This window comes from Rhinoraja longicauda, chromosome 36 (assembly GCF_053455715.1).
Source record: "Rhinoraja longicauda isolate Sanriku21f chromosome 36, sRhiLon1.1, whole genome shotgun sequence".
In the NCBI taxonomy this organism is placed as follows: Eukaryota; Metazoa; Chordata; class Chondrichthyes; order Rajiformes; family Arhynchobatidae; genus Rhinoraja; species Rhinoraja longicauda.
The window spans coordinates 8521309-8665487 of NC_135988.1; the positions used below are offsets into that span (position 1 = coordinate 8521309).

The 144179-nt window shown below is 46.2% G+C and overlaps 3 protein-coding genes across 7 annotated transcripts in view; all 3 read right to left on the reverse strand.

Moving 5' to 3' along the window:
* Nucleotides 1–15591: 15591 nt before the first annotated feature.
* LOC144610295 (lysyl oxidase homolog 2-like) lies at nucleotides 15592–89069 on the reverse strand. The gene is made up of 14 exons (XM_078428892.1): nucleotides 88901–89069; nucleotides 82260–82639; nucleotides 75708–75883; nucleotides 52309–52520; nucleotides 49856–50069; nucleotides 44052–44235; nucleotides 34987–35135; nucleotides 32664–32831; nucleotides 29244–29409; nucleotides 27818–28061; nucleotides 24735–24850; nucleotides 22766–22902; nucleotides 21335–21446; nucleotides 15592–17454 (listed from the first exon to the last, which is right to left on the reverse strand). The coding sequence occupies exons 2-14, from the start codon at nucleotides 82558–82560 to the stop codon at nucleotides 17375–17377; spliced, it is 2259 nt and encodes a 752-aa protein (XP_078285018.1). The 5' UTR covers nucleotides 82561–82639; nucleotides 88901–89069; the 3' UTR covers nucleotides 15592–17374.
* An 11951-nt stretch (nucleotides 89070–101020) lies between these two features.
* On the reverse strand, nucleotides 101021–127405 carry entpd4 (ectonucleoside triphosphate diphosphohydrolase 4). 5 transcript variants are annotated; one of them, XM_078429210.1, is made up of 13 exons: nucleotides 127275–127405; nucleotides 123451–123570; nucleotides 122216–122410; nucleotides 119719–119924; nucleotides 117678–117828; nucleotides 116190–116293; nucleotides 114783–114842; nucleotides 112610–112740; nucleotides 110761–110927; nucleotides 109016–109340; nucleotides 105657–105742; nucleotides 103434–103595; nucleotides 101021–101865 (listed from the first exon to the last, which is right to left on the reverse strand). In XM_078429210.1, the coding sequence occupies exons 2-13, from the start codon at nucleotides 123456–123458 to the stop codon at nucleotides 101637–101639; spliced, it is 1824 nt and encodes a 607-aa protein (XP_078285336.1). In that variant the 5' UTR covers nucleotides 123459–123570; nucleotides 127275–127405; the 3' UTR covers nucleotides 101021–101636. The 5 variants fall into 5 exon arrangements, with proteins under 5 accessions (XP_078285336.1, XP_078285335.1, XP_078285332.1 ...); XM_078429209.1 differs by having other exon boundaries at nucleotides 110761–110930; XM_078429206.1 differs by having other exon boundaries at nucleotides 112586–112740.
* A 6751-nt stretch (nucleotides 127406–134156) lies between these two features.
* Nucleotides 134157–144179, reverse strand: part of LOC144610204 (uncharacterized) — an 18064-nt gene continuing 8041 nt past the window's right edge. The window contains exons 5-10 of the mRNA XM_078428777.1: nucleotides 142651–142829; nucleotides 141819–141889; nucleotides 139875–139970; nucleotides 136071–136211; nucleotides 134941–134981; nucleotides 134157–134295 (exon numbers count right to left, since the gene is read on the reverse strand). Coding sequence (XP_078284903.1) covers nucleotides 134272–134295; nucleotides 134941–134981; nucleotides 136071–136211; nucleotides 139875–139970; nucleotides 141819–141889; nucleotides 142651–142829 — 552 coding nt within the window. The 3' untranslated portion in view covers nucleotides 134157–134271. The remainder of the gene's footprint in view (nucleotides 134296–134940; nucleotides 134982–136070; nucleotides 136212–139874; nucleotides 139971–141818; nucleotides 141890–142650; nucleotides 142830–144179) is intronic.

Sequence of the window (144179 nt, forward strand, 5' to 3'; positions counted from 1 at the left end):
TGCCTACCCTGGCAGGTCCATTGTTTCTGCCTGTTCCTCCACTACTGAACACACCTATAGATAACATGACATTATCTTGACCCCCTTGTCCAGTCCCATCCCACCTACATCTGCGCCGTTTGTATATAGAATAGAGACCCAGCCATTTCCCCTCACTAACACTCTACTGCACCCGACCGAACTTGTCCTCACATCAACAATTTTTCTTTTGATTCTTTTCACTTCAAATCAAAGGTGTGGCCAGTGACACCTGTCGAGTTATGCAATTTTTTTGTTGGATACAATAAACACTCTATGTTCCAAAAATATCCTGACACCACTCTCCAACTCGTTCTCCGCTACATCGACGACTGCATTGGAGCTGCCTCCTGCACTTGTGCAAAACTCCTAATTTCATTCAACCTCATTACCGACTTCTATTCTGCCCTCAAATTCACTTGGACCATCTCTGACACCTCTCCTCTTTCTTGAGTTCACTGTCTCCATCTCAAGAGACAAACTATCCACAGATATCTACTGCTAGTCCACACCATCTCCCACCCTGTCCCTTATAAGTACTCCATCCCTTTCTGAAAGCTTATTTCCTCTACCCTTTCCCTCCCCTGTGTCCCACCTGGACTTGCAGCAATTTCATCCCTTCCCCAACTCCATCCACCTATATTCCTTCCTCTGTCTTCACAATGCACACATCTTCTATCCTTATCTTCATCTCTGGCCTTTATCCACCCATCTCCCAATCAAAACCACCCCTCATCCATATCCACCTATCACTCACCAGGTTTTGTCCTGCCCCTCCTCTCTTCCAACTTTCTCCTCTGCATCACCATCATTCTGAAAAGGGTCCCGACCCAAAGCATCACCTATCCACGTTCTCCAGAGATGCTGCCTGACCCGCTGAATTTCTCAAGCGCTTTGTGTCTTTTTTCATCCAATAAGGTTGGACAGCTACAATGCAATAGTTATATTCTTAAGGCACCTTGTGTTATGGAAAATTATCCGAATTATTCTTTGACAAACAGTAGGATCCCAGCACTGGTCTCTGTGGTACACTACTGGTCACAGACTTCCAATCACAACAGCAATCCTTTGTCCCCTGTTACCAAGCCAAGATGTGACCCAACGCTACCATCTACCTCACTGGAGATCCTTGGACTATCTTTGATCGGACTCTACCGGACTTTATCTCGCACTAAACGTTATTCCCTTCATCATATATCTGTACACTGTGGATGACTCGATTGTAATGATGTGTTGTCATTCCGCTGACTAGTTAGCACGCAACAAAACTGTTCACTGTACCTCGGTACAAGCGACAATGAACTAAACATACTAACTAACTAACCCGGGGAGCATTCCATAGTGCCAAATTACCTTATGGAAAACTCTTAATTATTAGAATTCAGAGTACTGATTACATGCCTCATCCCTCTCTGAACATTTCCTACTATAATTTAACGTCCCTGCCTTTACTCTCACATTGGTGAAAGTAGTAAGGACTCACCAATAATTTATTCCGCTGCTGCGTTTTATTTTCCAAATGGTGACGTCGTCTCTGCTGCTTGATGTGGGTACACTCTAGTTATGCCCTAGTCTCCATCCTGCTGCTTTCTCCAAGGTCAGGGGCCTCATGATCATAAGGGCACCTGTGGTTGGGACAAATATGCCTCTCCACTGCAGTACTGAAGTGTGGGGCACCTGCCTGACAAGCCAGTCATTAATCTTGGAGCAAAACACAAAGTGCTTTTAAAAAACATTTAAAAGACATTTCGGCAAGTACAAGGATAGGAAAGGGTTAGAGTCATAGTCATAGAGTCCTACAGCGTCGATATGGGCCCTTTATCCCAACTTTTCCAACATGTCCCATCTACACTAGTCCCACCTACCTACATTTGGCCAACATCCCTCTAAATCCCTCCCAGATGCTAGAAACAAGGAACTACAGATGTTGGTTTACAAAAAGGGACACAAAGTGCTGAAGTAACTTAATGGGTTAGGCAGCATCCATGGATATCATGGGAAGGTGATGTTTCGGGTTGGGTCCCTTCTTTAGACTTCTTTCGAGGCAGGGACCAGACCTGATATTCACCTATCCACATCCTCCTGACCCGCTGGCTTACTCCAGCACTTTATGTCCATCCCAGTTGCTGCCTGACTCACTAAGTTCCTCCAGCACTTTACATTTTGCTCAAGATTCCTGAGATTCCTGCTCAAGATTCCTGCATCAGTTCCTTCCGTCTGCAGTCATTAATCCACTTCGGCCCCATCCTTCGTTGCAGCGATACCTGCCCTACACCCCGACAATCCATCGCCCCGATCTGCCATCCCACTTTTCGAAGCTGCCTCTGCTTCAACAGAAAATTTAACAAAGCAGGTTGCAGATGCAGGAAATGTGAAATAACAAAGAGTGCAGGCCCCTCTCAGCAGGCCAGGAATCATCTGCGGAAAGAGAAACAGTTAACGTTTCAGGTCGATGAACCTTAGAACACGGAAAGAGAAAAAGCAAGTTAATACCAAGCAGGTTGACTCTCTGCTTTTCTCTCTCTCCAAGGACGCCGTCTGACTGCAGAGTGTTTTTCAGGCCCTAGACAATAGACAATAGGTGCAGGAGGAGGCCATTCGGCCCTTCGAGCCAGCACCATCATTCAATGTGATCATGGCTGATCATTCTCAATCAGTACCCCGTTCCTGCCTTCTCCCCATACCCCCTGACTCCGCTATCCTTAAGAGCTCTATCCAGCTCGCTCTTGAATGCATTCAGAGAATTGGCCTCCACTGCCTTCTGAGGCAGAGAATTCCACAGATTCACAACTCTCTGACTGAAAAAGGTTTTCCTCACCTCAGTTCTAAATGGCCTACCCCTTATTCTTAAACTGTGGCCCCTTGTTCTGGACTCCCCCAACATTGGGAACATGTTTCCTGCCTCTAACGTGTCCAACCCCTTAATAATCATACGTTTCGATAAGATCACCTCTCATCCTCTGCTTGCTGGTCATGGTTGGTGTTGTTCAGATTCCCACACTTGGAATCACTCTTTAATCCTTTCCCCCTCGCTGAGCTGAGGTATGTCGTTGCATCTGAAGATCTGTCTGCTCTCAGGCATTCAGCACTGAATGAACACCTGACAATTACTGCATTGTTCTCACACAATTGAAAAAATAAAGACATGGATTTCTATGGCACCGTTTAGATCAAACCATGGACCTTTGGACGGCTGTAGTGATTAGCATAGATAGCTACCAACAGATGTACATGCTGTGCTTCCACCGTCACCATTGTCATCCTGCCCACATGATCTTCCTTGTGGAATAAATGGTGGACAGTGATAACATCCCTCCAACGCCAAGCCACTCCGAAGTTAAAGTCAACCTCGACTACATCACACAGCAAATATCCCAGTCAAGTCCATCCCCCACCATGAAGAACAAGTCATAGAGGTTGTCTGTAATCTGAAGATCAGCAAAGTCATGAGAGAAGCTGGTATCTGTTCTGAAGGCTAAAAGCTGGTAGAGAGAAACTTTGGTCGCAAGTGGGAAAACTAAGTGCGGCACAGTGACGCAGCGGTAGAGTTGCTGCCTCACAGCGCCGGAGACCCGGGTTCAATCCTGACCACGGGTGCTGTCTGTACGGAGTTTGTACATTCTCCATGTGACCGCGTGGGTTTCTTCCTGGTGCTCCGGTTTCCTCCCACACTCCAAAGACGTGCAGGTTTGTAGGTTAATTGGCTTCTGTAAATTGTAAATGGTCCCTAGTGTGCAGGATTGTGCTGGTGTACAGGGTGATCGCTGGTCAGCTTGGACTCTCTGCCTCAGAAGGCAGTGGAGGCCAATTCTCTGAATGCATTCAAGAGAGAGCTAGATAGAGCTCTTACGGATAGCGGAGTCGGGGGGTATAGGGAGAAGGCAGGAACGGGGTACTGAATGAGAATGATCAGCCATGATCACATTGAATGGCGGTGCTGGCTCGAAGGGCCGAATGGCCTACTCCTGCACCTATTGTCTATTGACTCGGTGGGCCAAAGTGCTTGTTTCCACGCTGTAACTCTAAAGTCTAAAGTAAAGTTATAACACTTAAAAGGCATTTGGACAGGTACTTGGATAAGAAAAGCTTAGGGGGATACAGGCCTAGTGAATGGGGTGATTGCTGGTCAGCACGTGACTCGGTGGGCCGAAGGGCCTCCTTCCCTGCTGCATCTCTAAACTAAACTAAAGCTAAACCCAATGCCAGCGCTGCTCCCAGGCTAACGTTCTCATCTTTGATACTCTGATCGCATTCATTCAGATCCATTGGACACACCACGTGTCTCAAACCTCCACCATCAGGCTCGCCACTCATCTGTGCCCTCTGTCACAGCAGGAGGTGAGCAGCAGACAGAAAAAAAAACAATCCCAGCATGTCCTCCAGGGACAGGTGTAACATCTAACCACCCTGCACAAGTCCCTGCTTGGTGGCCGCTCAAAGTGGAGTAGTATTCAAGTGAAGAACTCCGAATCCCTCATCGCAAGCTCAGAGAAGCCTGGTGTGGAGTGGAAGGTGCCTACCACTTCCCAAACTAGCCAACCTTCTCCACCACTCCCCCCCCCCCCCCACTCCTCCCCACTACCAAACACATTTTGTCCCATCTGCGGCAGAGTCAGCAGCCTCCACATTAACATCGTCAGACCCACAGAACTGCAATGGAAGCTAGTTTTCCTCGAACCTGCGATATTGGTCACGGGTTTTGCTCTTAGAGGTTTGTGAAGTAAACCCGGGTCACTGGAGCTGGGAGACAGAGGTTCTACAAGGGGAGCCGCCATGCCCCCCCCCCCCCCCCCCCCTCTGTTGTTGTCGTCTCGTCCAAAAAACATGGTCACAGAGTTCTGCAGCATGGAAACAGGCCATTCTTGTCCATGCTCACAAAGACGTCTATCTCAGCTATTCCCATTTGGCTGCATTGGCCCCATATCAGGGGGTATGGGGAGAAGGCAGGAACGGGGTACTGATTGAGAATGATCAGCCATGATCACATTGAATGGCGGTACTGGCTCGAAGGGCCGAATGGCCTCCTCCTGCACCTATTGTCTATTGTCTATAACTTGTCCCGCAATCTCCAAATTTGAGGAAGGATATTCTTGCTATGGAGGGCGTGCAGCGTAGGTTCACTAGGTTAATTCCCGGAATGGCGGGACTGTCGTATGTTGAAAGGCTGGAGCGATTGGGCTTGTATACACTGGAATTTAGAAGGATGAGGGGGGATCTTATTGAAACATATAAGATAATTAGGGGATTGGACACATTAGAGGCAGGAAACATGTTCCAAATGTTGGGGGAGTCCAGAACAAGGGGCCACAGTTTAAGAATAAGGGGTAGGCCATTTAGAACGGAGATGAGGAAGAACTTTTTCAGTCAGAGAGTGGTGAAGGTGTGGAATTCTCTGCCTCAGAAGGCAGTGGAGGCCAGTTCGTTGGATGCTTTCAAGAGAGAGCTGGATAGAGCTCTTAAGGATAGCGGAGTGAGGGGGTATGGGGAGAAGGCAGGAACGGGGTACTGATTGAGAGTGATCAGCCATGATCGCATTGAATGGCGGTGCTGGCTCGAAGGGCTGAATGGCCTACTCCTGCACCTATTGTCTATTGTCTATTGTCTATTATCACCTTTGTATCTTTCCCCTCCCACCTTAAAGCTATGCCTTCCCTCTAGTTTTAAATTCTACCCAGAGGAATTGTGACTATCTACCCTATCTATGCCACTCATGATTACATAAACATTTAGAAGGTCACCCGTCAGCCGCCTTCACTGCTGGTAAAACAGTCCCACCATATCTAGTCCCTCCTTATTACTGAATTTTTGTTGTTGTTGGTTGTGATAGACTGTACAGAGTACTATGGTTACATATCTGTTGTGCTGCTGCAAGTAAGAATTTCATTGTTTCGTTTCAGGACAATAAAACGTTCTTGACTTCTCTCTCTTGACTTGAAGCCCTCCAGTCCCAGCAACCCCCTTGTGAATCCTTTCCGCACCCTCCCCATCTCCATGCCTCCCCTGTGTTATCAGGTTTCTGAGCGTTCCTTCCATAAGCTAGGGTATAGTCCCTTTACTCCACTACCCCATTGTGGTGGGACACGGGTGGCACGGTGGCGCAGCGGTAGAGTTGCTGCCTTACAGCGAATGCAGCACCAGAGACTCAGGTTCGATTCTGACTACGGGCGCCGTCTGTACGGAGTTTGTACATTCTCCCCGTGACCTGCGTGGGTTTTCTCCGAGATCTTCGGTTTCCTCCCACACTCCAAAGACGTACAGGTATGTAGGTTAATTGGCTGGGCAAATGTAAAAAAAATTGTCCCTAGTGTGTGTAGGATAGTGTTAGTGTGCGGGGATCGCTGGGCGGTGCGGACCCGGTGGGCCGAAAGGCCTGTTTCCGCGCTGTATCTCTAAATCTAAATCTAAAATTGTGAACATTGGACTTTGTTTATGGAACTCTAGCACCACAATGCTGAGAACAAAATAGTGACAGGCCTGGGAAGAGTGGATGTGGAGAGGATGTTCCTAGTGGGAGAGCCTAGGACCAGAGGGCACAGCCTCAGAAAAAAAGGACGTACCTTTAGAAAGGAGACGAGGAGGAATTTCTTTAGTCAGAGGGTGGTGAAGCTGTGGAATTCATTGCCTCAGACGACTATGAAGGCCAAGTCAATGGATATTTATAAGGCAGAGAATGACAGATTCTGGATGTAGGTGTGCTAAGGGTATGGGGAGAAGGCAGGAGAATGGGGTTGAGAGGGAAAGATAGATCAGCCATGATTGAATGGTGGAGTAGAATCGATGGGCCGAATGGCCTAATTCTGCACCGTTGACTTATGGACATGAACTAATGGAACTATATTTTGAAGTTTTGCCTTAACTCTACCTATTGTAATTGAGTTAGACTTGGTTGTATTTATGTATAGTATTATCTGAGTTGATTGGATAGCGTGCAAAACAAACCTTTCACCGTTCCTCAGTGCACGTGATAATAATAATAAACCTAAACCTAAGCTTGAATCGTAATGGACAAGATGTCTTGTGCTGGAACCTTTGGTTTGGGACTTAAACTAGCCCAAAGGAAATAATGTCACGTCCCACGAATGTGAGAATCCCTTCCCACGACCGCAGAACACGGTCGATGGAGAACCTTGAGCCCCTTTATCAGAGGTGCAGCTGATTCCACAAACTCTTAACTGCGGCAAACCTCCCCCACATCTCCCGCAGTGTCGACCTGCGAGAGAGAGTCACTGAGGGGTCTCGACCCGAAACGTCACCCATTCCTTCTCTCCAGAAATGCTGCCTGACCCTCTGAGTTACTCCAGCATTTTGTGTCTACCTTCGATTTAAACCAGCATCTGCAGTTCTTTCCTACACAGCTGACCGAAGATGTTGGCCAACGTCGCCAGTCACCTCCGTGCTGACTCAGCACAACGCACTCTCCATATCAGCACTCTATCCTCTAGCAGGTGTTGCCTGTGTTATCAAGGGCTGTCTGGCATGCAAACGATTATTAAATATCAACAAACTGCATCACAGATAATGGACTGCACGCAACCTCCTCCCTGTGACTCGAGGACAGGCTGGAACCCATTCAAGCACAAATGAGTCCTTAGTTCTTGAAAGAAAAGAGGAAAAGTAAAAAGGAGGATTGCACTTGTGCAGAACGCTTCAATTGCTGTATGTCTCTTTTCACCCCATGGCCAATGAAGTACTTACCTTGGTTTAGTTTAGTTTAGTTTAGAGATACAGCGCGGAAACAAGCCCTGTCAGAGTTTGTATGTTCTCCCCATGACTTGCATGGGTTTTCTCTGGTCGCTCGTTAGTTTAGAGATACAGCGCGGAAACAGGCCCTTCGGCCCATCGAGTCTGCGCCGACCGAACAGCGATCGCCGTACACTAACGCTATCCTACACATAGTTAATTCAGAAACAACGGTTCTGAACTTAAAGAAAGGTAACTTTGAGGTTATGAGACGTGAATTGGCCAAGATTGACTGGTAATTGATTCTTAAAGGGTTGACGGTGGATATGCAATGGAAGGCATTTAAAGACCGCATGGATGAACTACAACAATTGTTCATCCCAGTTTGGCAAAAGAATAAATCAGGGAAGGTAGTGCATCCGTGGCTAACAAGGGAAATTAGGGATAGTATCAAAACAAAAGATGAAGCATACAAATTAGCAAGAAAAAGCAGCCTACCAGAGGACTGTGAAAAATTCAGAGTCCAGCAGAGGAGGACAAAGGGCTTAATTAGGAAAGGGAAAATAGATTATGAAAGAAAACTGGCAGGGAACATAAAAACTGACTGCAAAAGCTTTTATAGATATGTGAAGAGAAAAAGGTTAGTTAAAACAAATTTAGGTCCCTTGCAGTCAGAAACAGGTGAATTGATCATGGGGAACAAGGACATGGCAGACCAATTGAATAACTACTTTGGTTCTGTTTACACTAAGGAAGACATAAATAATCTGCCGGAAACAGCAGGGGACCGGGGGTCAAATGAGATGGAGGAACTGAGTGAAATCCAGGTTAGTCGGGAAGTGGTGTTAGGTAAATTGAATGGATTAACGGCCGATAAATCCCCAGGGCCAGATAGGCTGCATCCCAGAGTGCTTAAGGAGGTATCCCCAGAAATAGTGGATGCATTAGTGGTAATTTTTCAAAACTCTTTAGATTCTGGAGTAGTTCCTGAGGATTGGAGGGTAGCTAATGTAACGCCACTTTTCAAAAAGGGAGGGAGAGAGAAAACGGGGAATTACAGAGCAGTTAGTCTAACATCGGTAGTGGGGAAAATGCTAGTCAGTTATTAAAGATGGGATAGCAGCACATTTGGAAAGTGGTGAAATCATTGGACAAAGTCAGCATGGATTTATGAAAGGTAAATCATGTAGAATTTTTCGAGGATGTAACTAGTAGAGTGGATAAGGGAGAACCAGTGGATGTGTTATATGTGGACTTCCAGAAGGCTTTCGACAAGGTCCCACATAAGTATGCAAATATTAGTATGCAAACTTGAAGCACACGGTATTGTGTGTTCAGTATTGATGTGGATAGAGAACTGGCTGGCAAACAGGAAGCAAAGAGTAGGAATAAACGGGTCCTTTTCAGAATGGCAGGCAGTGACTAGTGGGGTACCGCAAGGCTCAGTGCTGGGACCCCAGCTATTTAAAAGATATATTAATGATTTGGACGAGGGAATTGAATACAACATCTCCAAATTTGCGGATGACACGAAGCTGGGGGGCAGTGTTAGCTGTGAGGAGGATGCTAGGAGGCTGCAAGGTGACTTGGATAGGTTAGGTGAGTGGGCAAATGCATGGCAGATGCAGTATAATGTGGATAAATGTGAGGTTATCCACTTTGGTGGCAAGAACAGGAAAGCAGACTATTATCTGAATGGTGGCCGATTAGGAAAAGGGGAGATGCAACGAGACCTGGGTGTCGTGGTACACCAGTCATTGAAAGTGGGCATGCAGGTGCAGCAGGCACTGAAGAAAGCGAATGGTATGTTAGCATTCATAGCAAAAGGATTTGAGTATAGGAGCAGGGAGGTTCTACTGCAGTTGTACAGGGCATTGGTGAGACCACACCTGGAGTATTGTGTATAGTTTTGGTCTCCTAATCTGAGGAAAGACATTCTTGCCATAGAGGGAGTACAGAGAAGGTTCACCAGATTGATTCCTGGGATGGCAGGACTTTCATATGAGGAAAGACTGGATAGACTCGGCTTGTACTCACTGGAATTTAGAAGATTGAGGGGGGATCTTATAGAAACTTACAAAATTCTTAAGGGTTAACAGGCTAGATGCAGGAAGATTGTTCCCGATGTTGGGGAAGTCCAGAACAAGGGGTCACAGTTTAAGGATAAGGGGGAAGTCTTTTAGGACCGAGATGAGAACGTTTTTTTTCACACGGAGAGTGGTGAATCTGTGGAATTCTCTGCCACATTAGGTAGTTGAGGCCAGTTCAATGGCTATATTTAAGAGAGAGTTAGATGTGGCCCTTGTGGCTAAAGGGATCAGGGGGTATGGAGAGAAGGCAGGTACAGGATACTGAGTTGGATGATCAGCCATGATCATATTGAATGGCGGTGCAGGCTCAAAGGGCCGAATGGCCTACTCCTGCACCTACTTTCTATGTATCTGTGTTTCTACACACCAGGAACAAATTTCAATTTTTGTAAAAACTGAAACTAATTAACTTACAAACCTGTACGTCTTTGGCATATGGGAGGAAACTGGAGCACCCGGAGAAAACCCAGAAGAACGTACAAACCCGGTACAGACAGCAGCCGAGATCGGGATCGAACCTGGGTCTCTCGTACTATAAGGCAGCAACTCTACCACTGTGCCACCGTGCAGCCCCTGAAGTCTAGTTGCAGTGGTAGTGCACAAAGTGTACAGTTTGCACACAATAGTGGCAGCCTAATTATTTGAGAGATGTACTGTAACAATATGAACAGACGTCAAATTTATTGAAATTGTGGCAGCTCTTATCTTACTCCTAACTGCCCTGTACTGATCCCACATTCCTTGTTTCCATTTTAAGAGAGGACCTTTGATCCAGCTGGCAGCAAGGCAAATTGTTTGCAGAGTCACAACGTACACAGGAGGGGAAACAGACTCTTCGGCCCAACTCATCCGTGCTAACCAATGTAGACCTGAGCTAGTCCCATTTGTCATTTGTTAGGTCCATATCCCTCTAAACCTTTCTTATCCATGTACCTGTCCAAACTGTCTTTTCAACATTGTAATTGTACCACTTCCTCATGGCAGCTTGTTCCACATAGCCACCATTCTCAGTGTGAGAACGTTGCCTCTCACATACCCTTATAATCTTGCCTCTTTCACCCTAAACCTGTGCCATCTTGTCGGGGAAAAGACTGTGTCCATTCACCTTACCTTTATCTCTCATGATCCCATAAACTTCAAGAAGGTCAGCCCTCAATCTTCTATGCTCCAGAGAAAAAAGTCCTCCAACTTAGGTAGCCCCTTTGTGGATCTTTCCTGCATTCTTTGCAGCTTAATGGCATCTCATTTCGATTAGTACGTGTATCAGGGGTTATGGGGATAAGGAAGGAGAATGGGGTTGAAAGGGAAAGATAGACCAGCCATGATGGAATGGCAGAGTAGACTTGATGGGCCAAAGGGCCTAATTCTGCTCCTATAACTATTGAAGTTATGAACTTATCCTTCCGATAGCTTGGTGACTAAAAGTCAACACAATACATCACCATCAAAAAGCCCCAATTCCTGTGAAAGCCCCCATTCACTGATGCAAGCATGACTAACACCATTTTTTTCACCACTATGTGTACCCGTGTCATGACTGGTCAGGTTGAATTGCTTGTTCCCAGTGTTGCACTTTCCACATGACTGTTCAGTGTCAGTGTGATGTTTCTGTGACATCTCTCAACCAACAAAAGTTCCCAAAGTTCTCGACAGAAGCAGAATATATCGAACCATACCAAACAAACAGAGCAATATCAGGCAGAGCGGTAGAGCCATTGCCTTATAGCACCAGAGACCCAGGTTCGATCCCGACTACGGGTGCTTGTCACTACGGAGTTTGTACGTTCTCCCCGTGACATGCGTGGGTTTTCTCCGAGATCTTCGGTTTACTCCCACACTCCAAGGCCTGTAGCGTTCCGGTTTGTAGATTAATTGGCTTGGTACATTTCCACCCTGGGGAAAAAGGTTCTGACTGTCTACCCTATCTGTGCCTCTCAACATTTTATGTACTTCTATCAACTCTAGAATGTGTAGGATAGTGTTAATGTGTGGGGATCGCTGGTTGGCACAGACTCGGTGGGCCGAAGGGCCTGTTTCCACACTGTATCTCTAAACTAAAACTAAATAAATATCGACCTACATAGAGGTCGATAGAGGTCTGAAGCATCTCATAGGAAAACTATCAGTCTAAATATTTGTGGTTGAGTGTCTGAACTCGAACAATCCATCTCCGCCTGTCAAGTTGCGCAGTTGTGGAATCCTCAGAACTTTCTCACTGCCTCCCCCCCTTCAAAATCTCCTCGTTGACAAAGCTCTTTGTCGCGAGTCGAATATTTTCATATGTCATTGGGTGTTGAATATTGTTTGATTAATCTCCTGTGTACCAGAGACTGGGGTTGGTAGCAGAGGGTGTGAATTGTGGTATATCACGTAAGGAATGGGGACATACAGCACAGAAAGGCCATTTGGCCCATCCTCTCATCCTCCTGAGCTCCAGCGAGTACAGGTCCAGTGCTGTCAAACACTCATCATACGTTAGCCCGATCTTCCCTGGGATCATTCTTGTAAACCTCCTCTGGACCCTCTCCAGAGCCAGCACACCCTTCCTCAGATGTGTGATATCCCTCAGATATCTGCCTCACCAGAGTTGCTCACAATACTCCAAATACAGTCTGACCAGTGCCTTATAAATTAGTCTCAGCATTACACCTGTTTTTATGTTCTAGTCCTCTCGAAATAATCGCTAACATTGCATTTGTCTTCCTTACTACCGATTAAACTTGCAAATTAAAGTAGAGAAGTTAGGCCAGATGGCCAAATGTTTTATTGGAAAAGGATAGGTTTTAAGGTGGAGAGGGGCAGGGAGGGTGTGGGAGAAGAACCCAGAGCATAAGACCTGAAGGAACATCCGCCATTGGGGACGTGAATGAGGACACAGGGCCCGAACTGGAGGATCTACAAGGGGTGATATACAGAGAGGAAGTGGCGAAGGAAGGGGGAGATTACAGGGGTGGTTCGGGGGCTCGCTCATGAGGGAGTGCTGGGAGGAGTGGGATCGTGACCTCTGACCTTACCTAAGGGCACCCCAAGAGGAAGCTCAAACCCCCATCCCTCCCCACACCCCCCCCCCCCCACACACACCCCCACCCGCCCCCCCCCCCCCCCCCACCAGATGGCAGACAAGGGAAGAGTTGATAGAAGTACACAAAATGTTGAGAGGCATAGATAGGGTAGACAGTCAGAACCTTTTTCCCCTGGGTGGAAATGTCCAACACTAGAGGGCAACGCTATAAGGTGAGAGGGGGAAATTCTAATGGTTCAATGATGCTTTATTGTCAAGTGGAGATGTGGGGGGGGGGGAAGTTTTTTTTTACACAGAGCAGTGGAGGCTTGGAAGCATTGCCAGAGTTGGTGGTGGAGGCAGATATGATAGTGGCGTTTAAGAGGCTTTTAGAAAGGGACACGGAGGTGCAGGGAATAGAGGGATATGGATCATGTGCAGGCAGATGAGTTTGACTTGGCATATTTTTCGGCACACTCTGGGGTAAAGGGTCTGTTCCTGTGCTGCGACTGTTCTATGTTCTACCTCATGATCACGTAGCCCAGGCGTTCCCCACTTGGAGAGTTGGAGAGTTAGCTGAAGGGGAAGTCACAGTCCAGCGATCTGCAGTGAGGCGGCAGGGAGGGGAGAACATTACATGTGGTTTTTAATCTTCCTGGAAGCCCAGAGCTGGCTGCACGATAAAGGAGGAGGCTGGCTTGCCACTGGCAGGCTGCCCAGCCAAGATAGAGGGTCGCCCGCCTCACGGAACACGCTCAGAATTTTCTCCAGTCCACCCAGCCGAGCTCTTGAGAACGACGAAGGGCTTCAGCTGGGGAGACGCGGAGATTATGGTTCTCCAGGGTCTTTGTACAAGGTTTACAGAGCACGATTTCCAGTGTCCGTGGCTGAATACTGGTTGACGTTTTGTTGGGGAACATTCTCCACGATGTTGGTTAATGAGAACGCCGCAAATGAAGGGGGGAACCCGGCTGGGGGGGGGGGGGGGGTTGAGGCGCCAAGAGGGGTGGGAGGCACCGAGCACGAAGGGAGGGGGGGGAATCCAGTTGGGTGGGGGTCACCATGAATGAACAAAGTGGGGACCCAGGCAGGGGGTGGCACTGAGAATGAAGGGGGGGCAGTGAGGAGGGGGCACCAAGAACAAGGGGGAACCCGACAAGGGGGGGGGAGATTCAGCACGAACAAAGGGGGAACTCGGTAGGGTGGGGGAGGGGCACCAAGAACAACGGGGGGGGGGGGGTCAAGAACAAGGAGAGACCAGTTAGGGTAAGGGGGGGTCACCGAGGACAAAGGGGGGGGGGGCGACAGGGGTGGCACTGAGAACAAAGCGGGGAGCACACAGTGGGGAGCTGCCTGTTGGCATGAGCGAGGCAGGCAGTCAATACCTTTGTAACGTTGTCAGTACCAAAACATGGCGACACTTATGTACTATAGATAATAGGTGCAGGAGGAGGCCATTCGGCCCTTCGAGCCAGCACCGCCATTCAATGTGATCATGGCTGATCATTCTCAATCAGTACCCCGTTCCTGCCTTCTCCCCATAACCCCTGACTCCGCTATCCTTAAGAGCTCTATCCAGCTCTCTCTTGAATGCATTCAGAGAATTGGCCTCCACTGCCCTCTGAGGCAGAGAATTCCCCAGATTCACAACTCTCTGACTAGGTTTTTCCTCATCTCAGTTCTAAATGGCCTACCCCTTATTCTTAAACTGTGGCCCCTGGTTCTGGACTCCCCCAACATTGGGAACATGTTTCCTTTCTCTAACGTGTCCAACCCCTTAATAATCTTATACGTTTTGATAAGATCCCCTCTCATCCTTCTAAATTCCAGTGTATACAAGCCCAGGCCAATTTACATTTATACCAATCCAAACCTGTACACCTTCAGAGTGTGCGAGGAAACTGAAGATCTCAGAGAACACCCATGCAGGTCACGGAGAGCGTGCAGACTCCGTACAGACAGCACGAGTGGTGAGGATCGAACCTGGGTCTCTGGCACTGTAAGGCAGTAGCTCTATCGCTGCGTTGCACAACTGTGCCACCATTGCCGCCAACAATGTGCCTGTTAATTGGCCATTGTAAATTGCCTCCGGTGTAGCTGAGTGGTAGAATCTGACGGAGTTGATAAGAATGTGGGGAGGATAACAATTGTGATTACTGAGAATTAGTGTAGCTGATGGTCAGCACAGACTTGATGGGCCAAAGGGTCTGTTTCTCTGCTGTGACGTTGCATGGCTCTCCATGACTAGGTCAGAGCATTGACTACAGAAGTTGGGAGGTCATGTTGCAGTTATATAAGAAGTTGGCGAAGCTGCATTTAGAGTATTGTGTTCAGTTTGAGGCACCATGTTGTTGGAATGATGTTGTTCAACTGGAAAAGATGCAGAGAAGATTTATGAGGATGTGCCAGCACTCAAGGGTCTGAGCTATAGGGAAAGTTGGAGCAGGTTAGGACTCTATTCCTTGGAGCACAGGGGGATGAGGGGTGATCTTATAGAGGTGTATAAAATCATGAGAGGAATAGACTGGGTAGAAGCACAGAGTTTCTTGCCCAGAGTAGGGGAATCGAGAACCAGAGGACATAGGTTTAAGGTGAGAGGGGATAGATTTAGTAAGATCCAGAGGGGTAACTTTTTTACACAAAGGATGGTGGATGTATGGAATGAGCTGCCAGAGGAGGTAGTGGAGGCAGGTACGATCGCAAAGTTTCAGAAAGATTTGGACGGGTACATGGATTGGACAGGTTTAGAGGTATATGGGCTAAATGCAGGCTGGTGGGGTTAGTGTAGATGAGACATGTTGGTCGTTGTGGGCAAGTTGGGCCAAAGGGCCTGTTTTCAGGCTGGTTGACTCTATTACTAACCAAAGCAGAGGAGACATCACCGGTAACTCTTTTATTATGCAGTAGTTTTTTTGTTTGCAATTCCAAGTAAATAACCAACCTTGAGATGCACAGCTGTAGTTTTCAGGACTGTACAAAGCAGATGGGTCTGGGAGGTACAAAGACTCAGGCATGGACCATAACAAAGTGCTGAGCTTTTGGATTTGACAGCGGCTGTTGCCTGTTAACCCTTCAACTGCGGTGTGACTTTCACTACCTCTCATCCCGTGAAATGAGATGTGGCCTCCGCTTCTGAGGACTCGTGCCGCAAGAGTAAAATAAAACAAACGAGTGACCCTGAATGTCATGCGGCCCTCTTTGGCTTCGAGATCCTGTACTGGGTCACTCTCTCCCTCCGGCCCTGGCAAAGAGCCAGATGGACCTGCGGCAGAGGCCAGGCTTGCCCGAACCTGCTGACCACCGTCTGCCGCAGGGGCTGAGAGAGACACAGCCGGGGACTGAAGCCAAGCCAGGGTTTGTGTGTGTGTGTGTGTTTGGGTGTCTACGTCTGTGTGTGTGTCTGTCTGTGTGTGACTGTGTGTGTGCATATTTGTGTGTGCATGTCAGTGTGTGACTATGTCTGTGCATGCACATCTGTGTCTGTGTGTGACTGTGTCTGTCTGTGACTGTGTCTCTCTGTGTGATTGAGCATATTTGTGTGTGCATGTCAGTGTGTGACTATGTCTGTGCATGAACATGTGTCTGTCTGTGACTGTGTCTGTGTGCGCAAATTTGTGTGTGCATGTCTGTGTGTGACTGTCTGTCTGTGACTGTCTGTATGTCATTGAGCATATTTGTGTGTGCATGTCTGTGTGTGACTGTGTGCGCAAATTTGTGTGTGCATGTCCGAATGTGACATGTCTATGCGTGCACATCTATATTTGTGTGTGATTGCGTCTGTGTGTGCAAGTCTGTGTGTGACTGTGTGTTCAATTGTGTCTGCGTGTGTATGTGTTTGTGTGTGTATGTGTCTGTGTGTGACTGTGTATGTGTGTACATGTATTTGGGTGTGTCTGTGCCCATGTTCTGTGCCCATGTTTCAGTGTGTGTATGTGTGTCAGTGTCTCTGTACGCTTGTATCTCTGTGTGTTTCAGTATATGTGTCAGTGTGCCTGTGTTTGTAGGTGTGTGTATATGTGTATGTGTCTGTATATGTATACATGCACGCACACATTCAAGGTTGTGTGTGCATGGGGCTGCATGCTTGTATGGATCAATCTTTGGTTGCATGCGTGTTTTGTTGTGCGTAAGCATGTGTGCACATTTGCGTGTTTACATGTGTATCCCTGTGGATTTCCGTGCATGTGAACTATGCATCTGCATGTGGGCACACATGCAAACGCCATGTGCATACGTCCATGTGTATCGGTGAGCATGCGTGTTTGCGCACTTGTTTGCATCCGATCGGTGTGTGTTTTAACATGCATGTGTGCACCTGAGTGTGTGTGTGTGTGCGCGTGTGCGTGTGCGTGTGTGTGTGTGGTTTTTGATGTTGGAGGCTCATGTTCGAGGTGTTGCTGCTTCTTTGATGGGAGAGCACCTCACGCCAGAGAATTATTTTACCCCCGCGGCCCGCGTTGATCCTGGAAGTGGAAGTGTAACAGCAACTTTGGATTGGACCGTGTCACTCTCTGCCATTGACAGTATCATTGGGCATCTCCTTCGGGAAGCGTTGCTGCAGAGACCAGTTCCTCGGCCCCCTGCGCTACCAGTTGGACAGATGGTTGCTGATCAGTCCGGGAAAGTGGTCAAACTGCTCCTCCGTCTCCACATTCAAGGAGCCACCTGGCAGAGGCAGAAAGAGAAAGAAGGTTAAATGCACACTGCATGAAGTTGCGTAGGAAAATAAAAACTGCAGATGCTGGTTCAAATCGAAGGTAGACACAAAATGCTGGAGTAACTCAGCGGGTCAGGCAGCATCTCGGGAGAGAAGGAATGGGTGACGTTTCGGGTCGAGACCCTTCTTCAGACTGATGTATGGGGGGGGGGGGGCGGGACAAAGATAGGATGTAGTAGGAGACAGGAAGACAGAGGGAGAACTGGGAAGGGGGAGGGGAAAGAGAGGGACTATCTGAAGTTAGAGAATTCAGTGTTCATACCGCTGGGGTGTAGACTGCCCAAGTGAAATATGAGATGCTGTTCGGGTCTCACTATGCAATTTGCGCGGGCCTCACTATGACAATGGAGGAGGTCCAGGACAGAAATGGGAATGGGAGGGGGAGTTGAAGTGCTGAGCCACTGGGAGATCAGGTTGGTTAAGGCGGACTGAGCGAAGGTGTTGAGCGAAACGATCGCCGAGCTTGCGCTTGGTCTCGCCGATGTAGAGAAGTTGACATCTGGAACAGCGGATATAATAGATGAGGTTGGAGGAGGTGCAGGTGAACCTCTGCCTCATCTGGAAAGACTGTTTGGGTCCTTGGATGGAGTCGAGGGGGGAGGTAAAGGGACAGGTGTTGCATCTCCTACATGGAGTTGTGGTCACCAAGTGTGAGTTCATTAGTTCATAAGTCACAGGAGCAGAATTCGGCCCATTAAGTCTGCTTTAGATTAGTTTTAGAGATACAGAGCGAAAACAGGCCCTTTGGCCCATCGAGTCCGTGCCTACCAGCGATCACCTCGTACACTAGCACTATCCTACACCCACTAAGGACAATTTATGATTTTTGTACCGAAGCCAATTAACTTACAAACCTATACGTCTTTGGAGTGTGGGAGGAGACCGAAGCATTGGGGGAAAACCCACGTGGCCATGGGGAGAACGTACAAACTCTGTACAGACAGCACCCGTAGGTAGAATCAAACCCAGGTCTCTGGAGCTGTGAGGCAGCAACTCTACCGCTGCGCAACCGTGCCACTACTCTTCCATTCAATCATGGCTGATCTATCTTTCCCTCTCAACCCCATCCTCTTGCCTTCTTCCCATAACATTTGGATACCCTTAGAGCTTAGAGATACAATGTGTAAACAGGCCCCTGGGTCCATCAAGTCCACGCCAGCCATCGATTGCCTATTCACTTTAGTTCTATGTTATCCCAGTTTCACGTCCTACACACTATGGGCAAATTACAGAAGCCAAATAACCTGCAAACCTGCATGTCTTTGGAATGTGGGAAGAAACCGGAGCACCCGGAAAAAACCCACATGCTTTTTTTAGATTTAGATTTAGAGATACAGCGCGGAAACAGGCCCTTCGGCCCACCGAGTCCGTGCCGCCCAGCGATCCCCGCACATTAACACTATCCTGCACACACTAGGGACAATTTTTACATTTTACCCAGCCAATTAACCTACATACCTGTACGTCTTTGGAGTGTGGGAGGAAACCGAAGATCTCGGAGAAAACCCACGCAGGTCACGGGGAGAACGTACAAACTCCGTACAGAAGGCGCCCGTAGTCAGGATCGAACCTGAGCCTCCGGCGCTGCATTCGCTGTAAGGCAGCAACTCTACCGCTGCGCCACCGTGCCGCCGGTGGTCACGGAGAGAACGTACCAACTCTGTACAGACAGCACCCACAGTCAGGATCGAACCTGGGTTCATGCACTGTGAGGCAGCAACTCTACCGCTACGCCACAGTGCCACCCACAACCCAAGTATGGACGTGGGTTGTGCAAGTGACATGCTGCTTTAAGTGACACAAAGAGGAGAATAATTAATTATAGAGAGAAAAACGAAAGAAAATAACATTCTGGAACAGTGAGATGCAGCTGGCTGAACTTCAGAAGGAAAAGAGAAAGCTGGCAATACCCACCAGGTCAGGCAGCATCTGTGAGGAGAAACCCTGAGTTTATGTTACTGCTGCAAGTGATGTATCTTACATCAGAATTGACTAGTTCTAACACAAACAGAAAAGGCTGGTTATCTGAAATTGTTGAGTTCAATATGAACTCCAGGGGTTATTAGGTGAAGACAAGGAGGTTTAGTTTAGTTTAGAGATACAGCGCGGAAACAGGCCCTTCGGCCCAACGAGTCCGCGCCGTCCAGCGATCCCCGCACATTAACACTATCCTACACACACTAGGGACAATTTTTACATTTTACCCAGTCAATTAACCTACATACCTGTACGTCTTTGGAGGGTGGGAGGAAACTGAAGATCTCGGAGAAAACCCACACAGGTCACGGGGAGAACGTACAAACTCCGTACAGACGGCGCCCGTAGTCAGGATCGAACCTGAGTCTCCGACGCTGCATTCGCTATAAGGCAGCAACTCTACCGCTGCGCCACCGTGCCGCTAACTCCGTACAGACAGCACCAATGGTCTGGATTGAACCTGGGTCCCTGGCGCTGTAAGATAATTCTACTGTTGCGCCACCGTGCCATCCAATATTCCTCGAGTTTAATGGAACAGTGCAGGTGGACAAGCAGAACTGAGTGGGAGTAGTAAGAAGAATTAAATAAACAGGGGACACCACACTCAGGGTCACTTGCAGTCAGAACAGAGGACACGTTGGGAAGCTAGTGGTTATAGATTCATAGAGCTTGGAAACAGGCCCTTCAGCCCTACTTGCTGACCAAGATGCCCCATCTACACTGGTCCCACCTGCCCACATCCCGCTAAACCTTTCCTTACCATGTGCCTGTCCAAATGTCTTTTAGTTATTATTATGGAACCTGCCTCGACTACCACCTCTGGCAGCTTGTTCCACATATCCACCACCTAGTGGTGGGAATGGGAGGGTGTTTATGTGCACGACAAAATATCGAACCAAGCCTGGTGTCTCTTGGCCCAGAAGGTGGGTGGTCAGCCTGGGAGAGCAGTGGGAGCTCCTCGGATGGCTCGGTCCAAACACACACAGTGGCAGTAACCTGCCCAAGATTGTCCACTTGGCAGGGACAATCAGCTCCTCCAGTGTCACACCATGAGATGGAGCCAGAATCTCAGCATGTCCTAGGGGTAGAGGTTTCACCACCTGCCTCTGTTTAGAGGGACACGGTTGTACTTCATACGGACAAGTCATAGAGTCTTACAGTATGGAAACAGGCCTTTCGACTCAACTTGCCCACATCGGCCAATCCACACTAGTCCCACCCATATCCCACTAAACCCGTCCAATCCATGTACCAGTCTAAATGTTTCTTGAACGTTGTGATAGTTCAAGCCTCAACTACCTCCTCTGGCAGCTCGTTGCATATACTTTTTCAGTCAGAGAGTTGTGAATCTGTGGAATTCTCTGCCTCAGAAGGCAGTGGAGGCCAATTCTCTGAATGCATTCAAGAGAGAGCTAGATAGAGCTCTTGATAGCGGAGTCAGGGGGTATGGGGAGAAGGCAGGAACGGGGTACTGATTGAGAATGATCAGCCATGATCACATTGAATAGCGGTGCTGGCTCGAAGGGCTGAATGGCCTCCTCCTGCACCTATTGTGTATTGTCTATATACTTACCACTCATTGCGTGACAAAGTGACCCCCTCAGATTCTTATTAAACCTGACCTTAAACCTATGTCCTCCGGTTCTCGATTCCCCGACTCTGGGCAAGAGACTCTGTGCGGTCCACACACTCGAAAAGATCGCCCTCACCCTCCTGTGCTCCAAGGAATAGAGTCCCAAGCCCTGCTCAGCCCCTCCCCGTAGGTCATGCCCTCGAGACCAGGCAACATCAGGTAGCCGAAAGGAACTTGTTTGATTTCTGGTTGAAGTTCGGAGTCAGCGCGAGGCTCACCGATGTGGCAGTTGTAAGACCAGACGCGATGTCCATCGAACTTGCAGCGGCACTTCACCACGTTGTTGGTGTAGTCGGACTCTGCCACCTCGAAGTTGGGGTTGACGATGACCTGTGGAGGACAGCGAAACGTCGGTTGGGTTTCCAGACCACTGACACGCACAAGCACACGCACACTTGGACATACGCAAAGGTATACACGCGAACATGCATGCTGACGTGGAAGCACACAGGCCCTTTGCTGAAGGGCTCTCTGTCCAGTGTGACTCTATCTATTAGCCAGTATGGCAAAAGCTCAGAGTTCCTCTATGAAATTCAAGGCACACAAATTTGATTCCACCTATTTCTGTCATGGTAAACACGGTTTCTTTAGCATCTATTTTCAATTAGATAGCCCACAAGAAACATGAAATTCGCCAAAAAATAGTGCTGAGCTGGTTTACACAGCAATGATGTGCTAGAGCCAGTTCCAAAATAAACTTTGCCCACTTTAGCACAGCTGGAAACACTTGGTTTTCAGTCAGGGAAGGGTGTCAGCCCTTGAACATGCACTGCGGCTACCAAAGAGGAGACAGAGGCTGCAGGAGAAAGTGAGGCGTTCATGGAGATAGGGGGGAGACTCTGGAAGATCGGGAAGTTGTGTAGGAAAATAAATGCAGATGCTGGTACAAATCGAAGGCACCACAAAATGCTGGAGTAACTCAGCAAGGTCAGGCAGCATCTAGGAGAGAGGGAATGGGTGACGTTTCGGGTCGAGACCCTCTTCAGACTCCAGGAAGATCTGGAGATCAGCCAGGGCCTCCATTCAAAGTGACTTGGAGGACGTCAGGTCTTCAGTAGTCTCCTCCAGGAGCCAGAATCCATGCAATGTTGATCGAAACTTTATTATCATGTGCACACACACACACGCACATACGCGCACACACACACAAACACACACACACGCACACCAATGCTCCAACATGCACACACATACATGCTCACACACTCATATACACGCACACATGCACACACTGTAATCATGTATTGTATTTCCACTGAATGGTTAGCAAGCAACAAAAGCTTTTCACTGTACACGTGACAATAAACCAGACTCAAACTCAAATGCACACAGCCACATGCACACACATGCAAGCACACACGCCCATACACACACATGCACACGTGCACACAGCCACATGCACACATATACATGTACACACACCCATACACTCACATGCACACGTGCACACAGCCACATGCACACACATGCAAGCACACACGCCCATACGCACACATGCACATGGACACACACACATACACACACGCACACACAGTATGGATTAGTTCCCTGCAGGCAGGTTCACGTGCAGGGCATGCACACTTGCAAGACATGCACATATTCTGAGCATGCACACATGCAGGACAGGCTGCCGTGCAGGCCAGGCTCACCTGCAGCACGTACTCGCCCGGTTCTACGTCAGTGATGTCGATCCACTGGCAGTCGATGTCGTGTCGGTACGTGTCCCAGCAGCCCGCCGTGATGCCCTGCTCACCAAAGTTGGCACACTGGTAGTTCTTCCTATCCTCTGAAATGCAGGAAAACCAACATTAACATGAGGTGAGGAAAACAGCAAGGGAGCGCAGAAGGAAACAAGGTGAGAGGTAAAGGGTAGAAGAGAGACACAGAGAGATGAAATGAGAAAGAGAGAGAGAGAGAAAGGGGGAGAGAGATTGAGAAGGGGGAGAGGGAAAGAGAAAGGAGAGAGAAAGAGAAAGGAGAGAGAAAGAGAAAGAGAAAGGAGAGAGAAATGAGAGAGAAAGAGAGAGAAAGAGAGACATTGTGTGAGAAAATAGAAAGGGGGAGGGAGAGAGGGAGGGGAAAGTGTGAGGGGGAGAGAGGAAGGAGAGAGAGAGAGAGAGAGAGAGAGAGAGAGAGAGAGAGAGAGAGGGGCGGCGAGGGAGATGGAGAGAGAGGGGAAGAGGGGGAAAGTGGGGGAGTGAGGGGGAGAGAGAGAGGGAGAGAGAGAGGGAGGGAGAGAGGGAGAGGGAGAGAGAGAGAGAGAGAGAGAGAGAGAGAGAGAGAGAGGAAAAAAAAGGGAAAAAGAGAGAAAAAGAGAGAGGCATTGAGAGAAAGAGAGTGAGTGAGTGAGAGAGAGAGCAAGAGATTGTAATCAGATTACAGGGCTCAGTGTCCCTTACTTCTGGGTTTCAGATCCCACACCAGAGACAAAGGAGCCAGCTCACATTCAGTGCCAGGGAGAGGGTGCACCATACTGTCAGGTTTCATCTCCCAGATGAGACCCCAACATAAGGTTCTTGTTGGGGAAGGCACGAGGGGTTGGTCCGAAAGCTTTGGGGTCAGAAGGATGCAGCTCAGCAGAGACTTGGATGACCATGAGGGGACAGAATGAGGGAGGTTGACCAGAAACATTCATCCACTGGTAACACATAGCTGGGGTAGATTTGGCTGGTGTCACAGAGGTGAGAATAAATAACCATACTTTGTTTCCATGCGACCAAGGAAGATGCCATTTGGCCCATTGAGTCTATGCTGGCTTCCAGAGCAACCTATCAATGCCATCCGACTGATTCTCTCCCAGGTGGCACCGACTCCCGCTTGAATCTCCCACCATCCACCCATGCCGACGTGGAACAATTTACAGTGGCCATCAAACCTTCCAACCAGCACGCCGTTCAATCATAGCTGATCTATCTCTCCATCCTAACCCCATTCTCCTGTCTTCTCCCCAGAACCCCCCGACACCCGTACTAATCAGGTATGAGGAGGTACAAAGAACAAGCGAATGAAAGGGATGAAAAAGCAAATCAAGGCCAGCAAGGATGATCAGGGGAAGGTGGAACATAGAAACATAGAAACATAGAAAATAGGTGCAGGAGTAGGCCATTCGGCCCTTCGAGCCTGCACCGCCATTCAATATGATCATGGCTGATCATCCAGCTCAGTAACCTGTACCTGCCTTCTCTCCATACCCCCTGATCCCTTTAGCCACAAGGGCCACATCTAACTCCCTCTTAAATATAGCCAATTAACTGGCCTCAACTACCTTCTGTGGCAAAGAATTCCACAGACTCACCACTCTCTGTGTGAAGAAATGTTTTCTCATCTCGGTCCTAAAAGACTTCCCCCTTATCCTTAAGCTGTGACCCCTGGTTCTGGACTTCCCCAACATCGGGAACAATATTCCCGCATCTAGCCTCTGCAACCCCTTAAGAATTTTATATGTTTCTAGAAGATCCCCCCTCAGCCTAAGCCTAAGTGTGGGATGAGTGTAAATGGGTGGTTGATGGTCGGAGTGGACATGATGGTCTCAGGAGGTGTGCAATGATTCCTTGCTGTATCTGTCTATCTCAGCTGTGTTCAATGCTCATGGTGGGGGGGGGGGGGGGGGGGCGTTACCTGAGTCACACTCTGTGTCCTCGAGGCAGAAGCTGGCCTTGTGTCCCTGCGCCACCTTCGTCCCATTCAGCGAGAGCAGGTCATAGTTTGTAAAGACATCCATGCTGTGGTAGTGCCTGCAGGGCGAGCAATGAGAACAGCAGTCATTAGACAATAGGTGCAGGAGGAGGCCATTCGGCCCTTCGAGCCAGCACCGCCATTCAATGGCTGATCATTCTCAATCAGTACCCCGTTCCTGCCTTCTCCCCATACCCACTGACTCCACTATCCTTAAGAGCTCTATCCAGCTCTCTCTTGAATGCATTCAGAGAATTAGCCTCCACTGCGTTCTGAGGCAGAGAATTCCACAGATTCACAACTCTCTGACAGAAAAAGTTTTTCCTCATCTCAGTTCTAAATGGCCTACCCCTTATTCTTAAACTGTGGCCCCTGGTTCTGGACTCCCCCAACATTGGGAACATGTTTCGTGCCTCTAACGTGTCCAACCCCTTAATAATCTTATACGTTTCGATAAGATCTCCTCTCATCCTTCTAAATTCCAGTGCAGTCAGCTGCAGACGTCCTGTATGACCCGGTTAATTTTCAGTTCCCCCTGGAGGGGCACCAGGCTGCGAGGAATCCTCAAGGAAAAATAAATCTCCAGAACGAAAGCCATTGGCAGCCATTGCTGATCAACCCCAGCCCATCCTGTGGGTTCCATCAATGACCAGGTGAGGGAGGCACACTGGCGCAGTGGTAGAGATGCTGCCTTAGGGCGGCCAGAGACCCGGGCTCGATCCTGACTACCGGTGCTGTCTGTATGGAGTTTGTACGTTCTCCCCGTGACCGCGTGGGTTTTCTCCGGGTGCTCTGGTCTCCTCGCACATTCCAAAGACGTGCGGGTTTGTCGGTTAATTGGCTTCTGTAAATTGCCCCTGGCTTTTAGGTTAGAACTAGGCTGGTTGGCGCAGACTCGGTGGGCCGAACAGATGTATCTCCAAAGCGAAAACTTAAAACTTAAAACCACTGCGTTAACATTGGAAGTAAGTGTCCCATTCGCCTCCAACCCTCAGTTGTCAGTCCCACTCCAGCAGAGGTCGCTGCTTGCTACCTTTCTCGGCCCAGCTCTGCAGTACGGGCTCACTATCTCCACCTGGTGGCCGGTGGCCCGCAGTGCCGAGGATTTACACTGCAGTTGCATGCACACCACAACCCCTGGCGCTCCCACCCTCTGCTCAACCAGCAACCTGCACAGTTCACACAATGGTTCACAACCTCGCCTTCTGCAGTGTGGAAATCTCTGCTTCACTGCCAGCTCAATCGGGGGAAGGCAGGAGAATGGGGTTCGGAGTGGGAGAGACAGATCAGCCATGATTGAATGGCGGAGTAAACATGATGGGCTGAATGGCCTAATTCTACTCCTATTCCTTTTTTTTTTTTTAATCAAAAATATTTATTCAAATATTAAAATAATATATACAATACAATAAAACCAAAACAGAGCCCACCACCAGAATACTATACAAACAAATATACCAATTGAAACTAGTATACAATTATATTACAATCCCCATTCAGGATACATCCAATCCCCCGCGGTGCCCAGCGGTCCCGGAAACCCCCCAGGGTGCCCGTGGACAGCTCGTAGTCCCTCTCCAACACCACCCGGGCGCGGATGTAACCCCGGAAAAGGGGTAGGCAGCTGGCTCGGGCAGAGCCCTCTTCCGCCTGGCGCCGTGAGTCGCGGATGGCCAGTTTGGCCAGGCCCAGGAGCAACCCAACAAGGACATCTTCAGCCCTACCCTCTCCCCTACGCACAGGGTACTCCTATTCCTTATGACCTTATGATTCTGACACACACGGGTAACGTGGAATATGGACACATGTCCTGTGAGTAACATGCAAATGTGAGCAGGACCTGGGTAATCCCCTCTCTCGCCAATGTACTCAGGCTGATAGTGCAGGACTGAGAGCGAATACTTCATGCAAGGAACACTACTTGCAGCTTCAACATGCTGCAGATATGCAGTACAGGTAATTAATTAAATATAGAACACAAAACAGTGCAGGAAGGAACTGCAGGTATTGGTTTAAATCGAATTTCAATGCAAAATGCAGGAGTAACTCATCGGGACAGGCAGCATCTCATAGAGCCATAGAGTCTTAGAGTGATACAGTGTGGAAACAGGTCCTTCGGCCCAACTTGCCCACACCGGCCACATGTCCCAGCTACACTCGTCCCACCTGCTTGCGCTTGGTCCATGTCCCTCCAAACCTGTCCTATCCAAGTACCTGTTTAACTGTTTCTTAAACGCTGGGATAGTCCCAGCCTCAAATACCTCCTCTCGCAGCTCGTTCCATACACCTACCATCCTTTGTGTAAAAATGTTATTCTCGGCCCATCGTCCCATGCTAACCCAAGGACGGGGCGTTAGGCCATTGCCCATGTACCTGTGGCACTTGGCCCATCGTCCCATGCTAACCCAGGGAGGGGGCGTTAGGGCATTGCCCATGTACCTGTGGCACTCGGCCCATCGTCCCATGCTAACCCAGGGATGGGGCGTTAGGGCATTCCCCACGTACCTGTGGCACTTGGCCCATCGTCCCATGCTAACCCAGGGAGGGGGCGTTAGGCCATTGCCCACGTACCTGTGGCACTTGTGCTACCCCCAATCGGCCCATCGTCCTATGCTAACCCAGGGATGGGCGTTAGGGCATTGCCCATGTACCTGTGGCACTTGTGCTACACCCACTCGGCCCATCGTCCCATGCTAACCCAGGGAGGGGGCGTTAGGGCATCGCCCATGTACCTGTGGCACTCGGCCCATCGTCCCATGCTAACCCAGGGAGGGGGCATTAGGGCATTGCCCATGTACCTGTGGCACTCGGCCCATCGTCCCATGTTAACCCAGGGAGGGGGCGTTAAGGCATTGCCCATGTACCTGTGGCACTCGTGCCACACCCACTCGGCCCATCATCCCATGCTAACCCAGGGAGGGGGCGTTAGGGCATTGCCCACGTATCTGTGGCACTTGTGCCACACCCACTCGGCCCATCGTCCCATACTAACCCAGGAAGAGGGTGTTAGGGCATTGCCCACGTACCTGTGGCACTCATGCCACACCCAGTCCTGCCGCACGGCCTTGGGCCGGAAGTCGGCCTCGCCGTTGTTGTGGATCTGCGAGGAGAAGCGGAGCAGGCGGCGGAAGCTGGAGAGCAAGGGCTTCCCCACAGCGGAGGCGGACAGGCAGTTCTCCTCCATGGCGCAGGTCAGCATGGACATGGGCCGGTTCTCCAGGTACGTGGTCTCCTGAACGACCTGGGGATTGAGAACGATATCGGAAGCAGCTGGAAAATGAGACAGCAGAGGTGTTAAGGAGAAAGGGAAAACAACGGAAGAACTCAGCTGGTCAAGCTGCATCTGCGGAAAGAGAAACCAGTTAAACGTTGCAGGTCAGAGACCCTTCCTCAGAAGGCAGAGCAGAGGTGCTGACATTTGCAAGGATAGTTCCCATTCCCGAGATGTCGACACTCCTTCTACCAATCTTTCTTGTTCTCCCTGGATTATCATTTTCCGAGCTACCCACCAGCCTTGATATTGAACATTTTGTTGTGGAGTAAGTGAAAACTAAACTCATCCCTTGGTCCACTCACACACTGTCCAAGTGGGGACAGGAATCATACTCCAGTGCAGGAGTCCCTACTAAAGTTACCTACAGACCAGTCCTGTGGTCTGAGCCTTTGGCCTAGGTACTGTATCTGTTGTTACTAGACCAGTAATCCAGCAGAAAAAAACAAGCAAAAGCAGTAACACACGAAATGCTGGAGTAACTCAGCAAGTCAGGCAGCATCTCTGGAGAACCTGTCGGCGGGACCAAGCACGGGCTCGGCGATTGTTTCGCGGAATTCGCCTAGGCCTACGCGATCTCCCGGTTGCCAAACACTTTAACTCTCCCCTCCCACTCCCACACAGACCTTTCTGTCCTGGGCCTCCTCCACTGCCAAAGGGTGAGGCCCAATGCAAATTGGAGGAACAGCACCTCATATTTCGCTTGGACAGCTTACAACTCAGTCTGAAGAAGGGTCTCGGTCTGAAACGTCAGCTATTCCTTCTCTCCAGAGATGCTGCCTGTCCCACTGAGTCACTCCAATATCTTGTGTCTATCTTCGGTATAAACCAGCATCTGCAGTTCCTTCCAACGCATTTTGTGTCTCTCCTCCGTAAATCAGCATCTGCGGTTCATTGTTTCTACTCATGTTCCCCTCTAGTGTTGGACATTTACACCCTGAGAAAAAAGGTTCTGAATGTCTACCCTATCGATGCCCCTCATAATTTTATATACTTCCATCAAAGTTTTCCGACGCTCCAGAGAACAAATATTTATTGGGGCCGTGCAGTATTAAGCATTCAGTGTTTGACATTGGCTTTCCTTGCATCTTATACTCTAAGCACATTTTCATCCATCCAGTTGAATGGGAGTGTAGGAGTGTCGGATCAGTTGAACCAAACTGAGGAGATTAGGGACCTACCTTCAGTGCAGGAGATTCCAGCAGCAAAGCGCCCCCCTCCGTTAGAACAGTCGAGGTCTTCGCCATGGTGGCGACATTGGAAGAGAGACAGCTCTGCCCCAGAGCACTTCACTCCACTCATCACCACCTCATCTGCTGTCCGGTCACCCTCCCAGAACCAGGTGTCCTGGGGACAAATCCAACATGAAATCCAAAGAGTTTATTTCCCCCCCCCCCCCCCCCCCCAAAAATATAAACTTAATTCAGAATAAGAAAAAGAATACAAAACAAAAACAGTGCAAATACTCCCCAGCGCCCATACATTCAACAGTGTCACACTCAGTAATGTTCACACCTTCATAATGAACGAGAGAAAGCTGAACCATCTGACATGTTGTAGATATGTATGGGCCTGCGCCTTGGAAGAATGTAGAGGTTTTGCTGTCAAATTGTGCATTTGTATTTGTGATATGATGTATTGTGAAGACATCAGCTGCAAAGGGGTGTCCAGGGAGGGTGGGTGGGTGAGGGTTATTTTTGTTGTTATATATAAAGAACAAAATGGAGGGGAATGTAATGCATTACGTTTTTTCGTATTGTATCTTTCCTTCAATAAAAATAAATATTTAAGTAATGTTCACACCTATCTTTTAACAAAATGTGCTTGCCATTCACGTAGCCCACTGGAGTGATATCATACAGTCATAGAGGGATGGAAAAAGGCCCTTCGGCCCAACTTATCCATGCCAACCAACCTTCCCCATCTACACTAGTCCCACCTACTCACACTTGGCCCACATCCCTCTAAACCTTTCCTGACCATGTACCTGTCCAAATGCCTTTTAAATGCTGTTATAGCATCTGCCTCAACTACCCACTCCGGCAGCTCGTTCCATATACCCATCACCATCTGTATAAAAAAGTTGCCCCTTAGATTCCTATTAAATCTTTCCCCTCTCACCTTAAACCTATGTCCTCTGGTTCTTGATTCTCCTATTTCGGGGTAAAAGAATGTGCATCCATGCTACCCTTTTCACCTAATAATCTTACACACCTCTTTAACCCTGCACGCCAAGGAATAAAGTCCTAGCCTGCACAAACTCTCCCTCTAGCTCAGGCCCATAAGTCCCAGCAGCATCCCTGTAAATTTTCTCTGAACACTTTCCAACTTAACAACATCTTTCCTGTGGCAGAGTAACCAAACCTGAACACAAAACTCCAAACGCAGCCTCACCAACGTCTTGTACAACTGTAACACAACTTCCCAGGTTCGATACGCAATACCCTGACTGATGAAGGCCGATGTGCCGAAAGCCTTCTTGACCACCCTATGTTTGAGGTTTGCCCCCAGTGGACTGAAAGATGCCATAAACACAGAGGAGCCGAGGTGAAGACAATAGACAATAGACAATAGACAATAGGTGCAGGAGGAGGCCATTCGGCCCTTCGCGCCAGCACCACCATTCAATGTGATCATGGCTGATCATTCTCAATCAGTACCACGTTCCTGCCTTCTCCCCATACCCCCTGACTCCACTATCCTTAAGAGCTCTATCCAGCTCTCTCTTGAATGCATTCAGAGAATTGGCCTCCACTGCCTTCTGAGGCAGAGAATTCCACATATTCACAACTCTCTGACTGAAACAGTTTTTCCTCATCTCAGTTCTAAATGGCCTACCCCTTATTCTTAAACTGTGGCCCCTTGTTCTGGATTCCCCCAACATTGGGAACATGTTTCCTGCCTCTAACGTGTCCAACCCCTTAATAATCTTATACGTTTCGATAAGATCTCCTCTCATCCTTCTAAATTCCAGTGTATACAAGCCTAGTCGCTCCAGTCTTTCAACATAAGATAGTCCCGCCATTCCGGGAATTAACCTAGTAAACCTACGCTGCGCGCCCTCAATAGCAAGAATATCCTTCCCCAAATTTGGAGACCAAAACTGCACACAGTACTCCAGGTGCGGTCTCACTAGGGCCCTGTACAACTGCAGAAGGACCTCTTAGTTGTAGGGAACATCACAAGGAAAGAGCTTCCTCAGCCACCTGCCCCTCCAATTGACATTGAGGGGCATCGCATGAAGATTTGTTCCAAGCCGTTGGCCCGTATCGCCCTTGCCAGGATTAACCCACTCATCAATGCCAGCCCTCTTTCATCGTTAACGCCTCCTACCTTGCTTGTAACTCAGTACGCTAACCCAGATCGCAAAATAGGCAATTGCACAACACACAAAGGATTAAGTCATCCGGCCAAATAGTATTGTGGTTTTAGGGCTTCCCCAAAAAGGTTGGAAGGGTTGCTCGCTCCAGTAGGATACATTGCAGGAATTCATCATATGATCTGCCAACTCCTACTCTCCCTCATCTGAGATCCTCATCTTCAAATAGATCACTGGGCAAAAACATTTCCCCTCGGATTAATGAGTGGTTGTCTGTATTTATGACTCCCACAAACAGAACTCTTCCTCCAAGCACCAAACTTAAACTTTTTATAACTTTAAAGACATCTTTCAGGCTACCCTTCAGTCCGTTCTATGCTTCTAGGGTTGCAGCCTGTTTGATCTTTGCGGGTTGTGAAACAATGTTAATCCCGAGATCATCCCCTTAGTATTGTCTCTTAAGCTAAGGTACATAAGCTTGAAAGGGCGCACCACCAGACTCAGGAGTAGCTTCTTCCCCTCTGTTAGACGTTAGAGATACAGCAAGGAAACAGGCCTTTCGGCCCAACGGGTCCGTGCCGACCTGAGATCGCCCCACACACCAACACTATTCCACACACCAGGACAATTATTTTTACTGAATCCAATTAAACAACAAACCTGTACGTGTTTGGCGTGTGGGAGGAAACAGAGAAAACCCACCAGGTCGCAAGGGGAACGTACAAACTCCGCACAGGCAGCACCTGTAGTCAGGATCGACCCCGGGTCTCTGGCGCTGTAAGGCAACAACTCTACCGCTGCGACACAGTGCCGCACTTAATCAGGCTTCTGAACGGTTCTGAAAGGGTACTGCTCGATTCACCTCTACCCCACTGAGGGCATTCGACTTTGTCTGAGTTACTGATGTGCTACAATGTGTTGAGAACTATATTCGGCACCCTGTATCTTCAATGTTGTTCCATCTATTTGTAGTTGAGATTGAACAGATTGTATCTATGCGTGGAGCGTCTGATCGGTTAGGGCAGCATGTAAAACAGAGCTTTACATTGCGCCTCAGTGCAAGTGATAATAATAATAAACCTAAACCTATTTCTTTTAACAAGGGAGCAGGACGATACACAAGCCAAAGGTGTAACACAATGGTTGACAGCAGGAGCCATGTTGTACTTTCCAAGATTTCTCTTGCAGAGCGGATGTTATTACTTAATGTGCATAGCCGGCGCTCAGCTGGGGTGCTGTTGGGAACAACGCTGGTATGGTTATGGACTCCACAGCAACCTACCTGAACTGCATGGTCAGCAAAGCCCAGCCCCAGCTGCCGGCACACCACCAGAGCCTCCATGATGCCCCAGTTGTCACTGCACACCGTCCCCCAACTCAGGCTGCCATTCCTCTTCGCAAGGACCTCCACCCGCCCCTCGTAGGGAGTACGGCCTCCAGCCAGGCGGATCTGTGGGCCGCGGGTTTCAACGGCACAGGGGGGGGAGGGAAGAGGGTGGGAGATGGAGAGAAAGAGACAGAGAGAGATAGCTGAGTTATGACTGATTGATTCATGACGACGCTGCTTATTTCCAATATTCCCCATCATTGCTTCTTGAACTTTCAACAACAAGATCGGCCCAGTGCTTTTATTAATCTTAAAGGTTTACCGGCATGGGCTGTAAAGATTGGCCAACCCAGGTTGCCCTTTGAGAAGACCATTGATAAATAGCCCCAGGATCTCGACCTAACATCAATGATGGAACGGCCAAATCAGTCCATTCAAGACGACAATCATGATCCCATGGCTCAACAATGGTGGAGCCAAACAACCAACCATAGCACCACCCTTGTCTTTTGGATAATGACAATAGACAATAGGTGCAGGAGTAGGCCATTTGGCCTTTCGAGCCAGCACTACCATTCAATGTGATCATGGCTGATCATTCTCAATCAGTACCCCATTCATGCCTTCTCCCCATACCCCCTGACTCCACTATCCTTAAGAGTTCTATCTAGCTGGGGTTGGTGCTCAGTGAGTGGAGTACTGCATGATTCGTGTCGCATGGATTCGAGCAAGCAAGTGACTGGCAAAATGGAGTTGGTCAATGTTATGTTGGCTAGTTGGGATGAGATCATCTACACAGGGTATCGACATAAGGACGGACATCTTGGTTGGTAAGGATGAGTTGGGCCGAAGGGCCTGTTTCTGTGCCATATGACTCTATGAAGCCAGGTCTTCCTGGGGAATTTTACAGATGGGAGAAAGTGCTGACAGTCTGGGGTGAAGACTCCAGGCCACAGGAGCAAGAAGAGAGGTGAAGGCAATCAAACGTTAACACCATGTCATGGGTGAAATCCATGTAGGTTGCTCACCGGGCAATGAAGCTGATTGCTGAAGGCAAGGTTGGGCGGGACCTTGAAAACATGACCAGGGATGAGATTTGGAGGTGGAGGAGTGTTTGAAATGAAAATTTGTCGGAAGTTCACGATTCTTGATGTTGAAAGAAAGGCGACTTTCTATTGTAAAAGCACTGGACGCAAGTGGAACTGAGCAACTGTTGCAGTTGTATAAGACGTTAGTGAGACCACATTTAGAATATTGTGTTCAGTTCTGGGCACCATGTTATAGGAAAGTTATTGTCAAGCTTGAAGGGGTCCAGAAAAGATTTGGGAGGATGTTGCCAGGACTAGAGGGTGTGAGCTATAGGGAGAGGTTGAGTAGGCTGGGTCTCTATATTCCTTTGAGCGCAGGAGGATGAGGGGTGATCTTATAGAGGTGTATAAAATCATGAGAGGAATAGATCGGGTAGATGCACAGAATCTCTTGCCCAGAGTAGGGGAATCGAGGACTAGAGGACATAAGTTCAAGGTGAAGGGGAAAAGATTTAATAGGAATCTGAGGGGTAACTTTTTCACACAAAGGGTGGTGGGTGTATGGAACAAGCTGCCAGATGAGGTAGTTAGGCTGGGAATATCCCAACGTTTAAGAAACAGTTAGACATGGATAGGACAGGTTTGGAGGGATATGGACCAAACATAGGCAGGTGGGACTAGTGTAGCTTCGATATGTTGGCTGGTGTGGGCAAGTTGGGCCAAAGGGCCTGTTTCCACACAGTATCACTCTATGACTCTAAAACTGGGCAGCTTTGAGACAGAGTGAGTTGATGCCACTGGAGAGAGTGTGGAAGGGTATGCATGCACCTACGCAGGGCATTGAGTGTGGATCTCAAGGTGTGATCGCAACAGTAATTGAGGAACACTGAGCATATAAGTAGTTACGGATTAACCTGAAATGTGAGAGAATATCAGTTGGAATCTGCATGGAATGTGGCAGAGCCGGGGATAATTGTGGCCGAACGAGATGTGAATATGGATTGAGTTTGTGAAGCACCTTGGGCTGTTCCACATGGATAGGTGACGTTTTAGACTGAAGGAGGGTCTCAACCCGAACGCCACCTATCCATGTTCTCCAGGGATGTTGCCTGACCCGCTGAGTTACTCCAGCACTCTGTGTCTTCTTTTGCAAACCCCCATCATCTGCGGTTCCTCGTATCTACATTGGGCTGTTTTATGATGGCAAAGGTGATGTGAGATGCACGGAACAGGCTGAGGGTCAAGCCCACCTGGTTCTCGAAGCCCATGGCTGGAATGTTGCAGCGCACCGAGGCATCCTCGTCGTGATCGCACAGGTCTTGCTGGATGACGGTGCAGTCAGCGACGGAGCTCTCAAAGCCTGTACACAACACCTTGCTCATGTGCACCGGGCCAATACCTGCAAGGGAGAGGAATCCAGTGAGATGTGAGCACCTTGTGGCTCCCAACCCTTGCTCTGTGGAGGCCACAACATTGAAACTTCAGGGGGACTCAATGGCAACGCAGGTGAGTTCTCCTCTAGACTGCGGATTGCCTTCCCATTACCTCTGCTGCAGTCGTGAACTACTATCCACCTCATCGGTGACCCTCGGATTATCCTTGATCGGACTTTGTTGGCTTTACCTCGCACTAGACAATAGACAATAGACAATAGGTGCAGGAGGAGGCCATTCGGCCCTTCGAGCCAGCACCGCCATTGAATGTGATCATGGCTGATCATTCTCAATCAGTACCCCATTCCTGCCTTCTCCCCATACCCTCTGACTCCACTATCCTTAAGAGCTCTATCCAGCTCTCTCTTGAATGCATTCAGAGAATTGGCCTCCACTGCCTTCTGAGGCAGAGAATTCCACAGATTCACAACTCTCTAACTAAACATGCCTTATCATGTATCTACACACTGTAAATGGCTCGATTGTAATCATGTATTTTCTTTCCACTGACTGGATAGCACGCAGCAAAAAGCTTTTCACTGTACCTCGGTACACGTGACAATAAACTAAACTGGAACATTCAATGATTGGCAACAGTCACTGTGTAAAACCTTCACATGCAGCTCAGGAGTTTGTAGATTTAGAGATACAGCGCGGAAACAGGCCCTTCGGCCCACCGGGTCCGTGCCGCCCAGCGATCCCCACACACTAACATTATCCTACACACACTAGGGACAATTTTTACATTTGTCCAGCCAATTAACCTACATATCTGTACATCTTTGGAGTGTGGGAGGAAACCGAAGATCTCGGAGGAAACCCACGCAGGTCACGGGGAGAACGTACAAACTCCGTACAGACGGCGTCCGTAGTCAGGATCGAACCTGAGTCTCCGGCGCTGCATTCGCTATAAGGCAGCAACTCTACCGCTGCGCCACCGTGCCGCCCTATCATAAGTTCATAAGTGGCAGGAGCGCAGAATTAGGCCATTAGGCCCATCTAGTCTACTCCATCATTCAGTCATGGCTGATCTATCTCTCCCTCTCTACTTCATTCTCCCTCCTTCTCCCCGTATCCCCCGACACCGGTTGATGTATGGAGTTGTTGGAACCATAATACTCCCTGGGTCTGGATTAGATTTCCGTTGGGTCTAAGAGGGAAAATAACCTTCCAAATGCTGGTCATAGAATTTGACAATATCAAGGGCACCTTTGCAGGTGGCCTCTCCTGGGACGATCCTAAATGCCCCCTTAGTCATATCAACACACTCTCAATATCATGCAGCTTTTTTAGTCAGTTGGTCTCGAATTGTCAGATGGAAAATTAAAACAAGCCGTGCCTGTCCACTTTCCCCAGGCGGACTCAAGATTCTGCAGACAGACACAAAGTGCTGCAGTAATTCAGCAGGTCAGGCAGCATCCCTGGAGAAAAAGAGTATGATCAAGATTCTGCAGGACCATTTTGAAAAAGAGCTGGGGAGTTTTGCCAGTGTCTCTGACCAAAATATAATCCCTGTGGAAAGGTCTTGACTCGAGACATCACCTATTCCTTTTCTCCAGAGATGCTGCCTGACCCGCTGAGTTGCTCCAGCATGTTGTGTCTATCCCTCAACCAAGTTCAACACGACAGATTGCCTGGTGTTATTGGATTGAAGCTTGTGTGCGTTGTGACCGCAAGCTAAGAAGACATCTTCTTTGGCGATGAAACAGGTTGGGAAGTCCAGAGGTTGCGAAAGGCGTCGCAGAACCTCAAACCTTTCTATTACTTGGAGAAATGGTATCGAAACAAGCATTCAATGTCTCAATATCAGCATCGAGAGTAGGAGGGTGCATGAAAGAGAAGCAGGAAAGACAGAGAGAAAGGGACAGAAACAGAGAGAGGGGTGGTGGGGCATTTGAGTGGGAAGGGAAAACAAAGGAGAGAATGGGAGAAAAATCGAATAGAGAGAAAGAAGGAAAATGGTATATAGAACATAGAACATAGAAAAATAGGTGCAGGAGGAGGCCATTTGGCCCTTCAAGCCAGCACCGCCATTCATTGTGATCATGGCTGACCATCTACAATCAGTAACCTGTGCCTGCCTTCGCCCCATATTCCTTGATATAGATAGAATAAAATGCTAAAAGGGCGGTGGGAGCCTGAAACGCATTGCCAGGGGTGGTGGTGGAGGCAGATGCAATAGGGACAACTAGACAGGCCTTTTAGACAGGCACATTGAAGTGCAGGGAATAGAAGGACATGGACCATGTGCACAATAGACAACAGACAATAGGTGCAGGAGGAGGCCATTCAGCCCTTCGAGCCAGCACCGCCATTCAATGTGATCATGGCTGATCATTCTCAATCAGTACCCCGTTCCTGCCTTCTCCCCATACTCCCTGACTCCACTATCCTTAAGAGCTCTATCTAGCTCTCTCTTGAATGCATTCAGAGAATTGGCCTCCGCTGCCTTCTGAGGCAGCGAATTCCAGATTCACAACTCTCTGACTGAAAAGGTTTTTCCTCATCTCTGTTCTAAATGGCCTACCCCTTATTCTTAAACTGTGGCCCCTTGTTCTGGACTCCCCCAACAATGGGAACATGTTTCCTGCCTCTAACGTGTCCAACCCCTTAATAATCTTATACGTTTTGATAAGATCTCCTCTCATCCTTCTAAATTCCAGCGTATACAAGCCTAGTCGCTCCAGTCTTTCAACATATGACAGTCCCGCCATTCCGGGAATTAACCTCGTAAACCTACGCTGCACGCCCTCAATAGCAAGAATATCCTTCCTCAAATTTGGAGACCAAAACTGCACACAGTACTCCAGGTGCGGTCTCACTAGGGCCCTGTACAACTGCAGAAGGACCTCTTTGCTCCTATACTCAACTCCTCGTGTTATGAAGGCCAACATTCCATTGGCTTTCTTCACTGCCTGCTGTACCTGCATGCTTCCTTTCAGTGACTGATGCACTAGGACACCCAGATCTCGTTGTACGTCCCCTTTTCCTAACTTGACACCATTCAGATAATACTTTGCCTTCCTATTCTTACCACCAAAGTGGATAACCTCACACTTATCCACATTAAACTGCATCTGCCATGCATCCGCCCACTCACACAACCTGTCCAAGTCACCCTGCAACAGGCAGATTAGATCAGTTTAACTAGGCATTAGGTTCAGCACAAATATTGTGGACCGAAGGGCCCATCCTGTGCTGTACTGTTCTATGTTCCATGTAAAACTGCTCCTGGAAAGCCACATAAATTGAGTGCTATCCATAAAGACATGCCATGTTCCTGATGCACCACTCTACACCAGTAGCGACCTTGCCGGTGTTTCAGTGGAAGCGGAATTAGGCCATTTGGCCCAACAGGTCTACTCCACCATTCAATCATGGCTGATCTATCTTACCCTCTCAACCCTGTTCTCCTGCTTCTCCCCATTATCCCTGACACTGTACTAATCACAAATCTATCAATCTCCACCTTAAAAATATCCCCTGACGGCCCCCACTGCCTTCTGTGGCAATGAATTCCACCGATTAACCACTCTCTGACTAAAGAAATTCCTCTCCTTTCTAAAGGTACGTTCTTTCATTCTGAGGCTATGGCCTCTGGTCCTAGACTCTCCCACTGGTGGAAACCTTGTCTCAACATTCACTCTGTCCAGGCCTTTCACTATTTGGTAAGTTTCAAAGAGGTCCATCCCCCCCTCATCCTTCTAAACTCCAGTGAGTACAGGTCATGGCTGTGCAAACAGCTGCTTCTCATAGTTGTGGGAAGGCCAGTTCCCCTTTGGCAGCGAGTCAGGAATTTGCTGAACCATTTAGCTGGGGTCTGCGGTGCCATTAAGAACAAGCTATGAGAAAGTCGATGCAACTATGACCACGAGTCAGAGCGGTGGGAGGATATCAGGAAGGCACCAACACATGTCCAGCCAACTCCGGGGAGAACAAGATGTGGGGGAAGGATAGCTTGATGTGCCAGTAATGAATGGGTCGGCACTAAGAATGGGGCAAGACATGGTGGGCAAGATACAGCAGTTTGCAGAGAACCAATTTACTACTACTCAGCATAAATATAACTTAAACACCTTCAGGAGAGTTTGGGAGAAAAATAGAATTGAGATACTAACCTTGTTCCACACTGGTCCATTAGAGTTAAAGAATCATACTCTACATGATTCCTACAATGGATCATTTACAAACTAAAAAACCCACTGCGCAATAAAAGAGTTACCGATGAGATCTCCTCTGCTTTGCTTCATAATAGTCAGAGTCATACAGCGTGGAAACAGGCCCTTCGGCCCAACTTGCCCACACCGACATGTCCCATCTGTACCAGTCCCATCTGCCTGCATTTGGCCCATATCTCTCTAAACCTATCCAATCCATGTACCTGTCTAGATGTTTCTCAAGCATTGCGCCAGTACCTGCCTCAATGGCACCTCGTTCTAAACACCCACCACTCTTTGTGTGAAAATGTTACCCATCAGGTTCCTATTAAATCTTTGTGTTTGTACTGTAAATCATGAGTGCTGCATATAAACAATTTTCCTTCTTTTTCTCAATATTTTTCTCCCAATCTCTCCTTCGTTTTCCCTTCCCTCTCAAATGTTCCCTCCTCTCTGTTTCTGTCCTTTTCTCTTTGTATTTCCTGCTTTTCTTTCTTGTTCAATTTGTGTGACTTTAGTTCCAAGGAGTTTTCCAAAATACCTTTCCTTGAATTGGCCCCAGATTTTTTTTTTTAATGAGAAGGGGAAAGGAATAAAGTTCAGCTGCTGCGAATTTGCAACTGAGTTGATCAACAGGTCATTTCTCCCCTGCGATCCTCGCAGTCTACAACTTTACCGAGCCAATTAACCTACAAACCTGGTATTTATTTCACAAAATGCTGGAGTAACTCAGCAGGTCAGGCAGCATCTCAGGAGAGAAGGAATGGGTGACGTTTCGGTCAATCTGAAGAAGGGTCTCGACCCGAAACGTCACCCATTCCTTCTCTCCTGAGATGCTGCCTGACCTGCTGAGTTACTCCCAACATTTTGTGAAATAAATACCTTTGATTTGTACCAGCATCTGCAGTTATTTTCTTACACAACCTACAAACCTGTATGTCTTTGGAGTGTAGGAGGAAACCGGAACACATGGAGTAAACCTACGCGTTCACGGGGAGAACGTACAAACTCCGTACAGACAGCACAATAGTCAGGATCGAACCCGGGTCTCTGACGCTGTAAGGCAGTACCTCCACCACTGTGCCGCCGTGCCGCCATGTTGGTTGGTTGGCATCGGTACCATCTCCCATACAGGTACCACGAGACCAGTGCTTCACTGGCTATTTCTGCGTGGCTGATGTCCCGGGCTAATCCCTACACTTTCAGCAGACTTTGCTTTCTGTGGGGGGAGAACGTGACGTGCGTGTCCTTTCCAGAGGTCTACACCTCAACGAGTGGGTGCGAGAGTCAGCAGGTCAAGAGTCAAGCGTGTGTTTCGTTGTCAGATGTACAGAAACGGAACAATTCGATTCTTCCTCGCGGCAGCGCAGCAGGTCTGCCAACTCAACGGCAAGCGAGCGCGTTTGCAAGCACGTGTGTGCGAGCATGCAAGCGAAAGAGAGTGAGCGTGGGAGTGTGAGAGTGAGTGCCGGAGTGGAAACATGAGTGAGCAAGTGTGAGGGTGAGTGTGAGTTGAAATGAGTGTGAGAATTAATGAGTGACTGTGGGAACGAGGGGGAGAGTCATCGCCAGGCATATTTCCCCCCACTTTGTGGCCAAGCGAACACTGAAACCTTTTGAAATATTTCGGACTTGAGGGCACATGTTGGTGCCTTTCTCGAAGGGCACAGACTAGTGATTTCCACCTTCTCCATCAGATGGTCACAGAGACACCACGACATGTGCGCCTCAAGTCACGGCGCCCCTGCCATGCAAGCCCACGAGCTGTTCTGGACAACACCGGTTGACACCTCCAAGGCCACCTGGGTCAAGACGAGATGGAGAGGCCAGTGGAAGTCAGCGGAATCATCTAGGCTACACCGACCGCTACATCGGCGAACCCATGGACGTCCCTGGCCAGGAAGCAGTGGATAACCCTCAATCGCTTGAGGACAGGTGTCGGACGCTATGGAGTGGCGATGAAGAGGTGGGGTCTCGTGGACAGTGCGTCCTGCGAGTGTGGGGACCCCACACAGACAGTGGAGCACACAGTCACCAGTTGCCCCACATACCGCCCACCGAATGGTGAACGAGGTCTGATTGACCTGGACGATGACACGTTGGCCTGGCTCGCCTCAACGGAGCTGCAGGTCCAAAAGACATACGACAGAAGAAGAAGAAGAAGTTGGTGCCGAAAGTGTGGTGGCTCTTGTGTGCTACTATCTTACACTCTTCTACTTAGTAAGATTGTGCCGAATGTACAGTAGGATTGTCACTGCTGGGAAAGGAATGTCACTGCACCTGTGCCAGTGCACCTGTGCAGGTATTCATGACAATAAAGTACAATTGAACCATTGAACTACAAAGATGTGGAGTGCGTTATCACACACGAGATGAATTGACCCCCACTGCCTGCCCGGTTACATTTCTTGTGCTCCCTTTATATAGAATGAAGATGTCATTTTCTGACTTAATGATTGCTCTTCTTCCGGGATTATCCCCGTCTGTAAGTCCCCGTCTCGATGACCCAACTTTGGTCTTCGCATGTGGGAGATCTCATCCTGGCCTCAAAACAAAAGGCATTCCCAAGATTGCTTTAAAACAACTTCAGGCTCTCACACGGATCATTGCACTGTCAGAATGTCAGTGGGTGGTCCCCTCAGTAACGGCCACACAAGTCACTCCAGAGCAGATGATCCAGACCGAAAGACTGATAAATCGTGTAGTCTGCTCTCTTAGGTAGATTTATATACCTGGACTATCTCTGACATCTCCCTCCCGTTTCTGGACCTCACCATCTCCATCACAGGAGACAGACTAGTGACAGACATTTACTACAAGCCCACCGACTCGCACAGCTATCTGGACTACACTTCTTCCCACCCGGTCCCCTGCAAAAAGTCTATCCCCTACTCCCAATTCCTCCGTCTACGCCGCATCTGCGTCCGGGATGAGGTGTTTCAGACTAGGGCTTCCGAGATGTCCTCGTTCTTCAGAAAACGGGGCTTCCCCTCCTCCATTATAGATGAGGCTCTCACTAGGGTCTCTTCTACATCCCGCAGCTCCGCTCTTGCTCCCCCTCCCCCCACTCGCAACAAGGACAGGATCCCCCTCGTTCTCACCTTCCACCCCACCAGCCAGCGGATCCAACATATCATCCACCAACATTTCCGTCACCTACAACGGGACCCCACCACTGGCCATATCTTCCCATCCCCTCCCCTCTCTGCGTTCCGCAGAGACCGTTCCCTCCTTAACTCCCTGGTCCACTCGTCCCTTCCCACCCAAACCACCCCAACCCCGGGCACTTTCCCTTGCAACCGCACGAGATGCAACACCTGTCCCTTTACCTCCCCCCTCAACTCCATCAAAGGACCCAAACAGTCTTTCCAGGTGAGACAGAGGTTCACCTGCACCTCCTCCAACCTCATCTATTGCATCCGCTGCTCTAGATGTCAACTTATTTATATCGGCGAAACCAAGCGCAGGCTCGGCAATCGCTTCGCTGAACACCTGCGCTCGGTCCGCATTAACGCAACTGATCTCCCGGTGGCCCAGCACTTTAACTCCCCCTCCCATTCCCAGTCTGACCTCTCTGTCATGGGCCTCCTCCAGTGCCATAGTGAGGCCCGCCGGAAATTGGAGGAGCAGCACCTCATATTTCGCCTGGGCAGTTTGCAGCCCGGTGGTATGTACGTCGACTTCTCCAACTTCAGATAGCTCCTCTGTCCCTCCCTTCCCCTCCTCCTTCCTTTGTCCCACCCCCGACATCAGTCTGAAGAAGGGTCTCGACCCGAAACGTCACCCATTCCTTCTCTCCCGAGATGCTGCCTGACCTGCTGAGTTACTCCAGCATTTTGTGAATAAATATATTTATAAGATTCCAGATTTCCAAAGTCTGGCCAGAAAACTGGAAGACAGGGTCTGAAGAAGGGTCCCGACCTGAAACGTCTTCTATCCGTGTTCACCAGAGATGCTGCCTGACCTGTTGAGTTACTCTGGCACTTTCTGTCTTTATTTGGTTATCTGTGTCTGGGATCCTGCTGTGCTGAGATGGCTGGTAGACACTAAATGCTGGAGTAACTCAGCGGGTCAGGCAGCATCTCGGGAGAGAAGGAATGGGTGACGTTTCGGGTCGGGACCCTTCTTCAGACTGAGATCGCTGAGATAGCTGTCACGCATCCTGCCTTATGGCACGGAGCAAACCTCACTGGCTGCCAAGTGGTTTCGGGATGCGTTGAGATCATAAAAAGTCATATTGTTCATACAGTCTTAACTGCTCAGGTAGACAATGTAGTCAGCATGGCCGGGTTGGGCCAAAGGGCCTGCTTCCATATAGTATTACTCCATGGCCCTGTAAATCTTGGGCTGGGGGAGTGGTAGGTAGTGGACGGGGTTGTGGGGAACGGCTGGTGGTGAGAAGGGGGCAGAGGGATTGGGGACGAGGGGGTTAATTGGCTGGTGTTAGGGTTGGGGCAGGCAGGGATAGTGGGACGGGTTGGGGCCATTGGGGAATGGCTGGTAATTTGGTGGTGGCAGGGGGAATGGTGGAAAGGATAGGGTCATTGGGTAATGGCTCGTGTTAGGGTAGAGTCAGATGGGGATGGTGGAATGGGGTGCGGCCCTTGGGGAATGGCTAGGGTTGGGGTAGAGGCAGATAGAGATGGAGGGTGATGACATGGTTATTGGGGAATGGCTGGCGTTAGGCTGGGGGCAGATGGAGATGAAGGGAGGGTAAGGCCTCACCTTTGCCCATTTGAGACCCGGACAAGGCATCCTTGGCTGTGCCGAATCCCAGCTGCCGGCAGACCACGCTGGCCGACACGAGACCCCAATGAGCATCGCAGATGGTTCCCCACTGCCCATTGTTCAACACCTCCACTCTGCCTTCTCCGATCTTGGCTCCTCCTCTGAGACGAACCTGAGGTTCCTGCGGATGCAAACAAAATCTGTTAGGCAACACGATCCCGTGAGAGAGAGCAGTGGGGAATCATGCACTTCCCCTGTCCATGCGATCCCATGCTCCAGCACAATGCACCTGGAACTACACCACTGCCCGAACCAACCGTTGATAGCTTGGAGAGAGCCATCATTGTATTGTTGGCCAGTGAGACTCCCTCCTACCCCTTAACTCATTGAGAGTGGAAGATGTTGGAGGAGATGGCAATGATCATGGCAAAGCACAGGCTATTTACCAGAGTGAAGCCTGGTTTAGGAGGTATTAGCTACAGAGAGAGGTTGAGCAGAAGCTTCCAATTTGTCCCACTGTCCAAGCCACTATTATTATCATTTTAAAGGTGGCTCTAGGCTATATGAGTGGGACTGCCCTTCAGATCCAGAGAGGGGCTGTGACATAAGGTGGTGACATTTGCCTCAGCTATTTCAAGGCTAGTGAGGGATGAAGGCTCAATGTTGGCAATGAAGGCTACATCCTGCTACTGCATAAATAAATAACTTGTCGAAACGAATCCAAGCTTGGGTTGCCACAAGGTCGGCGCAGCGGTAGAGTTGCTGCCTTACGGCGCCAGAGGCCCGGGTTTGATCCATGCTATGGGTGCTTGTCTGTACAGAGTTTGTACATTCTCCCCGTGATTTGCATGGTTTTCCTCTGAGATCTCAGGTTTCCTCCAACAATCCAAAGATGAGTAGGTTATACGTTAAATATACACATAATGCTGGAGTAACTCAGGCAGCATCTCTGGAGAAGGAATGGGTTACGTTTTGGGCCAAGACTCTTCTTCAAACTCAACCGAAAAGTCGCCCATTCCTTCTCTCCAGAGATGCTGCTTGTCCCACTGAGTTACTCCAGCATTTTGTGTCTATCTTCGGTGTCAATCAGCATCTACAGTTCTTTCCTTCACAGGTTGCAGGTTAATTGGCTTGGTAAATTGTAAATTGTCCCTCGTGTGTGTAGGATAGTGTTAGTGTGCGGGGATCGCTGGTCGGTGCGGACTCGGTGGGCCGAAGGTTCTGTTTCAACACTGTATCACTCAACTAAACTAAAGTAAACTAAACTAAACTAAATAAAAATTTGTAGAGCCACACAGGAAGTACTGTTAATGTGCATTACGCAGAAATTGCTTGAAATACTCAGCAAGTCAGGCAGTATCTGTGAGGGGGAAATAGTACCAATGTTTCAGGTCAATTGTCATAATGAGAAAACAAGTTTAAAAGACTGCACTTCTAACAGTGCTGACCACTCACACTGGATGACGTGCTGAGTGAACTCGTAGATTGAGAGGAGAGAGCAACACACACTGAGCCAAGGAGGATGAATTCATCTGCTGGTCACTGCACCAGGCGGAAGAGAGTTCTGCCCAAGCCGGCTGCCTGCCCCTTGTCCGGGGTTACGTCCGTGCCCAGGTGGCGTTAGAGAGGGACTACGCGCTGTCCACGGGCACCCTGGGGGGTTTCCGGGACCGCTGGGCACCGCGGGGCGTTGAATGCATCCTTGACAAGGAGTGTAAGATAGTTGTATAATAGTTTATTGTTTGTCTTGTATTATGGTGGTGGGTTCTGTTTTTGGTTTTATTGTACCGTATATATTATTTTAATATTTGAATAAATATTTTTGATTTTTAAAAAAAGGAGGATTAATTCATCTGCTGCACCATCCGCTGCCAAGCTTTGCATCCAGTGCCCCCAGGATTTAACAGAAGGTTGGACATTCCCCAGCTGCACAGAGGCCAAGAGAAAGGACGCCAGAAGACTTAACATTAACAATACACAGGACTCCTCTGAGAGACGAGAGAATGGAGCCCCACGGTCCAAGTCCAATGCAGAGTACTTGGAGGACAAGGCTACGGGCACCACGCCAGACTCCCACAGTACCTTCAGCTAACACACATTGCTTTCTCAATGGTGACTAGATTTAACACATGGTTCCCAGTCTACTGCATGAACGTCAAGATGCTGCATCTTTGCAATGGATTCCGTGCCCACTGGATTGGGGGCAGGTGGGCGATTGGCGGCTGTGGATCCAGAATCCAAAAAGGGATGAAGCAAGGATCCCAACAGTACGGCCAAAACAACCTGGTACAAACACTCCAAGGCACTTTGCAGAAGTGATCTCACACAACGTTTGACGCCAGGTTCCGTTAACCCAGGTGATTATAAGCTTGATCTAAAATGGAGGCACGGGCATGGGTGTAGTGCTGCCAGAACTCACCGGAGCACCGCTCCGCACCTCTGTAAAGAAAAGGCCAAAATAAACAGCGGGGAATTTAACAGCGGCCGCTCTGGCACCAGTGACAGCTCCGGCACCTAAATAATTAGCACTGCAACACTGGGCACGGGACACAATAGACATTAGGTGCAGGAGGAGGCCATTCGGCCCTTCGAGCCAGCACCGCCATTCAATATGATCATGGCTGATCATTCTCAATCAGTACCCCGTTCCTGCCTTCTCCCCATACCCCCTGACTCCGCTATCCTTAAGAGCTCTATCCAGCTCTCTCTTGAATGCATTCAGAGAATTGGCCTCCACTGCCTTCTGAGGCAGAGAATTCCACAGATTCACAACTCTCTGACTGAAAAAGTTTTTCCTCATCTCAGTTCTAAATGGCCTACCCCTTATTCTTAAACTGTGGCCCCTGGTTCTGGACTCCCCCAACATTGGGAACATGTTTCCTGCCTCTAACGTGTCCAACCTCTTAATAATCTTATACGTTTCGATAAGATCTCCTCTCATCCTTCTAAAGACTTTAGATGCTGGAACCGCGTGGAAAAACAAAGTGCCGGAGGAAAATTAATTTGCGTTTAGTTTATTATCACATGTACCGAGGTACACTGAAAAGTTTTTGCCGCGTGCTGACCAGTCAGCGGAAAGACAAGACATTAATACAATCGAATAACATCTGAAAGTTGGTGGTTGGGAGAGAGGTGTGAGGAGGAGACAGTGGAATGGAGGGAGGTGTTAAAGGAGGCGTGAGGATCAACAACAACGTGGGACCAGGGACGCATTGTCTGCATCTCGCTCCCCAGGATCCCATCCAGTGCTGCAGTGGCAAGATATCGAGCAGGGGTTAAACCCTGGAGCTAGTGGTCCTTTATCCTGTGGATCCTGAACCCATCCTTCGTGCCCTTCAGCAGAGCTTTGAGACCTCCAGTTTCATACACTTTACAGCAACCAAATAGTGAACGGCCAGGATAGAGTGGATGTGGGGGGAGGGGGGGCGTGATTCCACAAGTGGGAGTCAAAGATCAGAGGGCATAGACTGAGGATAAAAGGACGAACCTTTAGACAGGAGATGAGGAGAAATTTCTTCGGTCAGAGGGTGGTGAATCTGTGAAATTCATTGCCACAAACAGCTATGGGGGCCAAGTCATTGGGTATTTTTAAAGATCAGATTGACAGATTCTTGATCAGTTAAGGTGCCAAGGATTAGCGAGGATGGGGAGAAGGCAGGAGAATGGGGTTTGGAGGGAGAGCCATGATTGAATGTAGTGGAGTAGACTTGATGGGCCTAATTCTGCTCCTATAATCTATGGACGTATGAACTCACCCTTTAAATCAAAGTGCTGGAACACAGGAGAAATCTAGATTGAACGGTATTTGGTCAATCAAGAAGAACATCTCTGCCAGAACTGACCGATACGTGCTTCAGATTTCCAGCCAGCACATCCATCTGGCTTCTATTTACTGATGTGCATTACATATAATATGTGGAATGCACTCTGTGATGTCCTGTGTTTCAAGCTTAAAATTATACACTGTTCAAAAACACTTTTTTGTCATAAAAAGAGCCTTTCAATTCCAAGCCACAGCTTCCCAACACGCCTTAGCAACGACAGCACACACTCACTGGTTATGGAGCTAATCTCAGTCTCTGGAGACCCCTCTCCTTACTGTGTGAAGCGAGGGCTTGCTGTCTATTTGACTCCTGAAACATAGAAACATAGGAAGTAGGTGCAGGAGTAGGCCATTCGGCCCTTCGAGCCTGCACCGCCATTCAATATGATCATGGCTGATCATCCAGAATCAGTACCCTGTTCCTGTTTCCCCCCCCCCCCCCCCATATCCCTTGATTCTGTTAACCCTAAGACCTGTATCTAACTCTCTCTTGAATACATTTGAAGGGTGATAACGTCAACTTAATCAAAGGTCTTGGGTTCAGATCCTTCAATACAATCACAAATCCTGATACAGCATTAGTTTCTTCCCATTCCCCACCTGCCCTTCTCCTTCAGAAGATTATCTGATGAATTACTCTTTTGCTGTTGGTGGGGTTTTGCTGTGTATACGTCAGCAGCAGTATTTAATCAATGCACTTTTAAAATGACCACTTGTGTTTCTGACGAGACAGACTAACAGAGCAAGCTGAGTTTCTATTTCCATGTACGCAGGCACCCACTGGCACTTATGCAACCATAGCCCTCTCACATACACGTACACAGATGCGTGCAGGCACAACCCGTACATGTGCGTACACACACATCGTACGTACGTATGTATATACGTATATATGTATGTGCGTACGTACACAGACGTCACACTGCTCTGGCCAAGTTCACACTTCACTCTTGCCATCGGGGAGAAGGTATCGGAGCCTGAAAACTGTAACGTGCAGGAGCATCTTCTTCCCGACAACCATCAGGATATTAAACACTCCAAATAGGCTCTGAACTATATAGGCTTGGGGACATTCTTTTTGACTTAGCACTATTATTATTTGTCTGCTTGTAATTTATGTATATTGTATGTGCACACACCCATACAGATGTCCACACATGCACAAGCATGTACACATGACACCTGTACACACGCGTGCGGGCACATGCATTACCCACATATGCAGATACACAAACCACAGCCACACCATCAGCGGAAAACCAGGCACTATACAACTCACTCACAAACACCCACAGAGCCATGTGAGAGGGATCAAGGCACTAGTTCAGAGCCACCAGTACATGGTCAGGTCAAGTGAACCACCATGCACGGTGAGTGGGCCCCATTGTATGTGCTGCGTCCGAACCCATTGAGCCTCTAACCTACAGCAGGCAATAGGCCTCCTCCACAAGATGCAGCTGAACCTCTGTTTAGTTTAGTTTAGAAATACAGAACGAAAACAGGCCTTTCGCCCCACCGAGTCCACGCCGACCAGCGATCGCCACACGTTAACACTAACACAATGGGGTGATTTACATTTTTACCAAGCCAATTAAGCTGCAAACCTGTATGCCTTTGGAGAGTGGGAGGAAACCGGAGCACCTGTGGAAAACCCACACAAGTCATGGGGAGAACGTAGAAACTCCGTCCAGACAAGCACCCGAGTCAGGGTCGAACCGGGATCTCTGCCGCTGTAAGGCTACTCTACTGCTGTGCGTCCCGTGCCGGCCGCCTCTGGATGAGCTCAGTGCCATCAGTGACTTTCTTGGCTCCTCGAGTCCTGTACCAGGGCAGTGACTCCCTGGGCTACCACATATTATGGCCAGGGTGAGACCATTCAGCAACGCGAAACGTTCAATTCCATCCAGCCGCCTCGCACGCCACCACCCTCCATCACCCTCCACCCTCCCAAGCCAGGCAGCTCCGTAAATCACATCACCTTGAGCGGGAAGGCCTTGCGGACTCGGGAGGGGGTGATGGTGGCGAAGGGGCGGCCCGTGACACAGCTCACCACCACGGGCATCTGGCTCCTGCATGTGTTGTTGCTGCCCACCGTCGACAAACCCAGGCCGCAGTTGGAGAGGTGGACTTCGTTGCCTGTGCAGTTGATGGAGTAGGGCCAGTAGACGTGCCTCTTCCTGCTTGCGAACGTCCTGCACAAAGGGAGCAATGAAAAACCAGTCACCTCCAACAATTCTATTCTGGAGATACAGCAGTAAAACAGACCCTTCGGCCCGCTGAGTCCACGCCGACCATCGATCGCCCGTTCACATTACAGGTGCTCCTCAACGTACAATGAGGTTACGTTCTGAGAAACCCATCGCAAACCGAAAATATCATACTCGTCAGTCTGCAGAAGGGTCTCGACCCGAAACGTCACCCATTGCTTCTCTCCTAGATGCTGCCTGACCTGCTGAGTTACTCCAGCATTTTGTGATACCTTCGATTTGTACCAGCATCTGCAGTTATTTTCCTACATATCATACGTCGAAATGCATTTAATACACCAGGTCACGTTGCCGGAAGCGGGCTACGGGGTCGCTGCCGTTGCCCAGCGTTTGCACCATAAGATTGGGTTTGCACAGCACAGGAGGCCATTCAGCCTATCCTATCTACACTGGCTTCTCTGAAAGAACAATTCAATTGGACTGCTTCTGCACTGGTCCCACTCTTTCTCTGTAACCCTGATGAGTTCAGTATCCAAAGGTTAATATGCCAAATATGTGGGCCATACCGTTAAATTTAAAACTAAACTTTTTTTGCGGCACCATCGGGAACTATTATTTTCACACTAACAGCAATGGAATGTGGAATTCCCTTTTCCAAACAGTTGTGGCGCTGAGAGTCAATGTAATCAAGATGGAGATAGACTCATTTTTGTCTGGTGTTTGCATCAAAGGAACCGGAGCATAGTTGGGTAAATTGTGTTCACTGTGTCTGAATATGTTTGAGGGGCTGCTCCGATATTATATTCACATCAGTCACTGTTTCATGTCACATATCCCAATCAACAGGATAAAGACAATGCATTTATATTGTCCTCACTTACGCAAGAGGCAACTTACGTAAACTCGCACTCACGTAAACAATTCTGTGCCCAGTCCCTCGTGCAATCAAGGCAGTTTGCAATCTCCACAACACTAAAGTTTGCATGGGAAACAAGGCGGAAATGGCGGCCGTGCTTACCCAGAAGGCCATGGGCAGCAGAAAGTGCCCCATCAGCGAGAGGGAACACAAGCCAGCATTGGTAGCCAAGGAGTTATATCTGGCAGGGGATGGGGATGGTGATTCCGACTTATGTAAAATCTGACTTATGTAAGGGTCCGTGGAACATAACCCTTATGCAAGGCAGGTAGTTCCTGTACTCACAAGTTATAGAAGTAGAATTAGGCCATTCGGCCCATCGAGTCGACTCCGCCATTCAAGAAGATTTAGTCCTCACCTCCTTACTAAAAGAGCACCCTTTAATTCTGAGGCTATGACCTCTGGTCCTAGACTCCCCCACCAGTGGAAACATCCTTTCCACATCAACTCTATCTATGCCTTTCATTATACTGAGAGTTTCTCTAAGTCACTCCCATCTCCTCCCCATAGACCATTATTACATCCTGCATTCTCATTAGGGTGGCCGCGGAGGCACAGCGGTCCAGTTGCTGCCTTACAGCGCCGGAGAAGCAGGTTCGATCCCGACTAGGGGTTCTGTCTGTACGGAGTCTGTACGTTTATTTATTTATTTATTTTTGTTTTAAAATTTTATTTTATTTATTTATTTATTTTTAGAGATACAGCGCGGAAACAGGCCCTTCGGCCCATCGTGTCCGCGCCGGCCAGCGATCCCCGCACATTAACACTATCCTACACACACCAGGGACAATTTTATACATTTTACCCAGTCAATTAACCTACATACCTGTACGTCTTTGGAGTGTGGGAGGAAACCGAAGATCTCGGAGAAAACCTATGCAGGTCACGGGGAGCACGTACAAACTCCGTAAAGACGGCGCCCGTAGTCAGGATCGAACCTGTGACCGCGTGGGTTTTCTCCGAGATCTTCGGTTTCCTCCCACATTGCAAAGACGTACAGGTAAATTATCCCTAGTGCGTGTAGGATATTGATAATGCGCGGGATCGATGGTCGGTGCGGACTCAGTGGGCCGAAGGGCCTGTTTCCGCGCTCTATCTCTAAACTAAACTAAACATAAGGTCTCTCATTCCTACTGTTACGCAAGCTGCCTTACATTCCCACAGGAGGGTACCTGAGAAGGGGGGGGGGGGGGGGGAGGGGAGACGTGGACACCTATTCTCCTGTGATATGCTCATCCGTATCACCCTGAAACCTCCATTGAGCCCAAACTCTCTCCTCAATGCAGTTCAGTTTATTTTTATTGTCACCTGTAAACTCTGGCGTTGTAGCGCTTCTCCGCTGGGAAGCCGAACATGCCACAGGTCACCCTGGCGTTCTGCTCAGTCCAGTCTGTGCTGCAGATGTGATTCCATTTCCCGTTCTGCTTCACCTCCACATAGCCCTCGGTCACAGGCAGGCTCCTCCTAGATGGGCCAAAGACCCCCCTAATGCGAATATCTTCCACACGCTGCTGCCCTTCCTAGACTCAAGAAAAAAATAGATTGTTATTCGACAGCACGTGGCATTCATTTCTCAACTTGTAAAGCTTGCTTTAACTCATAGGATAGATAGTAAGCGAGCGGACATTAAAAATGGAGACCATTGGACCCATCCTTTTCTTACACAATGGTGATGCTTTCTTCAATCACTTATCCACTTAGAGTCACAGAGTCAAAGAGTGATACAGTGTGGAAACAGGCCCTTTGGCCCAACTTGCCCACACCAGGCAACTTGTCCCAGCTGCACTAGTCCTACCCGCCTGTACTTGGTCCATATTCCTCCAAACTTGTCCTGTCCATGTACCTGTCTAACTGTTTTTTAAATACTTCTCCCTTGAATGTCCCCTTCCATTGTCCAACCAGAGGGATTCAATTCCCAACCATTGCTGTAATACACGCAAAAAGAATTCCACTCTGCAGCTTGCATATGTGACAAAAAAAGCACTATTGACAATACTTTGTTTTCATTTGCCATGCGTTTTGAGACTCTGTGCAAGGGGCTAACAGAGTGTTAATCTAAAGAAGGCATTCCAGCTTTACTGCCATCAGAATTAAATGAAAACAAATGTGCATCTGAAAGTTGGAGGACTGATGAGTGAGTGGCCTGCTGGAGAGATGGTCTCTTAGAGAAGCTGAGCACAAGGGAACGAAATGTACTCGATCGCAGTATTGTCTCATTCCCACATTTGGGAGCTAAGAGCAAAAAAACATATGTTGAACATTGGAACATTGGACTTCATCTCTGCTGTTTCATTCACCGCAGCAAGTAAACAATGATGGAATGTGTATCTCCATTGTTGCAGTGCTGTAAGGGTGCACCGCGCTGCAGGATATGCTGACATTTGGATGAAGTGTTAATATTGGGTGTTAAAGATTTTGCAGAGCAGCAAAGGAGCTATTATCACCTTCCGTTCCGTGGTCAATACTTAACGCTCCACCAATGTCTGCATACTTTTGTTATCATGCTTATGCAAGTTTGCCGTGCATAAGTTGACTGTTGTGTTTCCTGCATCATTGCAGTGGCGACACCTCAAACTCATTTATTTAGCCAAAAGGAACACTTTGAGAAGTGCTGAGGCTGTTTACCCGCAAGACCCTTGTCTCAGATAGCAGAAGAATAAACTTCCTGAAAAGTCAGACCGCAACTGATGGCAGCTTCTTCACAGCTTTCTGCAAAGGTGCATCAGTAATGTCTGCTGTTCAGAGTGCAGCAGAATCAATAACATCATTAAAACTTCACATGTTGCAAACATTATTATATTTCATGGAGAATGCTCCTAAATTGAATCACAGAATCATGCTTGGTTCCCAGGATTATCCAGTTGAAAACTCGATTGTTTGCTGGAGTCAAGCAACTGAAAGGTACAATGTGCTGGAGTAACTTAGCAGATCTCTGGAAAACATGGATAGGTGATGCTTCCTGACCTGAAATGTCACCTATCCATGTTCTCCAGAGATGCTGCCTGACCCACGTTTATTGTAAAACAGCATTTGTAGTTCCTTGTTGCTTCAAAATTACTTCTGGGTCATTTCATATTAGTGGAGGTTTACCAGGTTGCAAATGCACCATTAATTGTTGCTTCAGGACACATGGTATAATGTCATGGCAGTGACGACCTTTGGCAATTTCGTTAGTCAGAGGGTGGTGAATCTGTGGAATTCTTTGCCACAGAAGGCAGTAGAGGTAGTTAGTGTATATTTTTAAAGCAGAGATAGATAGATTCTTGATTAGTACAGGTGTCAGAGGTTCTGGGGAGAAGGCAGGAGAATTGGGTTAGGAGGGAGAGATAGATCAGCCATTATTGAATGGCAGAGTAGACTTGATGGGCCGAATGACCTAATTCTACTCCTATTCCTTACGACCACATGGTGTCCCAGCCATCCCACCTATCCTTAGTCCTGAATATTTACAGTATTATCTGCATCTGGATCTTTGCACCCAATCCCCCACCCACTGCTATTCACACAGAGAGTGTTGGGGGTTATAGAACGAGGTGCCAGAGGGAGTGGCTACAATCACAATGTTTAAAAGACAATTGAACAGGTACATGGGTAGGAAAGGTTTAGAGAAATATGGGCCGAATGCAGGCAAATGGGACTAGCTCAGGTAGGCACCTTAGTTGGCATGGGCAAGTTGGGCCAAAGGACCTATCTGTGTCCTTGCTGTTTAACTACAACTCTTGGAAGTAGTGTAATCAAATGTTTAACCTTTACTCTATATTTAGCCTCCTCATAAGTTTAGAGATGCAGCAGGGAAACATGCCCTTTGACCCACCGAGTCCACGCCACCGACGATCACCCATACACTAATTCTATCCTAGACACTGGGGGTAATTTACAAAAGCCAACTAACCTACAAACCTGCACATCTTCGGAATGTAGAACAAAACGGGAGCACCCGGAAAAAATTGGAGACCTTTGAACTATCTTTATTCAGACTTTACCGGACTTCAATGGCACACTTTAAATGTTGTCCCCTTCATACTATATCTGGGCAACCTTGCTGTGGACGTCTTGTTTGTATTCATATCTAGTCTTTTCTTGACTAGACAGCACGTAAACAAAAGCTTTCCATTGTACCTCGGTACATGTGACAATAAGAAACTCAACTAAGAATTCTTCAGCATTGCGATTAAGTTGTGTCAAAAGACATCACAGATTGGATGTGGCAGAGACAGGAAGACTCTCGACTTCAGGTTTCAAGGTCAGTTTATTGTCACGTGTACCAATTAAGGTACAGTGAAATTTGAGTTACCATACAGCCATACTGAGTGAAAAACAACAAGATACAACCACATAAAAGTTAACATAAACATCCATCACAATGGATTCCACATTCCTCACTGTGATGGAAGGCAATAAAGTTCAAGCTTTGAACTATCCAAAGACGTACAGGTATGTAGGTTAATTGGCTGGGTAAAATGTAAAAATTGTCCCTAGTGTGTGTAGGATAGTGTTAATGTGTGGGGATCGCTGGGCGGCACGGACTCAGTGGGCCGAAGGGCCTGTCTCCGCGCTGTATCTCTAAATCTAAAAAAAAAAGCTCTTCCTCTTTGTTCTCCCACAGCCGGGGCAGTCAAACCATCCGCAGTCGGAGCGATCAAAGCCCCCACAGCCGACGATCGAAGTCCCTGTCGGGGCGGTTGAAACTCTCTCCGCGGCATGGAGCTCCCGAGACAGCCGATTCTTTGTGAAGAGACCGCGAGCTTCACAATGTTACAGTCCTCATTTGAAAGATGTACTGACGTCACAAGAAAAATAAGTTGATATAAAATGTTATTTCTCCTGGGTCAGGCCTGGAGCTGGGGAACTAGTTCCATTGCGCTGATATTACATTCCATTTCGACCCAGTAAGAGCAGATTTGAACAGTTGGCAGAACATAAATGATGCTTAAAATGAAACAAATGTTCAAACAAACATTTCAAACAAACATTTGTTCCCATTTTGAATGCAAATGCAGTAGCTCGTAAAGTATTTATATGAGATAACATCAAATCCCGGCCTGACATCTGGTATCAAGCTGTTTGTTGGAAAGCGTTCTGTTTTTGGCAGTCCCAGGGTTCGATGCCACTGGCCCCTTTCACCACAGAAGTGAAGTTGGCACTGACTCGATGGGCCGAAGGTCCCGTTTCCGCGCCTAGACTCTAAAGTCTAAAACCTATTTTCCACGCCTGCCCGTTGACTATGCTCAACTCTGGACTACAAGAACTGCACTTGGCCGCCAAGGATGCTGTCATGGTGCTCGGAACATTACACAAACATGATTGATGATATTGAGCAGCTTCAGCAACAGCAAAGGGGATAATTGCAAAGCGGAAATTAAGGATGCGTGGGAGATTTCCGACAGAAAACACGGACAGAGTAGAATTTCTCCGAATGGGATCACGCACTGTGATCCCAGGTTTTGAGGAGCTGAAGTTTTTAATTTAAAGTTGCTTCTCCCTGTGGAATTAGAATCAGGATGGATTGTGGAACTGTGTCAAGATGTATGGACTGGCCAGGAAAAGCTAATCAGAAAGAACCAATCACTTCCAAAGGTGGCATGGTGGCGCAGTGGTAGAGTTGTTGCCTTACAGCGCCAGTGACCCGGGTTCAATCCTGACTACGGATGCTGTCTGTACGGAGTTTGTACGTTCTCCCCGTGACTGCGTGGGTTTTCTCCAGGAGCTCCGGTTTCCTCCCACAGTCCAAAGACGTACAGGTTTGTAGGTTAGTTGGCTTCGGTAAAAATAGTAACTTGTCCTTTGCGTGTAGGATAGTGCTGGTTAACAGGATTGCTGGTCGGCATGGACTCGGTGGGCCGAAGGGCCTGCTTTCCAAATTAAACAAAACCAAAGTAGTGCAGAGGAAGCACGTAGGTTTGTTTGCTCTGTATTCGGCAGAGTTCTGATCAAGCTCAGTGTGAAAGGGAAATGTCGGGCCTAGACAGATTTCTCTCAACAGCTACTGATCCTCAAGTACACACAATAACTAAGCACCGTCCTTCGCAGAGTGTGTAAGAACAGTAGCCTGACGACAGAATCAGCTGCTTCAAATGGGGGAAGTGGATGATTTATAGCAGCAGGGGAAGTCACCCAAGGACACAGACATCAGACGTTTGGACAAAGAAAGAAAAAGGAAGCAAGGAGAATTATTTTCTGCAGGCAGACGGAATGTTTTGCCTGGAAATGAAGGGGAAGCAGATTCCATAGGTATTCGCAAAAAGGAGCTGCATTCATATATAGGCGGCACACTGGCACAGCGAGTAGAGCCGCTGCCTCACAGCACAAGAGACCCCGGTTCAAACCTGACCTCGTATGCTGCCTGTGTGGAGTTTGCATGTTTTTCGTGACCACGTGGGGTGTTCTTGGGTTCTCCGGATTCCTCCCACATCCCAAAGACGTGCGGGTTTGAAGGTTAATGAGGCCGCTGTACGTTGACCCTAGTGTGTAGGGAATGGATGCGAAGGTGGGATAATATAGAATGTGTAGGGGAAATAGTTACACCATTAGAGACAAAGATCAGTGGATGGCCAGGAGAGGGGTCCAGTTAATAATTCTTTACAAGGGTCATCACAGGCTTGTGTTTGAATTGTCTTTCTACGATGCTGTTCCATTGAGTCTATGAAGAGCAGGGACTGGGATATATTGGATAGATGTTCAAAAGGTCATTTTCAGGCACGAAGATAAAAAAAATTATGCGATTTCCTTATGGGTTATTTGGAAACTGGATTTTTATTCAATATCTTTGCGAGTTATTTGGAACCAGGATAACAAAGGCCATTTGATTGACGATTGGGTGTTCCTTCTGAGTCATTTGGAGCAGCTCTTCTTCCAATTGGATTGGGAAAGTGGAGACTGCCATTTGGAACCATAGAATGGCAGGAATGTGGGGGTAGGGAGTGGAGACAACCATTCATGCAGAGCTCCTCTGAATCATTTAAGCACCTGGCTGCCAGAGCAACTAGACTCCAGTGGCCGAGTATGACCAAGAGTTTCCATTTGCTTACCTCTGCCGTCTCATTTTCCGCTTCAGTCAAAGCAGCAAGTTCTAGCCTCAATATCAATGCAGCCAAAGCAATGCACTTTAGTTCCAACAGCTCCCGTCATCTGGTGAAGTAGCCGAAATGGCTCAGAAGGTTAAAACGATGCAGAAGTGATGTTCAAGTGGTGGGAGCAGAATTAGGCCATTCGGTCCTTCGAGTCCAGTCTTTCATTCAATCATGGCTGATCTATCTTTCCCTCTCAACCCCATTCTCCTGCCTTCTCCCCATAACTTTTGACACCCGTACTAATCAAGAATCTATCTATCTCTGCCGTAAAAATATCCATTGACTTGGCCTCAACATCCTTCTGTGGCAATGAATTCTACAGATTCACCACCCTCTGACGAAAGAAATTCCTCCCCATCTCCTTCCTAAAGGAACGTCCTTTAAATCTGAGACTATGACCTCTGGGCACTGACTCTCCCACTAGTGGAAACATCCTCTCCACATCCACTCTATCCAGGCCCTTCACTATTTGTTGGACATTAGGTCACTCAGCTCCTCAGAGCTGTTCAGCCATTTGATTTGATCAGACCACACCTGTCATGCACTTCAACTTCACCTACTCACCTTTGGACAAGAAACATTTAACGCTGATCATTGATTGATTGACTGATGGGCTGAAAGGTATAGCATGGATACGAGCCCTTTGACCCTCCCAGTCCAGGCCAACCATCGATCACTCAATCACACTAGTTCTAAGTTATCCCAGTTTCTCAAACACTCCCCACACACTCTGGGCAATTTACAGAGCCAATTAGGTCAGAAGACGTAGGAATGGAATTAAGCCAATCGGCCTATAAAGTCTGCTCCACAATTCGATCCTGGCTGATCTATTTTTCCCTCTCAACCCCATTCTCCTGACTTCTCCCTGCAAATGTTGACACCTTTACTAATCAAGAACCTATCACTCTCCGCTTTAAAACTATCCAATGACTTGGCCTCCACTGCCATCCTAGGCGATGAATACTACAGATTCACGGGCGGCACGGTGGCGCAGCGGTAGAGTTGCTGCCTTACAGCGAATGCAGCGCCGGAGACTCAGGTTCGATCCTGACTACGGGCGCCGTTTGTACGGAGTTTGTACGTTCTCCCCATGACCCGCGTGGGTTTTCTCCGAGATCTTCGGTTTCCTCCCACACTCCAAAGACGTACAGGTATGTAGGTTAATTGACTGGGTAAATGTAAAAATTGTCCCTGGTGTGTGTAGGATAATGTTAATATGCGGGGATCGCTGGGCGGCGCGGACTCGGTGGCCTGTTTCCGCGCTGTATCTCTAAATCTAAAAAAAATCTTTAAAAAACAACACCCCCGGCTAAAGAAATTCCTCCTCATCTCCTTTCAAATGGTACGTCCTTTTATTCTGAGGCTGTGACGACTTTTAACCTACAAACCCGCACGTCTTTGGGATGTGGGAGGAAACCGGAGCACCCGGAGGAAACCCACGTGGTCACAGGGAGAATGTGACAGGACCCGAGGTCAGGATCGAAACTGGATGCCCGCCACTGTGAGGCCGCAGCTCTACCAGCTGCACCATCTTATCTAATGAAAACCTGTCTCAAAGTGAGACAAGTATATTGGAAGTTGAGGGTCAGCAATATTTCCAGTGTAAAGATTTGATCATTTGGACTTAAAGCACACCGGCGAAGCAACAGAATGGAATGAACGTCAAAGGTGACCCACCTGGCCAATGTGCCAGTGACCCTCCTTAGAATGCACTGCGTTGATCAGTATAGGCAAGTTGGGCCGAAGGGCCTGTTTCCAGGCTGCATGACTCTATGACACCACTCAATTACACCTGCGCAGATTTTCACTTATCCTTCAAGTGAAAATTAATTCTGAATTTGCTGCCACCACCCTTTCCAACAGCACATTCCAGGTCACTGCAGTTTAGTTTAGTTTTGTTTAGACAATAGACAATAGACAATAGACAATAGGTGCAGGAGGAGGCCATTCGGCCATTCGGCCCTTCGAGTTTACAGATAGTGTGGAAACAGGCCCTTCGGCCCACCAAGTCCATGTTGACCAATGAACACCCATACACCAGTTCTATCCTACAGACTAGGGACGATTTACCGAAGCCAATTAACCTATAAACCTGTACGTCTTTGGGATGTGGGAGGAATTGGGAGAACCCGGAGAAAACCCACGCGGTCACAGGGAGAACGTGCAAATTCCGTACAGAGAGCAGCCGTAGTCAGGATCGAACCGGGATCTCTTGCACTGTAAGGCAGCAACTTTACCACTGGGCCACCCTATTTTCCCTCCGATCACCTCTGCTTCTTTTTCCAGGTTAGATTGATGAAGAAGTGTTTCCTCTCTCAAGGAATATCGATTCAGTCGAGAAGATGTCCTTGTGAGCAAGTCGCCCCAAGGATGAATGGGGTGTTGTATTTCAGTGGAAGCCAGTAATCCCAAGCGATTGAAACAGTTTCAAAATACAAAAAACTTGTAAGCTTGTGGGAATTCCTGTCGGTCATGATTCATTCCTGTCGGTCAGTGTTTGTCAACTTCACATCTGTACTTTGCAGATGTACAAACACAGTAGTAGCTCGGTGAGTCATGCTTTCTCCTCAGAGTCAGAAGATTGCAAACCCTTAGCACAAATATCCAGGCTGACAATCCAGCAGACTACTGAGGAAATGCTATACTGTTAGAGATTTATAAAAAAAAGGACATAGCTGCTGCCTCACAACGCCAGAGACCCAGGTTCGATCCTGACTATGGGTGCTGTCTGTACGGAGTTTGCACCTTCCCCCTGTGGGGCGGTGTGTAGGATAGAACTGGTGTACAGGTGATCGCTGGTCAGCATGGACTTGGTGGGCCAAAGGGCTTGTTTCCGCGCTGAATCTCTAAACTAAACCAGACTAAGGTCGCGCAGCATCTCTGGAGAATGTGGGTAGGTGACGTTTTGGATCGAGACCCTTGTTCAGTCTAAAGACAGTCCTGTCCTGTGGCAGTGAGAGGTCCTAACTTAATCCAAGCCTTTGTAAGAAAATAACTGCAGATGCTGGTACGAATCGAAGGTATTTATTCACAAAATGCTGGAGTAACTCAGCAGGTCAGGCAGCATCTCAGGAGAGAAGGAATGGGTGACGTTTCGGGTCGAGACCCTTCGAGACCTGAAACGTCACCCATTCCTTCTCTCCTGAGATGCTGCCTGACCTGCCGAGTTACTCCAGCATTTTGTGTAATCCAAGTCTTTGGTATTTTGAGCTAAGCCAGGTGCAGTATAAACCAGCATCTGCAGTTCCTTTCGAAACATTTCTCTGCTCCATGGTGAAATCTCCACAAGGAATGCCTACTTTGAAGAAGTTCATTAGGGCAGCACTGTAGTCTCGAGGGTGGCACAGGGGCCCAGCTCTAGCGCCAGAGATCCGGGTTCGATCCTGACTACAGCTGCTGTCTGAATGCAATTTATACGTGGGTACAGGCTGGCCCTGCCAACCAGTGATTATCACTTACACTAACACTATCCTACACACTAGGGGAAAATCTACATTTTGTACCAAAGCCAATTAACCTACAAACCTGTACATCATTGGAATGTAGGAGGAAACCTGGAGAAAACCCACATGTTCACAGGGAGAACGTTTAAACTCCGTACAGACGGCACCCGTAGTCAGAATCGAACCTGGGTCTCTGGCGCTGTAAGGCAGTAACTCGACAACTGTGCCACTGTGCTGCCCCACTGGAGTTACTCCAGCAGTTTGTGCCCCTTCTGGTAAACCAGCATCTGCAGTTCCTTGTTTCTAAAGTTCTGTGTCAATCAACTTTTATACTTAAAATCTCTGCAAAGTGTAGACGCAGTTTGGGTGAACTCCCCTTGTATGTCAAACCTGCCAAGGAATCAGTCTGGTGAATCTTCATAGTTTAGTTTAGAAATACAGCGTGGAAACAGGTCCTTCGGCCCACCGAGTCCATGCCAACCAGCGATCACTGCACATTAACATTATCCTACACACACAAGGGCCAATTTTACATTTATACCAACTTGTTCGTCTTTGGAGTGTGGGAGGAAACCAAAGATCTCGGAGAAAGCCCACGCGATCACAGGGAGAACGTGCAAACTCCATACAGACAGCACCCGTAGTCGGGATCGAACTCGGGTTTCTGGCACTGCAAAGCAGCAACTCTACCGCTGCGCCACCGTGCCGCCCTGTTGCTTTGGAAGGCTTCCCTCTGTAGCCTTCCAAAGCCAACAAGCAGAGATCGTTGAAAAAGCACTGTGTTGGAGAGTTCCTTTAAAATGAGAGCCAAGCAAAAGTGTGTTTCAATCTTTGACCACAGTAAAGTGATTTACTGGGCCCCATCCACTGCTGTCAAAGGGACTCGTGCTAAAGCAGATTGGTTCCAGGTTGCAGAGGTAGGGGAACAAACATCGTTCCAATAAAATCAGCTGTGATTGGACTCAAATGAAAAAACAGCAGCAGCAGTGCACATATTCGAAGCTCAGCCATAATGAAATACCATCAGTGCTTTAAACTAAGATCTGGAAGGCTACCTCTGCAAGGCTGTGGTGAAGGCAGTGGAAGCTAAACACAAAACATAAAGCATAGTTTACTTTCTTCATGGGCAAGTGTTGCTCCAGGCATTTTCCGTGTTTTCCAACTTTCACCTCCCAGTCAATAGGTTCAAATCTTTCTCTCGGTGGTATTGTGTCTATCTTTGGTTTAAACCTCCATCTGCAGTTCCTTCCTGCACAGTATCTAATATCACCTTAGGAGACGTTACACTTGTGTTGGAGCCCACCATCTTTCAGCTCCAGCACATTCCACAGAGAAAGCAGTGCTCAGCCCCGTAGGGTATTTGGTGTTGGGAAAAGTGATTGAAATAGGGATCGACTAGGCCAGCTGGGTGGATAGAGAAGCAATGTTGATGCAAGTGCATTTTACTGCACAGAGTGATGGAGAGTGCATTTCTGAATTCAGGGCCAGAGATCTCTTTGAAATGTTAAACCTCCTTGCAAGAGGCCCAGCTTTCTCAGAATCTATCAATCCATCATCACTTTCACTGAAGGGGCCCTGCAGCACAATGCTGGCGTGGGTGCCTTAACAAGTCCTGAGCGCTTCGTGCACACAGTAAATGTCTCCGTTTGCTCTCCAGGAACAGCTGTGTGCAGGTTTAGGTTAGACAGCTGGGAACAGACAAAATATTCCTCATCTACCGGCTGAAGTCAGGCTAAACCACCCTCATCCATGTTTATCTCACAATCTTAATGACTTGCCGGTCAAACATTCCTGAGGCAAAGAAGTCGCAAGTCCTGTAAACACTGTTTGTGGAACATTAGGTTAAAAGTTCAACTGCCTGATTTATATAACTTTATTGCTTTATCTTTTTTTTACCTAGCATTATACTTCCACTGTCCCTTTCTCCCCACAATCTAATCATAACATATAGTGGAGGCACAAGAGACTGCAGATTTAGGTTTTTAGAGAAACGGCATGGAAACAGGCCCTTCAGCCCACCGAGTCCCTTCCAACCAGCGATCCCCGCACGCTAACACAAGAGGCTGCAGAGAATGGTAGATTCATGCCAATAGGCACACATAATGTTTGGATGGTCCTACATTGTCTTGGAGTCATGGAGTCAAACAGAACAGAAACTGACCCTTCTGCCCACCGTGTCCCATGCTGATGGATGACAACAAAAGCTGGCGTAACTTAGCGGGTCAGGCAGCATCTCTGGAAAACATGGATAGGTGATGTTTTGGGTCGGGACTCTTCAGAAGAAGAAGAATCTTCAGTCTGAAGAAGGGTCCCAATCTGAAACAACGCCTATCCATGTTCTCCTGAGAAACTGCCTGGCCTGCTGAGTTACTCCAGCATTTTGTGTCTTTCATGTCCGTCAAGTTAGTTGAACAAGCAACTCTGCTCGGACCTTGCCCTCCACTATCTGGAATCTTTCAGCATCTATTTTACCGCCAAGAAACACACTTACGCCACTTCCACACATCCATCCTCAGCCTTTCGCTCAGATCCGAAGCTGAATTTCTATATTCTCCTTTTGCCCATGTTCAGTCTTTCTAGACACTAAGATGTCATCTTCATAACCTATGACACCCTCTGTGCCTTGAATCAAGCTATCCATTTATCAGGCAACTGAATAATCCTACCACAACCAGAGAGCAGTCATGAACTACTGTTGGTTGGAGAGGCTAGATGCGGGAAGATTGTTCCCGATGTTGGGGAAGTCCAGAACCAGGGGTCACAGCTTAAGGATAAGGGGGAAGTCTTTTAGGACCGAGATGAGAAAACATCTCTTTACACAGAGAGTGGTGAGTCTGTGGAATTCTCTGCCACAGAAGGTAGTTGAGGCCAGTTTATTGGCTATATTTAAGAGGGAGTTAGATGTGGCCCTTATGGCTAAAGGGATCAGGGGGTATGGAGAGAAGGCAGGTACAGGTTACTGAGCTAGATGATCAGCCCTGATCATATTGAATGGCGGTGCAGGCTCGAAGGGCCGAATGGCCTACTCCTGCACCTATTAGCTATGTTTCTATGTTTCTACCTCATTGATGAGCCTCGGCCTCATCTTGATCGGACTTTGCTGGCTTTACCTTGCACTAAACGTTATTTCCTTAACATGTATCCATACATTGGAAATGGCTTGATTGTAATCATGTATTGTCTTTCCGCTGACTGTATAGCACACAACAAAAGCTTTTCACTCACCCTCGGTACATGTAACAATAAACTAAATGAAACTAAACTTTTTTCTAAAATTCCTATAGATGTTATTACTCCAAATGAAAGCCTATGAAGCAAGGAAGATTAATCGTTGAGGATTCTTTAAACTTTTGCCCAACTTAACCTGCAGGTAAGCATGTGACATGTCAAAGGCTGTATAAATCTGTCTTCCACCAGCCCAGCACACCAAATCTTCAATCAGATGGCAAAGTCTGTCTCGCTTTGCTTCTCTGTTGATTGTCTTCTTATAATTTCCAGTTTCAACACTCAATTAACACCTGGGACAAGTTATTGAACGGGGTACTGATTGAGAATGATCAGCCATGATCACATTGAATGGTGGTGCTGGTTCAAAGGGCCGAATGGCCTCCTCCTGCACCTATTGTCTATTGTCTATTGACCAATTAACTCATGAACCTACAGTGAGCTGCTGGGGTACTTTCTTGTCCCTGTGCCAGCTGACATTGGAGTCTGAGCAGGATACAGCACAGAAACAGGCCGTTTGGCCGAATGTGTCCATGACCGTCACCAATTGCTCATTTACACCAATCCCAGTTTTTATTTGACGCAATTCTCATCAACTCTCTAGACTTTAGAGAGATAGAGCAGAAACAGGCCCTTCAGCCCACCGAGTCCGCACCAACCAGCAATCCCCATACACCAATATTATCTTACACATTAGGGACATTTTTACAATTTTACCGAAGCTAATTAACCTGCACATCTTTGGAGTGTGGGGAGGAAACCAGAGCACCTGGGGAAAACCAACATGGTCACAGAGGGAACGTACAAACCCCGTACAGACAGCGCCCATAGTCAGGATCAAACCCGGGTCTCTGGCGCTGCAGGACAGCAACTCTACCGCTGCGTCACTGCGCCGCCCCAAACTCCCTCCAGATTCTATCCCTTCACTCACATACTGAGGCAACCTACAGTGACCAACCTGCTCTTGCGGATGTGTGAGGAAACCAAAACATATCATGGGGAAGCTCATGCAACCACAGCAAGTATATTCACACCCCATGCTGACAGCACCAAGGTCAGGACTGAACCCAAGTAGCTGAGGCAGCGGCTTTACTGGGTATACCACTGTCGTAATCTACCCCAAGAGGTTTGCCACCCCAGCTCCCAATGTAACCACAACCCTCAGTAGAGTGGCAGTACTGAAGAGAACAGTTTCTTGGTTCATCCACCACAACAATCTCCTCCCAGAAAATACCAACCTGGATGACAACTTAATCATGTGGCATTCCTCAGCTGGAAGGCGAGATTGGAAGTACATAACATCTAACTGCCAATTATTCTGGTCTCCTTGGAATGGGAAACAGATGTTCGTTGGAGCAATTCCAGGCTGCGTAATATATACTTTGTTTGAACATTCGCAGTGTTCAATGGATCATATGAGAAGCTTAATAAACCTGTAACTTTTCAACTTTAATTTCTGATCCACAAAGCTCTTAAACCTCACAGTTATGCAAGCACCTTTAATGAGGTCACCTAAATTCTCAAGGCACTTCACAGGAATATGGTTGGTCAAATTGTAGCCCGCATGTGTGACTGGGAGGTATACAAAGCAAGATAGCCAAAAAATGCTGGAGCAACTCAGCAGGACAAACAGCATCTATGGAGAAAAGGAATAGGTGACGTTTAAGGTCAGAACCCTTCTTCAGTGTCCATGCACATTTCCCCCCAGATGCTTAGTAAGTAGACTTTAGTAAGTAGACATTACTTTAGAGGTATTGAGATACAGCACAGAAACAGGCCCTTCGGCCCACCGAGTCCTCGACGACCAGCGATCACCCTGTACACTACCACTATCGTACACGCTATGGACAATTTACAATTTTACCGAAGCCAATCAACCTACAAACCTGTGCGTCTGTGGAGTGAGGGAGGAAACTGGAGCACTAAAGATCGTGGCCGAAGAACTGGCTCCTGCTTTGCAGTTCATTTTCCAACAGTCGCTTGACTCAGGTGATGTTCCGCTGGATTGGAGGAAGGCTAACATCACTCTTCTCTTTTAGAAGGGTTCAACCACCAACCTGGCTAATTATCGTCCTGTTTCATTAACAAGCACTTGCTGCAAACTAATGGAGCATATAATCGTTAGTAATCTGATGAGACACCTTAGCAAACATAGCATACTTGCTGACAACCAACATGCATTTAGGAGGCATAGATCATGCGAGTCTCAGCTTATCCTGACAACAAATGACCTGGCCAAGAACCTTGACAGCAATGTCGTCACGGGTTTAGTAGTACTAGACTTCTCTAAAGCATTTGATGTCATCCCACACCAGAGACTGCTTCGGAAGCTTGACTTCTACAGTGTCCGTTCCAACACGAAACAATGGATTTCCAGTTTTCTAACAAAATGTCTTCAGCACGTGTGTGTGAATGGAAAAAGCTCTGATTGGCATTCAGTGTTAGAAAATAACTGCAGATGCTGGTACAAATCGAAGTCTGAAGAAGGGTTTCGACCCGAAACGTCACCCATTCCTTCTCTCCTGAGATGCTGCCTGACCTGCTGAGTTACTCCAGCATTTTGTGAATAAAGGCATTCAGTGTTAAGTGGTACACCTCAGGGCACAGTACTGGGCCTTCATCTATTTTTGCTTTTAAATTAAAGACATCCATGAAAAAGTCACAAACACGACCAGACTATTCGCTGATGATTGTTTGCTGTATCAGCTGTTGATAAAGATGCTCTCCAAAAAGATCTCAATACTATGGTTGAGTGGTCACAACAATGGGGGATGCAGATCAATCCTTCCAAATGTGAAACCATGCGTGTCACCAGGAGGAGGAAACCAGGCGAAACATCATATAATATCCTTGGTGCCACCATTGAAGAATCCAAACAGACCAAGTATCTTGGCATCAAATTACAGAACGATCTACATTGGAATGGTCAGACTCGTCATGCAACGGTGAAAGCAACAGGTGTCCTAAATTTTCTGAGACGCAACTTTTATCATTGTTCAACTTCTATCAAGGAGAAGTTATACTTCACCCTTGTTAGACCACACTTGGACTACACAGTTGCAGCATGGGACCCAGACACAATTAAAAACATTTCTTCCATCGAACGTGTCCAAAGACAGGCAGCTCGTTTTGTTACAAATATCTATGAGAGAGAAGCGAGTGTGACCGAACTTCTAAATTCATTGAGGTGGAACACTCTCCAAGACAGATATAAAGCCCACCGTTTGACCTGTTTTTACAAAATGTTAAATGGTCAGCTCGACATAGATGGCCGCATCTACACCCAACCCAAACCTATCAGGAGTAGACGAGGGCATTCGATACAATTTGAGATACCAGCTATCAAGACAGATGTGTATAGCAATTCATTCTTCCCTCGCACAATTAAAGCATGGAATAGTCTTCACCCTACTATAGTTATACTATTCAAAAACCAAACTGAACAAAATTTTCCCCAGTGCTTCCCCTCTTTGCGATAAGTGTCAATTCCACGAAGCCACTTTAATCCATAGTTTCGTACTATGTACAGAAATAGAAAGTTTTTGGACGGGAATATTCAACATTTTCCCCAATATACTGAAAATCCCATTTGAGCCAGACTCAAAACTGATAATACTGGGAATATCAGAAGCATGTAGTACATTGACTGTTTTTCAGGGACACTTTGTCAGCTATGGACTAATATTAGCAAAAAAAACTCATATTTAAATTCTGGAAAAGTGCTGAAGTTCCTCCAGTGAAGATGTGGATTACAGAAATGATGGACACATTACATTTAGAGAGAATTAGGTTTATTTCGAATGACAAACTGAAGCAATTAAAAAAAATATGGTCACCTTTTATTGATTTTCTCGAATATAATATTTGAACGCAATTCAAAATCACTCGTAGGGCTGGGTGAGTGGGCACATGGGTGGGTTGTCGAGTATATCTCCCCTTTTTTCTTTTTTATTTCTCTTTTCCTTCTTTCTCTCTCTTTTTAATTAAATGCCCTTTTTGAAAAGTGTTAAAATTGAAGCTGTTCATAAAGCTACGAAATTATCATGTTGTTTTCACACAGATGCTTCCAATAAAACAAAATAACAATGAAAATCTCCAGCGCGTGTACTGAACCCAAAACACCCACCCACTTCTGAACAAATGAAATCAATTGTGCTCAATGGGAAATTAACTGGAGCTCACAAATCAGGAAGAATCACAGAGTCTGAGGAAGGATCTCAACCTGAAACGTCGCCCATTCCTTCTCTCCAGAGATGCTGCCTGTCCCGCTGAGTTGTTCCAGCATTTTGTGTTTACCTCAGGAAGAATCATCTATCAATGCAGTGAACCAGAAACCTTCACCCAAAGAGGGGTTGGCATATGGAACTATATTGAGTAATTGAGGTGAAAGGCACAGGTACATTTCTTTGACACTATATTACTGAGGGCTCTTGCATTTCTACCCCACTGAAAAACAGCAAGGATTTGTTTCAGTTAATAAAGGGAACGGAAGGTAATAGTTTCCCAATATTTTCTTTCAATCGTTCCTTCGGAAAGCGAAGAGCCACCAGTCCCCATGAGCTCACTGCTGTGCTGTGCTGCCAGGAACTATTACCATTTTTGTTCTGATGCTGCTCAAGTTCCAACGAGAAGCCTGTGGCTGTTTCTGTGTGGCTTCAAAGAAGCCAGTGGAGGTTTGTAACACAATGCAGAGGCATGTTTGACCTTCCCCTATTGATCCCTAACTTCTAGTTCTGCCTCTGTGCTACCTCACCAAATCTGGCGGACCATATTCACGCCTGATGAGGAGATTTGTCACAATTTTCATAACTTCATTGCATTGCTGGATGTGGGAACTGGGAAAAACCTGGAGTGGATTCCATTTGGATCACATGAGTTTAGTTTAGTTTATTGAGGTACAGTGAAAAGCCTTTGTGGCGTGCTAACCAGTCATGGGAACATTGAACATGGGAAGGTTCAAAACCTGTATTCCTACAACTGGATGAACACCAAAGGGTTCTAAGTGCAGCAGGGCTGGGCGGCACGGTAGCGCAGCGGTAGAGTTGCTGCTTTACAGCGAATGCAGCGCCGGAGACTCAGGTTCGATCCTGACTATGGGTGCTGCACTGTAAGGAGTTTGTACGTTCTCCCCGTGACCTGCGTGGGTTTTCTCCGAGATCTTCGGTTTCCTCCCACACTCCAAAGACGTACAGGTATGTAGGTTAATTGGCTGGGTAAAGGTAAAAATTGTCCCTAGTGGGTGTAGGATAGTGTTAATGTATGGGGATCGCTGGGCGGCACGGACTTGGTGGGCCGAAAAGGCCTGTTTCCGGCTGTATATATATGATATGATATGATATGATATGAGGCAGCAAAGCAGGGGGGGAAGGGGGGGGAAGAAAATCACTCCTGTCTGTACCAGAATTGGCGATTTCTGCCATTCATTCATTTATCTGTGTTTTGGGTCAGTTTTTCTCTCTCTGTTTCTATGGCCTATTGGCCATGTCCCATAGGCCTGCACTACATAATAGAGAGAAACATAATGTCTTTCTAACTGCCACATTAACTCACTTGGCCTCACTCTATCCAAGACATTTCTCTTTTTCCCAACTCCCAACTCCCAAGCTGCTCAGCTAACAAGTTAACTTGTTTCTCTCTCTTCAACAAAACATAGTGCAGGAGGAACTCAGCAGGTCAGGTAGCATTTATGGAGGGAATAGACAGATGACATCAGGTCTGGACCTTTCTTCAGTCTGACACCATCTATCCATTCTCTCCACAGATGTTGCCTGACCTGCTGAGTTCCTCCAGCACTTTGTGTTTTGATCAAGATGCCAGCATCTGCAGTTTCTTGCGTCTCTCTTGTTTTTCTCTCTTTCTGAGTTCTGGCAAAGGGTCTCAGACTTGAAATATTAACTCTGTTCCTCTTCCCACTAATTCAACCTGATCTGTTTTCAACTGCGGAGCGTATCCAACATTTTTCATTTTTATTTAGTTTGTAAATCACATTGGAGCAGGAGAAAGGTTGCCAGATAGAAACAGATGGAAGCAAATTACAGCAGGGTTCAAGGTGCATATGACCTAACATGATTAACACACACAACAGAATGCAAATTTCTATTCCAAAGTCACTGCATCTGCGGTGCAATGTTTCCACATGAACTACAACTGGATCCCCTGTATAAACTGCAGGAAGGAACTGCAGATGCTAGTTTAAGCCGAAGATGGACACAAAAAGCTGGATTAACTCAGCGGAACAGGCAGCATCTCTGGAGAAAAGGAATGGGTGACCTTTTGGGTCAAGACCTTTCTTCAGACTGGAGAAGGATTCAAGAGAGAGCTAGATTGAGCTCTTAAGGATAGCGGAGTCAGGGGGTATGGGGAGAAGGCAGGAACGGGGTACTGATTGAGAATGATCAGCCATGATCATGGCGGTGCTGGCTCGAAGGGCCAAATGGCCTCCTCCTGCACCTTTGAGTATATGAAAAGCGCTATATAAATGTAATGCATTATTATTATTATTATTGTCTATTGTCTATTGTCTATTGACCCGAAACGTCACCCATTCCTTTTGTTCAGAGACCTCTGCATAAACTGCCACACGTACAGCCAATGGTGTGAAGCTACCATCCATTGTAATAAGACCAAATGCCTCCAAGTTAAAAAAAACTTGCCTGGCTTCCCAAAGCCCTTTCACCATCGATAAGGCACCAGAGTGAAAAAAGAACTTGGACATGCTGAGTATTTTCACTATGTTGTATTTTTATTTCAGATTTCAAGTAAGCACAGCGCTTTAGTTCTGCGTGATATACAGACTCGACAAGGTTCGAGACGAAAGGCAGCCTACAATAAGCAAGTTACCATTCTTACATTCATCCACGCCCAATGGTAGCAGTGTCAATCTACTGAAGAACACTGCAGCACCCTACTACAGAAGATGACTCTGTGAACATGGTTGGGTGTCGTTTTGGGTCGGGAAACCCTATTTCAGAGGGATGCTGCCCGACCCGACGAGTTGCTCCGACATTTTGCGTCTTCTTTCGTAAACCAGCATCTGCAGTTCCTTGTTTCTATGGTACCCTGTTAGAGCAGCATTCCCCAACCAAGAAAATCTAATCACCTCCACCGCCAAGAAGGACAAGGGCAGCGAACCGAAGGAACACCACCTCCCGCTGGCTCCTCTCTAAATCAAGCACTACCCTGTCTTGGAAATATATCCTCAATTCATCACCGTTGCTGGGTCTAAATCCCTGAACACCCACCATAACGGAGTGGTTGAATAAGCTTCAGCAGAAAGTCTGCAGAAGTTCAACATGATGACATACCACCAACTCGTCAAATGGCAGTGACAGGTGGGCAATAAATGCTGCCCTTGCCAACAACACAAAAAATTGAAAGTTTACTTCAGAGATACAGCGTGGAAACAGGCCCTTCGGCCCACCGAGTCCGTGCCGACCAGTGATCCCCATACACTGACACCATCCTACACACACTAGGGACAATTTAACTGAACCAATTAGCCTACAAACCTGTACATCTTTGGAGTGTGGGAGGAAACCGGAGCACCCGGAGAAAACGCACGCAGGTCATGGCGAGAATGTATAAACTCCGTGCAGACAGCACCCATAGTCAGGATCGAACCTGGGTCTCTACCGTGCTGCCCTTTTATGGAAACAGGCCCTCGGCCCACCAATTCCATGCCGACCATCGATTACCAGTTCACAGTATGTTATCCCACTTTGCAGAGGCCAATTAACCTGCAAACCCACATGCCTTTGGGATGTAAAAGGAAACTGGAGCATCCAGAGGAAACCTACATGGTCAGGGGGAGAACGTGCAAACTCCACACAGTCAGTACTTGAGGTCAGGATTGAACCTGGGTCTCTGGCCCTGTGAGGCAGCAGGTCTATTAATTAATAGAATCTCTATAAATTCATAATCTATAAAACTTGTCTTTAACATTTTTGCAGATACAAAGGTCTAGAAAGTCTCTCTCATACATTACAGACATCACGCTGACGCACAGACACAGACATTGTCACATATGTCGTGACAGTCACAAATAAGAGTACTTGTTCATTGCTGGACCAAGTAATCCACAAATGTTAGGTTTAACGTCAATTATGCTAATACCTCGGTTCCCAGGCAATTCTAAATTCTAGGAAAATGGAATGCAAATAACACATCGCTCCACAGAGCAGATAACTCAGAAGGAATGCAGTCTGACCACAGCTGCCTTGCAAGTGGCCCTCTCTGAGGTCTATTTATTTATGCTTATGCAAAATTGTAAAGAAACGGCAACTAAAACAAAACAGAAGTGGTCGAGCAAAATAGGCTAGGAACTCAGTGGAACTAATTCATCAGCAATCTAAACTATAGTCTGATGTTTTCTGCAAAATAGTTGTCTTGGCAGGAATAAATTGGTTGATGGCTGTCTGATATGCTGTTTGGAAACTGGGAACATTGGATCTAATAAGGCCAACAGTGGGGCTGTGATCTGCAGCCAATGCTGGAGAAGGAATACCGCATCCGATACAAATCGTGGGCTGCTGAATGCATTTCCTCTCTGGAAACCATCACTGAAATACACTCAGCCCCTCATGTTGGTTCTGTCCTTCATGTAATCAATGTCTAATCATCTGCCCATTTAAGAACTGTGCAATTTACGATTCGGGAGAATGCCATTGTGCCTATTGTGTCCCTGTAGGTAAAGAAAGAACTACCCAGACTAATCTCACCTTCCAGCAACAGACCTGTGTCCATGCTGATCACGTTCTTCAAGGGCACATATAAGGACTTGGGGGTTGAATCATTTGTCCAACAAAAACTGATTGATCGAAATTCTACCATTCCCATATGGCCACTTTCAACCAATTTAATTTTATTGAAAGAAATTGTTGCATTTTTGTACCCACCTCTCGGCAAAAATAGAGCAAACCTGATAAATCTTTACCTTAATGATGTGGCAACAAAAAAAAACTGAAGCTCCTTGTTTAATTCAACTCTAGACATGACAATCCCAAAATAAAACTGAACCACATTTACTCACAAGCATGCAATCAGCTCAAAATTGTGTACGACTGAACAGCCAACTAGGACATAAAGTGCTGATGTAACTTAGTGGGTCAGGCAACATCTCTGGAGATCATGGATAGGTGATGTTTCGGGTTGGAACCCTTCTTCAGACTGATTGTGCTGGGTTGGTGGGGGAGGGGGGTGGAAGGATGAAAGATAGGAGGGGCAGAACAAAGCCTGGCAAGTGATAGGTGGATGGACACAAAGTGCTGGAGTAACTCAGCGAGTCAGGCAGCATCTCTGGAGAAAAAGGATGGGTGACGTTTTGGGTCGTGGCACTTCTTCAGACCCAAGACCCAAAACATCACCCAGCCTTTTAAATTCCAGAAATGTTGCCTGAACTGATGAGTTACTAGTACTTTGTGTCTATCTTCGATATAAACCATTATCGGCAGTTCCTTGTTTCTACTAAGTAATAGGTGGATGGTTATGGGGTTACGGGGCAAATGCAGGAGCATGTGGCTGAGAGGGAAAGATAGGTCAGTGGTGTAGTTGACTCGATGGGCTGAATGGCCTAATTCTGCTCCTTGAACTTTTGAACTTTATGGTTGGACAAAGTCCAGAGATTAAACTATCTGAGCTTCAGTAAAAAATGCTTGGTACTTATTGTCCTTTACGATTTAACACCAATTTTCCCATAATATCGGTCACTTACCACATTTGGCTAACTGCGAATCCAGATCTATGTTTCTGGTTATAGAACATAATTTTAGAAAACAACACCATGATCGAACATGCGAGCTTCATACCCATCACAGGCACAAGCATATTTCCATCAGTGATAGTGTTATGATCTGCAGTATGCAAGTTGATTTTCAGTGATTGCTGCTAAGCTTTATTCAGTCTCAAATCCCAGCATCATCACTTTCCGAAATTCTGTATTACAAAGGAGGCTTGAAAGGAGCATTAAAACCAATATAGACTATTGGGGTAATAATGGCTTGCTTTTACCTTGTGCATTCTATGTTTAATCATGTTGCATTCCAGATGGGGCTGCCTGATAAACTGCCCACTCAGTCAGATCTGATCTGGCATCTGACAGGTCACTTGTAATATGTTCAAGCATGTTTGAGGACTGCAGAGATTTGTTAAGCAGAAACTTAACCCAATGGATAAATGGTGCACAATTCAGAGTTGTTGCTGTTGTATCAAATGGCTTCTAAACCCAGAGCATGGCATCATGTATAACCTTTCAATTATAACCTTTCAGCTCACGAAACACTGCCTTAACTCTCCTTGAGGTTTCAAGTGCCATTCTAGAGACTTGTCCTGGCTGATGCTCTTGGTACAGTTCTGTGCAAGTGCCACACTTTTGGATATTCCGTCTCTCAGACAAGACATTAACCAAGGTTTTATATGTTCTCCCAGACACATAAAATATCCCAAAGTGCCAACCTGAGAAAGAACAGGAAGTCCATGATCTCCTGGCAATATTTCCCCCATACAATACTTATAAAGTACAAGTAGTATTTGCGGGCTTTCTGTGTATAACTCCACTATCATTTCCTCCTACAAGCATGCTTAGTTTAGTTTAGTTTACTTTGGATTACTTTGGTTTGGTTCAGTTTAGTTCAGTTCAGTTTATCAATGTTGTTGAGAAAAGAGCACTGGGGCTTTCCAAAAGGAATGGTACAGATATTGTTCCAATGACGTAGCCTGTGAACTATTCAGATCACAAAGGATTTGTTTGTACAGGTGGCCATATATGATCCTCCTGAAATCACTCACACAGTTGTAGCATAGAAGTGAAACCCATGCGACCAATGTAACATATACCCCGATTCCATGAAATAGTTAGAAGCCCAACTTTAATGCCTCCTCAACCAAAGAACCCAAATTTCTTCTGTAAATATCGACACCGCAGTTATTTCTGCTCATTCAGCAGAACTAGTGCGAAACACAGCAATTGGCCCACCTCTATGTCGTTGATGACAGTGTTGGTGAACTTGAAGCCAGGTATTCTCTTTTCGTTGCACACCACTCCTACGTCTTCTGAGTGCTTGCAGTCAGTGACCCCCCAGCCATTGAAACTGCAAGCGGCGAGGGTGGTCTCGCTCCCAGTGCACCGGATGTTATCCATCCAAATACGGCCTGCGGACAACAATAAACCATCAGTACTGGCCCCCTAGTTACGCAGAGCTAGGGACAGTAGGTGCCCAAAGTACCACAGGGTCAGCCCATCCAAAGCTCAACCACATTTCCCTGTGAGATGCTGTGAGCACAACTGTGCTTATGGGCAAGTCTAGGAAGCAGTTAACTTTCCTCGGGTATCTACGTATCTTTACCACCCAACCATCTCTGTAATTAAATCCAAACCCAGTTACTCAGTTGCACTAACAACTTGTGTAATTTAATAGCTGTCTTAGTTCAGACACAAACTTTTACACAAAGAATGGTGGTTATATGGAAGGAGGTGTCAGAGGAGATAGTTGAGGCAGGTACAATCATAACATTTTAAATACATTTGGACATGGACATGGGTTTAGAGGTTACAGGCCTAGCATAGGAAGGGGAACCCGTGTAGAAGGGGCATGTTGGTCAGAGTGGGAAAGTTAGGCCGAAGGGCCAGTTTCCACTCCCTAAGATCCTATACAGAGTGGAAACATGCCCTTCGGCCCACTGAGTCCTCACCGACCAACGATCCCCCATACAGCTTCTATCCTACACACTACGGACAATTTACAGATCTACAAATCTGCACATCTTTAGAATGTGGAGGGAAACCGGAGCATCTGGAGAAAACCCATGTGACCACAGGGAGAACATACGAACTCCGTACAGACAGCATCTGTAGTCACGATCAAACCCGGGTCTCTGGTGCTGTAAGGCAGCAACTCTACCGCTTCCCCACTGTGCCCTTCCTTAGTTCCCGGTGAGTCAAATTAGGATTACAGGCTGCAATTGTCTGAAGAAGGGTCCCGACCCGAAATATCACCCATCCTTTTTCTCCAGAGATGCTGCCTGACCTGCTGAATTACTCCAGCACTTTGTGTTGATATACTATTACTGATGCTGCACAAGTTAAATAAACCCTCCTTTTGGTTATTTGCTGACCCTGTGCATGCCGACTGGACTTGAGTTTCTATTGCATTCCAACAAATTTAAGCAATTATGCTCTTTTCCCAGTGCAATTATCTTCTCTAAAGGGGATTCATCACCCCTAAATGGGTGTTCATATTTCACTTGGGCAGCTTGGCTGTATGAACACTGACTTCAAGTAACCCTTGCTTTCCCCCACTCTCCATCCCTCCCCCTCCCAGTTCTCCGACCAGTCTGACTGTGTCCGAGTACATTTCATCTCTGTTTGCTTTGTTGTTACCTTCTCCCAGCCAACAATGATCTATTCTACATTTTCCTTGATTTCTATCCTCTTTGTCCTGCTTTCACACCTTACACTTCCTTATCTATGTATCTCCCTCTCCCCTGACATCAGTCTGAAGAAGGGTCTCGACCCTGAAACGCCATCCATTCCTTCTCTCCAGAGATGTTGCCTGTCCCGCTGAGTTACTCCCGCATTTTGCATCTGTCGTTGGTTTAAACCAGCATCTGCAGTTCCTTCCTGCACACGGGATTCATCAAGTACCAAGATGAGTTAACGCACAGTTCTCTGTGTTATGCTTTATATTCCATTCTATGGAACTGGAAGACATCAGGTAAAGGGAGAAATAACACGTGAGTATCAACAGCAAAGCCCCATCAGCCATCTCCTTTTGGGCCTAAGGTTGGATGGTAAAGCTAGTATTGGTAATAGTTTATTATTGTCATGTGGAGCAACAGTGAAAAACATTGTTTTGCGAGCTATCCAGACAATTCATACCGTACATGAGGTAATGCAAAATGAGTGCATATCAGGTAATGCAAAATAGAAAATTAACAGAGTGCAGATATATAGCTGCAGAGAAAGTACAGATAAAAAAAGTAGCTGGGCCACAATGAGGTAGGTTGGAAGATCGGGATCATGCCTAATACATGAGAGGTCCATTCAAGAGTCTGATAACAGCAGGGAAGAAGCTGTTCTTGAATGAGGTGGTACACGCTTTCAAGCTTTTGTTTATTGTGAATGATTGGAAAGGGGAGAGGAGTCAAGTCAAGTCAATTTTATTTGTATAGCACATTTAAAAACAACCCACGTTGACCAAAGTGCTGTAAATCAGTGCAGGTACTAAAAAAGAACATACAATGGTACACAAACCTAACAACACATACATAAACAGTTTACAGCGCCCCCTCAGAGGGCCTTAAACGCTAGGGAGTAGAAATAGGTTTTGAGCCTGGACTTAAAGGAGTCGATGGAGGGGGCAGTTCTGATGGGGAGAGGGATGCTGTTCCACAGTCTAGGAGCTGCAACCGCAAAAGCGCGGTCACCCCTGAGCTTAAGCCTAGACCACGGGATAGTCAGTAGCCCCAAGTCGGCTGACCTGAGGGACCTGGAGGTAGAGTGGTAGGTTGGAAGATTTTTGATATGGGAGGGGGGGGCAAGCCCGTTAAGAGCTTTGTATGCGAATAGGAGGAGCTTGAAGTTGATTCTGTACCATACTGGGAGCCAGTGGAGAGAGGCCAGAATCGGGGTGATGTGGTCCTTTTTACGGGTACCCGTCAGGAGTCTCGCTGCGGTGTTTTGGACCAATTGCAGGCGGGACAGGGATGATTGGCTGATCCCAGTGTACAGGGAGTTGCAGTAGTCCAGGCGGGAGGAAATGACGAGTAATGACTGGGGTCTGAGTGGCCCTTGATTATACAATAGACAATAGACAATAGGTGCAGGAGGAGGCCATTCGGCCCTTCGAGCCAGCACCGCCATTCAATGTGATCATGGCTGATCATTCTCAATCAGTACCCCGTTCCTGCTTTCTCCCCATACCCCCTGACTCCGCTATCCTTAAGAGCTCTATCTAGCTCTTACAGACTGTTTCCCAAGGCAATAATAATATAATAATAATATTCATTTATTGTCATTGCAACGAGTACAACGAAATTTAAAAATAGCCAATCCTGACGGTGCGTACAAACATATATGCAATAAATGCAAAAACAAATAAATACAATTATATTAAGTACAAAGATTTTTTAACGGTGTTGCGTAGTGCAGAAGGTAGTGTTCAGTTCTCGTATGGCCCTGGGGTAAAAACTGTTCTTAAGTCTGTTTGTTCGGGATTTGATCGACCTGAAACGTCGACCAGAGGGCAGATGAACAAACAGACGGTGGCCGGGGTGGGATGGATCTTTTATTATTTTGCCTGCTCTACTGAGGCAGCGTAGGCTGAACAGGTGCTCCAGGGAGGGCAGTGAGCAGCCGATGATCTTCTGGGCCATTGTGATGACCCTCTGAAGGGCCTTCCTGTCCTTTTCTGAGCAGCTGGCATACCATGTGGTTATACAGTATGCCAGCACACTCTCGATGGAGCAGCGATAGAAGGACATCATGAGCTTCTCCTGCAGGTTGGTTTTCCTGAGGATCCTCAGGAAGTGGAGTCTCTGCTGTGCCTTCTTTACTGTGGTGATGGTGTTGGTAGACCAGGTAAGATCCTCTGCGATGTGCGTACCCAGGAATCTGAAAGCGGGTACCCTTTCCACACAGACCCCATTGATGTAGAGTGGGTCGTATTCTACACTGGTTTTCCTGAAGTCAATTATAAGTTCCTTTGTTTTGGAGGAGTTCAGGACAAGATTGTTCACTGAACACCATGCTGCCAGCCTTTGGATTTCATCCCTATAGGCTGTCTCATCTACTTCTGAGATGAGTCCAACCACAGTCGTGTCATCCGCGAACTTGATGATGGTGTTGGTGGGATGGGTGGGGGCGCAGTCGTGAGTGTAGAGGGAGTAAAGGATGGGGCTCAACACACAGCCCTGTGGTGAGCCGGTGTTCAGTGTAATGGTGGAGGAGAGGCGAGGGCCTATTTTGACGGTCTGGGGGCGGTTGGTCAGGAAGGCCTTGATCCATTGGCAGATGGTTTGGGAAAATCCAAGGTCAGAAAGTTTGGTGACCAGTCTGCTCGGGATGACCGTGTTAAAGGCAGAGCTGAAGTCGAGGAAGAGCATCCTCACATAGCTCCCCTGGTGTTCAAGGTGGGTCAGTGCAGTGTGAAGAGCAGTGTCGATGGCATCCCCTGTAGACCTATTTGCTCTGTAGGCAAACTGGTGTGGGTCGAAGGTGGGTGGGAGGCTGGCTTGGATGTGCTGCAGGACCAGTCTCTCGAAGCACTTTGTGATGACCGGTGTGAGTGCTACCGGACGGTAGTCGTTAAGGCCGCTGATGACAGTCCTGATCCTCAAAAATATCCCAGTTGGTCCTTTCGAAGCAATCCTGCAGCTGCGAGGAAGCTCCTTCAGGCCATGTCTTAACAGTCTTTATGGTGACTGGAGCTTTCCTCCTGAGTGGGGTGTATGCTGGAGTTAAGAATATGGACAGGTGATCTGACTGCCCCAGGTGTGGTAGTGGTGCTGACCTGAAACCCTTCTTAATATTTGAATAAACCTTGTCTAGTGTGTTTTCCCCCCTGGTAGCACATCTTATGTGTTGTTCAAGTTTCGGGAGAACTGACTTTAGGTCTGCATGATTGAAGTCCCCGGCTATGATGTGGGCTGCTTCTGGATATGTGCTCTGTTGTGAGTTTATTGCACCGAGCAGGTAGCCTAAAGCTGTGCTAGCGTGCAAGCAAGACATCAAGGTTAATGAGAGATAAACGTGTTCTTCAGTAGACCTTTGTCATGGGGAAGGGGAAGGAAAGCAGGGGGGAGGGAGAAAAAAAGAGGTGATGTCTATTTAATAATTATCTCTCCTAGTAGTGTTGACATGGGAGAATTGCATACATTTTGGTCTTCTTAAATGGTATACTTCCCTTGGACATCTATTGAGAAAAGATTCTGGGTTGAGAAGATTGTACTGCGATGAGATTTTGAATTGTGGGAGCCCATGAAAGTTCAGAGCATAAGAGGTGACCTTGTTGAATCACTCAATTCTTTGTGGGATGACAGGCTTGGCAATGGGTCTCGCACTAGGAATGATAGCACACAGGTCAGCTCATGTGGACTGAGATGGGGAAGAATTTTCTTCCATCAGAGAATTGTGAAACTTTCAAATTCCCTGGAAACCCATACTTCTGAGTCACGCAGCACATTCAAAACTAAGGCTGACAGATCTATAGAAGCTAGAAAAATAAGGTTTGAGCATGAAAGCATATTTAAGGGAGAAGTTCAACTATGATCTTCGTCAAAGCAAAACTGCCACACAAAGAAACTGATCAAGGGGACAGAATTGTCATTGAGTCATTCAGTATGGAAAGAGGCCCTTCGGCCAAACTTCCCCATGCCAACCAAGATGGCCCATCTACATTGGTCCCACCTGCCTGCATTTGGCCCCAGAAGGATGAGAGGGGGTCTTATCGAAACGTATAAGATTATTAAGGGGTTGGACACGTTAGAGGCAGGAAACATGTTCCCAATGTTGGGGGAGTCCAGAACAAGGGGCCACAGTTTGAAAATAAGGGGTAGGCCATTTAGAACTGAGATGAGGAAAAACTTTTTCAGTCAGAGAGTTGTGAATCTGTTGAATTCTCTGCCTCAGAAGGCAGTGGAGGCCAATTCTCTGAATGCATTCAAGAGAGCTAGATAGAGCTCTTAAGGATAGCGGAGTCAGGGGGTATGGGGAGAAGGCAGGAACGGGGTACTGATTGAGAATGATCAGCCATGATCACATTGAATGGCGGTGCTGGCTCGAAGGGCCAAATGGCCTCCTCCTGCACCTATTGTCTATCCCTCTCGCCCTTTCTTATCCATGCACCTGTCCAAATTTATTTTAAATGTTGTTATAATACCTGCCTCAACTACCTCCTCTGGCAGCTCGTTCCATATACCAACCATCATCGGTGTGAAAATGTTACCCCTTAGGTTCCTATTAAACCTTACTGCTCTCATCTTAAATCTATGTCCCCTGATTCTTGATTCCCAATACTCTAGATAAAAGACTCTGTGCACTAACCCTTTTTATATTCCCCTCATGATCTCATAGATCTCTATAATATCACCATTCCTCTTCCTGCGCTCCAAGGAATAAAGTCTTAGCCTGCCCAACCTCTCCCGAGACCTCAGGCCCTTTGTCTTGGCAACATCTTCACTGCGCTCTTTTCAGCTTGGCACAAATCAATCTCGCACCAAATTGACATCGAACTGGATGGACACTAAACGTTGGAGTAACTCAACGGGTCAGGCAGCATCTCTGCAGAAAAGGAATAGGTGACATTTTGGATCTGAGAAAGGATCTCTACCCAGAATGCCACCTATTCCTTTTCTCCAGAGATGCTGCCTGACCCGCTAAGTTACTCCAGCATTTTGCGTCCATCTTCAGCGTAAACCATTATCTGCAGTACCTTCCTACACGTAGAACTGGATGGCATCAGCAAATGATCTCCAGAGACCTTACAGTACTCCATCCCAATAGACATAATGCAATGTTAATTTTCCTCACCTTTTCCATGGCCATACTTGGCACCAGTCACCCAGCTTTCTGCTTGAATGAAGCCCAGTTCCTTGCATATCACATGCGCCGTTACAATGGAGAACTCATCATCGCACACCGTGCCCCACTCGCCGTTGTAGTGGACCTCGATCCGCCCCTCATTCCCTTTCTTCCTCCTGCCCACCAGCCGCGCTTGAATCCTGGGGACTGGCTTCACGGCGTCGTCCTGAACCAAGCCGTGTAGCCCCAAGGCGCAGAGGAGGGCCACCACGGCCAGGGAGCGATGGAGGGTGCAAAGGATGGCGTTCATTCTACGCTACTTCCCCGGATAGCAAAGAAGCTTAAACTCAGCTCCTTGCCCTGGAGGTCCAGAGGTCAATGCGAGTCTTCTACAAGTGAAATAAAAGTGAAAGTTCAGCTGAAAACATTGATTTCATTTCCAGCACCCTGTTTCACACAGAAAATATCCTTGCCTTTGATTGTGTGTGATTTCAACAAGCTGGTTCACCCAACAGACTATTCAAATGAAATTGCTCCTTTATTTTTCCGGTCTTCTTGGTCAAACTTGCATCGTGACCAATATTATTTTTTTGCATTTCTATTGATCAGATTCACTCTGAGAAGTTAATAATTTGCTTTGCAACAGAAGACACCTTGCTGTAAAATACCACTCATCATGTAATGCAGAGGTTGCATTGCTGCCTGACAGCTCCAGAGACCCGGGTTTGATCCTGACTACAGGTGCTGTCTTTACGGAGTTTGTACGTTCTCCCCGTGACCTACATGGGGTTTCTCCCGGTGCTCCGGTTTACTCCCCCACTCCAAAGGCATACATGTTTGTAGGTTAATTGGCATTGGGTCAAATGATAAATTGTCCCTTGTGTGTGCAGAATGTGTTAGTGTGTGGGGATTGCTGGTTGGCGTGGACTCGGTGGGCCAAAGGGCCTGTTTCTGCACTGTATTTCTAAACTAAATTAAACTAAACAAAATGCAACATAATGGGTGGGTCAGTTGCACAGAGGGGGAGGGGAAAGAATGGGAGGACATTAGTGATGGAGGGTTAATTCATTAAGGGAAGAGAGAGATCTTTCTGGGGCTGTAAAAATAGCTCAAGGAAAACGTTGCCTCCTTGGTGCTGGGACATCATGGAATATTCTTGAGGGAAGGGTGAACAGCCGATTGTGTGGTCATATCTGTATCAGAAACTAGTTAACTGGGGGAGGAGGTCCTGCAAGCAAAATGTAGGGAGTTTGGAGGTCGTTAATAAGCAGGACCTCAACAATGGTAATCTCAGAATTACTCCAAGAGCCATCCCTGAGTGCCAGCAGATATAAGAGAAAAGGTGAAATGAATATGCGGATAGAGGAATGATGTAAGACAGAGAGATTTAAGTTCCTGCAGCATTGGGACTGGCTCTGGAAGGTGGGACCTGTATAAGCATCTCTCAAGGGCACCACGGTGGTGCAGCGGTAGAGTAGTTGCCTTGCAGTGCCAGAAGCCCGGGTTCGATCCTGTCTACAGGAGCTGTCTGTATGGAGTTTGTACATTCTCTCCGTGACCGTGTGCATTTCCTCCAGGTGCCCGGGTTCCTTCCACACTCCAAAGATGTATAGGTTTTGTAGATTAATTGACTTCGGTAAGACTTGTAAATTGTCCCTAGTGTGTAGGATACAGGGATCGCTGGTCAGTGTGGACTCAGTGCACCGAAGGGCCTGTTTCTGCACTGTATCTCTAAACTAAACTAAAGTTTGCATCTTTCCTTATATCTCCCCATGGTCCTGCTATTTCTGTTATAACCACCAGCAGAACATGCCTGCAAAATATACAGTCTCAGCCAGTTTGATTTAGATTTGATTTAGAGATACAGCGCAGAAACAGGCCCTTCGGCCCACCGGGTCCGCGCCGCCCAGCGATCCCCGCACACTAACACTATCCTACACCCACTAGGGCCAATTTTACATTTGCCCAGCCAATTAACCTACATACCTGTACGTCTTTGGAGCGTGGGAGGAAACCGAAGATCTCGGAGAAAACCCACGCAGGTCACGGGGAGAACGTACAAACTCCGTACAGACGGCGCCCGTAGTCAGGATCGAACCTGAGTCTCCGGCGCTGCAGTCGCTGTAAGGCAGCAAATCTACCACTGTTCTGGCCTCTCGCACAGTCAAATGTTTACACTATCGCGTTACTGCCTCAGCTGTAAAGTGTTAAATCCCTGGAAGTTCCTCTGTAAATCCCTCAACACGTCCTCTTCCGTCTACCTTTCACTCTTTAAAATCCTCCTTAATACTGCATCTCTGGCCAAATGTTTCGTGGCATGTCCATGCATGAGTCAGCGGCAAATCTCGCCTGTCGGCATTCCCGGGAATTACCCTTGGGAATGCATGGCTGTGGCACAAGCGACCTTTGTTGCTGACTGAGGGACGAACATTAGATGGGTGGAGCAAGGCAGGAATAGGCCAACACTTCACATGGACACATTCAACATCCAAAGGAAGGCCAGGAGCCTTTCTGCATTGTATAATGCGCCCTGCTGCAAAGAATCTTTTAAATTGCAATTGATCACGAAGATCAAAGCTAAAAACCAACAGGTAACCAATTCTTAACTCTCTGGTCCCCATGAATTATATTCAACAGAGGATGGAAACAGACCCTTTGCCGACCAACATGCCCCGTCTACACCAGTCCCACCTGCCTGGGTTTGGCCCACATCACTCTAAACCTCTACTATCTATGTACATGTCCAAATGTTTTTTTAACATTGCGATAGTACCTGCCTCAACTACCTCCTCTGGCTGTCCATTCCATATATCTACAACCACTGGTAGGTAAAAGGTTGTCCCTAAAGGTCCTATTAAATCTTTCTCCTCGCACCTTAAATCTATGTCCTCTGGTTCTTGATTCCCCTACTCTAAGTATAAAAAATGTGCTTTTACCCTATCTACTCCTCTCATGATCTTATACACCTCCATAAGTTCACCCCTCATCCTCCTGCGCTCCAAGGAATAAAGTCCTGGCCTGCTCAACCTCTCCCTGTAGCTCAGGCCCTTAAGTCCTGGCAACATCCACGTAAATCTTCTCTGCACTCTTTCCAGCTGAACAACATTGTTCCTACAACCGGGTGACCAAAACTGAACACAATACTCTAAACGCAGCCTCACCAACATCTTGTACATTGTATGTTTTACTCAGGAGTTTCCACTAGCCAAGAATGACCATCGTCAGTTATGCACCACCATAGGGCGGCACGATAGCGCAGCGGTAGAGTTGCTACTTTACAGCGAATGCAGCGCCGGAGACTCAGGTTTGATCCTGACTACGGGTGCTGCACTGTAAGGAGTTTGTACGTTCTCCCCGTGACCTGCGTGGGTTTTCTCCGAGATCTTCGGTTTCCTCCCACACTCCAAAGCCGTACAGGTATGTAGGTTAATTGGCTGGGTAAATGTAAAAATTGTCCCTAGTGGGTGTAGGATAGTGTTAATGTACGGGGATCGCTGGGCGGCACGGACTTGGAGGGCCGAAAAGGCCTGTTTCCGGCTGTATATATATGATATGATATGATATGATATTGTGACACAGCAGTTAGTGCACAGCTCAGCGATCCAGTTCGATCTTGCCATCTGCAGGTTTATGTTTCATTGCCAGGGTGGGAGCACCTGCACCAGAAGAACTGCAACAGTTCAAGCGGAAGATGCATCACCACCCTCTCAAAGGCCGCGAGGGATGTGTTATATGTAGGATGGAACTGCACATGCTGGTTTAAACCGAAAATAGGCACAAAAAGCCAGAGTAACTCAGTGGGACAGGCAGCATCTCTGGAGAGAAGGAACGGGTGACGTTTCGGGTCAAGACCCTTCTTCAGACAGGGATGGGTTATAAACGCTTCGTCTAAAAAGAAAATTCACATGGACCATCTCTCAGTCACTTCAAGATCCGCAGAGTTCTGCAGCTGTTCCACGCAAACGGATAAAGAATGCTGAAACATGTTTCTGTCAGCAGAAGATTTCTGGCATTGGATTACTAAACTGGAAAGAATTTGTGGTGCTGGTTCTAATCTCAGGATTGGTCTGAAGAAGGGTCTCGACCCGAAACGTCACCCATTCCTCCTCTCCAGAGATGCTGCCTGTCCCGCTGAGTTACTCCAGCTTTTTGTGTCTATCTTCAGCTTGATTAAGGACGAGTTGCACCCTGGCCACTCCCACTTCTCTCTCCCATCAGGCAAGAGGTATAGAAGTGCGAAAACACACACCTCCAGATTCAGGGACAGTTTCTTCCCAACTGTTATCAGGCAACTGAACCATCCTCGAACAAATAGAGAGCGGTCCTGAACTACTCTCTATCTTATTGAAGACCCTTGGACTATCTTTGGTCGGCCTTTATTGGACTTTATCTCGCACCAAACGTTATTCACATTATTCCCTTTATCATGTATCAGTACACTGTGGATGACCCGATTGTAATCAAGTATTGCCTGGCTAGCCGGCAACAAAAAGCTTATCTCTGTCCCACTGTCCATCTGATATTTAATTAAACTAGACAGTGCAATAACGTGCAGTTCTAATGAGATTCGAGGAGACACAATGAACAGCAGATGCTGGAATCTCGAGTAAAACGCAAAGTGCTGGAGTAACTCAACAGGCCAGGCAATATCTCAGGAGGACATGGACGGGCGACGTTTCAGGTCGGGACCCTTCTAATCAGTCTGGAGTCCTGAACCGAAAAATCGCCTATCCATATCCTCCGGAGATGCTGTATAACCGGCTGCGTTACTCCAGCACTTTGTGAGATTTAAGGCATCGCTTCTTAGCCAATGTCTGCTTTGGACGTACAAAAAGCTGCACAGGAAAACAGTGCTCATAGCACAGAGCACCTCAGAAGGCAGTGGAGGCCAATTCTCTGAATGCATTCAAGAGAGAGCTGGATAGAGCTCTTAAGAATAGCGGAGTCAGGGGGTATGGGGAGAAGGCAGGGACGGGGTACTGATTGAGAATGATCAGCCATGATCACATTGAATGGCGGTGCTGGCTCGAAGGGCCGAATGGCCTCCTCCTGCACCTATTGTCTATTGTCACCTTTCCTTCATTCTCCCAGTCGCGATATCACAAGAGCAAAATCTTGCAGAGGTAAAGAATCTGAAACACAAACTGAAAATGAGAAATAAAACCGAGCAAGTTGATAAAACCGAGCGTCTGTGGGGAGAGAAACAGACAGCATTGTTGGTCGATGACTTTGCCTGACTTTAATCACCAAAACTGCATTCCATTCTCTTCCCCGTCTTTACTCAAATTTCCCCGAAAACTCAGCGGGTCAGACAGGATCTCTGGAGAAAAGGAAGAGGTGACGTTCGGGATTGAGATCCTGCAGCCCAAAAGTTACCTATAAGTTATTTTTCTCCAGAGATGCTGCCTGACCCGCTGAGTTACTTCAGCATTTCGTGTCTATCTTCAGAATTTCATCGTAGCGCGTCGGTAGAAATGACAATTAAAGACTGTCAAAATTTGGAAGATCTCGCAGCAGGGAGCTGGTTCCACATTCTCCCTGTTCTGGAGGTAACAAGACTGCTCTTCAATTGCCTTGAGGAACTGGATGCCCCATGCTTTTTTTTAAATTGCATGTTTCATGTATTTTGTGTCTTTATGAGTGTTGGCAGATCAATTTCCCTCCTGGGATAAATAAAGTTCTATCGTGTCCTATCGTATTTAAGAGAACGTTCTTTACCTCGAATTGCGTGTTTTTTTGTTCTTGTTTTATTGCTTTGTCTGAGTGAGAGCAAAGTAACCGTCTCAGATTTCCACCCGGAGTCCCCTCCTTTCTGCAACTTTCCCTCCCGCGGTCAATAGTCGAGAGAGTTTTAATTGCCGCATGTCCCAATGGAACAATTAAATTCTTACTTGCAGTCTGCAGTGGGGAACAATAGACAATAGGTGCAGGAGGAGGTCATTCGGCCCTTCGAGCAAGCACCACCATTCAATGTGATCATGGCTGATCATTCTCAATCAGTACCCCGTTCCTGCCTTCTCCCCATACCCCCTGACTCCGCTATCCTTAAGAGCTCTGTCCAGCTCTCTCTTGAAAGCATTCCGAGAATTGGCCTCCACTGCCTTCTGAGGCAGAGAATTCCACAGATTCACAACTCTCTGACTGAAAAAGTTCTTCCTCATCTCAGTTCCAAATGGCCTACCCCTTATTCTTAAACTGTGGCCCCTGGTTCTGGACTCCCCCAACATTGGGAACATGTTTCCTGCCTCTAACGTGTCCAACCCCTTAATAATCTTATACGTTTCGATAAGATAACGGCTGGGTCGGGAACTATAGGGGGGGGGGGGGGGACGAATGTAATAGGACGTGGCTGAGGTTCAATATAGGTCAAACCGAACACACTGAGAGCCTCTGCAATAAAGTTTATCATGTCCCCCCCCCCCCCCACCCCACACCCACCCCCACCCCCACCCCCACCAAACACATCTTCAACCTTAGCCGCCGTCCCCCTGAATACTTTCAAGTCATCGCTGAAATAGTTGCAGTTGTTATCACCCCGCCTGCAAATTCATTTCCACTTACAGCCTGCACCGACCCTCTTATGTTAAGAACAGTGAAAGTTTCCAATACATGGAGTAATGTTCACAGATAGAGCCCCTCCATATACTTACTGGGATACCGTTATCCAGCAGCTCTCTCTCTCTCTCTCTCTCTCTCTCTCTGTCTGTCTCTCGACTCAGGTCCTGGTCTCTGGTTAACTCAGAGAGCTGGGACCGTTCTGCCGCCACTTTTCCACACTTCGCCCTGTTCAGATGCTCCAACCTACTGCTGGATGTCCCATTGCCCTGTCAATTTTCCCCGCCCTGCTAGCCGCACCTCCCCGCTGCTCCGGCCGATGATGTAATGTAGTGAGCAGCAGCAACCAATGGTGTAAAGGGATTCCCTCAAAACTGCCCTCCCGTCCCCCCAAAAACAGTTTCCAGATGTGATGTGATGGCTTCTGAAGGCGGAACATGGCATCGGGGAAGAGGTCGCGGGAGAGGGGTTGGATCAGACGGTTTGATCGGACACGGGAGAGACACACACACACACAGAGACACACACACAGACAGACAGGCACACACAGACAGACAGACACAGACAGGCACACACAGACAGACACACACAGACAGGCACACACAGACAGGCACACACAGACACGCACGCACACAGACAGACACGCACAAACAGACACACAAAACAGACACGCACACACAGACACGCAGACATACACACACAGACAGACAGACGCACACAGACACACACACACACACAGACAGACACATACAGACAGCCACGCACACAGACACACAGACAGACACACATACACACAGCCAGACACGCACACAGAGACAGACACAGACAGACGCACACACACCGACGCACACAGACACAGACAGACAGTTACGCACAGACACGCACACACAGACACACACAGACAGACACAGACAGACAGACGCACACACACAGACGCACACACAGGCAGACACGCACACACAGACACAGGCATACACGCACACACACACAGACTGGAAACTGTAACGTCCAGGTTCAGGAACAGCTTCCTTACACCCTTTTCCCACCTATTCCAAGCTATTAGCTTCCACCATTGCGGGGGTCTCTCCCATTTCTTCCCCAACAGTCTTTGGTAGGGAAGTGACAATCCCACACAGCACAAAAAATGTGCAAAGGGAAAGGCCCTCTGCAGTATCTTCCCATTCTGATTTATCAGGATGCACCATTAATGGGGTTGTTGTCCAGTGATGAAAAAATCGATCAATTGGTCCAATTGATGCACACACTGCTGTATGTGCGTGTGTTAGTGTGTTTTTGTGTGTGAAAGGGTGAACTTCCATTCAGTGACTTTAACACGGTAAAATCTCGTAGGAGCACGATCAAACAAAAAAATAATGCTCAGCCATAAAAATCAATATCATTGGTGAAAGTGCATTTTAAATGAGAGAGGTGGAGAGGCAATGATGTTCCAATGACCAAGGCAACAGAAAACACAAAATAAGCTGGCGGACGCATTCAGCAGATCAGGCAGCATCTGTGGAGGGAAGTAGACAGATGACATTTCAGGGCAGGGCCCGGAAAGCCTGGATATAGTAGATGTGGAGAAGATGTTTCCATGAATGGGAGAGAAGGCTGTGGAGACCAAGTCAATGGATATTTTTAAGGTAGAGACAGATAAATTCCTGATTAGTATGTGTGTCAGGGGTTATGGGGAGAAGGCAGGAGAATGGGATTGAGAAGGGTAGATCAACCATGATTGAATGGCGGAGTAGACTTGAATGGCCTGATTCTGCTCCTATCACTTATGAACTTATGACCCTTCAGCAATCTGGACTGAAAGGTGGTGTGTTGGCGGATGCTGCCTGACCCACTGAATTCCTCCAATATTTTGGTTTGTGCTCAAGATTCCTGCAGCCTCTTATGTCTCAATAGAAAGAGCAGTCCCCAACAGTGCAGCGATGGAAATCAGGGATGTCCAAGATAGCAGAATTGGAGGAATGCAGAGATTTTATGGCAATGAAGTGCAGGAGAAGATTACCGACACTGCGAGGTCTGTAACCATGGAGAATACTTAATCGGAACATTGCCAGAACAATAGACAATAGACAACAGACAATAGACAATAGGTGCAGGAGGAGGCCATTCGGCCCTTCGAGCCAGCACCGCCATTCAATGTGATCATGGCTGATCATTCTCAATCAGTACCCCGTTCCTGCCTTCTCCCCATACCCCCTGACTCCGCTATCCTTAAGAGCTCTATCTAGCTCTCTCTTGAATGCATTCAGAGAATTGGCCTCCACTGTCTCCTGAGGCAGAGAATTCCACAGATTCACAACTCTCTGACTGAAAAAGTTTTTCCTCATCTCAGCTCTAAATGGCCTACCCCTTATTCTTAAACTGTGGCCCCTTGTTCTGGACTCCTCCAACATTGGGAACATGTTTCCTGCCTCTAACGTGTCCAACCCCTTAATAATCTTATAAGTTTCGATAAGATCTCCTCTCATCCTTCTAAATTCCAGTGTATACAAGCCTAGTCGCTCCAGTCTTTCAACATATGACAGTCCCGCCATTCCGGGAATTAACCTAGTAAACCTACGCTGCAAGCCCTCAATAGCAAGAATATCCTTCCTCAAATTTGGAGACCAAACAGGGATGATGTATACTGCTGATTGGTGAAAAGATCCGGTTGTGAGTTAGGATTGTGAGTTAATGTGTAGCTGTGTTTATTATGAACTCAAGTTCACAAAGCACAAAAGATTGGAACCCAGTCAAATTATGGCACAACCATATTTCACTGTCAAAGCTCAGACATGAGGCTTTCCAAATAACTGCGTGTACGTTTGCACAGATAAGATGCTTCATAATTTCCACTGCAGAACTGGCAGGAACACAGTCGTTCGGTGTGAAGAGGAGAGGATATCTTATTGCAGCTCAACTGTCTTCAATCCCACGCTTAGTACTCGGCTAAAAGGTCAGAGGTACAAGTCCACTCCAGAAGCTTTGGCAGATTATCAAGTTGGCAACAATGAAATGCATAGGAACGAACTGCAGATGCTGGTTTATACCGAAGATACAACACAAAATGGCGGAGTAACTCAGCGGGTCAGTTGGCATCTCTGGAGAAAAGGAGTAGATGACGTTTTGGGTCAATACCCTTCTTCTGAAGTCTGAGGAAGGGTCTCACGTTTAGACCCCACAGTCTGAAGAAGGGTCTCGACTGGAAACGTCACCTACTCCTTTTCTCCAGAGATGCTGCGTTACTCCAGCATTTTATGTCTATCTTTGGCACCAATAAAATGCTGTATTTTGGACGAGACGGTAAGTTTCTCAGGCAGCAAACCTTGAGTAGAGGAAGAGAGGGCAGAGAGCTCTCCGATAACAACCATCCCTCGGCCCCCAAAGAACTATTGAACCAACATCACCAAAACAGATCATGTTACTGCTGTTTGTACGAGGCTGGAATGCATACACTAACTGCCCTGTTCTCGGCATTACAACAATAACTGGACTGAATAATGCGTTCATTGGCTGCAAAGTTCTCTACACCGTGAGAATTACATGTTATGAAATCCAGTCCAAAATTTACACAAGCGTATATCTCATTACCCCCTTTTAGGGGGAGGATGGCTTCAAACCCTTTCAGTGTGTAAAGTACATTTGTCTTCTCCCATATAAACTTTAGAACAATAATAAATCTCAAATCCTGTTTTGAGACCCTATTCATTCTATCAGTAATATCATGTCATGTTTTACTGCTTTGGTGCTTCAAGTTTGACAAAATGCAGACCCTGCTCCAAAACTCATGATTCACAGCTCATGTTCCAAAGAAATGTATTCTATCAAATCTACTTTAATTAGATGAACTCTCTGATCTCTTCAGTCGTACAGTTGTACACGTTGCCTCTCCTCTTTAAGTCCCTTCCAGAGCGACACATACATTTTACAGTAAATAATACAGATATTTTCTTGGACTAACCACAAGACCAACTGCTGGGTGAACCACAATTTTTTTTTTTAAAGCAGCAAATGTAATTTTATAATAGAAAACAAAAATGCTAAAAAAAAAAAAACACTCCACAAGTCATGCAGTATTTGTGGAAAAAAAGAATCAGCATTAATTTTTCAGATTGAAAAAATTGCAAAGTTAAACGTTTATTTAAATTGCAGCAAATGTCTGGGGAAAGGTGGGGGGGGGGTGGTGGTGGTATATGTAGAGCAAGAGGAATATCTGTGACTGCTGAGACTAGGATTGCTCAGCAGATAACAAGTGTAGGAAAGAACTGCAGATGCTAGTTTATGCCGAAGATAGACACAAAATGCTGGAGTAACTCAGTGGAATAGGCAGCATCACTGGATAGAAGGGATGGGTGACGTTTTGGGTCGAGACCCTTCTTCAGACCAGTCTTCTGTCTGAAGAAGGGTATCGACCCGAAGCGTCACACATTCCTTCTATCCAGTGATGCTACCTGTTCTGCTGAGTTACTCCAGCATTTTGTGTCTATCTTCGCTTGCTCAGCAGATAAAGGCAAACAGCATAGAAAGAAGCCCTCTAGCACACCGAGTCAGTACTAACCATCAGGCACCCATTTATACCAATCATACAGTAATTTCATTCAGTCCTAGAAATTCCCACCCAAAGTCATAACCCTTTCACTACATGGGCTACAGTGGTTCTCCAAGGCAGGACCATCACCAATTTCATAATAGGCTGCCAAGGTTTGAGGGGGTGCTAGCATTACCAGCCATACCCACACTCTGTGCATGAATTAGAAAATGTAGACCACATAATGACTAGCTCAAAAGCCGACACTTCAAACACTCTCATATCCGTTCCTTCATGGCCCTTTGATTTATGGAGAGGCTGAGAAACCAGCAACCTTTGTACCGTGACCAACACGAACATGAAATAACCAGATGTTGACTGAAGCATGTTGTCACGTACTGTATCAGTTATTCAGAGCAGTTGGGAGATACGATGCCAAACACCAAGCCAAAGCAATTAATCCAGCGCAAAAAATCCATTAAATACATATAATAGAAAAATTATTAGTCAGCTTGGAGTCGTTTCAAAACAGAGTGTCTAACCTCTAGAGTTGTTAAATTGATCCATGACCAATTTTCCACTTGTCCAAGAAACAAGATTTAGATTCTTTCTCTTCATCTGTAAACAAGTTGAATCTCCAAAAACCTGACCTCTGCACGAATACCCAACTGTTTCACGGACCATATGGGACACCGACCAGCCTAATAGCCATTTTTTTTAAACATGCTGGATTTTGTCTTGCACAACAGGATCATAGCCAGTAGTACTTTCTTCAAGGTTATTTCCCCCCTGAACAGCATTATATTCTTTAAAGTGGAAAGCAAAAAGCTGCAAAAAGTTTATGGATTCTAAAATAAATCAGGAAGCATAAGGGATCAGGCAGCATCTGCAGAGATAGAAACAGCGTTAACATTTAGAAGGGCTGATTTTATAGATGCAGAAAAAGAGAAGAGGGGAAGAAGGGGTCTGAAGAAGGGTCTCAACCCAGAACGTCATCCATTCCTTCTCTCTAGAGATGCTGCCTGTCCCGCTGAGTTACTCCAGCTTTTTGTGTCTATCTTTGCACAAAATGGAAGGTCTGAGATGACTCTAGGTGGAAAGCGCGAGATATTGAATGACACAAAAGAGATGACGATGGAATTGAAAGGGAGTGGTAATGGGATGCAAAGAGACGATAAGTTGGGGCAGAGCAGATGTAGGCGGTACCTGCACCGTGAGAGACTTAGGCAGAGGATAATCTTTTTCTGGGGATATTGACCAAGTCTTTCATGGTCCTAACTACCGATCAAATCAGCTGAAAGGGGAAATATTGCCTCTACTCTTGTACTCTAATTCTCATTGCAATAAAAGCCAACATACGGTCTACTTTCCCAAAGGCTTGTTATTTCTGCATGTTAACTCAAGGTTCAAGAATAATCAGGTCCCTCAGAACACCAAGCCCCAGCAACCTTGATTGATCCTAACCTCCAACACCTCTGTGGAATTTACAAGTTCTCCCTGTAACTGCAAGGGTTTCTTTCAGCCTTCCTTAGCTTCCTCCCACATACCAAAGATGTGCCTACAGGTTAATTGGCCTCTGTCAATTCTCCAAGTGTGTAGATAAGATATAGAATCTGTGGCAACTTGATGAGAATGGGAGAAGAAACTGGAATGAGTTTAAATGGGATGTTTGATGGTCAAAGGGTCAGTGGACCAAAGGACCGGTTCCCATGCTGTGTCACTCTGTGATACAGGGAAGTTTGTTTCACCTCACCCTGCATTTGGATTGCAATGGGGCAAGAGTACGACATGGTAATGTTTCAGTATGGCTCCCAGTCTGAGCATTTCGTCCTCAGGAAGTTAGTTCGCATTAAATTCGGCCTGCACTTCGAACTGCAGCAGCTCATTTATCACCAATGGGAAAAACTACACTGGTCAGGCTCAAAGCTTGAAGGTCTCAGCTCAAGCTTGCTTGATTAGATCAGTGAACACGACTTTGCAGAATAATTCAATTGCACTGCAGAAAAAAGAACTGCAGATGCTGGTTTATAGAAAAGATAGACACAAAGTGCTGCAATAACTCAGTGGGTCAGGCAGTATCTCTGGAGAAAACAAATGGGTAGTCTGAAGTAGAACTGATGCACCCGAAACATCGCCCATTGTCCTTTTTCTCTGGACATGCTGCCTGACCCGCTGAATTACTCCAGCACTATTGTCTATCTTTGAATTTAATTGCATTGCAATCCTATGCTGAAGTGTTTTTAACATTCAACTCCACATTTTATTTAACTGGCATCAATATAAAAATGGTCACCTGTGAATTGACAAATTACCCTGCTCCCATGCGGATAATGAAAGAATGGCGAAAGGGGGGCCTCTTGTGGCAAACGCAGGTGATAGCAGGGTTAGAAAGCGGTCTGACCCATACCTAACCATCATTCAATTGCAGTCTGAAGAAGGGTCTCGACCCTCCTTCTCTCCAGAGATGCTGCCTGTCCCGCTGAGTTACTCCAGCTTTTTGTGTCTATCTACAGTTTAAACGAGTATCTGCAGTCCCTTCTTGCACCAGGGTTTAGTTTAGAGTTGAGAAACACAGGCCCTTCGGACCCGAGTCTGTGCTAACCAGCGATCACCCTGTACAATAACACTGCCCTGCACATTAGGAACAATTCACAATTTTTACCGAAGCTAATTAACCTACAAACCTGTAGATCTTTGGAATGTGGGAGGAAAGGGTAGCGGAGTCAGGGGGTATGGGGAGACGGCAGGAAGGGGGTACTGATTGGGAATGATCAGCCATGATCACATTGAATGGTGGTGCTGGCTCGAAGGGCCGAATGGCATACTCCCGCACCTATTGTCTATTGAAACTGATGCACCCACGCAGTCAAGGGGAGAACGCACTAACTCTGTGCAGAGAGCACCCATAGTCAGGATCGAACCCGGGTCTCTTGCTCTGTAAGGCCAGAAACTCTACCTCTGCATCACTGTGCTGCCCCTAAATAAAAGGGGAGTACTTTAATTCCTCAGCTTGGTTATTCTTTGAACTCTCAAAGTGAGCGTGACAGTGTATAATCAGTTTAGCAACAAGCAAACAAGAGCAACCATTCCCTCAACGACAAAAAATATCCGAGGACATTTCACAACATCAAACAAAAATTAATCATGCGTTGTTAGCGCAGATCAAAAATACTTGTTTGATCAGAGTGGTAGTAAGGGTTCCAAAAGAGACAGAGAGATTTAGGGAATCCCAGTGCTTAGGCTGCTGGAGGCACAACTGCCACCATCTGGAGAAAATGCTTCCACATGCAGACACTTCCCTAACCAGAGGACAGGGTTTCGAGCCAGCACCGCCATTCAATGTGATCATGGCTGATCATTCTCAATCAGTACCCCGTTCCTGCCTTCTCCCCATACCCCCTGACTCCGCTATCCTTAAGAGCTTTATCTAGCTCTCTCTTGAATGCAATCGGAGAATTGGCCTCCACTGCCTTCTGAGGCAGAGAATTCCACAGATTCACAACTCTCTGACTGAAAAAGTTTTTCCTCATCTCAGTTCTAAATGGCCTACCCCTTATTCTTAAACTGTGGCCCCTTATTCTGGACTCCCCCAACATTGGGAACATGTTTCCTGCCTCTAACGTCTCCAACCCCTTAATAATCTTATACGTTTCGATAAGATCTCCTCTCATCCTTCTAAATTTCAGTGTAAACAAGCCTAGTCGCTCCAGTCTTTCAACATATGACAGTCCCGCCATTCCGGGAATTAACTTAGTAAACCTATGCTGCACGCCCTCAATAGCAAGAATATCCTTCCTCAAATTTGAAGACCAAAACTGCACACAGTACTCCAGGTTTGAAGGATCTCGACTCAAAGCCTGAAATGTCACCTACCCACGTTCTCCAGAGATGCTGCCTGACTTGAGTTATTCCAACACTTTGTGTTCTTTTCAGTATTAACCAGCAGCTGTAGTTCTTTGTTACTACGTTTTGACAGATTTATGGTGGTTGTCAAACAAGCTGGCAGGCGAGATGCGAAGCTGCTTGCCCATTGTTCTGAAAATGCAATGGAGACAGACTCAACAAGTATTTTCACAAGAGAATAGGATAAGTACTAGACAGTACGATTGGTTTATTGAAAGGGCGGTAACAAGCACGGTGGGCAGACTGGCCTCCTCCTTTGCTGCAATCTTCTATGAACTCACATACTTAGGCATTGATGTTGTTAAAGAACATAGGTGGCCATTCAATCCATCCAGTCTGTGCTGACTCCCAGCAGAGCAATCCTACCAGTCCCATTCTTCCGTAACCCTGCGCTTAATCCCTCCAACATGTTCACCAACTTCCTTTTTGCATTTCTTTGCAATTTAACTTGTTCCAAGGGGCCATTAAAGTGACCAGTTAACCCAACACACCTTTGGGATGTGGAAGAAAACCAAGCAACCTGGAAGAAACAAATTAATTTGCTTACAAACTGCAAAGTGATAATAATAAAAAAGGTTTAGTGATGGTGATTGAGGGTTAAATATTGGCGAAGGCGCCAGGGAATAAACCTTTGATCTTCTTTCAAAGAAGGGCTTCCACCTAAGCTATACATTTCCATGATTTAATGGTAGTGCACCAGCTGCAAAGGCACCGAGATGACAACAGTAGTGTAAAAGTTTGGAAATACCTGGCCTATTCTACTAATACACGGTAGCGCAGCGGTAGAGTTGCTGCTTCACAGCGTAATGCAGCGCCGGAGACTCAGGTTCGATCCTGACTACGGGTGCTGCACTGTAAGGAGTTTGTACGTTCTCCCCGTGACCTGCGTGGGTTTTCTCCAATATCTTCGGTTTCCTCCCACACTCCACGTACAGGTATGTAGGTTAATTGACTGGGTAAATGTAAAAATTGTCCCTAGTGGGTGTAGGATAGTGTTAATGTACGGGGATCACTGGGCGGCACGGACTTGGAGGGCCGAAAAGGCCTGTTTCCGGCTGTATATATATGATATGATGATATGATGATAGGTAGGAAATGCCCGAGACGGGACGTGCATGATTCTAGTCCTGATCCAGATAGTTTCTGGTATGGATGCAGGCAAGCATCCCTGCAGGGGAGGAAAAGCCATTGAACAGATTTGCCAGGTGGGCCAGCTGAATATCACCGTTGAACCCACTGCCAGTAACTCCAGCTCGACCACACGCAACATATGCCTGATGGGGTCAGAATGATGAATGGATTGCAGCCTGGTTAAACAGCAGAAGACAAGAGGCGGTCTTAGATGAATCTGAAACTGGAGACACTTCCTTCAGCTTGTTGAGTGGTGCAGTATTTCACTCAAGGGCTTGAGCCCCCTCCATTCCTGTGACTAAACACGGAGGGAGATGATTATTTTGGAGTGATTGTCATCAAGGCCCCTGACATTACACAACCAGTATGTGTTGCCACCAAAGGACTCCCAGTTTTCACTTCAGAACATCTATCAAGCACATCTTAAGTGCGGCACGGTGGCGCAGCGGTAGAGTTGCCGCCTTACAGCGAATGCAGCGCCGGAGATTCAGGTTCGATTCTGACTACGGGCGCCGTCTGTACGGAGTTTGTACGTTCTCCCCGTGACCTGCGTGGGTGTTCTCCGAGATCTTCGGTTTCCTCCCACGCTCCAAAGACGTACAGGTATGTAGGTTAATTGACTGGGTAAACGTAAAAATTGTCCCTAGTGTGTGTAGGATAGTGTTAATGTGCGGGGATCGCTGGGCGGCGCGGACCCGGTGGGCCGAAGGGCCTGTTTCTGCACTGTATCTCTAAATCTAAAAAGTGTTCATAAGTTATAGGAGTAGAATTAGTCCATTCGCCCCATCAAGTCTACTCCGCCATTCAATTATACCTGATCCATCTTTCCCTCTCAACCCCATTCTCCTGCCTTCTCCCCATAACCCTGACACTTTTACTAACCAAGAACATGTCAATCTCCGCCTTAAAAACATCCATTGACTTAGCATCCACAGCCATCCGTGGCAATGAATTCTACAGATTCATCACCCACTAAAGAACTTCACCCACTAAAGAAATTCACCCTCAGCTCCTTTCTAAAAATATGTCCTTTTATTCTGAGGCTATGGCCTCTGGTCCTAGACGCTCCCACTCGTGGAAACATCCTCTCCCATTCACTCTATCCAGGCCTTTCACTATTTGGTAAATTTCAATGAGGTTCCCCCTCTCATCCTCCTAACCTCCAGCGAATACAGGCTCACTGCCGTCAAATGCTCATCTTATGTTAACCAAATCATTCCTGGGATCATTCTTGAAAGCCTCTTCTGGACCCTCTCCAATGTCAGCACATCCTTCCTCCGATATGGGGCCCCAAAACAGCTCACAATACTCCAAATGCAGTCTGACCAGTGCCTTATAAAGACTCATCGTTACATTCCCATTTTTGTATTCTCGTCCTCTCGAAATAAATGCTATAAAAGAATAAAATTAAAAACATTGAAGAATGAGTACAAGTCAGGACACCAGGATTTCCACTTGTTTAGAAAAAGGTGTCATGGGAATTTGACCTGTGAACGGAGATGGAACAGGCAACCAACCTTTGAGTAAGATGTCCCAAAACAAGCCTAGCATAACTAAGACCACATTTTAGTTTAAACAGCGTGGAATCAGGCCCACCAAGTCCACACTGGCCAGCGATCCCCACACATTGCTACCCTACACACAGTTGGGACACTTATTTTAAAACATTTATACCAAGCTAATTAAACTACAAAGCTGTACATCTTTGGAGTGTGAGAGGAAACCGGAGAGCTCTAAGAAAACCCACGCAGGTCATGGGGGGAACGTACAAACAGGCACCTGTAGTCAGGATCCAACCCGAGTCTCTGGCGCTGTAATCAGTAGCTCTACCGCTACACCACCTGGTTGAACCTTGGGGAGATTACAGAACTCTGTGTGCGTGTGTGTGTCAGTCACTGTTTAAAAATAAAGGGTCACCTATTTAAAACAGTAATGAAAGTTCTCTCTCTTGGATTGAAGCAGTACTTTTGCTTATCCAGAATCAATCTTAGAAATATTCAAAGGGTGAAAGGTTACCAGGGTAGGGGGGGGGGGTCAGAGTTGAGGTTATAATCAAATCACCAATATTAATGATGTGACCCACTCAAGTTCCTAAATTGTGTCTTTAAATTTCAATTTGTAACTTCAATAGATTGCATCCCAAAATCTTTCATAGAAGAGCCATTAAAAAAACCAATTGACATTGAACCGCAAACATTGGGGCACAAGATTTGTTCAGAGTTTAGGAAGGTCATAAGGCTGCAAAAGGTAACTTGGGAAACAAGGCCACAAAAAAGTTTGGAAGATAAAAAAAAATCAAAACTGGGACTTAGCCAGGCTAGAAGCCAAATGCACACCAGTCAGTGGAACTTGGTGTGATTTATAACAATAAGCATGGAGAAACCGATAGAGTTGCAAAGTGAGAGATTAGCAATGAGATCATCAGAAAATTTGGGTTGGTGGCAGGAAAGGAATGAATAAGATAATTAATAACAGTTGAGCTGAGTCAAGGGTTGGGAATGTTAGGGTTGGGATCTTAGAAAGTAAAATTGGATAGACACAATGATAGAACATCCAACCCAGAGGCCATGTTACACAGCACCTGGTCACAACATTGCATAGGTAACTGAACAATGATGAAGACAAGTAACATTTTATAAAGACATTTATTACGACATGGTCATTGATTGCGAAGTAACAAATGCATCCACTTCATTTCTATTTATTGCAATTATAAATAAACATAAAGATGTTAGATTGTCATTAATTTTCTTATTACAAGCATGTACTGTCCCAGCCTTTCTTCTCTTCACAGCAGACATCCAGGTTTGGCTTAGGACACTCCACACACTGCCAAAGTAACAAGGTTTTCGATATCACATGTTTTTAAAAAGAAACCGGCAACATAAAAAGCATTGGTACTCAAAGTCTCAAACTTGGTTGATTGCTGTTCTTTTGTTGAGGCAATTTAACAACTTTAGCATATTCTGGCTCGCCTTCATAAACTCTTTGACACAAATTTTGAAGATCATGTTTTTGCAGCCTGCCACTTGACAAACCAACAGAAGGAAACATATAGATCAGTCTTGGCTTTCCAAAAAAAAAAAAAAAAAAAAAGTTGCAGGTGAAGGTTTGAAGAATGTTCAGACGGAAACTCGAAACCAGATGGCAGCCTAGCCGATTCCATTTCAGAGTTTTGCACAACGCCATTGTTCCTCACCAACAGTCATAGCAGTGGCCAAATCCCACTCTGAAAAGCAAGACGTTCACATCTGCCGCTCCTCAGCCACTGGACTTCACGAAACGTCCGATATCTGAGGTAGCCCGCCTTCGGCCATCCACAGGGCAGCAGCAGGCGAGGTGTTGTGCAGCATCCTGCGATGGATCCGTCGCAGTCGGAGCAGGTAGAGGAGGATGGACAAGAGGACCACCAGGAAACAGACAAAGAATAAATAATGGTTGTAGACGAAGGAGAAGCCCCTCCAGTGTGCGTGGTTCCCCTTGAAGGCGTCTTGCTGAATGTCCCTGTTGGCGTCAAGGAAATCAGAATGAGAGGAAACAATGGCCCACGTAATTTCATGGAGTCAGCGATCACAGTGCACTGGAAGCTGATGGGTCTTGTTGGAATGGTTTAAAGAATAGTCTAATGCTAAATGTATACTGAGAGCAGTTTAGAATTTAGCAAGAAAACATACATTAAGAGAGCAAAACAGGGCATAGAGGCAAAGGGCCCTAGTGAGACCGCACCTGGAGTACTGTGTGCAGTTTTGGTCTCTAAATTTGAGGAAGGATATTCTTGCTATTGAGGGCGTGCAGCGTAGGTTTACTAGATTAATTCCCGGAATGGCGGGACTGTCATATGTTGAAAGACTGGAGCGACTAGGCTTGTGTACACTGGAATTTAGAAGGATGAGAGGAGATCTTAACGAAACGTATAAGATTATTAAGGTGTTGGACACGTTAGAGGCAGGAAACATGTTCCCAATGTTGGGGGAGTCCAGAACAAGGGGCCACAGTTTAAGAATAAGGGGTAGGCCATTTAGAATTGAGATGAGGAAAATCTTTTTCAGTCAGAGAGTTGTAAATCTGTGGAATTCTCTGCCTCAGAAGGCAGTGGAGGCCAATTCTCGGAATGCATTAAAGAGAGAGCTAGATAGAGCTCTTAAGGATAGCGGAGTCAGGGGGTATGGGGAGAAGGCAGGAACGGGGTACTGATTGAGAATGGCCTCCTCCTGCACCTATTGTCTATTGTAAAGTAGCATGGAATGAACAAACGGAAAGACATAAAAAAGAAAGATTTACTGGGAGAAATGTAGGAATCTCAATCAGAAATGGGAGCAAAGAAAGAGCAGTATAATTATACAAAGCATGGTTCCCTTGTCAGGTAACAAGTTCGTATAAAAAGGAAATGGTAAACAAAAAGGAAATTACAATTAGCAAAAGAGAAATAGTGCTGGAAAAATTAATGCCAGCAAAAACCAATTTCCTAGATCTGATATTCTACCTCCCAGAGAACCAAACGTAGGATGTCGTGGGTACCTGTAAACTTCAAAACTTTTAGAGAATCCAGAATGATTCCTGCAAATTGGAAGATGACAAATGTGTACTCACTATTTAAAAAAAGGCAGGAAAAGAAAGCAGAATAATTGGTCTAAATTCCATGGTAGGGAACTTGCTTGGGTCAGGTGAAAAGGTCCTGTGCTTTTTGTTGTCTACTGCCGGACCCTGACGTGAGAGGACGCTGGCGCTGTTTGTTCGCCGCTTCTCCGTCAGGATAGTTTGTCTGTTTGTTTTTATGTTATGACTGTTTTTGTAAAGCGCTTTGAGCACCTGGTAAAGCGCTATATAAAATAAATGCTTATTATTCTTATTATTCTTCTTCTTATTATTATTATTATCAATGGGATTTCTTGGTTAAGGATCCCAAAACTGCCTACAGATGACCCCAAAAATCCCATAGCCTTATTGGATAGTACATAGTAGAGTTTGCATCTAGAGCACAAGAGGAAATCAGTTGCAATTCATATTTCATATCCAAAACTTTAGTGATTTCCATGGAGAAAATTGATGAGCAAACCTCCAATGAGTCTCACCTCAAGGGTAAGTAACGAGTGCGGTAGAGAATTGCTCCAAGTGTCCACTGAACCTCTTTATCATAGACCAGCTGAGCCGTTTTTAAGTTGGTGTAGTTCACAGGGAAGGAGAAGCCACGATGAAGAACCTCATACATCCACGCCGATTTAAAACACTGATACCTGAAGTCAACACACACGCACACAATGTTACAGATCTAGAGACACAAGAAAGTGCAGATGCAGGAATCTTGAGCAAAACAAAGCACTGGGAGAAGTCATCTTGGTCAGGCTCCACCTGTGGAAGGAATAACCACAAAGTTTCAGGTCAGGACTGAAGAAGGGTCCCGACCTGAAACATCACCTGTTCATTCCCTCCACAGGTGTTGCTTCACCCATTGAGTTCTTCCAGTACTTTGAGAGTTACAAAACTATTTTGCATTCCAAGCTTTCCTGTGGCATTACAACAGTAAGCAAAGTAAGATATTCCTTCCTCACAGACACGAGCTAAAAAGAGAAAACTATTCATAACTGCAATTAAACTCTAATAACCCAATGTCCAATTAATTGGAAACCCGACAGTGCGAGTCCTGGCTCATTCATTAACCTGCAATGTGAGCAGGGGGCTCATTCAGGCAGGTAATGTTGCCTGAGCCAGGGCATGAATGGACTATGAGTTTATTGTGCAGCCACAGATAAGGGTTCAGAAACATGGGTGAGGTTTGTAGCCAGAACACTTGTATATTTCCTGCTCCCTTTAAGATCAGTGGAAAATTTATTGTGTTACTGTGTGACAAGTGAAATAAGTATGTTCAGGAATTAACAAGAATAATTCGAGCAGTAGAGCTCCTGCCTTCCAGCAATAGAGACCTGGGTCCGATCCCGACTACGGATGCTGTTTGTAAAGCGTTTGTACATTCTCCCTGTGACCGCGTGGGTTTTCTCCAGGTGCTCCGGTTCCTTCCCCACTCTAAAGACGTACAGGTTTGTAAGTTAATCGGCTTCGGTAAAAATTGTAAATTGTCCCTAGTATGTAGGATAGTGCTGGTTAGTATACAGGGTGATCACTGGTCGGTGCGGACTCGGTTGGCCGAAGAGCTTGTTTCTGTGCTGTATCTCAAAAGTAAAGTCAATAGTCTGGAAAATCAGCTAGCCCAGTGTCAATGTCCAGATTATTGGAGTTTTACATAATGTAACACCAGGGAGCCTGCTTAGGAACAAACTGAAGGACTGCAGAGATAAATAAGATACATCGTCACCATCCTCTCAAAGGCATTTTGGGAAAGGAAATTAAATGCCAGCCTTGCTAGCAAGGTTCATATTCATTGAATGAACGCACTTTGAAAAGAATGGGAGACTCACAGCTGAACTTACACTAAATGAGCAGTTTCCAGCACTGCACACAGAGATAGAACATTTCAGGGTTGCTGTCTAATTTCAAGAGTCAAGTAAATTGGCTATTCTGGTCCTCTGTTGGTTTTAATATCTTAAGAAAGAGAGCATTTTACAATTGCATACGACTCCCAATCCCAATGAGCCAAAAGGAGACATCTGATACCTGCCACAATGACTTTGTGCTCATCTCAGTGTTAGCAGTTGTTGCCAACTGCAGATATGCGACAATCTCCAGTCTTATTTAAAATTCTCTCTTTTTGTGCGATTTCAAGCCACATATCCGAGGTGTAATGAATAAGGAAAGGCGTTCTGCTTCCAGCCACCCACACCTACTGAAACACATGACAACCATCCTTCTGGAAACTTGTCTCATAGCAGGTTATCAAAGCTCCACAAGGCACCATCAGGTAGCCATAAAATCATAACAGATAGGAGTAGAATTATGCCATTCAACCCAGTCTACTCCACCATTCAATCATGGCTGATCTATCTCTCCCTCCTAACCTCTGCCTCCTGCCTTCTCCCCATAACCTCGGACACCCATACTAACCAAGAATCTATCTATCTCTGCCTTAATTATATCCACTGACTTTGCCTCCACAGCCTTCTGTGGCCAAGAATTCCACAGATTCACCACCATCTGACTAAAGTAGCAAACAAGCCTGCTTGGTCTGGCATACTTTATAGGAATAGTGGCTTTGACAGTCGACAGGAGAGCTGGTAGGACACGCCCAGTTTAATCCACACTGTGCCATGACATTTATACAAGGGAGAAAGTGAGATTATAGGAATGTAATACCACCGTTTCCCTATTCGATGAAATCAATGCCATCACCAACAGAAGCTTACTTCAGTCTGTGCAGGTCCGCATGAGAGGAGTACAAGCCACGGTCAAAGCGTTCCTTCAGGACCGTCCACTTTGTTGCACAATAATCCTACAAAAACATACAATAGTAGTTTTTTTTTAGATTTTGGAGATACAGCGCAGAAACAGGCCCTTCGGCCCACCAAGTCCGCGCCGCCCAGCGATCCCCGCACATCAACACTATCCTACACACTAGGGACAATTTTTACATTCACCCAGCCAATTAACCTACAAACCTGTACGTCTTTGGAGTGTGGGAGGAAACCGAAGAGAACGTACAAACTCCATACAGACGGCGCCCGTAGTCAGGATCAAACCCGAGTCTCCGGCGCTGCATTCGCTGTAAGGCAGCAACTCTACCGCTGCGCCACCGTGCTGCACTGGGCTGTAAGCTGCCCAAGTGAAATATGAGATGTTGTTCCTCCAATTTGCATTTAGCCTCAATCTGACAATGGAGACGATCTAGGATAGAAAGGTCTACGTGGGAATGGGAAGGAGAATTTAAAGGTCTTTTATTGTCACGTGCACCAATTAAGATAGTGATTTGAGAATTACCATACGAAAAAAAAAGACACACAACCACATAAAAGTTAACATAAAGACTGGGAGATCGTCTCGCTGAACACCTTCCACCTGAACCTACCCGGTCGCTAAACACTTAAATTCTCCTTCCCATTCGCACACAGACCTTTCTGTCCTTGGTCTCCAGGATGGCGCCAGGGAGGAATTGGGGGAAACTTTTTCTAATCTCGTACCTTGACGGAGATGCAATTTTTTGACGTATGGTATCTCCGTCCGCACTGCGGCCTCACATCGAGTTGGCGGCCTTTGCTGGAGATCGACCGGGAACTCCATTGTGGGGAGCCTACAGACTTACCATCACAGAGCTCGCGATCCCTTTGCCAGGGATCAACCTCGGAGCTCCAAATGTGGGTGCATGCGGACTTTATCACGGAGCCCGCGGTCTCTGGTCAGAGACCGACATTTGGGAACTCCAAGCCGCGGGAGCTTCGACTGCCCCGACGCGGGAGCTACGATCGCCCTGACGCGGGAACTTCGACCGCCAGCTGCAGGAACTTCGACCGCCAGCTGCGGGAGCTTCGATCGCCCCAACTGTGGATGGTTCGACTGCCCCAACCGTTAGAGGAAGATTGGACTTCTTTGCCTTCCATCACAGTGAGGAATGTGGGGAATCTGCTGTGGTGGATGTTTATGCATAACTTTTATGTAGTTGTGTGTCAATGTTGCTTTTTTTTCCGTATGGCTGTATGGTAATTCGCAAATCACTGTATCTTAATTGGTGCACGCGACAATAAAAGACGTTTGAATTCTCCTTCCCATTCCCACGTAGACCTTTCTCCCCTAGATCTTCTCCACTGTCAGAGTGAGGCTAAATGCAAATTGGAGGAACAACATCTCATATTTCACTTGGGCAGCTTACAGCCCAGTGGTACGAATATTGATTTCTCTAATTTCAGGTAGCTCCAGCATTCCCTCGCTCTCTCTCTCTCTCTCTCTCTCTATCCCTCCCCCACCCAAGTCTTGTTTTCACCCAACAAATAGCTAACAATGGCCTGTTTCCTTTATCATCGTTACTTTTTTGCATATCTTTCATTCATCGTTCTTTATCTCTCTACATCATCTATATCTCTCGTTGCCCTTATCCCTAACCAGTTTGAAGAAGGATCTTGACCCGAAACGTCACTCATTCCTTCTCTTGAGATGTTGCCTGTCCCACTGAGTTACTCCAGCCTTTTGTGTCTATCAATAGAAGTGCATGTAGCTTTTCCGCCAAAAACTTTGAGCTCGGTCCACCGAGGCCTACTGGATCTCCCAGTTGCTAACCATTTTAATTCCCTTCCATTCCCATGCTAACCTTTCTGTCCTGTGACTCCTCCATTATTAGAGTGAGGACAAGTGCAAACTGGAGGAACTGCACCTCATATTCCACTTGGGTAGCTTACAACCCAATGGTATCAACGTTGGATTCTCTAATTCTGAAGCAACAGCTGACAACTCCCACTCCCTCCTATGCCCCACTGGACTCAGACTATTTCTCTCCTCCACCCACATTCCTTGGTCTGGAGTTTGCAAAGCTTCAATCCCTTAATCTCATTTTTTTCTTCTTCTATGGCCCTCGACAACCAATCTGACTTTCAAAACCCTCCCTTACCTGTATTCACCTATTACTGGCCAAACTTTGTCTTGCCCCTCCACTCCTCTAGTTTTCATTCCTTTCCCCCCCCCACCCCAACCCAACAATTAATCCCCTCCCCTCTCCACAATCAGACTGAAGAAGAGTCCTGACGTGAAATGTCACCGGTCAATGTTTACCTGGGATGCTGCCTGACCAACACAGTTACTCTAACACTGTCGTTTTATAACCTGTCGTGAGATTATAACCTGTTTTTTCTCCGCCCCACCCCCCTCCACCCCAAGATGTTAATTCAGGGAGAACGACACGACATGGAATCTGTGATACCAGCTGATATACGTTGCTTTCATTTAACATACCTTAGAGTCATACAGTATGGAAATAGGCCTTCAGTTCAACTTGCCCATGCCGACCAAGTTGCAAACTGAGCTAGTCTCACTTGCCAGCACCCAGGTCATATGCCTACAAATGTTTCTTAACCATTTACTTGTTCAAGTGCCTTTGAAATATCAATTGTACCTGTCTCTACCTCTTCTTCTGACAGCTGGTCCCATATATGCAGCACCCTGTGTCAAAAGCATGTCCCGCAGGTCACTGAAAGTTTTCCCCTCACCGTAAACCTATGCTTTCTAGTTTTTTGCCTCCCTTTCACTGGAGAAAAGACTGTGGTTGTTCACTTTATCTCTGCCCTTCACGATTTTATAAACCTCTTACCACTCAAGCCTTTGCATTCCAAGGGGGGGGTGGGGGGGGAAATCAGCCGAACCAGCCTCTCCTTATAACTCAAACCTTTCAGGGCAGGTAACACAAGTCTTTTCCTGCACCCTTTCTAGTTTAATAACATGCGTCCTGCAGCAGAATGGTCAAAACTGTACATTGTACTCCAAATGTGGTCTTACCTCTATCTTGTACAGCTGTAACTTGTCTCAACTCCTGTACCTTGTGCCCTGATCAATGAAGGCAAGTGTGCCAAAAGACTTTGTCACCACCCTATCTCCCGGCGTTGCCACTTTCACCTGCATCCCTCTTCTGGGCATCAGTCTACATGATTCTCCAGCCCCTCCCCCTAGTGCTACTGCAACCCATAAACTGAAACAAGTGCTACCCACTCAGGTGTGACAAATACCTGACCACAGGATGACAATCCAGATGCATACGTCATTAGATATCTGAAATTCAACTCAATACCTTTGCGGCCTTTGTGAATTTAACGACGTTGTAGCCACCACCCATGCGCAAGACATCTTCAGTGCAGTAAAAGAATTCAGAAAAACCATAGAATTCACTGTTTCTGTAGTCCAGCGGGGGCTGGTAGATCCCACTGATGGACGTGGAAGTCTCATTAGTTTTGTTTAATAAGGGGAAGATCACTTCCCGACACCAGTCATAGTCCCCCAGTCCACGCAAGTACACAGTTTGTCCATCATGATGAATCTCATCCTTGATGTCGACCGGCAAACAAGGGTCCAAGTATGGGGTTTCCTCAGACGTGCCCGTCTCCTGCCCCAGTAACCTGTGCAAGAAATAAAGGAAGTGTTTTTTTTTTCTTGTTTATAATGTTTGAATTTCATTTCTCCTCTCCTGAAGTTGCGACATTTACTGTGTCGTTCTAGTCAAATAAATGAGTTTATCATTTGCCATAATGGACCAATCCACATTTTTTGTGCTCAGAGCACCAGTTATGGAACCCCTGCTGCATGATGCTGCAGCTGCCAGGCATTTCCAGTGTTTAGTTTAGGGATAGAGTGGAAACAGGCCCTTCGACCCACCGTGTCCGTGCTGACAAGTGATCACCAGTACGCTAGTTCTATCCTACATTCCAGGGACAATTTACAAATGTTAGCAAGTGTAGAATGCACAGGGCTGGGCAAATAGCAAGCACTTTAAACACTGCTGAACTGGAACTTGACCCCAGTATCAGTTGCTCTTATTCCTCTCTTATGGCTCTCAGTAAACCCCATCTCTCGCCCACTTATGTTCTAAACTTCACTCCCTCCCAATCAACTATCCCCTGATCCTTTCTCGATCATCCACACCATGCCTTCGACCCCGCCATTAACTCTTCCACCTAGGCCACTCACCAACATTTTCTCCCCGGGTCCTGAACAAGGAGAGATCATATTAGATTTGTTACCACAAAAGATACCTTGGGTCTTGACCATGGCATAACGTCTAATGTCAGGCCAGTGGTACAACCCCAGTTGTTGTGCATGGTTGCCTTTTCCCCTCCCAGGTTGAGCAGTTCAATGAACAGCATGAAAATTTGTTTTGGTTTTAACACTTGAAACACTTGGACACGTTACAGGCAGAAAACATGTTCCCAATGTTGGGGGAGTCCAGAACAAGGAGCCACAGTTTAAGAATAAGGGGTAGGCCATTTAGAACTGAGATGAGGAAGAACTTTTTCAGTCAGAGAGTTGTGAATCTGTGGAATTCTCTGCCTCAGAAGGCAGTGGAGGCCAATTCTCTGAATGCATTCAAGAGAGAGCTAGATAGAGCTCTTAAGGATAGCGGAGTCAGGGGGTATGGGGAAAAGGCAGGAACGGGGTACTGATTGAGAATGATCAGCCATGATCACATTGAATGGCGGTGCTGGCTCGAAGGGCCGAATGGCCTCCTCCTGCACCTATTGTCTAATGATCATCAAGTGCCAGGCCAAAATAAAACTGAACTTTATTGGAATTGTTAGCACACGAGAAGTCATTTGTAAAGCCTCCGTGGTCTTTGCTGCTGTTTATGCTGTGGCTGACTTCAGGTCATTCCATTTGTAGATTTTGATACAATACCTCATCTCTTTAAAAAGGACAAGGTGCAGTCGGGTGGGAAGTGGAACAAATGGAGCAAACCATTGAAATTCACCAGCTGGGCCAAATAATAAAGTTTTAACCCAGCTCACTTGTGAGAACCTCTTCTCAGATGGTCCGAGTAAGTACCTGTTTGTCAGCGTGTTCTTGTAGACAATCTGTTCCTCGTATCGCTTTCTGGCAGCATTCCCACCAAAACCTAGAAACGTGGTGACATAGACTCTGTATACATGTTCCGTGTGATGGGCATCACAGCCCAGGTTGAACTCTGCCAGCAGGTTCTTGGCCACCTCCTCCTGCTCAAAGGGTGGGCAATCACACAGAAAGTGTCAACTTTATCTCTTATCCAAACCTTTCAGAATGCAACTCAAACTACTAAGCATAATTAACAGACAGCATTGAATGAGTACACCAGCAATTCAACTTAGAGCAGTGAGGAGAAATTTGTCCGAGGTGAAATGGAAATTAATGCACAAGAGTTAAATGGTGACTCGCTGAATTCAGCAGCACGGACAACTGACGTTGTTAGACCACAAGGTGATAATGGCAGGGAGCGGCTGAAAGACCATTGTGACCTTATGTGAGATGGCACAAACTGGGTAACTCAACAATCAAAGAGATTCGAGGACTGACAAAAAGTTCCAGGGAAGATGAAAATTAGAGTCAAATTAGGAGTAAAAAAAGACAAAGATGGAATTAAGTAAAAAAGTACGGGTCAAAAAAATAAAGCACTTTGAGATCTCAACATGCCAAAAGGAAGGATCCTATTTTGCTTCTCACAGTTAGGAGCAGGAAAAGTGAATTTTAGCACAATTCCATGCAAATAATCAAACTCCAAGGAAGCTTCCCACAAGAAACAAAACATAAATCCACTGAGGCTGCTCACATAAGTAGCAGGAGAGGACTTCCATTCGACTCTAAAAATTCAGTGTCATGGCCGAACCCACAGCTTAAACCATTTTTATGCCCATTCTCCATTTACTGTCCACACTGTCTCCTATGCTTCCTACCGATTTCTACAGAGGTGCCATAGAAACCACAAGCATCTCAGCTTGGCATGGCAACTATTCTGCCCAAGATCGAAGAGATATAAATGCTGGCCAGTTTAACAAGCAAAAAAAGTCTCCCCACCACTACAAACAACTCCATCTGCCTCAGGAAAGCTGGCAACATAACAGAGAACCACAGACCAGTCATTCTCTCTTCTCACCCCCAGCGGGCAGAAGATGCAAAAGCTTGAAAGCATGTAAACCATAGTGTTTTCATGAAAGGCCTTCAACCTGAAACACTCATTCTACTTCTCTTCCCATGTGTGGCACGACCTGCAGAATATTTATAGCATTTTATTTTAGATTTCAAGCATCTGCATTTCCTTATTGATTTTCTGCGCTCTAATAATTCCAACAATTTCCAAACACTCTAAGCTCCAATAGAAACATGTTAAAATTCTTACTTTGAGATTTATGTTCATCCTAGTGACATTAAACTCTACCAACCACACGCCCCTGCGTTTCTTCTTAAACACATTTATCCATCTATACCCACTCAGCCCCGTCTTTCCTCCCCATGTCCAAAGCAAGGGCCTGCTGTTTCTGCCTCCACTCCTCTCAGAACTAGTCTAAGCTCCAACTTGAAACTAAGTTGAACATATGTGCAGGACATTTGTCACAAAGGTGATTTCGAATTAGTACCACATCTAGTTTAATTCACAAGGTTAATTAAAAATTAAAACAGACACTTCAATTAAATGAGAGCGCACAATGTACACGACCAATAAAGTAATGAGCATTAGTTTTCACAGAGCATGCACTTGGGTGTTAGTAAGAACTGCAGTAGCCGACATGCAAAGGATTGTACGCAAGCCTTCAATTAAATAAAGTGAATTATCAAAATGTTAGGGAATACAGACTAAAAGGAAAATTGCAAAATAAAAGAAGGTTGGACAGATAATAACCTGTTGTGAAGAGGCAAAGCTTACAGTTTTGGGGACTTCATAGGCTATCTGAGTGGAAACCCCACCCATGTCCAGCACACCAGTTGTCCTCTTGCGGACAACAGCCGCCTGGGTCTCAGTGCCAGGAACATTGACCTCCACCACAGAACCTTCACCTGCATGAAATCAGGAAAGGACAAGAAGTTAGATGCACATTTCTTTTTGAAAGCCATCAAACAAAGTTTACACGCAGTACACAATGCCCAAGTTGTAGACTGGGTTATATTCCTCCTATAACCAAAGGCATGGTGGTAGAGCGGCAGAGTTGCTGCCTCACAGCACCGGAGGCCCGGGTTTAGTCCAGACCTAAGCTGCTGTCTATGTGGAATTTGCACCTTCTCATGACCATGTGCGTTTCCTTCGGATGCCCTAGTTTCCTCTCATATCCCAAAGACGTGCAGGTTTTGAAGGTTAATATGCCTCCTCTGTAAAATTCCCTTATTGTATAGAGAGTGGGATAACATAGAACTAGTGTGAAAGGGTGATCAATGCTCACGTGACTCGGTGGGCTGAAAGTCCTGTTTTCAGGCTGTACCTCAAGCTAAGCCAAACCAACGGGAAAAGATTTTTTGGTTCAGATCTGCAAGCTTCAAATTCAGCACATTCCTAAGATTTCCTAACCGCACAATCGTGGAGGACAAAGGCAGCAGGTGCAGTAAAATGTAGACTCAAGGAACTGCAGATGCTGGTTTACAAAAACGGACAAAGTGCTGGAATAACTCAGCAGGTCAGGCAGCATCTCAGGAGTGCATCTCAGATGTGACATTTTGGTTTGGGTCCTTTCTTCAGATTGATTGTGAGGGTGATGGTGGCAGTGGGAGAAAAGAGAGGAGAAAGCTGGAAGAAAGGAGGGGCAGGACAAAGCCTGGCAAGTGATAGGTGGATACAGGAAAACACTGCCGCTTGCAGATTCCCAATCAAGGTGTGCAGCATCCAATTTGAAACACATGGCTGTTCTTTCCTTGATGTTGGGTGTAAATCCTGGAATTCCCAGCCCAGTGGCATTGTGAAAGGTACCTTCATCAGAAGGACTGCCGGAATCCAAGGGGGAGGTCTGTACCACCTTTTCAAGGGCAAGTAGGGTTGGGCAATATATGCTGGTCTTGCCAATGACAGCCAGATGCCAGAAATATTTTTAAAAATCTGACATGGAAAATCCTGGGATGGCAGGACTTTCATATGAAGAAAGACTGGATAGACTCGGCTTGTACTCGCTAGAATTTAGAAGATTGAGGGGGGATCTTATAGAAACTTACAAAATTCTTAAGGGGTTGGACAGGCTAGATGCAGGAAGATTGTTCCCGATGTTGGGGAAGTCCAGAACAAGGGGTCACAGTTTAAGGATAAGGGGGAAGTCTTTTAGGACCGAGATAAGAACGTTTTTTTTCACACAGAGTGGTGAATCTGTGGAATTCTCTGCCACAGAAGGTAGTTGAGGCCAGTTGATTGGCTATATTTAAGAGGGAGTTAGATGTGGCCCTTGTGGCTAAAGGGATCAGGGGGTATGGAGAAAAGGCAGGTACGGGATACTGAGTTGGATGATCAGCCATGATCATATTGGATGGCGGTGCACCTCGAAGTGCCGAATGGCCTACCCCTGCACCTATTTTCTATGTTTCTATATCCTCAATTATCTGACAAAGTAGTTCACCCATCTGCTTGAAACCACATTCCATTTTAATCCCCAAAGCCAGGCTTCAAATATATATACATTAATCCAGATTGTAAAACAAAACTGATGAGGCTGAAGCAATGGTGAAAACTTAAATTCGTTGAACAGAACATGACAAATATTCAGAAACTTCGCAAGGAAACATAAACTTCCACTAAGCCCACACTGACAATATTTGCTCTAGACTCTTTTAAATTTGCTCACATTCTTTAGATTCTACAACGCACCCATTTGAGGTACAATTTAGAGTTACCAGTTTATTTACCAACTGGCACATCAGGAATGGACCCAAGTCACAAGCTGTAATATGGCAGCTCCACTAACTGTGCCATTCTAATATGATAAATGTATTTATCTTAAGGACTGGCAAACAATTATATTAAATACATCTTCATCTTAGTATAAAATTAGCTATAAATAACATGCTGCAAAATACACCCAATAGAAGTTTAGTCCCACCCTCCAAAAGTATAGATAAATCTTTACCAGCACTGATGTGGTTAAATCTTCCCAGGACAAAGTTAATTCCAATCCAGGCATATACACCTAAAACAATTTTAAAACATTTTTAAAAACACACACACACAAAAGTGTTGAATATTAATTATTTAGGATCAAAATATTGGAGATTAGAACAAGTCATATTTGCTGTTTCGTTTCATAGCTCACTGAAGGTGGCTAGGGTGATAAAGAAGGCTTATGGTATGCTTGCTTTCATTGCTAGGGGCACTGAGTATAAGAGTTAGCAAGTATTGATGCAACTCTGTAGATTAGGCCATATTTCGAGTATTGCATGCAGTTTTGGTCATGCCTTCCCAGGAAAGATGAAGCCTTTCTAGACAGTACAGAGGAGGTTTACCAAAATGCTGCCTGGATTTGAGAGTTTCAACTGCAAGGAGAGGTTGAATAGACTTGGATTGTTATTTCTGGAACATTGGAGGTCGAGGGTAAACTTGATAGAAGGATATAAAATTATGAGAGGTATAGACATATACTAGACCAAGTTGGTCCCAAACCTCTCCTGCACTGGTGCAGCACCCTCTCCTCCCCCTTCTCCCCCTCACTGTCCCCCCTCCATCACCCTTAACCCCCCTTTTTCTCCCTCCCTCCCCTCCCCCTCAGGAGATAGATTTAAACTTTAAAATGTGAATAACTTAAAAAATATAACACAGATTTCAATTAAACATCTTCCATTAGCACCGAAGGGACGACGGCGAGTAAGGTGGACCTAAAATTGTTGCGCTATCGTGTAACGTTTTGGCTGTAGTTCAGGAAGAAACAACCAAATAAACGAGAGTTTTAGTATATAGATGGTAAACAACCAGAAGCTTTTTCCAAGGGTGGAAATGTCCAACAGTCGAGGGCATCGCTATAAGGTGAGAGGGGGAAGGATTAATGGAGATGTGCAGGACATTTCCCCCCACCCCACACAGCGAGTGGTGGGGGCCTGGAAAGACTTGTCAGGGGTGGTGGAGGAGGCGGGGGCAGATACGATGGTGGCGTTCAAGAGGCTTTTAGTTAGGCACATGAAAGTGCAGGGGATAGAGGGATATGGATCATGTACAGGCAAATGAGGTCCGTTTGACTTGGCATCATATTCGGCACAAACATTTTGGCCAAAGGGCCTGTTCCTGTGCTGCACTGTTCTATGTTTTGTGAAGATTATTTAAACATGTTGTATTTGCATGTAAACAGTGTTTCCTTCAAAGGTTTGTTGAAGTGCTGCCCAACCTCGAACTCAACGACTGTCATGATAGTGACCGTGTACTTAATGTAAATCAAACTGCGCATCAATATTAGTCACCCGTTAATATCTATATACAATAACCACAATATACACTTCTCAAGCGAGTGATGACTGATTTAATTTTACAGGTTGCGCAGAATACATACCTTCCTGTTTGCCTGAAATTACCTCGGCATGCGAATCTGCAAACAGGAAATCATAGTGAAGTGGGATATCTGTACGGAGATCTTCAAGTATGGCATTTTGCTGGCTGCCAAGCAAGAAAAGTCAATGGTCAATAGTTTGAATGAAGTAGTTTACACTGTGTAGAGGCAAAAGAAGTGGCTTCATGTTCCCTACTTTGTAGGTATCAAGCCAGGGCAATCTGTCAACTGCTGGGCCATCAAAATTGATTTATCGATGTAATATAGACTATTGGCAGGAGATTTGACAGTAGATACATCGCAGTCAAACCCAAACTGAGTTACGCCTGAAATATATGGAATCCTTTCCAACCCGAAGCCAAATTTAATCCACAGAAACTGAAAACAGTTAAGGAGACCCTCTGACTATCTCCATTGTTGCCCAAATCAATATCAGTCTGCACAATACAATACTACTAATTCATGCTACTACAATATGAAATTAGGGACTGTTCTGTTCTGTATGAAGGGGTTCCAGCTTAAGGATGAAGACAAGACAATTGAGCAGGATGGGCCTACATTGACTGATGTATAGGAGGTGATCTCATTGAGACCTGGCTGGAGATCTTAAAGCAATGGGCCCCTCAGGGCAAGGGATCTGCCATTTTGGTCAAATGCAAAGGTTCTTCGCTCACATATTTTGAGCAACCCCAAACATTAACCACCCATTTGTCTCCATAGATTCTGTACGACCTGCTGATTTCTTTGAGCAGTTTATCTTTTGCTCCACATTTCAACATCTGCTGTCACCTGCTCTGCTTTCTTGTATCCTTAGGTGCACTGCTACTTAATATTTATATCCAAACTCAAATCCTTTCACACCCACCAGATCAAATACACGGCACAAATTCATCTAATTCCAGATTTGCATTGGCTTTATTTCTCAAAGCAAAGGCAGACAAGTGGTAGATTCTCTCAGGTGTTCCAATCTACCCCATATTACTCCCACCTTTTATGTCAACAGGAAATATCATTGTCCAAACCAGAGTACTGTATTTTTGAGCTGCCACGTATGCTTCTTTCAGAGCTGCAAATTTCTATGAAAGTTATCCTGCATTTTAACTGTTGTTCCAGTCTTGAAACTTCATGGTTCCAGTGAAACACAACCTCACCTCCTAATAGTGCCACTGTGCTTTAAGCAACTGGCCCAACTTCACAGCTCTACATGTTTGACCCCAAAGGAGGTCAACGGCTGGAAATTTGATACAACTTGATTTTTCCACTGCCCGTGGTGTTGTATTACAAAAAGGGGAGATTGCAGACACTGCATCAATCCATTTCTTACGTCAATGTGCAAAGGAAGAATAAAAACCAATGACAGATCAACTCATGGTACAAATACCGTGAAACAATTAATTTATGGCTTCATCTATTTAACTTCAGACAGTTTGCCACACCACCTGAATGGAACAAATCGATTATTTTCCAAAAAACATGTAAGTAAACAATTACTTTTCAGGCACAATCCTCATGCCTGCGGTGCATAGGATGTATAAAGGAGTCTCTTGATGTTTAGAATGAGGAATATGGTCTGCAGCAAAATTCAAAAGAGGTGCGAGGTAATCACTAGCTTTTTCTGGTGTAGATGCCAGGTCTGAAATACCTGCAGGAAAAGAGACCAGAGTATTAAATAAAACAAAAAAACTTAGCATAGTATCTGTCGCTTATGAATAATGCATATTTTAAATTATCATTTGTATGCAATAAAAGACCATTTGCTCCTATCTCTAACATAAGTCCCATTCAACCAACTTGGTCCAACACAGATGTTAATAGACATTCTGCAATTAATTATTGTAAAAATAAAGAGATGCAGACATCTGATCAGGCCAGCCATGCACATTAATACATTACACATATTCTGGTTCAGAGGAACCACAATGTGAAGTTAAAATATTGCTTTCACAGCTAAGGAATTGAAATCTAATCATGAAAAACACCAGGGTGTAGGGCTGACAACATAATGGTATATGTCAATGCAGAAAAATGAACACTTTATGACCTTTTGCTTCTTTCTGTGCTGCATCATTCCATGACTCTTAAGCATTTTATGTATAAAAATGCATGAAGGGCGAGAGCTACTAAGGAAGCTATGCTAAGTCAATTCACCAATGCCACAGGCCATTCAGCACTCTGATCAATACTGGCATTTATGACTCAGAAACATAGAAAATAAGTGCATGAGTAGGCCTTTCAGCCCTAAAAACCTCTTGCTCCATCTCATTAAAACTATTCCCTTTGTTTTGTTTCACTATTATAAATTGAGTTTGGTTCTCCCTAAATGGCTTCTTCATTACTGATCCAAATCCCTGCACATGGTTAAAAAGTACCAAATCCTTTCTACATATTGAGCAAGAAAGATCCTTAATTACTTGGTGGGTGAAACAAAGTCACAAAACATATTGAAAGTCGGCACCAAACTCGCTAATTGAATTCAGCTGTTGACGGCACTCTGTTTCAACTAAGAGAAACATCCGAAGTTTGTCATACAATGCCTCATTTCCCCATACCCCTGGATAAGTATTCACCTTCTTGCCTCAAAAGGCGAGGAGACAGAGCTGTATTACAGTTGAGCAGTCTACATCGGTACATAAATAAAAGCAACTGACACGTTGTCTCCCCATGTTCCAGCATTTCTGTTTTATTTTAGATTTACAGCATCTGCAGTTTATTTCTCATTTTCACTTACATTACTAAGAGTTCTTTCTCTTTACCAGACAATGGGTGAAGATAAATAAGCAAGCTTCAGATGAAAGATAATCAACTCAAAATGTTAATTCTGTTTGTCATTATGGGTGTTTCCTGACCTACCTAGGACGAGAGGCATTTTCTGCTTTCGTTTCAGATTTTCAGCATTGTACCAATGTGCTTTGAACGGCTGGGCCTTGGTTTTGCTCGGTTTATTGTAACAAGGTCAAAAATACTTACTAATCAATGGCAAGAAGGCAGGAACGGGGTACTGATTGAGAGTGATCAGCCATGATCGCATTGAATGGTGGTGCTGGCTCGAAGGGCTGAATGGCCTACTCCTGCACCTATTGTCTAATTAACAGTCTGCTGTAGATGCTCAGCTAAAATGACAGAAATGTAAAGCTGATAAGGCCCACTGTGGGCTTTGGAAAAATCAATCCCACATCCCCAATTTTTAGTCTAGATCTGTAAATTTCTCATCCTTAGGAATCTCCCTTTTAAAATCCTTGATCATTTCACTATCTCCCATTTTCTCAGGCAGAATACAACATTCTTCCTCCCACCACTCTTTTAGATTTTCTGCCAGTTGCGATCTTTGATTTTCACCATCGATTATTAATCTACTTGAGAGAAAGAATATTTTGCCATCTATCAAAACATCTTTACATGCAGATTTAAAAAATTGCAAACCTTGAAAGAAAAAATCTATTTTGTTAATCCATTCCTCAGCATTTTTACAAAACCTTCCACATTCAAAGATCAAAAGCAATTCTATCAGCTGATTTTGATGGGCAAATCCTACCTGGCTTAATCTTCATCACCACAGGTAGACTGTTCTTGCCTCTCATCTGTTTGATGTCGAGAAGATCATGTGGGTTCCCATTGTGTCTTGGCCAGCAGTACACAAAGAGTCTTGAGCCACTACTCCCACAGTCTATTACTATGCCATAGTTCAAGTAAGGATTCTTTATATCAGTAGCCTCCATGTCTATCAATTTGGTTAAGTATCTGCAAAACAGCATGTTAATAAATGGTACAAAGCCCAAGATACTACACGGTTTAAAAGTTGTCAAAAGTTAATACTGATCTACAAGAGGTTTTTAGGGAAAAATTGACCAAATGTTGGGCAGTGGGCAGTGGTTGGGCAGTGGTTTGAAGGAATGGAATCACGAATGCAATTAAGTCATTAAAATTGGTGATGCCCACAAGACGGAGATCTGGTGCGAGTTTCGAAATGGAGAGAAAAAAGAAAGAGTCTGACATTGGTCTGACAAAGGGCATGGATTACCCTGAGTTAAGAGCAAGGCCATACGGGGATTTAAAATCAAGCCATTGTCAAATCGGGAGTCAGGAAGGCCAGGCGGCACTGTGAGATGGGCAAACAGGTCTTTGTGCAAGTTAGGATGTGGACAACAGACTTTTAGTTGACCTTGAATGAGCTGAGGGTGCAAAGAAAAGTGGGTAACTGGCCAAAAAAACCCCCAAAAAACCTAGAGATAACAAAGCCAGAGAGAATGGGTGAAGTTTGAAGGAGGTTGCCCAGAGATGTGGGGATCCATTTCATATGAACAGAACCTTCACCCTGCTACATCACCACTGACATAGCCTCAAACTCTCTTCTACTATCGCATACCAATCTCTCGGAGCCACAGCAAGCGCTTTACCTTTTTACCATATGACCATAAGACATAGAAGAATTAGGCCATTCGGTCCATCGATCATGGCTGATCTATTTTCACCTCTGAACCCCATTCTCCTGACTTTCTCCCGTAACCTTTGATGCCAAAAAAACCCTCCAAAATTCTTGTTATTGAGGGAGTGCAGCGTAGGTTCACCAGGTTAATTCCCGGGATGGCGGGCATGACATATGATGAAAGAATGGATCGACTGGGCTTGTATTCACTGGAATTTAGAAGGATGAGAGGGGATCTTATAGAAATATATTAAATTATTAAGGGATTGAGCAGGCTAGATGCAGGAAAAAAATTCCCAATGTTGGGGGGAGTCCAGAACATAGTTTAAGAATAAGGGGTAGGCCATTCAGGACCGAGATAAGGAAAAACCTTTTCATCCAGAGAGTTGTGAATCTGTTGAATTATCTGCCACAGACGGCGGTGGAGGACAATTCACTGGATGTATTCAAGAGAGAGTTGGATAATAGCTCTTAGGGCTAACGGAATCAAGGGATATGGGAAGAAAGCAGGACGGGGTACTGATTCTGGATGTTCAGCCATGATCATATTGAATGGTGTTGCTGGCTCGAAGGGCCGAAGGGCCTACTCCTGCACCTATTTTCTATGTTTCTAAAACAATTCTGGTGAAAAGGTCAGTGACCTAAAACAATAGCTCAGCTCATCACTGTTCAGATGCTGCCCGACTTTCTGACAGTTCAAGAATTTTCCTTTCAGTATCTCACTACAGATCAGCAAGAATCCAGTCTTGAAATAAGAATCACATTATTTTTATTTTCAGGTCCTCAAGTACTTCTACTGATTTTCCGTTTTAATTCCAGATTCCCGTCACTTCTCCTTTATTCTGTAACCAGTGATAAAGGAGCAATAAAATCGAATAGAGATGTGGTTCTGGGAATGCACAGCCATTCTGAACCATGTTCAAAAATCACAACACTTGCCACCTCCATTCTTAATTATTCTAATGATTCACTAGCTGGACTTCAACTTCACAACCTGTCAAACTCTTCTGTCCACATCGAAATTCACACCAGATCTGGACTGGTTCCCCACACTGAGAATGGTCAATAAATCTTGTAATTTGTGGACGGCTTGAAGAGTTCTTCACAAGTGCGTATATATTTGTTAAGGCCACACCTACTGACACTGTCAAATATCCTTGATAAATCAATACTGCGCAGCTGCAATGGGCCTTTATGGCCAGTTACAGCTGGGACTACGATAATGGCACCAAAACCTGGCGACTCTTGCATATGGACTCAGTGGGCTGGCTCAATGCATTTTGTACTTCAACAACTTCATCAGTAAAATTATTTATGGCAATAATTTTACTGATCTATACGCCAAAAAAAAAGAATGGCACCTTGGTAGCTGTGATAATAAAGACCCATTGAACCATGATTGAGCATTGTTCCATAAACACAGGACCTTCTTTCAATTTTAGAGATTGAAGACCCTTGGATGGTACAAATGGGGAATGTCAACAGGGGTGGGATTCAGGGGAAAGGTTCACTATCGAGTTTCAACACCAAGGATGCAAGATGGATGAACAGTTTTTGAACCCTAGCTGTGATAGTGGTTTAAAAAAAACAGCACATAATACAATACCTATCTCCATTATCCTGGTAGAAACGTCCCCATTGATTCTTGTCCAAGACCAGCAGAATGTAGAGCAGGGAGATTAAAATGGTGAGCAACACAACAGCTGTCAACTGACGATAGGTCGTGTTGAGAGGCCGAGGGCACGCTGAAGGGGATAAACTGAAATGCCACGAAGCAGGAAATAAGCAGGAGATGCAGAACCTATAAAACAGTAAAGTTGTTATCTGCAACAAAAAGCACTGCAACATTTTAATACAGATCATAAATAACAGATTCACTCTCAAGCGTTCAAAAGTTACATCTCTCAACTGCAAAAAAGGCAATCTGAAGGGCATACACTATGGTTGATTAGTGCAAGAATATATTTGTACATGCAAGCCATGCACTAAATTACAAAATCACCACTTCAAATGACCAGATTAACCCATGTGTATCTTTGCAAGATACGAGGTCATAAATATTAAGGCCTCATTCACAGGTAGTCGAGGCCAGTTTTATCAGCCGTTACTAATTGCTCTTGCGAAGTTCTGCACTGAAAACAAGCCTGCCACGTCATTTAAGAGGGTTGAAAGTTAACCACATTGCAATGAGTCTGATGATTGCAGATCCAAGTAACAGTAGGAAATCTCCACCGACACTCGAGTGCTATAGTATTTATTCCTTGACTTCTTGCAATTAAAATTAAAATATCAGATCAAGCACATTGTTGTGCATGATGGAAGATGGCCTAGTGCAAACTGGCTGTAACGTTTTCTAGATTAGAACAGTAATAGCACTTCAGAAAAAGACAAAGTGCTGAATGTGCTGGAGTAATGCAGTGGGCCAGACAGCATCTTTGGAGAACATGGACAGATGAAGTTTCGGGTCAGGATACTTCTTCAGACCGATTGTTGTGAGGGTGAGGTGGGGAAGGAAAGAAAGCCGGAAGAGTGCTACAGGCGAGACAAAGTCTGGCAAGTTGTAGGTGGATACAGGCGTTGGAATAAAAAAAATAAAAGGAATAAACCTAATTCAAAATCCTTTCACCATAAAATCAGATAAATTAGAGTACACTGTCTTGGAGACTGCTAAAAATGTGAATAATTCAATTTTAAGTTAGGTCTACTAATGGGAAAAACACATGGGGAAATGTTCTAGTTTTAAGCAATGGTAACTGGTCAACTTGCGTGCAAGGCATTTTTCCAGAGAAATACATAATTGATCAACATAACAATTGTAATGCAGGGCATTAGAATCCTTACCTTCCCATGGCAAATATTTGCTCCAAGCATGGAACGACGAGAAGAAGCAACTATGTGCCCTCAATGTATCGAAGATTGGTTGAGCGCTGTGCACAGCTCTGCCAAGTAGACATTTTTATCCTGTTCCAACAAAGGAATCAGCATTTTACTTTCCCATGAGTTGTAAAAATACAGTCTCTTTCATTTTATACTTTTCAATGTATCTAAAAATGTCTGAAGAAGGGTCTCGACCCGAAACGTCACCCATTCCTTCTTTCCAGAGATGCTGCCTGACCTGCTGACGTATTCCAACTTTTTGTGTCTATCTTCGGTTTAAGCCAGCATCTGCAGTTTCTTCCTACACATATCTAAAAAAGTTGTTGTTTTAAAATTCATTGGCAAGCATTCAAAGCCATCGTTTATTGGCCAGTATTAATCACACTTGAGATGTGTTGCTCTGAAAGCAGAGGCTTGCCACGTCATTTTAGTGGGCTGCAGAATATTAACCACTTTACAATTGGATACTTGTCACAAACAGACCAGGCAAGGATGTCAATGAACAAACAAGTTTTTCATGGTACGAGCTCCCAAAACTCACTTTACATTCCAGACTTGAATAACTAACTAGACTCGAAGGATATTGGTAGGACACAAGAGATTTGACAAATTAGGCACATGGCAATTCCTGCCTGTAAATCTGGCAAACAGGATTAGAATATGAACTATATTTATAGGTTCTTGTTAAAGGAGCAGAATTAGGCCATTCAGCCCATCATGTTTACTCCGCCATTCAATCAATGCTGATCTTTCCCTCTCAACCCAATTCTTCTGCCTTCTCCCCATAACCCCCAACGCCTTTACTAATAAAATATTACATGCTGTTTACAAAACATGTTCAAAAGATACTTCTGTTAAAAATACCATCTTTACCATGCCGCATGGTTCCTTAAAAACCTCAATGTTTTTCATGCCGTTCACACAAAGCTTAACTTAATTTTAATACCACAGCTGTGATGAGATTGGACCTTATCCTCAGGTCATTAGTGCAACTTTTTTTACAATACCAATTCAGTAACAGTGTCCTTATGATATAAATAATGTTACATCTGACCTTTCACAGAAACATTTACAACTACAGTCAAACTCCAATAATCCAGCACACAGGACTCTGGTGATGCCAGACTAGGTGATTTTGTGCGGCGGATTGGAGTGTTAATGGATTCAGGGTACCCAGATTAATTTGCACCTGGGGCGAGTGATTTCTTTAGTCAGAGGGTGGTGAATCTGTGGAATTCATTGCCACAGATGGCTGTGGATGTCAGGTCAATGGATATTTTTAAAATGGAGATTGACAGATTCTTGATTAGTAAGGGTGTCGGGGATTATGGGGCCAACGCAGGAGAATGGGGCTGAGAGAGAAAGATATCAGCAATGTCGAAGACTTGATGGACCGAATGGACTAATTCTGCTGTTCGAACTATGAAATATGAGTATTAAAACAGGAAGTTCCCCATGTCCAATAAACTAAATGGAACACCAGAAAATAGGAGCACAAGTAGACTATCTGGCCTCTCAAGTGGGCCACACCATCCAAGACCTTCATTGCTGATCTGCCGCAACACATCTTCTGGCCCTCAATTTTCAAAAATTGATCGTTCCACTTAAATATCTTTGATGATCTCATCTCCACAACCATTTGGATAGCGTCTGACCCAGATTCCTCCCGAGGGGTGAAATGCTTTGTACCTGACCTTTAAATGACCACACCCTTATGTTGTAATTATGTGCCAGGATCGTGTGTGTTTCAATAAGGTGATCCCTCATTTTTCGAAACTCCAAATAAAGGAAAACAATCCATCTTTTTAGCCACTCTCAATAGGACAAGCCACTGATCGCAAGAATTACCCGAGTGAATCTGTTCTGCTCCAGCACCAACGCATCTGATGTCTTGGAGGGGAGGATGCTCCTCAAACTGTGGAGCATCTTGGACAATACAGCTCACCACCTCCATGACACACTGGTCAACCTGAGGAGCACCTTCAGCAACAGACTGGTTCCACCAAGATGCAGCACAGAACGCCACAGGAGATCCTTTTTCCCTGTGGCTATCAAACAGTACAACTCCTCCTCCTCCCTTCTGTCGTGGGGTAGACTGACTCCTCTTTCCCCTTCCCCCTCCCCAATCTTTGCACATCCACAATCCTGGACTTTCCACTAGACATTTTAATTTCATGTTTCATGTACCTTGTTGTGTTTAATGACTGTTGGCAGACCAATTTCCCTCCAGCGATAAATAAAGTTCTATCGTATCGTAACCTCGATACCTTTGTCGTCAATTTCCTTGTGATAAATACTAACTTCATGATTACTTGCACCACCCCATACTTGCCTCGTGCAAGACCTGGGCACCCCTGCAGAACTCCAATCTCCCATCATTAAATGGTTCTTTATTTAATTATTCCTGTCAAAATTGACAATTTCACACTTTCTTATTTTATGATCCATTTGTATGATCATACCTCACCGGCATGTTGACCAGAATGATATGACAGCAATTCCAACAATCAACTGGTCGCATGCAGGCTGGAATAATAGCATGGAAATTGAAATTAAAATTTCACCACAGCAGTTACAAAATTTAATTTTAGTTAATCAGAGTAAGTCTGTAATTAAGAAGCTTCTGTCAGTAAGATTAATCATAAAACGGTGGGATTGTTGTTAAAAACCCACACGGTTAACAACTTATTTGTGGAATAAACTCTATCTTATTTAACTCATGACTGCCTTCTGAAATGGACCAACAAGCCACACAGCCTAAAGGTAAATAGTGACAGGAACTACGTACGGATACGTCAGCAATGCATTCATCATATTTATGAATGGAAAGATCTCCACCTAGCTGTCTAAAATTCCAAGGGGAAGAAAGGATCAATAGAAAGGCACATTCTCTGAGGTAGTAGCTCATATTCAATTTATGTTTCCGCAGTTATATGGATTTTAAGCATTTCACACTGGTATTGGAGACATTGGATTGTTTTGCCCAATAATAAAAAGGACGTGTAACAATGTCAAAAAGAATGCTTGAGGCAGAGATGCTTACCACAATTGAATAGTGTTTAAATGTTTTAACTTGGACAGTTCTAACTTTCAGGGCTACAAACTTAGTTCTGTACAGTGGTATTACTTTGGACAATACAGATAATGGGGAAATATCTCTCTGTGATAAAAAAATCTTTACATCTGCCATCATCGTAGCTTAATACTCTTAACAACTATACCAAGAACAGTTTGATTCACACATTTTAACAGAGTTTTCCAATGACTCATGGAAATACTGATTACAACTTAAAACAGGATAGTTACCTCTATTAGACGTTTCCCCTCTCCATCTGATGTCTGGATATCAAAGGTTCGGCTCACTTTCTTTATTGTACAGGTGAATAAGTGAGGTTTTATTCCCAAGTTGTGTACTTTTGTCCAGGTGGTGTGGTGGCGGAACGTTTCTCCTCAGCCTGCACTCACTACTGTAGCTCCACTGCTCTCACCTGTGACATATTTCTCACTACGTGGCTGCCCACCTGAACGCATCTTCGGTCAGCGACCACGACCCGCCTCCTCGCCGCCGTGATTGGCTGCCGCCTGACTGACCCGCAGCTGACTCCGCAGCTGATTGGCTAACGCAGCTGTCAATCACGCCCACCCCCTGACGTCAAGCCGGGCTGACGTCAGAGGCACGCATTTACGTCGTCGCTCGGACCGACGCGGCCCGCGAAGAACGGTCATTTATCAGGAAAAAACCCGCCATCGTCCGCCTTGGCACGGTCGACGCGAGGGCGAGCACTTACCCGTTCATGGTTGACCGCCGACGGTCCTGTCATTTCAAATAAATATGAAAGCGAGCGAATATAACCCCGAGAGCGCTGGTGACGGTGGCGCCCATCTCGCCGTCGTCTTCCTCAGTGGCGACTGAAACCTCTCACCTCTCTTCACGACATTGTCGCCAAGAGAGGCCGCTGACGTTGAATTACACGCACGGCACTCGCTATGCATTCTGGGACTTGTAGTACAACTGCATTATGAGGCAACGTGGGAAACACAGTGGGGCCAAAAATCAACTGCAGCTAACCGGAAATACGAAACACACAATCCTGGAAATCCCCCCAGCAGGTCATGTAGCAACAATTGATGCTTCATATCGTCATAAGAACTGGAAAAGTGAGTAAAGCAAGTGTGTTTTAAGCTGCAGAGATAGGGAGAGCAGAGGAAACATCTGTGATATGAATGAATATTATAGAGTCATAGTGTTTACCCCAACACAGACAGTGGAGCACAAAGTGACCAGTTGCCCCAAATACCGGCCACTGAATGGTGAACGAGGTCTGATTGACCTGGACGATGACACGTTGGCCTGGCTCGCCTCAACGGAGCTGTAGGTCTAAAAGACATACAACAGAAGAAGAAGATAGAGTCATAGAGTGATACAGTGTAGAAACAGGCCCTTCGGCTCAACGCCCATACCCACCAACATATCCCAACTACACTAGTCCTACCTGCCTGTGTTTGGTCCATATCCTCTGATCACCTACTCTGGGCCAGAGACTCTGTGTATCTACCTGATTTACTCAACCTCCCTCTATAACTCAGACCCACGAGCCCTGGCAACATCCTTGTAAATCTTCTCTGCACCCTTACCAGCTTGACAACATTTTTCCTATAACATGGTGCCCTTAATTAAACACAATACTCTAAATGCAGCCTCACCAACGCCCTGTACAACTGCAACATGACCTCCCAACTTCTATACAGTTGCCTTTTTGACCACCCTTTCTATCTGCGATTCCGCCTTCAAGAAACCATGTACCTGCACTCCTAGATCCCTCTGCTCAACAACACTCCCCAGAACCCTATCATTCACTGTGTTGGTCCTGCCCATGTCAGATTTCCCAAAATGCAACACCTCACATTTCTCTGTATTAAATTCCATCAACCATTCCTCAGCCCACCTGGCCAATCGATCAAGGTCCTGCTGCAATTTTTTACACCATCTTTACTATCTGGAAAACCACCCACTTTTGTTTCATCTGCAAATTTGCTAATCGTGCCGTGTATTTTCTTATCCAAATCATTGATATAGATGACAAACAGTAATGGGCCCAGCACTGAACCCTGAGGCACACCATTTGTCACAGGCCTCCAGTCCGAGAAGCAACCTTCCACCATCACCCTCTACTTCCTTCCATGAAGCCAATTTTCTATCCATTCAGCTAACTCTCCTTGGATCCCATGCGATCTAACCTTCCAGAGCAGCATACCATGCAGAACCTTGTCAAATGCTTTGCTGAAGTCCATATATACATCTGCAGTTCGACCTTTTTGGTCACGTCACAAAAAACTCAATCAGATTTGTGAGACATGACCTCCCTTGTACAAACCCATGCTGACTATCCCTAATCAGCCTTTGTTGGTCTAAATGCCTGTATAACCAATCCCTCGGAATACCCTCTAGCAACTCTTCAACTATAGACGTTAAGGTCACTGGCCTATAGTTCCCAGCTTTTTCTTTGCAGCCCTTGAATAGAGGCACAGCATTTGCCACCTTCTAGTCTTCCGGCACCTCTCCTGAATTTAAAGACGACTCATAAATTTCAACCAGAGCTCCTGCAATTTCTTCTCTGGTTTCCCCACAATATATCTGATCAGTCCCAAATTCTTTGTTTTGCATACCATAAACAAGTATGCAAAGAGTTGCCAAGAAAAGGGCGTGACAAAGTTACAAAGTGTTCAATGTAGTCCCAATGGTCCCTCTTCGTCCTCGGCGAAAACCTCCCTCCCCTCCCTCCCTCCCCTCCCTCCCCCCCCCCCCCCCCCCCCACCGACGCCGGCTCCGTCTTTGTTCTCACGTGGCCTGTCCGACCTCCGGCACCCACCACGGCCCCATTCGATGTTTCAAGTCGGGACCCTTCTTCAGACTTCAGGAGGATTAATGTTGGTCCCTTCTTCAACCCCACCAGTTCCCCCTTAGTATTCGCCCCCCCCCCCCCCACGCCATGTCCCTTTTAGTTCTCAGCGGTTCGCCCACCCTGGACCCCCCCTTAGATACAGTGTTCGTTAACATTGTGAAACACAGCGGTCATGGGTAATAAAGAACATATTGAAACAGAAAGATGCAGAGAAAAATGATTGTTGGGAAAGTATGGCTGTTTACCTGAAATTATTAATTTCAATATCAAATCCTGGGATATGTCATGCGTTGAGGTGTGCTACATGCATCATCGTTGGAGCAATGTAGGAGGCCAAAGGCAGAGAGGTCAGTGTGGGATTGGGACAGTGAATTGAAATGACAGGTTGATGAAGTTAAGGGATACCACTGAAGACTGACTGGAGAGGGCTTTGCAAAGCATCCACCCAATCTGCTCTTTTAGATTACTTTAGAGATACAGCATGGAAACAGGCCCTTCGGCCCATTGAACTGAACAGCGATGCCCGCCAACTAACGCTAACCTACAGTAGGGACAATGCTGGAGTAAATCAGCGGGTCAGGCAGCATCTCTAGAGAATATGGATAGGTAGTAAAGAAAAGCATCGGTAGTAAAGAAAGCAAACTCAATGCTAGCATGTATTTAAAGAGGGCTTGTATACAAAAATAGGGATGTAATGCTGAGGCTCTATAAGGTGCTGGTAAGGCCGCATTTGGAATATCGTGAGCAATGTTCTGTGTTCGGGGGAGCCGCGCGGCCCTGATCCACCCACCAAACAACCGCAGCGCCGACCGGAACGTGTCCTGGTAGGCCCGACTAGCCCCACAGGCCTCCCACTGGACTACGGAGAAGTCGGGCTGCCTGGGCCGATGGAGCCTCAGCGGAGGCGACGACAGGAACCTCGGCGGCAGCAGCGGGTACCTCGACGGCAACAGGGGCCCCGGCGCTGGTGGGGCCTTGGCACAAACGGGAGCCTCGGCAGCAACAGGGGCCCCGGCGCTGGTGGGGCCTTGGCACAAACGGGAGCCTCGGCGGCAACAGAGGCCTCAGTGGCAATTGGAGCCTTGGCGGCGGTGGGGCCTCGCGATCGACCCGCGATCAAGTCGATGAGCGTGAGTGGGGAAGACAATAGGGAGACTGCCCTGAAAAACAATGGAGGACCCGGCGTGGAGGGCCGCCATGAGGGACAGTGGGAGAACAAAGGAGGACCCCGGTGTGGGGCATGGGGCACCCTAGTGTAGAATCCTCTGCCCAGGGGATAAGTCTGTGTTCCGGTGAGGGCGCTGTGCACACGGCAGCCAGCCGTCAGTCACTTGTCTTCTTTTTTTTTTTCACTTTTAATTTCCATTTTTTTCATGTACCTTGTGTGTTGTGACCGTTGGCAGACGAGTTTCTCTCCAGGGATAAATAAAGTTTTATTGCATCGTATCGTAATTTTGGGCACCATATCTGAGGAAAGATGTGCTGGCTCTGGAGAGGGTCCAGAGGAGGTTTACGAGAATTATTCCAGGAATGAGCAGGTTTACCTATGATGAGCTTTTTTTGGCACTGGGCCTGTACTCGCTGGAGTTTGGAAGAATGAGTGGGGAACCTCATTGAAATATGTGAAAGGCTTGGATAGAGTGGATGTGGAGAGAATGCTTGCACTAGTGGGTGAGTCTAGGACTAGAGGCCATAGCCTCAGAATTAAAGGAAGTTCTTTTGGGAAGGAGATGAGGAGACATTTTTTTAGTCAGAAGGTGGAATTCTTTGCCACAGAAGGGTCTGGAGGCCAAGTCAGTGGGTATTTTTAAGGCAGAGATAGATAGATAGATTCTTGATTAGTACAGGTGCCAGAGGTTATGGGGAGAAGGCAGGAGAATGGGTTTGCAGGGAGAAATAGATCAGCCATGATTGAATGGCAGAATAGACGATGGGTGAAATGGCCTAATTCTACTCCTATCACAAGACCTAATGACTTATGAACATAGAACTAGCATCAAGAGTATTTGATGGTCGGCATCGAGAGGTGATATTTCTGTCAGACTAATCTGGAGTCACATCTCGCATCTCAGAATAGGAGGCTTCAAACTCATCCAGTATATTCTAGGTAAGTCAGTCTGAAAAAGGGTCCCGACCTGAAATGTCAATGACCCATATTCTCTAGAGATGCTGCCTGACCCGCTGAGTTACTCCAGCATTTTGTTTTTTTCAAATCCAATTATTCCAATCTACTCTTTCCCTACAGTCCTGAAATTTTCTCTTTAGATTTAGATTTTTTAGATTTAGAGATACAGCGCGGAAACAGGCTTTTCGGCCCACCGAGTCCGCGCCGCCCAGCGATCCCCGCACATTAACACTATCCTACAGACACTAGGGACAATTTTTACCCAGTCAATTAACCTACATACCTGTACGTCATTGGAGTGTGGGAGGAAACCGAAGATAACTACAAGACCAGCAACCGCACGACTGCCGACGGCGACGCCTCGCTGGCAGAGAAACTTAACTGTTTCTTTGCTCGTTTCGAGGTGAAAGCTGCAGTGGCAGACATAACACCCTCTCCAGCACCTGACAGCAACACCTTCACTGTGCAGGAGTATGATGTTAAGCGCGTGCTCAGAGCAGTGAATCCCAGGAAAGCTGCAGGCCCCGATAGTGTGACGGGAAGAGTGCTGAGGGAATGTGCAGACCAATTATCTGAGGTCTTCACAAAAATCTTCAACCTGTCCCTTTTAAAATCCACCATCCCTCCCTGCCTGAAGTTCGCCACAATCATCCCACTGCCGAAAAAGTCTCTCATCAGCGGCCTTAACGACTACCGTCCGGTAGCACTCACACCGGTCATCACAAAGTGCTTCGAGAGACTGGTCCTGCAGCACATCAAAGCCAGCCTCCCACCCACCTTCGACCCATACCAGTTTGCCTACAGAGCAAATAGGTCTACAGGGGATGCCATCGACACTGCTCTTCACACTGCACTGACCCACTTTGAACACCAGGGGAGCTATGTGAGGATGCTCTTCCTCGACTTCAGCTCTGCCTTTAACACGGTCATCCCGAGCAGACTGATCACCAAACTTTCTGACCTTGGATTTTCCCAAACCATCTGCCAATGGATCAAGGACTTCCTGACCAACCGCCCCCAGACCGTCAAAATAGGCCCTCACCTCTCCTCCACCATTACACTGAGCACCGGCTCACCACAGGGCTGTGTGTTGAGCCCTATCCTTTACTCCCTCTACACTCACGACTGTGCCCTCACCCATCCCACCAACACCATCATCAAGTTCGCGGATGACACGACTGTGGTTGGACTCATCTCAGGAGGAGATGAGACAGCCTACAGGGATGAAATCCAAAGGCCGGCAGCATGGTGTTCAGTGAACAATCTTGTCCTGAACTCCTCCAAAACAAAGGAACTTATAATTGACTTCAGGAAAACCAGTGCAGAACACGACCCACTCTACATCAATGGGGTCTGTGTGGAAAGGGTACCCGCTTTCAGGTTCCTGGGTACACACATCGCAGAGGATCTTACCTGGTCTAACAACACCATCACCACAGTGAAGAAGGCACAGCAGAGACTCCACTTCCTGAGGATCCTCAGGAAGACCAACCTGCAGGAGAAGCTCATGATGTCCTTCTATCGCTACTCCATCGAGAGTGTGCTGGCATACTGTATAACCACATGGTATGCCAGCTGCTCAGAAAAGGACAGGAAGGCCCTTCAGAGGGTCATCACGACGGCCCAGAAGATCATCGGCTGCTCACTGCCCTCCCTGGAGCACCTGTTCAGCCTATGCTGCCTCAGTAGAGCAGGCAAAATAATAAAAGATTCATCCCACCCCGGCCACCGTCTGTTTGTTCATCTGCCCTCTGGTCGACGTTTCAGGTCGATCAAATCCCGAACAGACTTAAGAACAGTTTTTACCCCAGGGCCATACGAGAACTGAACACTACTTTCTGCACTAGGCAACACTGTTAAAACTTTTGTACTTAATATAATTGTATTTATTTGTTTTTGCATTTATTGCATATATGTTTTTACGCACCGTCAGGATTGGCTATTTTTTAAATTTTGTTGTACTCGTTGCAATGACAATAAATGAGTATTATTATTATTGAATATTATTATATCGGAGAAAACCCACGCAGGTCACGGGGAGAACGTACAAACTCCGTACAGACGGCGCCCGTAGTCAGGATCAAACCTGAGTCTCCGGCGCTGCATTCATAGAAACATAGAAAATAGGTGCAGGAGTAGGCCATTCGGCCCTTCGAGCCTGCACCGCCATTCAATATGATCATGGCTGATCATCCAGCTCAGTAACCTGTACCTGCCTTCTCTCCATACCCCCTGATCCCTTTAGCCACAAGGGCCACATCTAACTCCCTCTTAAATATAGCCAATGAACTGGCCACAACTACCTTCTGTGGCAGAGAATTCCGCAGACTCACCACTCTCTGTGTGAAGAAATGTTTTCTCATCTCGGTCCTAAAAGACTTCCCCCTTATCCTGCTGTAAGGCAGCAACTCTCCCGCTGCGCCACCGTGCCGCCATCTTCCCCCATCCCTCGCAGCCACCCCCGGTATTTATTTTACCAAAACCGCCAAATATAATTGGCAAAGCCCACATTCCACCTCATTCCAGCCAATTGCAGATCGCTGACAGTGAAAAATACTGCACCATATATGTGATGAGTCGAGTTCTATGTGAAGAAAGACATTCAGACTGAACACAAAAACTCGTGCCACAGCATCCTCCAGCCCAAAGTAACTTTTAATCCAGCTTCAAAGTGCACAGTCTATTTTTACAAAAGACACAGCAGTTCTTCAATGTGAACCATCCACACGTCATCCTCATCTCCCCAGACTTTGCGTTTCAGATTTCCGCTGAGCCAGAATTCTGCAGCAGCAAAAAGAAAAAGGGGATAAAGCAGAATGTTATTGATGATTAGCTTCATCCTGACAGTCGGCCTCTAAAAACTGGGTTTTGGGTTCAGTTCATACATTCAGAAATCCAGGCTAGAAATGATAGTGTGGTACTGGGGGGGGAGGGGGTACCATTTTCCAGGAGTTATCCATCAGGAGGGTCACTAACCAAAACCCAATCTGAGGAGTACACAAAGTACTGGAAGAACTCAGTGGGTGAGAAAACACCTGGGAAGGGAATGGATGGGCATATTTCAGGTCAGGTCCCTTCTTCGGACTCCGAGTCCAAAACATTGCCTGACCATTCCCTCACCAGATGCTACCTGGCCCCTGAATTCCTGCACCACCTTTTATGTGTTGCTCACGATTCCAGCATCTACAGTCTCTTGTGACCCCACCCGAGGAACTATTTTGAAAGAACAATGAGACTTGCACCTTGCTCTTGCCTATGTTTACAAACTTGCAGTCAATGAATCCAATGACGAGACCTGCACATATTTCTATGAACACACTAGCTTATTGGGACCCAGCACCAAGCCAAGAAACAGCAAAGTGCTTGGTCAAGCACAGATCGTAACAATGGTTCCCACCAGATATCAGGCTGGACATCGATACGTACCAGTGTGCTGTCTGCATCATCTTCGGTCTGGCTCGGTGGGACTAGAAGAACAGAACAAAGATGGGATGAAGAAGGGTTGAACCAATTGATTAAGCCAATCCTCCCAAAACCAAATTCCTCCCCATTACCTCCATAGGCTTGGAGACTATTTCACCAAAATTACTACACAAAGTTCAAAAGCGGTCAAGCAAATTCCGATAGTGATTATTGATCTTCCATCTGCATTCCCAGCTGGCCTGCTGCCTTCAAAAATGTACATTTATTTACCCCCCCCCCCCTCCCCAAGCCACTGTTCCTCCAGTATCTTACATGTCCAGCAGAGTGGGCAAGGCACATAGGGTTAAATGGTCTTTTGTGCCAATTTGCGTCCGGCTATCTCACAACACTCTACAGACAATGAAGTGCCTGTGTAGTTAAGCTGCCGTTGTAAAAAGTATGCAACATGCTCCTACAAATGCCAATGCAACTAGATTATCTTTTAAGTAATAATGATTTGGAGATACATTTTGCACCGGAGAACAGAAATAACTTCCCTGATCCAATTGGTGCTGTGAAGTCATTTAGTGTTGGAAGGAACTACAGATGCTGGTTCATACTGAAGATGGATGCAAAATGCTGGAGTAACAGCAGGTCAGTCAGCATCTCTGGAGAAAAGAACAGGTGAAGTTTTGGGTCAGGGGGTATGGGGAGAAGGCAGGAACGGGGTACTGATTGAGAATGATCAGCCATGATCACATTGAATGGTGGTGCTGGCTCGAAGGGCCGAATGGCCTACTCCTGCACCTATTGTCTATTGGAACCCTTCTTCAGGCCAGAGACTGAAGAAGGGTGTCGACCCGAAACGTCACCTTTTATTTTTCTCCATAGATGCTGCCTGACCTGCTGAGTTACCCCCAGCATTTTGTGGTCATTTATGTCCATCTCATCACCAAAGACAAGTTTCACAGATAGTACAATCTATTCAGCAAGCAGTCAGAAACATACAATGGAATACTTAGTACTCAATCTAGAGCCTCAAATCCCATTGCTAGTCTGTACCAACATCTTCCCAAGAATTTTTCTCTAGACCCTTTGCATCTGGGAAACAGTGATGAATTGAGAACAACGTTCCTGGACAAATTGATGCGCACCTTTATTTTCCTTCGGATTTCTGGGCTTGGGATCAGGCTGCACTTTGCGTTCAGATGTTTGGAACCCGAGTGCCCTGCTGACCAGACGCTTGGCAATGGCAGTGTTGACCTGTGCCCTCTCTTTCACTGGCTGCAGGAACTCTACAAACAATGAATCAAAGTGGTGTTTTCCAAATTCTCCCAAACAGGAATGACCAAACACAGGGAAACAAAGAAAGTAGTAACAACGAACTGCAGATGCTGGTTTACCGAAGAAAGGCACACAACGCTGGAGCAACTCGGCGGGTCAAGCAGCATCACGTGGATAGGTGGTGATGTTTTGGGTCAAGACTCTTTTGTCCACTTTTCATCTCGAGCCTTCCTCCACCCTCATGCCAATCAAAAAAAAATCCCCCATCCCTGTATCCACATAACACTTACCAGGTTTTGTCCCACTCCCAATTCTCTCTCCCCCGGTACAATCAATCTGAACAAGAGTCTCTACCCAAAACATTACCTATCCACGTTCTCCAGAGAAAAACAAATGAACCTTGTGTTAACCTTCGGTCACTCTCTCAAGACATCCCAAAATATGTCAGCAGTGGATTAGTTGGTGGCCCTCTCATCTGTGAGAAGGGTTCAGATCCCACTAGAAACTCGAGCAAGAATTCCCAGCTGGCATTATATAACATAGTGGGCAATAAGGACGAGAAGAAGCGAGTTTGGCTGCCTCAGGTGAGGCTAAGTTCAGACCCGGGAGTTGTGAGTTTGACTGTTGGGACTCTGGCTGTAGTTGAACCGTGCCTTGAACCAAGGTTGAAATTTGGGTTTCATGAAAGCCATAGTATCCAACAGTTCCCAACCAAAAAAAAGGATTTAACTCCCATAGCCATTTTGCCTAGTCAACCTACAAGGAATGCATCCCATTATTCCAATTCCACATGCATCACCATGGTATCAGTGCTTCCGATGTCTTCCTTTTCCCATAACCATGCTTTCTCTCTGGTTAAACAAGATTTTCCGCATCTCCCTGATCCTACAATCACTTTAATAGTCTTTCGATCCCTACATTAAAAGAAGTGGATTCTTCCTATTTACTCTATTGTGGCACTTCATAATCTGTGGAATTCATTGCCAATTCTGATTCCATTCCTGCACCGTTGTCACCCCCTCTCATAAGTTCATAAGTCATAGGAGCAGGATTCGGCCTTTCATATTTATTTTTCATATTTCAGATACAGCGCGGAAACAGGCCTTTTCGGCCCACCAAGTCCGCGCCGCCCAGCGATTCCCGCACATTAACACTATCCTACACACACTAGGGACAATTTTTACATTTACCCAGTCAATTAACCTACATACCTGTACGTCTTTGGAGTGTGCGAGGAAACAGAAGATCTCGGAGAAAACCCACGCAGGTCACGGGGAGAACGTACAAACTCCTTACTACTCCGCCATTCAATCATGGCTGATCTATCTTTCCCTCGCAACCACATTCTCCTGCCTTCTTCCCATAAGTGCACGGTGGCGCAGCGGGAGAGTTGCTTCCTTACAGCGAATGCAGCGCCGGACACTCAGGTTCGATCCTGACTACGGGTGCTGTACTGTACGTAGTTTGTACGTTCTCCCCGTGACCTGCGTGGGTTTTCTCCGAGATCTTCGGTTTCCTCCCACACTCCAAAGATGTACAGGTTTGTAGGTTAATTGGCTGGGCAAATGTTTTTTTTTTAAATTGTCCCTAGTGGGTGTAGGATAGTGTTAATGTGCGGGGATCGCTGGGCGGCGCGGACCCGGTGCACTGAAGGGCCTGTTTCTGCGCTGTATCTCTAAATCTAACCTTTGACACCCTTAGTAATCAAAAACATGTCAATCTCCGCTTTAAAATAACCCAATGACTTAGCCTCCCTAGCCATCTGTGGCGTTGAATTCCAAAGATTATGATGTGCCCCGATAGAGTAAATAAGCAGATTGTACTTTCTTTAGTACAGGAATTGAAAAACTATTAAAGTGATTGGTTGGATCAGGGGGAGATGAGGAAAACCGTGCTTACCTAGAGGGAATCTCACTGCCTGAAAGGGTGGTGGAAGCAAGAACCCTGAAAACATTTACACAAGTACTGTGAAGAGCCATCACCTCCAGAGGTTTGTAACAAATGCTGGGTGCGATCTGCCTCCAGACTACTTCTGTACCTGGCACAGGCAAGGTGGTCTACATAGCCACCACCTGTGTTGCAAAGTTTCTATGATTCACTGCAGTCCTGAGGATGGGTGAGACACCTCCGACCCTGATCCAGTTTTGATGAGGATGAGTTACATGCACCTCAGCCTTTGAAGGAATTTAAAATGCTTTGTTATCCTCAATGCAAATTTTTAGATGTCCAATTACACTCTGCAGGCAAGTGCACTTTAATACAGTGGACATCTAAAATAGTAGCACTGTTGAAAGTGCAGGAATTTCTCCCTCAAACAATAAAACTTGAACTAGGTTTTTCTGTTGCCACCTACTGTACCGGCTGCATTTGCCTGCAGAGTACAATTGGACATTAAAAAATTTGCATTGAGAATAACAAAGCATTTTAAAAAGGCGCACTTTACTCATTAACAGCTGATTTTCTTTAAACACACCACATTAACTGCCATGGTTAGACTATTGGTTTCTGGATTTAGTCCAGGTTTTGGGATTTCGATTCCAATAATTTAATCGCTCCACCACCACCATACTGGTCACTAACGTTCTCCCCAATGTGGGGGTAAAGGGTGGGGAAAGGAAAGATATTAGATCGTGTAAGAGTGAGGGTTGGGTGGAAACTGGAAGCAAATGTTCTGAAACTTTTGAGTTCTGTATAGTTATTAATGCGCCAGGAAAAGAGGTAGGTTACAGAACCAAAGACAAACAGAAACAAGGAATGTTCCACATATCCCACAAACGTCAGATGTGGTTTGGACCTGTGCAGCTGTGCCTTTGGTTGGGGCAAAGTAACCGAAGATGAAGGCGAATATGTTGAATGTGAAAAGGGTTTAGCTAGGCATAGAGGGTGGAAATGACAGCACACTGCTCAGGCTTCTGTTCAAAACAGAAGCGAAGGGCCCTCAGACTACTCCCACTTTATTATAACTCTTTGCATGACCTTGGGCATGCTTTACAGTCAAATGACTACTTTTCATATGCAGTCATTACTACACAAGAGAGAACATAGCGAACAGGTTGGACACAACAATGTTATTCTGACCACTTTTGGAAAAAGGATAAATATTGGCCAGGACATTGGGAAAAACCAACCTGCCTTATTGAATAATTCACCTGCTTTTCGTTGAGGTAATGTTGTGCAACTTCTTGTGAATTTTTTTGTAGGGCGGCACAGTGGCGCATAGGTAGAGCTGCTGCCTCACAGCGCCAGAGCCCTGTGTTCAATCATGACCTCGGGTGCTGTCTGTGTGTAGTTTGCACATACTCCGTGTGACCTCCAGATTCTCCGGTTTCCTCCCACATCCCAAAGAAGTGCATGTTTTGTAAGTTAATTTGTTTGCTGTTAATTACCCGTAGTGTGTAGAAAGTGGGTGCAAAAGTGGGAAAACATAGAACTAGTGTGAAAGAGTGATCGATGGTTGGTGTGGACGGTGGGTTGAAGGGTCGACTTCCACGCTGTATCTCGAAACTAAACCAAGTATCTCGGTCTGACATCTTAGTTGGAAGATGGTTTTGAAAAGTAAAACGTTTATTGATGAGAAGGAAATGGTTTTGGAGAAGGCCATTCAACTTACTGGCCTCTTTCCATACTGTACTAATTGCATGTTTTTGAAGGCACAAAGAAACAAGTTCCTTTACCTGAACATCTGGAAACTTTCAGTTTTGACTGTTTTGTTGCTTGAGACAAAGGCTGTGTTTTGAACAGTTCGTGGCTGATGGTCAGAGCCTCAGAGGCTGAGAGAAATGAAAAAACATTTACTGACAGTGCCATACACGGAAAAGCATTGTTGCCTTCAGGGTTCCCGAGTTGCCTGTGAAATCCTTAATTCAATCACTGCCATTCACTCTTCCCCACATTGACCGTTCTACAGAGCAAGCTTCACATTTAACAGGCACTCCAAATGTGCACATCAGTTTTGGAATTCAATAACAAGATGGTTAAGAATCTCGAAACAGCAAGCACGAGAATGGCTGCCAGTGTGCAGAGACTAACATGCAAAATTATAACGTGTTTTACTTGATACCTCGTCTCAAGGTCTTTCGTTGGACTGTTGTCAAACAATATATGGTAACAATCGACATAAGAGGCTAAGACACAAATCTAAGACAAAATCGATATAAGACACAAGACATAAGAGGCTAAGACAAACTAGGGCGGCACAGTGGCGCAGCGGTAGAATTGCTGCCTTACAACAAATGCAGCGCCGGAGACTCGGGTTCGATCCTGACTACGGGCACCGTCTGTACAGAGTTTGTACGTTCTCCCCGTGACCTGCGTGGGTTTTCTCCGAGATCTTCGGATTCCTCCCACACTCCAAAGACGTACAGGTATGTAGGCTAATTGGCTGGGCAAATGTAAAAATTGCCCCTAGTGAGTGTAGGATAGTGTTAGTGTGCGGGGATCGCTGGGCAGCGCGGACCCGGTGGGCCGAAGGGCCTGTTTCTGCGCTGTATCTCTAAATCAAATCTAAATCAAACTGGCTGAGACTGTACATTTTGCAGGCATGTTCTGCTGGTGGTTATAACAGAAATAGCAGGACCATGGGGAGATATAAGGAAAGATGCAAACTTTAGTTTAGTTTAGAGATACTGCGCAGAAACAGGCTCTTCGGCGCACTGAGTCCGCACTGATCAGCGATCCCTGTATCCTACACACTAGGGACAATTTACAAGTCTTACCGAAGTCAATTAATCGACAAAACCTATACATCTTTGGAGTGTGGGTGGAACCCGGGCACCTGGGGGAAATGCACACAGTCACGGAGAGAATGTACAAACTCCGGACAGACAGCTCCTGTAGACAGGATCCAACCCGGGCCTCTGGCACTGCAAGGCAACTACTCTACCGCCGAAGAGCCTGTTTCTGCGCTGTATCTCTAAATCGAAATCTAAATCAAAGAGCTAGGTTTAAGAGGGGTCTTAATATGAGATGGTTAGGTTGCACAAGAGCAATTCAAGGTTTCAGGTCTTGCTAGCTTAAGGTGAGAGGGGAAAGATTTAATAGGAACCTGAGAGGAAATATTTTCCACGCAGAAGGTAGTGGGTGGGTACATGGAACGAGCTGCCAGAGGAGGTAGTTGAGGCAGGTACTATAATAACATTTAAAGTATATTAGGATAGGTACATGGATAAAAAAGGTTTAGAGGGATTTGGGCCAAACGCAGACAGGTTGGTCTCGTGTAGATTGGGCATTTTGGGCAGCATGGGTATGCTGGTCGAAGGTCCTGTTTCTGTGCTGTATGACTCAATCACAAAATCTGGGCTGACATGCTGGGACTGTGTGTAACCTTGAGATAATCATCCATCCTTGGGTCCTTATGAGGTCAAAACTGGAGAGGATTATATAGATATACACAATTGCAATGTGGTTAAGGCATTTATCATGAACAATAATAACCAGATAATTTTGATAGAACCAGATTTCAAATTTGAAAGGAAACTTAGAAGTGCAGCATGAGATTGCTTTGAACCCCAGTCCTCATGTAGTCATCTGGGTGAAACAAGACTCAAACAACTCTCTAGTGATATTAGGCAACTATCTGGGTTGTAGGGGAGAAGACCGCATCTATCGTAGACACTTACCTGCATCTGAACTTGAAAATATTCCCAAAGCATGAGAATTATCCACCCATTTTATTCTGAAGCCTTTATCACTGGAAAATGTCAAAACAAGTATCAGAAAAGAGTGCATTTCGGAAATATACCATCACCTTATTCACACGTGCACACTTTGAATCGGTTTAAAAATAGATGGATGATCTTGGTAAAACTGGCAGCCATTTTGTAGGCATCACCATCTGCATCAAGGTCAACGGCAAATCAGCTTACTGGTTGTCATGATGAAGGGTGAAATATTGGCTTTCACATGGAGAGAGCTCTTTGTGAAATAATGGCATCAGATCATCACCATCCCTAGAAACAGGCAGATTCCTATTCCCAAGATTCCCCCACCAACTGTTTTGCCAATCATTGCAAACTGGTCTAGTCTTAGCCGATGCTCATACCTCAATGTTCATAGTGAGTGAAGTCACATTTCAATGTCAAAAAGGCTTATATTGAAGTGTACTTTCACAGATAAGCCCATGTATTTTTCCATTACGTTAGATTTGAATCCCTGGCACACACATAAATACCCTGTGTTTATAACAAAAGCTTTTCTGGTGATGAAGGTTACACCAATATCCATAAACAAGCCCACGAAACATTAACCCAGTTTGGTAACTTTGAGCACGTTTGGCATTGATGTCCTTCTCTTTTCGAGGTATGATTAGTTGGTGGTGTAACGTTGTACTGTGACAGGAATGGGGCATGTTGGCAGCTGTGATCGCGCTCATTTAAATTGTTGAGCAATTTGTTTACTTCCACAAACAATACTCCCGCCGGAGAAGCGTCAAGAGTGAATCTCAGTACTTACCGAAAGCTGGCAAATGCCTCTTGAATGTCTTCGGTTTTCACGTGTGGTGGGAAGTCATAAATTTCAATGATGTGTCCAAAATCCACATCATATGTCTGTGGTTCCCCCAAGAGGTAAGTGGAATAGTCGGACTGAGGGTGTTCAATGCTGATGTTGATCTCACAGAGGCAGGATGAAAGCTGAATCAAAAAATTGACTTTAGAACAAAGAAATATAGATCACATCCAACCAGAAGAACCTGCATTTAATTGGCACTGATTGGGAATAATATTCTCTAACTCTTCAAGCATTTTCCACGATTCAAATAGATCACTGCTGATCTCCACCGCAACTCTATTTCAAGTCAAGTTTATTTGTCACATACACATGCACGATGTGCAGTGAAATGAAAGTGGCAATGCCTGCGGATTGTGCGCAAAAAGGAATTACAGTTACAGCATATAAATAAAGTTAATATAGAGAAGACAAAATTTAGTCTCCTAATATCAAAGTCACAGGATCCAGGTTACAGTCCAGTAGGTGGTCATTTGACCTACTGTGTTCATGCCAGGGAAACTCACTAGTTCCACCCCTGGTCTTTTCTTGCAGCATTGCATGTACCCCTTGAACGTTACAGTAAAATCTGCGCTCCCACCTATTCGGCAGTGCATTCCAAATTCCAACCACATGGAAGACTCTCTTCACGTTACTCTAAATTCTTTTCCCCTTTTATGTTATAACTTGGATCTCATACATATTCAAAGAGAACATTTCCCTCTGTTCACTCTGTCAATATCCCTCATTTGTCACCTTTTCATAATACTTCATCATTCCAAGAACAATGCTCATAAATGGTTTCTGGAGCTCTTCTAAGGCTTTAACATCCTTTCTATGACCTCTTGTTGATAAACTATTTGACAAGACATCAAACTCCAGCATTTACTCTAGCATTGTGTGTCGACCTTTGACAAGACATCAAACCGCTTTCCCACTTGAGATAAGGGCAGCAGGGACACAAGAACACCACCACCAAATCACAACCATCCTGATTAGATTAAAATCTTGAAAGTCTCTTGCCCACATTGCCAAGGCAATACCTTCACCACATGGTTTGTAAAGCTTCACAGAGTCAACCAGGAACCGTTTCCTGGTGAGCATCTTGGGGTGGGCATTAATGCTCCTGTACTGTGACTGAATGATGCTTTATCCAAAACAAAAATAGGGAAGCAATAGACAATAGACGCAGGAGGAGGCCATTTGGCCCTTCGAGCCAGCACCGCCATTCAATGTGATCATGGCTGATGATTCTCAATCAGTACCCCGTTCCTGCCTTCTCCCCATACCCCCCACTATCCTTCAGAGCTCTATCTAGCTCTCTCTTGAATGCATTCAGAGAATTGGCCTCCACTGCCTTCTGAGGCAGAGAATTCCACAGATTCACAACACTCTGACTGAAAAAGTGTTTCCTCATCTCAGTTCTAAATGGCCTACCCCTTGTTGTTAAACTGTGGCCCCTTGTTCTGGACCCCCCCAAATGCTCAGAGGACAAA

Bases quoted from the DNA above. Each gene is read 5' to 3' on its own strand.
- LOC144610295 (XM_078428892.1), bottom strand. From the start codon at position 82,560: ATGAACGCCATCCTTTGCACCCTCCATCGCTCCCTGGCCGTGGTGGCC. The intron at 29,410-32,663 runs GTAGGTTGCTGT...ATTTGTCCCCAG, and splicing joins TTGCTGACCATGCAGTTCAG to GACACCTGGTTCTGGGAGGG. The intron at 22,903-24,734 runs GTAACGCCCCCC...CCTGCATTTCAG, and splicing joins GGACACAGAGTGTGACTCAG to AGGATAGGAAGAACTACCAG.
- entpd4 (XM_078429206.1), bottom strand. The intron at 119,925-122,215 runs GTATTGTATTAT...GCTGTTTTGCAG, and splicing joins TACCAGGATAATGGAGATAG to ATACTTAACCAAATTGATAG. The intron at 110,928-112,585 runs GTTATTATCTGT...CCCTTTGAGCAG, and splicing joins GCTTTGCCTCTTCACAACAG to GAGGAGGTGGCCAAGAACCT.